Genomic DNA, 144,179 nt, shown 5'->3' with positions numbered 1-144,179 from the left:
TAGTTCTTAAGTTAGTCTTGGTATATAGTGTAAGGTGGATATCTCAGTTGATTTTCTCCCCAGATGATCAAGTTTCCAGTGGTATTTACTAAATAATTGCCTTTCTGGTTGATTTCTGATTATTTTATTATTATTTATAAAGTATTTAAATATATTTGGATTTATTCTTGGGATAGTGATTGATTTGCCAGTTTGTTGCAGCATTAGTACTGTGTTGTTTTGATTATTATAATATTCAATTTTAATTTTTGTATTAAAATAATAATATTTGTATTTTCAACTTTCTCCTCATCTTTCAAAAAAATTTTTTAGCTACTCACCATTTCCCAAAATTTTAATAAAATTCCAAGGAGATGATTCAATTCAGTTAATTTAATATATATTTTTGAACATGTGCAGGTTTAATGACACTTCCCATTTGCACTGCACTTTGCAGATTACAGCTCCCGGCCACTGGCAGTGACTTTATTCTCTCTGTTTTTAAGGAAGCAAAGGTGAAATAATGTCAGGTTCTATTCTAGCTCTAGGAATGTTCCCTTGAGTTTTGGTGACTGGATGGTGGGAGAATATGGCTTCTGAAGCCACGGGTGTGGCTCTGGTTGCAGGAGGGGCCATGAGCCTGGACACACCTCATGGATTTTCCTGAGTCAAATCCTCAATTGGGTCAGGTCCCTGAATTTTCTCTGTTTTTACAGGGAGGTTTGAATACAACTCCCAAACATATTTGCCAAACTTGGAAATCAATTAGAACATTTTGCATAAAAATCCAGATTTCCAACTTCTCTTGAAGAAATAAAGTCAGAGGATGTAGGCATTTCTGGAACCTGGCTAAAGTCAGTGGGAACTGTCACTTTCAGATGAGCTATTATTCCCTGGCCCATGTCACTTACTTATTTTCTTTGCTGGCCTTGTTGGCATCTGAGGACCAGTGGCTTGCGGACCAGGAATGGAGCTCCAGTTCAGTCCCCACTTCATTGACTCCATCAGTTTGAATAAGGGAAGGAACATGCATCTAGATGAGAAGTGCCCTGTGAGGTTGTCACAGCTCCCGCCTCTGCTTCCCTGGGCGATGTTCTCATGGCCTTCCCGGCCTTTGCTCTGCTCTCCTCTAGAAAGTGTATAATGTGCTACTGTTTTCATAAGATGAGGACTAAAACTATAGTTAAAAAGAACACAAAGAAAGGGTAAACCATAAAATAAAAATAAATTGGTACCTATGGGGAAAGAGAGGGAATAGGGTTGAAGAGACGGAAGCTAGAATTCTCTGAACAGACTTTATTTGTAGAGTTGGCTTGGAACCATGAAAATGTTTGTATAATTGTAAAGCAAATGAAAAATCCCTAAACAATTAAAAGCAACATGAACTTTGTATCAAGTTATAGTTCCTTATCACTAACTATCTAAAGAAGAACTTTTGCTACTGACTTTAAAACAGTGATTTTATTGTATACACCCCTAAGGACAAAAAGAACTGCAAAAATATCCTAAACCTTTCTCAGGAATTATATCGTTAGTGATAGCATTGGTATTCTTATCTCAAGACTGCTGGATATATAGTGTGGGAAAAGTAAATGAATGCGTGATAAGAACTGTGATTTTTACCATGGGAGAAAAAAAGTGGAGGTGAAGAGCCAGAAAGTTAAGTAAAAACCTTATAATCCTGTATTGGAAGTGGAAGTATCAATATGAACTCCTAATGTATTTTATTTATCCATAGCTATCAATCTCTATGAATCATCTGTCTCTCTCCATCATCTGTCTCTACCAATCTATCTATGCTACTGTGATTTGTAATAGGAAATATATATTTGGTCTTTGTCCCATTTCTGGCACAGAGCTCTTAAAACCCTTGGAATTTTCTAAGTGATGAGAATGATCAAGGTGTCTTGTTGATGAGGTGACGTTTGGACCCACCTCAGGATAGGGGCTTTCTTGCCAGGGGAGCCAACCATGTGATGAGAGGATTAGAACTTTCAGTCCCACCCTGTGACCTCTGTGAGGGGAAGAGGGGCTGGCAGTTATATCAATTGCCAATGGCTAATGTAATGGACTCCATAAAAACTCAAAGGGACAGGGTTTGGAGAGCTTCTGGGTCGGTGAACACATGGAGATTTGGGGAGAATAGCACACCTTAAGAGGGCATGGACGCTCCACGCCCCTTCCCCATACCTTGCCCTATGTGTCTCTTCCATCTGGCTGTTCTGAAGTTGTATCCTTTTATAATAAACTGGTGATCTGGTAAGTAAAATGTTTTTGAGTTCTGTGAATGGCTTTAGCAAATTAATTGAACCCAAGGAGGGGGTCATTGGAACCTCTATCTATAGCCACTTAGTGAGAAGCACAGGTGACAGCTTGGGCTTTGTGACTCGCATCTGAAGTGTGTGTATGGGGGGTGATGATGGCGGCAGTCTTGTGGGGACTGAGCCCTTATCATGTGGGCTCGGACGTTATCTCCAGGTAGATAGTGTCAGAATTGAGTTAAACTGTAGGACACCCAGCTGGTGTCACAGAGAATTTACTTGGTGGGAGGAAAAGCCTTCATGCATTTGGTGACCAGAAATGTCAGAAGTGAAGTGATTTGTCTGAGTAGTAAAGGGGACACACAGGAAAGAAGGACATAGTTAGGGAAGAACTGGGTTTTTCCCTATGTAGGTGGAAAATGGAGTTTTTTCTTTGTACTATCATCTGTCATCTCTATATGTTGTCTTAGCTCTGAGCACTGAAAAGGCCTATATAAGAAAAGGGCTAAAAAAAATATCATTTCTCATTCTCTGTGGAGTTTACTTTTTAGCTCTGTTCTCCTGGAAATCTGATAAAGGTGGAATGTCAGCTGTGTTCCTAGGCAATATTGCTTGTTGTGATAAATATCACTGCATCTGGACAGTGAGGACAGTGAATAAATTAGAAAGACATGGGGGGAAGCTGTGGCTTTGGAGTTCCCTGAGAACTATGACTCTTGGAACTGGACATGTCCCTGGAGGGGACATGGAAGCAAGCTAGTCCAATAAAATTGCCACTAGAGATATTGTTTCCTAACTGGGATATGAAGCTTTTATTCCTTTTTTGTCTGAAACAAGGAGTTTAATTGGGCATCCTGTGTTTTATCTGGCAACCCAATGGTGGTAGGGGCTTCCTAGAGAAATGCCTGTGACGGCCTTGTGCTATGTTTCCGAAATGTCCTTATATCGTCATTCTAAATGAAGTTAAGGCCTAATAAGTGGCTTATTGTAGTTGTGAGTCCAAATGTCTACTAAAGCTTGAAAAGAACATCAGAGTGGGCATTGCAACCTAGAAACAGTGACTAGCTCAGGAGCATAGCGCTCCAAGAACCCAGTTAGTGGTCTCTAAATACGATTTCTTATTTAACGGAGATGGCCGATTCCATTAGGCCAGCAAAGGCATCGAATGAACCTGGAACACCTTGTCATTCCAGAAAGCAGGACCACTTGAAGACTACTATGTTCATGTCGAAGAACTTGGGAGCCTGCATGGAGAGCCTGAGACCAGATTATAAGAAGAGTTAGGGTGTAGGAAGGGTATAGATGAAACAAGATTGGCTGTTGGTTGATGATTGTTAAGGCTGGATATTGAGTATGTGAGGATTCATTACGTCATTTCCTTTAAATTTGTATTTTTGAAATTGTCAATAAAAATCTAAAAGTAATAAAATAAAAAGTGGCTGTGCCCATTTCTGTTCCCTCCGGTAGGAGTTGTAAAATCATAATTTTAATTTAAAATAGCTACGTGGAATTGAAGAATTATCAATTATTTATACATCCTAATATTATTTAAAATACATTTTAAAAGCAAGTTGTTATTTAGACTAGAAATTGACTTTGAGTCTAAAAAGACCAAGTCATAAAATAATTGCAGGGACCTAATTGTACATAGTGCTAAATGAGTAAGTAATCGAAAAATCTATCTTCACGAGGTAAAGAGCTATGGATGAGAGATAAAATCGATTCTATTCAATAGAAGGCAAGCCAGAGGAACCACACTGGCAATCATGGGGTGCACGCGCCTCTGTGCTCCCTTCTTCTCTTCTCTTGGACCAGAAAGGAGGCAAACCCAGCACCCTGGGTCCCCAGAAGACCAATTCTGTGAGTCTAGAGACAAAGGCAACCTTCTGGCCTTGGCTTGTTCAGGGCTCCCAGGGACAAGTCATGGCTCCACCTCACCACAAGGGGGACCCCTGGAAGCAACAGCCTAGTGTGAGTTAACTGACACCTGATGAAGAGAGGAGCCAGGAGTGCTTAGAATTACTGTTTGACAGCCTCTTCTCTTCTCTTCAGTGCCCATGCATAGATCGTGTTGGGACACCAACGGAGAGCAGGACTATCTCTGAATGCCCTCCTCAGGGCGAGTAGATGCCTGGCACGCCCCACCCTGTGGCTCAACCTGCCCCTGGGCACACAATTACTCTCAGCCCACAAGGTATCCTCTCCCTCCCTCACTACAATGTCACTTGCTATCTTTTGGCTCCTTCTTTTACCCAGTGCACCCTCCACCTTCCATCTCCTGGTGGAGCAGGCCCTGGGTCTCAGCAGAAGGGTCTCTGTGGTCACAGGCCGCCTAGGAAAATTGCCAACCCTGAGGGCTGCTTACACTTACTGGAAAGCAGCTTTAAAGATATAAACACCTGCCGTAAAGACTATGGTTAGAGCTGTCAAACCACAGTAAATGCAATTTCTCTCTCCTGAAAACTGATTTCTGAGAAATACTAATCTTCTTCCATTGAATAGCTGGTTTGTCTCCCGCAGGGGAGACGCCAGTTCCTAAAGGTACACAAGATCCTGAGGTGGATGATGGCCCCCTCCTTAATCTGACCCTGCCTGACTCTTCAGCAGGAAACCAATTTCATAGCCAAAGTGGGCATTTTCTGGATGTGCAATTGGTGCTTAATATATGTCTTTTAAATCAAATTTACTCTTGCTTTAGCTGCTTGATTTTTTGGGTGATGGAAACATATAATTACAATCATGCTGAAATGCATTTGTTTCTAGAAAACTTCAATGTCTTGTTCTTAGAATGAAATGAGCTTTATTTTTTATGCCATTATTTTCTCCCTGTTAAAATGCTGATTCCATCACCTTGGGAACATGGATTATAGGGTAATTATTATTTTGGTTCAAAATATGCAACAGACAAGAAGCAAAAATGGATTTGCCTGTATTTTAGATAAAACTAAGTGTTCCCCTGACAGACCTTTTCCTCTCTTGCTGCTTTAACAAATGCCACCCCTTACTGTTCAAATACTAGAATTCTCTAAGCTCGTGAAGAGAAAATGTGTTTTTGTGTGTGGTGGGGTTTTACATGCTCTTTCATTTCAGCAAGATGAGGGAGTAAATCAAGAAAGAGAAAAAGGTAGGGGTACAAAAACAGGAGATCCAACAGGGGAGAAAAGCGAAGGTAATCCCAGGATGATGATACTGAAAGGATATTGGAGGATGACAACTGTGTATCACGCACAGAGGACAACCAGCCCAGATTTAAGCAGGACAGAAGGTCTGGGAGACAGTTCTTCAGGAAGATGGAATTTATAAAATACTTGATGTGACTACATGTCTTGAGAAGAGATTTAAACAACTGGTGGAGAATTCAAGGATAGAATACTGAAAAGTTCAGAGAAAGCTAATAAAAACTAATCAGGTGAAAAATTAAAGCAATTATTAACGAGGTAAAAATGTACAAGGAAGGAGAAGTAATCATAGTTTGTTACATTACTCAGCTCTGGGTGGTGTATAAAATCATAATGTAAAAAATGATGATTGATTTAAGCAAAATTATGATATACCTATATTGGGTTGGGGAAGGGGACAAATCTGAGTGTGGCAGATGGGGGATGAAAGAAATAAATCTTCACCTATCATGATGTGAAAACAACAGATAATATTCCAAACTGAAAATCAAGAATCCAGGGTAATCCAGGGTAGTAATCCAGGGGCGGATGGATGGCTCAGGTGGTTAGAGCGCGAGCTCTGAACAACAGGGTTGCCAGCTAGATTCCCACATGGGACAGAGCTGCGCCCTCCACAACTAGATTGAAGACAATGAGCTGCAGCTGAGCTTCTGGAGGGGTGGCAGGATGGCTCAGTTGGTTAGAGCTCTCAACAACAAGGGTGCCGCTTCCATTCCCGCATGGGATGGTGGGCTGCGCCCCCTGCAACTAAAGACTGAAAACGGCAACTGGACTTGGAGCTGAGCTGCGCCCTCCACAACTAGATCGAAGGACAACAACTTGGAGCTGATGCGCTCTGGAGAAACACACTGTTCTCCAATGTTCCTCAATAAAAAAAAAAATTTTTTTTAAAAGAAAGAAATAGTAATCCAAGCATTCTATTTAAAGATATAGAGGCGAATACTAAAAGAATCAGTTAAAAGAGTTGAAGTTGTCTCTGGGGTTGGGAAATGGGAGGAGAGGGACCAAACCAGAAACTGTTGTTTTTCCTAACAGACCTTATTGAACTGGACTCTTTATTAAATTATGGGGTGTATAACTTAAAAAAAAAGTCAGAAAAGAAAACGAAAGTTGACAATTACCTATTTCAAGTGGACATCTTATTTTAAGTATCTTCAGTTTTAATTGAAATCTAAACTGGGTCAATTAACTTGGTTGACCTCAAATGAACTGCATTATCATGAAAGGGTAACTATTAGGTACTCATTTAATGCAGTGGTTCTCAGGCCTGGCTGTACAGCTCTGGTTGTACCTGAGAATCACTTGCGGAACTTTTAGAACCTGCTCAAGCCATGTCCCACTTAAGCCAATCAAATCGAATCTTCAGAGCCAGCAGAGACATCCCTAGATTTAAAAGTACTTCAGGGGCCGGCCCGGTGGCTCAGGCGGTTAGAGCTCTGTGCTCCTAACTCCGAAGGCTGCTGGTTCGATTCCCACATGGCCCAGTGGGCTCTCAACTATAAGGTTGGCTCTTGAGTCCCACAAGGGATGGTGGGTTCCGCCCCCTGCAACTAAGATTGAACATGGCACCTTGAGCTGAGCTGCCTCCCGGATGGCTCAGTTAGTTGGACAACCACAAGGATGCCAGTTCGAGTCATCGCAAGGGATGGTGGGCTGTGCCCCCTGCAACTAGCAACGGCAACTGGACCTGGAGCTGAACTGCGCCCTCCACAACTAAGACTGAAAGGACAACAACTTGAAGCTGAACGGCACCCTCCACAACTAAGATTGAAAGGACAACAACTTGACTTGGGAAAAAATCCTGGAAGTACACACTGCTCCCCAATAAAGTCTGGTTCCCCTTCCCCAATAAAATCTTAAAAAAAAAAAAAAGTACTTCAGGTGGTTATAGTGTGTATCGAGATTGAGAACCATGGTCTAATGACAACCTGAGGAACATATTTTAAAATGTACCCTAATTTCTTTAAATGCAGCTCCTAGGATACTTAACCAGTGGCACAGAATCTAATGAAGAGTTTGGCCCCACTTCCCGAAGGAGGAGGCAACGTGGAAGATACAAGTGGAGGCTGACATGCATACCCAGCATGGAGGCAGGACCGGACCAGGGTATTAGGTTGTATGGAGAAGTGAAGGTCAGTGTCACTACAGTTTTAAGGTCAGGAGAGCAGTGGCCTCCATGGTCTCAACACAGCATAAGGGTTCCAGGGTGCAGATCATAGATTTATTTACTTTATCCTTTATATTTCCAGTTTCAACTCCTCCTGAAAACAAAATGCTGGAAGATATCCTCTTTATCAGGTGATCAGAGTAAAAGTTAGCCAGTTACCCCTAAAAAGACAAACATACAATTAAGTCTTCAAAATGGTTATTTTTAGCAGAGGATAGGTGTGAACCGCTGGACAAATCTGTACTTCTCTTTGGGCTGACAGACCATCTTTTATTAATCTTGGAGGCAGGATCACTTCCTGATTCATCATGTCTGCATCCTATTTTTATTAGGTTGGTGCAAAAGTAATTGCGGTTTAAAAGGTTAAAAATAATTGCAAAAACCACAATTACTTTTGCACCAACCTAAATAAAAACACATTTTATGGACAAGCATTAGGTCAACAGAAACATCCTCCCCAGTTGACATTCTTCATAAATCAAATGCAGACAACACTAGGAGGCAAGACCATGCCAGGATATCCAGGGCTGTACCAGGAAATCAAGGTCACTACGTATTATTATAATCCAAGTCAAGGGCAATGGCTTCATTGAGTCCTAACTCTTAGGATGTAGTTTCAGCATTTATGGGGTGCCCTTATCTGATGCATAGGATGGAAACTAACTCGTAAGCAAATTGGCGAGTCCCACCTCCCTGAAACATAAATTCCCTTACTTCTTCCTAGACATTGCTAGATGTCTCTGCAACTGGCCCTGGGATCAGGAATGGAGATAAGATGGCAGTGTCCTAAGTGCTTTGTGCATATTAGTATCATCGCTGAGGTGTTTGTATGGAGGACTTCAGGTAGTTACAATGAGTCAGAATTCAAAGTAGAAGGCTCATGCCAGGACAGGACTGGGTTAAACATCCACAGGGCAGAAGGGACTCCGGAAAAATGCCAGGAGTTCTGCTGGGAGGTGGTAGAAAGTGGAGGTAACAGTGGTGGTTTCTCTTTCCTCCTTTATTCAACTCTCCCTTCCCAGCTCATCTCTGCTGCCTCTCATCTTGAAAAAAACATGGGGGCCCGGTGGGGCCTAGAGTGCCCCAGTGTTACCGCATAACTCTGGCCTCATGTGCATGGCTATCTCAGCAAATAGTGGGAGGTAAATGGCTTCCCAGCTGGGGCCGAGGTGCTCCGGGCCAGCCGATTGGGAAGAGGTTTGCCCTGTAGTGAGAGCACACCTGTGTGAGGGAGGGGCGGAAAGCGTTGTGACGAGCAGCGCTCTGAGTGGCTACTATACAAAGCTGTGGGCCTCAGTGGGAGGTCAGGAAGGACACTAACGTACAGCTCTGTGATGTCCATATTGCAGAGGAAGTCCTGGTCTGGATGTTCGGATTGGAGATGCCTCATTGAACTGGCGCTCAAACTTAGAGAGCTGCAGCCGGTAAGTCATAAGCATTATCCTCAAGTGCATGCCCAACCAAATAGGGCCCTAGTGCCCTGTCGCAGGGTTTTTATCAACTGTGGTCACCCACATTGTCAATGCCTTTGAATTTCAATTATATTAGAAGAGGTATGGCTGAGAAACGATAACACTTTGTTAGCTCCTTGAGCAGAACTTGTAACAGCAGCTGAATGGCAGACAAATCAGGGTGGAGGCCTTGGGGAGAAGTGGCTGAGAGTTGTGGGTTAACAGAAGCATCTTTGCTCCGTGTGGGATAAAGGGAAGACGACAGCGACTGACTGCCGACCCTGAGGTTTAAAAGCAGAAGTTGGAACCTTATATGTTGCTGGTGGGAAGGTGAACTAACAACCACTGTTGTAAACAGTTTGTAGTTCCTCAAAATGTTAAACATAGAGCTACCGTATGACCCAGTAATTCAGCTCCTAGGAATACCGTGTTTCCCCGAAAATAAGACCTACCTGGAAAATAAGCCCTAGCATGATTTTTCAGGATGACATCCCCTGAACATAAGCCCTAACGTGTCTTTTGGAGCAAAAATTAATAAGAGACCTGGTCTTATTTTCGGGGAAATACGGTATACCCAAGAGAACTGAAAATATATGGTCACACCAACACCTTGTAAAAGAACGTACGTGGAAGCATTATTCCTAATGTCCACAAAGTGCAAACAACCCAAATGTCCATCAACAGATGAATGGCTCACCAATGTGTGGTCTATCCATACAGAGGAGTATTAGCTACAAAGAGGAATGAAGTACTATATATGCTACAACATGGATAAACCTTGAAACGTTGTGCTAAGTGAAAGAAGCCAGACACAAAAAGCCACTTGTTTGCTTCCATTTATATGAAATGTCCAGAAAATACAAATTCATAGAGACAGAAAGCAGATTAATGTTTGCTAGGGACTGGGGAAGGGAGAATTGGAAGTGACTGCCTAATGGTTTCTTTTTCAGGTGATGGAAATGTCAGGAATTAGAAAATAGTGATGGTAGCACAACATTTTAAATATGTTAAAAACCACTGAAATGTATACTTTAAAAATACTTAAAATGGTGAATTTTATCTAAAAATTGCAAAAAACATTGGAAGAATAAACCTTAAAAGTTAACCCTTCAAAAAGTTATAGAAGTAATAATACCCAGCAAATTAATTTCAGTAATATTTTTCATTTCCAAGAACTTTCATCACACAAAGATTTTTAATGGCTATAGATCCTTCCAAATCTGAGGTATTACTGCCCACTTTAAAGTTTTATTCTAGTTTCTTCTTTGCTGCTGCTTCCTTGGTCTCCGCAGACTGTGTTACTTCTCCCATGCAGTTAGTTTTCTTTCCATGTTTGGTGGCTCTTGGAGGTTAATTAATAGTTATTAATGAGGGTATAGATCGGTATTTCTTAATTCTGGCTGCCTGTTAGAATCACCTGGGAATGCTGTCGCTGGCATGTAGACCAACCACCAACCACATGAGAATGTCAGGGGAGGTGAGAGGCCCTGGGCTTGGTTCAAAGCTTCCCCAAGTGGAGATAATGGGACAGCTTCAAATCTCGATGAACTGATGTGCCGGCTCCAGCCAAGTCTGAGCCCATTTCCTAGTAGGAACTCTTACCTTTGGTGATTGTGGGGCCTAGGAAACCCTACCTTAGGTGTTTGTAGGGGCCCAGGAAACTCTAGCTTAGCTGGTGTGGTAGCCCAGGAAAATCTACTTTGTGTGCTTGTGGAGGACCAGGAAACTCTAGCTTAGGTGATTGTGGGGCCCAGGATTCTCCATTTAAGGTGATTTGGGGGCACAGGAAACCCCATCCAAGGAGATTGTGAGGACACATGAGTCTTTTTTTGGGGGTGGGAATATTGGGGAACAGTTTTTCCAGGACCCATCAGCTCCATGTCGTCATTGTTTCCAATCTAGTTGTGGAGGGCGTAGCTCACTGGCCCATGTAGGAATCGAACCGGCAACCTTGGTGTTATGAGCACTGCACTCTAACCACAGATCCAACCGGCAGCCCCAGGACACATGAATCTTGACCTTAGGAGACTGTGGGGGCCCTGGAAACTCTACCTTATGTAATTGTGGTGGCCCAGGATATTCAACTTTAGGTGGTTGTTGGACCCTGGAAACTATATTAGGAGATTGTGGGGGTGCAGGAATCTACTTTAGTTGATTGTGAGGCCAAGGAAACTCTAACTTTTGTGATTGTGGGGGACCAGGAATTCTATCTTAGTTGACTGTTGGGGGACAGGATAATATACTTTAGGTGATTGTATGGCCAGGGACTCTTATCTTAGGTAATCGTGGGGGCTTAGGGAACCTACCTTAGATGATTGTTTGGGGCAGGATAGTCTACTTTAGGTATTTGTGAGGGCCTAGGGAATTCTAAATTAGGTAGGTGTAAGCCCAGGAAGTGCTCTGTTAGGTGACTGTGGGCCCAGGAAACTATACCTTAGATGACTGTTGGGGTCAGGACCCTCTACCTTGGGAGATATGGGTATCTAGGGTGCTCGACCTTAGGAGATTGTGGGGGCCCATGAATTTTGACTTAGGTAATTGTGGGTTCAGGAAACTCTAGTTGAGGTGATTTTTTGGGACCAGGAAACTAGCTTAGCTAATTTGGAGACCCAGGAAAGTCTACCTTGTGTGCTTGTGGGTTCCAGGGACTCCAGATGATTGTAGGGTCCCAGGACATTCTACATAAGGTGGGTGGGGGGCCAATGCACTCTACCTAAGGTGATTGTGGTCCCAGAAACCCAACCTTTGATCCTTTGGGCCTAGGAAGCTCAACTTTAGTTTACTATTGTTGATTGTGGTCCCAGGAATCTCTACCTTAGATGACTATGGGCCCAGGAAGGGCTACCTTAGGTGATTGTGGGCCCAGAAAACTCCATTTTAGGTGACTGTGTACCTGGGAAAGTCTATGTTAGGTGACTATGGGGGGTAAGAGGAACTCTACCAAAGATGATTGTGGGTACAGGAAGCTCTATCTTAGGTGATTGTGGGGTCCCATGAATCTTGACCTCAGGTGATTTGGGGGGTCCAGGAAACTCTATTAGGTGATTTTGGGGTGTGAGAAATCTCTCTTATCTAATTGTGGGGGCCAGGAAACTACCATTAGGTGATTTTGGTTGTCCAGGAAATTTGACATAGATGATTGTAGGGCCAAGCTACTCTACCTTAGGTAATTATGGGGGCCCTGGAAACTCTACCTTAGGTGAATGTGGGGTGGGGGTGGGGTCCAGCAATCCCTACATTAGATAATTGAGAGGGCCCAAGAAACTCTACCACAGGTTGTTGTAGGGTTTAAGAAGAGTCTAATTTGGTGACTGTGGGGGACTTAGGGATTTCTTACTTAGGTCTCTTTGGGGGCCAAGGAAACTCTAGCTTAGGGGATTGTGAGGACCCATGAATTGCAACCCTAGGTGATTGGGAGGGGGAGTTTTGACCTTAGGTGATTGTGGGGACTGTGTAAAGTCTTGCTTAGCTGAATGGGTGCCAGGTAAGTCTACCTTATATGCTTGGTGGGGGCAAGTGCTTTAGCTTAGGTGATTGTGGGGGCCCAGGAAACTCTACCTAAGGTGATTGTGGGCTCAGAACACTTGACTGTACGTGATATGGGGCCCAGAAGACTCAACCTTAGGTATTTGTGGGTCCAGGAAACTTGAAGGAGCCCAGAAGACTCTACCTTAGATGATTGTGGGGAACCAGGCAACTCTACATTAGGAAATCATTGATGGACAAGAAATTCTACCTTATGTGCTTGTGAAGACTCAGGAAACTTGACTATAGGTGATTGTGGGGTCTTAGGAAATAAACCTTAGAAAATTGTGTGTGCCTAGGAAACCCTACCATAGTTGATTGTGGGCTCAGGAAACTCTATCATAGCTGATTGTGGGCCCAAAATATTCTATATTAGGTGATTGTGGGAATGAAAGAAACTCTACATTCGGTGATTATGGGACCCAGGCAACAAACTTAGGCAATTGCTGGGGCACATGAAACTTGACCCTGGTGACTGTGGATCTGGGAAACTCTACCTTAGGTGATTATGGGTCTAAGGAAGTCTACCTAGTTACTGTGGGCCCATGAAAGTCTGTCTTAGGTGATTGTGAGCCCAGAAAACTCTAAGCTGATTTCTTGTCCCCCCTAATCACCTATCTTAGGACAAGAAATATCTATCTTATGTGATTGTTAAAGGCCAGCGTATTCGATCCTAGGTGTTGTGGACCCTCGAAAGTCTATCTTAGGTAATTGTGGGCCCAGAAATCTCTACATTGGTGATTTTAGGGGGACCAGGAAACTCTACTCTGTCGATCGTGGGTCCCAAGAAACTCTACCTAAGATGATTGTGGGTCCAGTAAACTCAACCTTAGGTGATGGTGGGAGCTTAGGAACTTGAGCTCATTATTACCTAAACTCAATTTTAGGTGATAATGGGGGGCCAAGAATTTCTACCTTGGTGATTTTAGTGGGATAATAAACTCAACCCTAGTTGATTTGGGTAGCCCAGGATCCGCAACCTCTGGTGACTGTGGACCCGGGAAACATGACCTTAAGTGATTGTGTGCCAGGGAAACTTGGTCTTAGGTGAATGTGGGGGGCCAGGATAATCTACCTAGGTGAGGATGGTGGGCCAGGAACTCTACTGTAGGTATTTTTGGGGGGTCCAGGAAACTCTACCTTATGTGAATGTCAGGTTCCGTGAACTTGACCTTAGGTGACTGTGGTTTCTTCTGATACTCTACCTTAGGTGATTGTGGGGGTCCAAGAAACTTCATTTTAGATGATTGTTGGGAGCCATGAATCTCAACCTTAGGAGACTGTAGAGCCTGGAAGCTCTGCTTTTGGTGATTGGGGGGTGGGTAATATCTACCTTAGGTAATCACCCAGGAATGTGGACCTCTTATGGTTGTTGGGGCCAGGACAGCCTACCTTAGTTGATTGTAGAGGGCAGGAAATTCTACTTTAGGTCCTGTAGGAGTATACAGGTACCCCATTATTGAAGTTTGCTTACATCACTTTACTTTTTAAACAATTTTATTATTTTGTATTAGTTTCAGGTGTACAAAACAACATTATAACTAGACATTTACACCCCTCACAAAGTGATAATCATCCCAAGTCTACTACTCCTCTAACACCATACACAGCTGTCGCAATACCACTGATTATATTCCCTATGCTGTTCTTCACATCCCAACATCAATTTACTTTTATGAAAAATCTACATTAGTGCCTGTTTTTGCTAACTGAAAGAAATCCGAAAAGGATTTTGCTTTTACAAAAAAAGGGCAAAAAGTGATAATAGCATTCAGTGTTTGTTTTGCAGTGAGCTGTTGTAGAGGCAGTATGTATCCTAAGCAGTGAGAGTGACACACTAGGCTCCTTCCCCTGGAACTACACTCAGCATCAAGCAGCCAGAGCTTTGAACTGTGTCTGTGAGCACCTACTTTCTCTCGATTTACTTTGTGCACCGTTAGTAAGATGTGTCCTAAAGTAATTGCTTTTTGGCTTTATGTCATTTTGGTTTTTGAAAGGTTTCAAAGGAAGGCTCTACTTTCAAGCAGTAGGGGAAATCTGTGTTGGAAAAAAACACATTTTTTTCCCTTCCTAAAACCCAGTTCTTCCTTACTATGTCTTTCTTACCTTTGTGTCTCTTTTATTTCTCACACAGCACACTTCACTTCTGACTCTTCTGGTCTGCAAATGTATGGAGGTTTTCTCCATACCAAGCAATTCTGTGCAACATCAGTTGGGTGTCCTTGAGTTTAATTCAATTCTGACATTGTCTTCCCAGAGATAGGTCAGATCTCTCAGGTTAAGGGCTTAGTTCCACAAGACTGTGTCTCCCACCCCCCACTTCAGATGCCAATTGCAAACCCAGGTTATCACCTACACTTCTGACAACCAGCTACAGATCACAGGTTCCAATAACCCCCTTCTTGGGTTTGATTAATTTGCTGGAGTGGCTCACATACTCGGGAAAACAGTTACTTAGGTTTATTAAAGGATATGATAAAGGATACAGATGAACATCCAGTAGGAAAGATGTGTAGGGCAAGGTATGTGGGAAGGGGAGCGGAACTTCCACGCCCTCTATGGGGGTGCCACTCGCCCAGCACCTCCACGTATTCACCCAACCCAGAAGTATTCCAAACCCTGTACTTTTAGAATTTTAGGGAGGCTTCATCACATAGGCATGATGGATCATTAATTTCGTTTTCAGCCCTTCTCCTTTCTCAAGAGAATGGGGAGGGTCTGAAAATTCTAAGCTTGGTCTTTCCAGTGACCAGCTCTCATCCAGTAGCCAACCCAGAGTCCTCTCATTAAAACAAAAACTACTCCTATCACCCAGGAAATTACGAGTTTCAGGAACCCTGTGTCAGAAATGGGGGTCAAAGACTGAGAAGGGGTTCCCGGACCTAATTCGTGTGTGTGTGTGCGCACGCGCGTGCGTGCTTCCCCACACTGACAAGCAATTCTTGGAAATCAGCAGGGTGTCCGAGAGTTCACCTCAATTCTGACGCTATTTACCTGGAGATAAAATCAGATTCCATAGGTAAGGGTCTCAGTGCCACAAGACGTCAGGTCTTCACTTCAGATGCCAATCCCCAGCCCAGGTTTCTATCACCTACAAATCCTAGGTTCCCATAATGCCCTGCTTGGGTTCAATCAATTTGCTAGAACAGCTCACAGAACTCAAAAAAACAAACAAAAAAAACCCTATTTACTCACTAGATTACTGATTTATTACAAAGAATATCAAAGGATACAAATAAATAGCCAGGTGAAGAAATACATAGGGAGAGGTCTCAAATGAAGGAGATTCTTTCCTTGTGAAGCTTGGGGCCAGCATGATGATGGCACATCATTCCCCAATGTGGAAGCTCTCCATAAAAAGGCCAATGAGCTGTCCTTTTGGGTTTTTATGGAGGCTTCATTACTTAGTCATAATTGACTACATCGTTGGCCGTTAGTAATTGATTCAACCTCCCTGGAAATCAAGGGGTGGGACTGAAAGTTCCAATGCTCTAACCATATGGTTGGTTCCTACTGACAACCAGCCCCTATTCTTAGGTGCTTTCTAAAAGTCACTTCATTAACTTAACAAAAGACACTTCCATCACTTTCAGCACTTAGGAAATTCCAAGGGTTTAGGGAGCTCTCTGTGCCAGAATTGGGGATGAAGACCAAATATATATTTATTATAAATCAAAATATCACAAAGACCAAATATTAGAATAAAAGATGCTCCAGTGCTCTTACCACTTAGAAAATCACAAGGATTTCAAAGCTCTTTGCCAGGAACTGGAGGCTGAGACCAATGTATATTTTCTATTATCTCACAGCCCACCCCCTGGTCTCTGGCCATAGACCCCTTATAGCAAAATGAGACACAAGTCAAAACATACTGGCACATGACTAGAATCCCATGCAGTCATTATGAAAAATGTCTCCCAGGGAGAGGCCATTCCAGTTTATAGGCTTCTATTCAATCTTGTCCGATTGCAAATGTAGGGGTGGTCTCAGCAAACTGATGGCTCCACCCTTTCAGACATCTGGTGTTGATGTAATATCGGATTGCCCTTATTACACAACCCAGTTTTCATTCCTTTACCCATAACTACTATTTTTCATTCTCTGCATTTATAGGCCCCCCTCCCCCCTTTTCACCTGAGGACGTGACGTTATGTTCGGCCACTGTGCTGGTCTAGACTGCAGACAGCAGTACTGCTCTAGCAAGTCCCTCCCCCTCAGTCCACTTCCATTCAGAAAAGTAAGATCACACCGGTGCAGAACTAGGGGGGCTATCTTTGCCACCAGGCAATCTAGCTGCATTCACTGGTAACCCCATTTTCCAGATGGGTGAAGGCACATCCTGCCCCATCAGGCCCTTAGGAATTCTGACATAATGTTTAAAAACGGTTGCAATTTCTTGCTTAGGAATCATCCCTATTTCTTGCCCTTGCGGTTGTAGCCCTGGTCATATGACCACTGCATCAGATAGAGAAAACAAAAAAGTTGAGGTGATATGGGGAAGAAAGGGATAAAATAAGTATATATTTTATACTTATCATAAATAAGTATAAGTACATGATATAAGTATATAATACTTGCATAAGTATTATAAATAAGTATAAAAGTGTAAGTATTATGCCAACATCCTCCTCCCTTGGCAAGAAGACAGTCATATCAGCACCTCCTTTTCCCCAGATCCACACCAAAAATAGAGGAATCTATCCAGTGGGGACATTCCTTTAAGTCTACTCATGTTGAGTATGAGCACACACTCATGAAGGTAAGCCAGACCTTTGTGCCTTTATTTCCGTCCTTTCAGACTTTCCAATTCTCTATCAAACTAGTACTCTGAGGAGAATATCTCCCTGCCCTTTGTTGGACAATTTGGGCATAAAGTGTGTTCCTTGGTCTGAAGAAATGATGGTTTGCTCTCCAAATTGGTGCAATATCTTCTGTTCCAGTTCTTTTACAGTATGTTGAGCATTTGCTTCTACCACTGGTTAAGCAAAGCCCAGCCCAGAGTCAGGGTCTATTCTACTTAGGACCCCCTTGTGGCTCCTCGGGGCTACCCGCGTCAGGCTCACTTGCTAGCTATGATCAGGGCCTCCCACTAGGGAATCTGCCAGATGCCCATCTGTAGTCTCTATCTCCTTTGCTGGCAGACAGAACAGTTCTTGGCATTTTGTGCCTCAGAGAGTGCAAGAGGACTATGCCTAGATTTAGCCCATCTTTGCATTGCTGCAGTACCCCCATGTGCACTCATTTCATGGACCACGGTGGCCACCTTAAGCAAGCACACTGGGATAGCTGCTTCTCAATTCCAATCACCTCCTGAACCTGGAAGGGGGTTCTTCTGATAGGCACCCGCATGTTCTACTTTAATGCACCCCTCAAATTTCCATAGTGATTTCTACAGGGCTGTGCCCCGATATGGGCATTCCTGTAACAGGCCAGGTTTCCACTGCTCTTCTACCTGACCATATGGCCAAGCCATTGGCCGCTGCCCAGGAGTCTGTAAAAACCCAGAGTGGCTTTTTCCACTGTTCAAATCTTCCATCACTGCTAGGAAAACAGCACGCAAATCAAGCCACTGAGAGGATTTGTTTTTACCTTCTTCAGTCAGTGTCTTTCTATTCTCTGGTCCTAACTCAGCAGCTTTCCAAACAGGACGCCTGTCCATTCACTGTGGAACTGTCATCCACAGACAAAGCAGCTCCTTCTTGGTCCGTTGAGAGCTGTTTATAGCACACTGTGCAAGAGCCAATAGAACCCAGCAGCTCCTCACACAGTTCCAGAGTCCATCCTAGGGGAAAAGAGACTCCCTGTGAGTATCTCCTCCTTACATTCCCCAGGCAGCAAGATCCAGTATAAACCATTTCCACTTTATTATGGAACTTTTCTGGGCACTGCCATCCCCATTACAGCATTTCTCTGACATTGCCTTAGACATTATGGATATTTCAGGTCTTAAGATCACTTTATGTCCTTTCGTTATCAGGGTAATTTCAATTAATGACCGGCAACAACGTAGTAAATGCCTCTCCAGAGGAAATTCTCTAGTCCCGAAGTTGTCTCTGGGAGGCACACACAGGCTTTTGCCATAAGCCCCAGTCTAGGCTCCACATAGCGAATTTGTTCCAGCATTTCAGCTTCTATTTTACACGGTGTGGGCTTGGACAATCTTACTCGTTCCTGTTTAGCATGTCCAATTAATATTGCTTGAGGGGCAATTCACATGCCTTCTGTTTTACAATGTTAGGTGGGGAAACATTCCCCAGTCAGATACAGTGTCCATTTCCATCATGCAATCAGGTAAAAGAGGTGCAAACACTTTACATAAAGCCTGTTTAAATATACCAGTTCTCCTACAAACTTTTATCATAATTCCGTCAACTCTTATGTTCCTAACTGTAGCCTCTATTAGGGTTTCATCAACAGGTTTGGGTTGTACAATACCAAGTAGGGGAAGTGTTCCGAAGCCAGACATAATATCCATTCCTGTAAACCATTCAGGTAAAGGCTTGGTCTTCCTGGTGGCCAGACCCCATTCAGGAGCCCATGAAGAGCACTTCATTAGAACGAAAGACAGTCCTATCATGCAGGAAGTTAGTGACAAGGGTTTCAGGAGCCCTGGGTCAGGAACTGAGGTCAAAGACCAAATATTAGAATAAAAGATGCTCCTAAGTGCTCTTATCAATTAGGAAATTACAAGGGTTTCAGGAGCTCAATGCCAGCAACTGGGGGCAGAGACTAATATATACTTTTAAATATCTCACAGGGGGTTCAGGAAATTCTACCTTATGTAATGTGGGGTACCAAGAAATTTTACCGAGGTGATTGTGGAGGCCCAGGATAGTTGACCTTAGTTATTTGTGGGGGGCACAAGAGTTTACCTTACGTGATTGTGAGCCCAGGAATTCTACCTTGATTGTGGAGTCTCAAGAAACCCAACCTTAGTTGACTATGGGGGGCCAGGAAAATCTACCTTACGTGATTGTGAGGGTCCAGGAAAACTGACCCTCGGTGATTGTGGGGCCTAGGTAATTCGACTATAGGTGACTGTGGGCCCAGGAAACTCTACCTTAGGTGATTGGAGTGATCCCAAAACACTTTCTTAGATGCTTATGGGGCCTGGAAACACTAACTTACGATTGTGAAGGCCCAGGAAATTTGAACTTACGTGATTGTGGTGCCCAGGAATGTCTATCTTAGGTGATTGTGGTGGCACCAGTAACTTAGGTGGTAGTTGTGGGCCAGGAACCTCTTCCTTATGTTATTGTGGGGGGCCAGTTAGCTTGACCTTAGTTGATGGTGGGGATCTAGGATAGACTAGTGGATTGTGGGGGGCCAGGATAGTCTGCCTTAGATGATTGTAGAGGCATAGTTATGTTTACTTTAGGTGATTGTGGGGGCCCATGAATCTTGACCTCAGGTGATTGGGGGGGTTTCGGACACTATACCTTACATGATGGTGGGGGACCAGGAATCTCTACCTTAGATGACTGTGGGTGCCTAGGAAACTCAACCTTTATGATTGAGGGAGCCTAGGAAAATCAATCTTAGTTGATTGTGGGGACACAGGAAAATCTACATTGGGTGATTGTGAGGGTTCAGGAAACCATTCATTAGGTGATTGTGAGGATCCAGAAAACTGGTGATTTTGTAGGGCCAGGGAATTCCGCATTAGGTTATTGTGGGGAGCCAAGAAACACTTCCTAGGTGATTGCTGGGCCGGGAAACTTGAACTCAAGTGATTATGGAGGCCAAGGAAACTTGACCTATTCAATTATTAGGAACGATGAAACTCGCCCTTAGGATATTGAGGGGCCCTGGGACACTCAACATGAGATAATTGTGGGGCCATAATAGCTTAACTTAGTTGATTGTGGGGGCCCGCAAACTCTACCTTAGGTTATTTTGGGGGCACTAGAAAGTGTACCTTAGGATTGTGGTTTCTCTGCCTTAGGTGATTGTTGGGCTGAGAAAACTCATACTGACTTTTCTGGAAATTCTGCCTTTTGTTGATTATGGATACCTGGAAATTCTATCTTAGGTGGTTTGGGGACCCAGGAAAACGAAATTTAGGTTATTGTTGGGGCCTACAGAACTCTCTTAGGTGATTGTCGTGGCCATGGAAGCTCTATCTTATGTGATGGTCACAGGCCAGGAATCTCTATGTTAGGTGATTGTGTGGGGCAAGAAGACTCAACCTTAGGTGTTTGGGCCCGGGGAATTCGAACTTAGGTGAATGTGGGTCCCAGGATAGTCCTCCTTAGGTGACTGTGGGGACCTGGAAATTCTACTTTAGGTGATTGTTGGGGATCAGGAAAATCTACCTTAGGTGATTGTGTGGGACAAGAAACTCAACCATAGGTGATTGTGGATCAGGAAACTTGACTATAGGTGATTGTGGGAGCCTAGGAAAGATCTGAGGTGATTCCTGAACATGGACTCTCAACCTTGGGTGATTTCAAGGTCTATGACTCTTGACAGTAAGTGATTGGGGGAACCCTGGAAACTTGACCTTAGATGATTGTGGCGGCCCAAGAATACCTATGTTACATGATTTTGGGTACCCAGGAACCTCAACTTTAGGTGGTTGTGGAGGCCCATGACACTTGATCTTAGGTAATTGAGAGGACTCCAGAAACTCAACCTAAGGTGTATTTTGTTTTGCAGGGAAACTACACCTAAGGTGGTTAAAGGGGCCCTGGCCCTCCATGTTATGTGATTGTGAAGGTCCAGGTTTCTCCATCATAGGTGATTATAAGGGCCTAGGAAATGCTACTTTAGGTAATTGCATGAGGCCTGGGATCTCTACACTAGGTGACTGTGGGGACCCAGGAATCTTGATTTAAAATGATTGTAGGGGGCCAAGATAGTCTAACTTAGTTGACTGTGGGAGCCCAGGAAACTCTCCCTTAGGTAATTATGGGGGACCATGAATCTTAACCTTAGTTGATTGTAGGGGGTCAGGATAGTCTGCCTTAGTTAGTTAAGGGGCCCAGGAAACTCTATTGTGATTGTGGTCCCAGAAAATTCTACCTTAGCTGATATGGGGGCTCAGGAAACTCAACAAGAGGTGATTGTGGGGACAAAGATGACTTGATCTTAGGTGATTATGGGCCAGGGAAAGTCTACCTTTGTTGATTATAGGCCTTGCAAACTCTGCTTAGATGTATGAGCCCAGGAAACTCTGTCACAGATGAATATGGACCTGGGGAACTCTACCTTAAGTGATTGTGGGACCCAGAAAAATTGACCTGAGGTGATTGTGGGCTTGGGAAATTCAACCTTAACTAATTGTGGGGACCTATGAATCTGAACCTTAGGTGATTGTGGAGGCCCCAGGAACTCTCCTTATGTGCTTTTGTGGGGCTAGGATAGTCCACCTTAGGTGATGGAGGGTCCAGAAAACTCTGCCTTAGGTGATTTGGGGCCCAAGGAAATGCAACCTTAGGTGACTGTGGGGGCCTCAGGATACCAGACCTTAGTTGATTGTGGGGGCCTATGAATCTTGACCTTAGGTGATTGGGGGTGTGTGTCATGAAACTTGAACACAGATGACTGTGGGGGCCCAGGAAATCTACCTCAGATGATTCTGTGGGTCCAGGACTCTTGACAACAGATGACAGTCAGCCCAGGAAACTCTACCTGAGGTAATTGTGAGGAGCAAGGAAACTAGAACTTAGGTGATGGTGGGGGCCAGGAAACCACTTTAGGTGCTTGTGAGGGCCTGTAAATCTTGACCTTAGGTACTTCTGGGGGGCCAGTAAACTTGATCTTAGGTGACTGTGGCTCCAGGAATCTTTACTTTCAGTGATTGTGGGGGCCCAGGAAACTAAAGTGCTTGTAGGCCCTTAGGTGAAATGCTACCTTAGGTGACTTTGGGCCCAGGATATCTGACCCTTAGTTGTTTGTGGGGGCTCATGAATCCTCGACCTTAGGTGATTGTGGGGCCTCGGAAACTTCACCTTAGATGATGGTGGAGGGGGGGCAGCCAGGAAACTCAACATTAGCTGATTGTGGGGGCTGGGAAATTCTACCTTAGGGTACTAAGGAAACTCCTAAGGTGATGTGGAGTCAAGGGAACTCATCATAGGAGAATTTGGGGGCCCAGGAGAGTCTATCTTATGTGATTGATGGCCCAGAGAACTATACTTTAGGTAGCTGTTGGGGCTCAGGAAACTTGACTTTAGGTGATTAAGGGGGCCAGGAATCTCTGCCTTAGGTGATTGTTAGGGGCCAAGGATACCCTACCTTAATGATTCTGGGGGACAGGACCTTGACCTTAGTTGATTGTTAGGGGTGAGGATAGGCTACCTTTTTGATTGTGGAGTCCAGGAAAATCTACCATGTTTCCCCCAAAATAAGACCAGGTCTTATATTAATTTTTGCTCCTTTGGGGCTTATTTTCAGGTGATGTCTTATTTTTTCATGTACAACAGTCTACATTTATTCAAATACAGTCATGTCATCTTCTTCTGGAACATCATCATAAAGTACTAAATGCATCCGGCTGGCTGAGATCTTAACTGGGACTTATTTTCAGGGGAAACACGGTACCAGAGGTGATCGTGGGGGATTAGAAAACTCTGTCTATAGTAATTGTAAGGGCCCATGATCTCGACCTTAGATAATTGTGGGGGCCCCAGAAACTCATCCTTCAGTGATTATTGGGGGGGGGCTAGAATTTCTACCTTAGGTGGTTATCAGGGGCCAGAAAACTTGACCACAGATGATAGTGGGGGGCATGATGCAGAAGAACACATAGGTGAGGGGTCCAGTTAGCCTGTCTGTGCATGGGGGCTCCTGGGCGCTCCTACATTTACGGTGTTGTGATTTCCAGACCTGAGGCCTCAAGTCGCACTCTGGGAGGCTCCCTTACCAGACTGTCTTTTCAGGAAGCTGTAATTGTGCCCTATCCACTGGGAAACAAATGAGAGCCAGGTATTTGTAGGTGGGAAACTGTCCCAGTATTTCACTCTTTAATGCCCAGCCTGTTTCTAGGGACTGCTCTCTCCTTTGCTGTGTTGTTTCTGACCTTGGCATTATTCCATAGTTTTATGGGAGAAAAACTTCACTTTTTTTTTTTTTAGATTTTATTGGGGAAGGGGAACAGTGTGTACTTCCAGGCCTTTTTTCGAAGTCAAGTTGTTGTCCTTTCAATCTTAGTTGTGGGAGGTGCTGTTCAGCTTCAAGTTGTTGTCCTTTCAGTCTTAGTTGTGGAGGGCGCAGCTCAGCTCCAGGTCCAGTTGCCATTGCTAGTTGCAGGGAATGCAGCCCACCATCCCTTGTGATGAGTGGAAATGGCAACCTTGTGATTGAGAGCCCACTGGCCCATGTGGGAATCAAACCAGAAGCCTTCGGAGTCAGGAGAATGGAGCTCTAACCGCCTGAGCCACCGGGCTGGCCCAAAACTTCCCTTCTTTTGAAGATGCTCTTTATTGCCTGAAGTGGGCTGAATGTCCCTCAGTTCTGCTGGGTTCTACTTTCAATTTGTTCCCATTGACATTAAATCTGGGAATTCCACACTGCTGATGGCACCCTCCCAAATTTTCTAATGCTACTATTAATTATTGAACTATAACCTGTCTTTTCAATGGAGTTGGGGAAAGAAGGGAACACGATTTATGCTTTAAACTAAGGCTTCAAAATAATGCATATTAAATTATATGCTAATACATTTTAAAAATCTTGAATAGTTGATTTCCTATTATCAACATTTCAAGTAATTTTTGTGATAAGAATGATAGAACACCAAAGGATAAAGAGCTATCTCATCCCATTACACCTAGTCTCGCTAACAAAATAAAAAGTTTAAAAGTCTGATGAATACAGATGTAAAAACTTAAAATGCAGTTCAGCATGTTAGGACCATCTGCTGCTAAAAGGAAACAGGTCTCCTTGGAGAAATGGCTTTCTCTTCTTCACTTGTTTATTTATATCAGCATGGACTCATGGTTTTCTAACTTTATTCAATAGGTTCCAATCCTTTACTATCATTATTTGATACTCAAATTGTCACAAACTTGACCAATGGGGCCCTCTTACAGAGAAGAGAGCAAATAAAGATGCAGATAACAGAACCATGAAATTGGAATTTCAACTAAGTAGCTTTACAACTGTACTGGTTTAGAACAATGCCTTTAAGCATTTTGCCCTCAATATTTAGAAGTCTAAATGAAGTATCCAAGAAATATGAAGAAGAAAAGGACAGTTGGTTTTTTTTGTTTTTTTTTAAACTAATAACTATGTTGCCCAATCCATTGTTAGGTCACACTTGATACTTGAGGGAAGGAGAACCATTTTCTTAGGGAGTTTGGGTGTGTTTGTAGAAATGTAGAAATGGTCAACAATTGTTTTCCGAAATATCTTAAATTCCAATTTCTTCTCACCTTGAATACTAATGACAGCTGGTAACTTTCATATATGACTGTATGTTAATTTCACAATCACCTGTGAGGAATCTGAGGCCCAGAGAATTTGGGCAGTAAAGGTCAAAGATCTGGGGAAGTGATCAGGGAATGGATGAACACCAGTAGTTCTCTCTGTACATTTTCCCCAAAGGAAAAAATAATTTTATGTTTTTGACTTAAATACAAATGTAGCTTTCAGAGCTGTGGAAATGAAATAGACTTCCTCTCAATGTACAAAATCTGAGCACTTTTATTTTTGTATTTAAAAATTTTTAAAGTATAGTTGGCATACAATATTATATTAGTTTCAGGTGTACAGCATAGTGACTCAACATTTATCTACCTTACGATGTGATGACCACACTAAGTCTAGTAACGGTCTGTCACTGTGCAAAGTTACTACAATATTATTGACTATATTCACTGTGCTATACACTACATCTCTGTGGCTTATTTTACAACTGGAAATTTGTATCCCTTATTCCCCTTTACCTTTTACACTTATCCCCCTACCTCCCTCCCTTCTGGCAACCATCAGTTTGTTCTCTGTTTCTGAGTCTTTGTTTTGTTTTGTTCCTCTTTAGATTCCTCGTATAAATGAAATCATTTCTTTGTCTGATTTATTTCACTTAGCATAATACCCTCTAAGTTCATCCATGGTGTTGCAAATGGCAAGATTTCGTTTTTTTTATTGCTGAGTAATATTCCATTATATATGGACCACATGTTTATCCATTTGTCTAATGATGGGCACGTAGGTTGCTCTCATATCTTGGCTATTGTAAATAATGCTGCAATGAATATAGGGGTGCATATAGCCTTTCAAATTAGTGTTTTCAATTTTTTTTTATAAATACACAGAAAAATTGCTGTGTCATATGGTAGTTCTATTTTTAATTTTTTGAGGAATCTATTGTTTTCCATAGTGGCTGCACCAATTTACAATCCCACCACCAGTGCACGAGGGTTCCCTTTTCTCCACATCCTCGCTAATACTTGTTATTTGCTGACTTTTTGATATTAGCCATTCTGACAGGTATAACCACCATCTTACTGTGGTTTTGATTTACATTTCTGATGATTAGTGATGTTGGGCATCTCTTCATATGTCTGTTGGTCATCTATATGGCAACTTTAGAGAAATGTCTATTCATGTCCTCCACCCATTTTTTAATTAAATTGTTTTTTTGATGTTGAGTTGTATGAGATTTTTTATACATTTTGGATATTAATCCCTTACTGGATATATCATTTGCAAATATCTTCTCATTCAGTATGTTGTGTTTTCATTTTGATGATTTCCTTCAATGTACAGAAGGCTTTTCATTTGATATAACCCCATGTCTTTATTTTTGTTTTTGTTTCCCTTGCTCGAGGAGATCTATCCAAAAAGATATTGCTAAGACTGATGTCAAAGTGTTTACTGCCTATGTTTTCTTCTAGGAGTTTTATGGTTTCAGGACTTACTTTTAAGTCTTTAATCCAATTTTGAGTTTATTTTGGTATATGGTGTAAGAGTGTTCCAGTTTCAATCTTTTGCATGTGGCTGTCCAGTTTTCCCAACACCATTTATTGAAAAGACTATCCTTTCCCCATTATAGTCTTGGCTCCTTTGTCATGAATTAATTGATCAGATGTGTGTAGGGTTATTTCTGAGCTTCCTATTTTGTTCCATTGATCGATATGTCTGTTTTTTGTGCCACTACCATATACTATTTTGACTTTTATAGCTTTGTAGTTTGAAATTAGAGAGCATGATACCTCCAACTTTGTTCTTAAGATTGCTTTGGCTATTTCGGGTTTTTTTTGCATTGAAATAATAAGGTGTTCTATTAGCTTTATGGACCTGCATATCCAGTCCCTTCCCCAGGTTTTGGAAGTTCTCAGTTATTATTTCTTAAACTCTCTGCCCCTCTGTCTCTTCTCCTTTTGGTATACTCATTAATCTTATGTCGGCTTTTCTAATGGATCTTGTAATTCTCTCAGGGTTTCTTCACTTTTTAAAAATTGTACTTCTCTTCCAGCTGTATCATTTCTAAATTCTGATCCTCTAGCTCACTAATTCTCTCTTCCATCTGATTTACTGCATTCCCAGTGCTCTCTAATGCATTCTTTATCTCGTTTGAGTTCTTTAGCTCCAGAATATTTGTTTGGTTCTTTTTTAGAATTTCAATCTGTTTGGTATAAAGTACCCTTTTCATTCCTGAGTTCATTGAATTATCTTTCTGAGTTTTCTTGTATCTTGTTGAATTTCTTCATGATAGCTATTTTGAATTATTTACCAGTTAGTTCGCAGTATTCTATGTCTTCGTGTTCAGTTGCTGGAAAATTGTCACTTTCTTTTTGTGGTACCATATTACCATTATTTTTCATAGTGTTTGATGAAATGTGCCTCTGCTGCCACACTTGAAGTAGCAAACACCTTTCTTATTTAGGTAAGGCTTTGTGTACTTTGATTCTAACAGTTCAACTGGTTCGCAATGAGAAGCCTTTCTTTTGTTTTCTAGAAAGTGGTACTATAGCGCAAGTTTTTGGTTTCTCTTATTGTAGCTGACTAGCTGCTAAAGTTAGGAGCACCCATATAAAAAAAGTGGGTATAAAATAAAAATAAAAGGGGGGGATAGCAGAGTAGGGGAGGTGTGCACTTAGCACATGGGGCTTTGGGTGTACCTATGGCCTGGTAGGGGGATCCTCAAGTGGAGGAGTCCCAGCAGTCTGTGGGCAGGCCTTCTACTGGTATCCCAGGGCAGACAGTAGGAAACACGTTCCTTCAGTTGTCTCGTCTGCTTTCTTCCCTTTCCCTCAGTCACAGAGGTCTCTTCAGGAATCTGGGTGTTGCTGAAGAGCAGTAGGACGCTCCAGCTGAATTCAGCCAATGAAGCTGGGCAGACTTTCACTCACCCCTTTTACTTTCCTCTTCCTCTGCTAGAGAGGTTACCACTGACACTGGTGCCACTGCTGCCACAATTCCCTTGGTTCCGTGGCTTCCTCTGAGGACCAATCCACCCACTTTCGCATCACAAGTGGATGTATCTCTTGGGTGTCTTGGTATGCTATGCAGATGCATTTTTGATCAGTTATGGATATCCCTTTAGTTGTAAGTCAAAGGGAAGAGGAAAAAAAAGAACAGCTCCTGCTGCAATGATGCTGACGTTACTCCCAGCCTTACCCTTGTGACCAACTGCCAACATTTGTATTCTGCCTTGGAATACATCCTGTCTCTGTATAACACTAATACCAGATGGGAGTCAAATCCCTGGTCTAGGTTTCAGGAGTAATACTCAGTGGAGTTAATGAGGTTAGAAAAATCAGTACTATCGACAGCTGCAAATTCCTGGAAATCAGGTGGATAAAGTGTTTCAAGGAGGAAACTGTTTCAAGAGATACTGCCATAAAGGGAAGGAAAGCATGTAATAGCTGGAGAGGAAGTGGAATTAAAGGGGGAGGAGTAAAATGGACTCACATGTACTCGTTACCCAATTCCAAAAGTTATTGATATTTTGGTAATCTTGTAGGTAATCTTATTTCCTCCATAAACACATCTTTTTTTGATTGGAATATTTAAAGAATCATTATTTCCCCTGATTATTTTAGTATCATTTATAGATGATCATTATACCATGATCACAATAGCAGTATTAAAAATAGTGCCTTAATTTAATAACTCATCTGTGTTTAACTTGTGCTATAGCATCACTTTCTGGAAAACAAAAGAAAGGCTTCTCATTGCCAACCAGTTGAACTGTTAGAATGATGGGAATGATTTTTTGGACATGACACTAAAAGCACAAACAAAAGCAAATAACAAATGGGACAACACACTCAAAAACTTCTGGATGGCAAAAGAAACAATTAAAATTAAAAGGCAACCTACAGAATGGGAGAAAATATTTGCAAACCATATATCAGATAAAGGGTTAATATCCAAAATATATAAAGAACTCATACAACTTAACAAAAGCCAAACAACTCAATTTAAAAATGCACAGAGGACCTAAATAGCCATGTTTCCAAAGAGGACATCAAAATGGCCAACAAGCACATGAAAAAATAACTAATCATCCGGGAAATGTAAATCGAAACCACTAATGGGATATCATCAAGAAGACAAGAGACAAAAGGTGCTAGTGAGAATGTGGTGAAAAAGGAATCCTTGTACGCTGTTGGTGAGAATGTAAATTGGTCCAACAACTGTGAAAAAAATATGGAGGTGCCTCAAAAAATTAAAAATAGATCTACAGCACAATCCAGCAATTTCACTTCTGGGTATGTAACCAAAGGAAATGTAAACAAGATTTTGAAGAGATATATGCATTCTCATGTTTAATGCAGTGTTATTGACAATAGCCAAGATATGGTAACAACCTAAATGACCATCAATGGATGAATGGATAAAAAAAGATATGGTATGCATATGCAACAGTATATTATTTAGCCATGAGAAAGTTATCCTTCAACTATGAAGGAGAAATAAAAATGCTCTCAGACAAACAAGAGCTGGGGGAGTTTATCACCACTAGATTACCCTTACAAGAAATGTTGAAAGGAACTCTTCAAACTGAAATGAAAAGATTAAATTTCTGATTAATGTGATAGTCAGAATTAGAAAACTATGTTTTATAATAGTATATTCAAAAATTCTAGTATAAAGAAAGGGTAAAGGAAAAGGGCATTAAAAGTAACTATACCGGGGCGGCCGGTTAGCTCAGTTGATTAGAGTGTGAGCTCTGAACAACAGGGTTGCTGGTTCGAATCCCACAGGCGCCAGTGAGCTGTGCCCTCCACAGCTAGACTGGGGGACAAGGACTTGGAGCTGATGGACTTGGAGAGACACACTGTCCCCCAATATTCCTCAATAAAGTTTATTTTTTTTTAAAAAAGTAACTATACCATAATTTGGTAATGAATTCACAGCATAGAGATAATTTATGACATCAAAAATATAAAAGGAGAGAAGTAAAAGGATACAAACTTTATAGACAAATGAAAATAAATTGCTATCAGCAGAAAAAGGACAACAGTATTTTTATCTATGAGATGGTCTATGTAAACCTCATGGTAACCACAAAGCAAAAATCGAGAGCACAGACATGAAACAAAAAAAGGGCAGAATGAGAAAATTACCATGGAACACTACCAATTTACAAAGGTAGACACAAACAGAAGGAAAAACAAACAACAGAGAGACAAAAATAACCAGAAGGAAATAGATAAAATGTCAGTAGCGAGTCCTTACATATCAATAATCACCTTACATGTAAATGGATATTCTGCTGCTTTTGGGTGAAATATCCTTAAAGTATCAATTAAGTCCCTCTAGTCTAATGTGTCATTTAAGGCCACTGTTTCCTCATTTATTTTCTGTCTGTATGATCCATCCATTGATGTCAGTGGGGTGTTAAAGTCCCCTACTATGACAAATAAGTGATATCATACAGTATTTGTCTTTCTCTGTCTGACTTACCTTAATTAGAAAAATGTGCTCAAGATTTATCTGTGTTGTTGTAAGTGGCAGGTATCTTCCTTTTTTCTCATGTGCACATGGAACAAGTCACAAGTTTTGTGGGAATTTAAATTGGTGCAGACACTATGGAAAGCAGTATGGAGGTTCCTCAAAAAATTAAAAAAAGGTCTACCATATAATTCAGCAATTCCACTTCTGGGTATTTATCCAAAAAAAAGGAAAACATTAACTTGAAAAGACATATGAACCCCATATTCACTGCAGAATTATTTACAATAGCCGAGATATGGAAACAACCAAAGTGCCCATTAATGGCTGAATGGATAAAAAAAATGTGGGGTCTACACACGCAAGTATTATTCAGCCGTAAGACAGAATGAAGTCTTATCATCTGTGACAACATGGATGAAACTTGAGGGTAAGATAACTCAGAGAAAAACCAATACCATATGATCTCACATATGTGAATTCTATAAAAGCAAAAACAAGCTTATAGATTCAAAGAATAAGTTGGTGGTTACCAGAGGCAGGAGTTGGGGCATGGGGAAAATAGGTGACGGGAATCAAAATGTACAAACTTGCAGTTGTAAAATAAATTAAGTCATGGGAATGTAATGTATAACATGGTGAGTATAGTTAATAATACTGTATTGCATATTTGAAAGTTACTAAGACTAATCTTAAATTCTGTAACTGTTATGGTAATGGATATTAACTAGATTTATTGTGATCATTTTGCAACATATACTAGTATGGAATCACTGTGTTGTATAACTGAAAGTAATATAATATTGTCAATTATACCTAAAAATAAAAAAGCTAATGAAGTTTCACTGTCAAGTATTCTGAACTCCTTATGTGTTTGGCTTTGTGTTGATAATGAGTTGGGGGTAATGGAAGACAGGGTATTGTGCTTCTTTTAATAATTTACACCCCATTTGATGGAGATGAGAGAAGGGACTGGGAGTGGTAAGTAAGGTAAGAACTAAAACACAAAGCAGCAATTTAAACCTACTGTGGAGTACAAAGAGCGCTTAGCACTAAGAAAATTAACACCTATCTTTCTTAAACTATTCTAAAAAACTAAAGAGGAGGGAAGACTCTCAAACTCATCTTACAAGTGCATTAACAAATCCACTACAAAAGAAGAAAATTACAGGCCAATATACCCGATGAACATAGATGCAAAAATCCTCAGCAAAGTATTAGCAAACTGAATTCAGCAGTACATCATAAACCATGATCAAGTGGGATTATTCAGAAGATGCAAGGCTGGTTCAATATCTGCAAATTAATTAATGTGATACACCTTATAAATAAAATGAAAAATAAAAATCATATGATCATACTGTATTTCCCTGAAAATAAGACCTAGCCAGACAATCAGCTCTAATGCATCTTTTGGATCAAAAATGAATATAAGACTTATATATAAGACCGGATCTTATATTATAGCAAAATAAGACTGGGTCTTATATTTATTTTTGCTCCAAAAGACCCTTTAGAGCTGATTGTCTGGCTAGGTCTTATTTTCGGGGAAACCTGGTATCAAGAGATGCAGAAAAAGCAGTTGACAAAATCCAACATTTATGATAAAAAATTCTCAACAAAGTGGGGACAGAGGGAACATACGTCAACATAGTAAAGGTCCTATATGAGAAACCCGCAGCTAACATCATATTCAATGGTAAAAAGCTGAAAGCTTTCTCTTTAATAACAATAAGGAACAAGAAAAGGATGTCCACTTTCAGCGGTTTTCTTCAGCATAGTATTGGAAGTCCTGGCCAGAGAAATCAGACAAGAAATAAAAGGCATCTGAATTGGAAAGGAAGAAGTAAAACTGTCACTATTCACAGGTTACTACATATAGACAACCCTACAGAATTAATCAAGAAACTATTAGAACTGATACTTCAGTAAAATAGCAGGATACAAAATTTATATTCAGAAATTGGTTGCATTTTTATTCACCAATAACAAACTACAAGATAGAGAAATTAAGAAAACAATCCCATTTACAACTGCATCAAAAACAATAAAATAAGTGGAAATGGCATGGATGGAAAAAGAAATAGAATTGAGCCTTAAAAGAAATGAAAGAACTCTACAAGAACTTTCTGACTCCATCAGAAAGAACAATATAAGAATAATAGGCATACCTAGAAGGAGAAGAAAGAGAGAAGGGAACAGAGAGTATATTCAAACAAATCATCAAGGAGAACTTCCAAAACTTGTGGAAAGAACTGGAAAGAAGCAAATAGAAAACCTAATTACCTTAACCCCAACAGGGTTTCTCCAAGGCACATTGTATTGAAGCTGTCAAAAAGTCAATGACAAAGAAATAATCCTCAAGACAGCCAGGGAAAAGACGACGGTAACCTACACAGGAAAGCCCATTAGAATATGATCAGATTTTTCAGCAGAAACTCTACAAGCCAAGAGGGAGCGGAACAAAATATTCAAACTATTGAAAGAGAAAAATTATGAGCCAAAAATAATATATCCAGCAAAGATATCCTTTAGATATGAAGGAGGAATAAAGACTTTTCCAGACATACGGAAGCTGAGGGAATTTTCTAACACACAGCCTGCACTACAAGAAATACTAAAGGAGGCTATTCGACCACCATCAACAGGGACAATTTCTGGCAACCAAAACAAAAAGGAGGAGAGTAAAGGCCTGAACCGGATCATGGGAATGGAGAAAGCAAGCATGCTGAAGAAAATGGAATACTCTAAATAACAAACTTTCTTTTACATAAACTTAATGGTAACCGCTCAAAAAATTCCAGAACTGAAATATGTACTGTAATAAAAGAAGAAACAGAGGGAAAAATCAGAGAATACCACCACACAGAAATAATAGACAACAACAAAAAGGCAAAGAAACAATGGAGACACAGTCTTACCAGAAAACTAAAGATAGAATGATAGGAAATCCTCATATATCAATAATCACTCTAAATGTAAATGGACTGAACTCACCAATAAAAAGGCACAGAGTAGAAGATTGGATCAAAAAACTAAACTCAACCATATGCTGTCCCAAGAGACACATCTCAGCTACAATGACAAGCATAGACTCAAAGTGAAAGGGTGGAAATTGACACTCCAAGAGAATGGTATCCAGAAAAAATCAAGTGTAGCCATTATGACATCAGATGAAACAGACTTCAGGGTGAAAAACATAACAAGAGACAAAGATGGACATTTCATAATGGTAAAGGGGACTATACAACAAGAAGACCTAACAGTCATCTATATTTATGCCCCCAATCAGGGAGCACCGAAATATACCACGCAACTACTAACAGAACTAAAGGGAGAAATTGACCAAAACACAATTATACTAGGGGACCTAAATACATCATTGACAGCTGTGAATAGAATAGATCATCCAAACAGAAAATAAGAAATAGCAGCCCTAAATGACATATTAGATGAAATGGACATAACTGACATTTATAGAGCAAAAGTCTAAAACATCAGACTATACATTTTTTTCTAGTGTGCATGGAATATTCTCAAGGATAGACCATATATTGGTACATAAAACTAGCCTCAGCAAATTTAAGAAGACTGAAATCATACCAAGCATATTCTCTGATCACAAGGCTTTGAAATTGGGTATCAACTGCAAAATGAAAGCAGGAAAAACCACAAATACATGGAGATTAAACAACATACTTTTACAGAACGAGACAGGGTCAAAGAAGAAATTAGAGGAGAGATCAAAAGATACATAGAAACAAATGAGAATGAAAATACATTCTACCAAAATTTTTTGGATGCAGTGAAAGCAGTTTTAAGAGGGAAATTTATATCATTACAGGCCTATCTCAAGAAACAAGAAAAATCCCAAATAAATAACCTCACGTTACACCTTAAAGTAGTAGAAGAAGAACAAATGAAACCCAAGGGCAGCAGAAGAAAGGAAACAATACAAATCAGAGCAGAACTAAATGAAATAGAGAACAAAAAGACAATAGAAAAAATTAATGTGACAGAGAGCTGGTTCTTTGAAAAGATTAACAAAATTGACAAACCGTTGGTTAGACTCACTAAGAGAAAAAGAGAGAAGACACTGATAAGGAAAATCAGAAATGAAAGACGGGAAGTTATCACGGATGCCAGAGAAATACAAAGGATCATCCAAGAATGAAGGAATATATGCCACCAAATTCAGTAACCTAGAAGAAATGGACTTCTTAGAAACATAGAGCTTTCCTAGGCTGAATTATGAAGAACTGGAAAATCTAACTAGACTGATCACCAGTAAGGAAATTGAATCAGTCATCCAAAACCTTCCCAAAAGCAAAAGTCTGGGACCAGATGGCTTCATTAGTGAATTCTACCAAACCTTCAAAGAGGATCTAATACCTGTGCTGCTCAAACTCTTCCATAAAATTGAAGAAGAGACAGTACTCCCTAACTCACTTTATGAAGCCAACATTACCCTGATACCAAAACCTGGTAAGGACAACACAAAAAAAGAAAACTACAGACCAATATCTCTGATGAATACAGATGCAAAAATCCTAAACAAAATTCTAGCAAATCGAATGCAACAAAGCATTAAAAAGATTATTCATGACCAAGTGGGGTTTATCCCAGGGGCACAAGGATGGTTCAACATACACAAATCCATCAATGTGATACATCACATAAACAAAATAAAGGACAAAAATCATATGATTAAATCAATTGATGAAGAAAAAGCATTTGACAAGATACAACATCCATTTATGGATGGATTAAAACACTTACTAAAATAGGTATAGAAGGAAAATACCTTAGCATAATAAAGGCCATATATGACAAACCCTCAGCTAATCTCATAATTAACGGTGAGAAACTGAAGCCCTTTGTTCTATGTTCAGGAACACGACAGGGCTGTCTCCTATCACCTCTGCTTTTCAAAACAGTGTTGGAAGTCCTCGCCAGAGCAATCAGGCAAGACAAAGACAACGACATAAAAGGCATTCAAATTGGGAATGAAGAAGTTAAATTGTCACTCTGCAGATGACATGATGCTATATATAGAAAACCCTAAAGATTCCAACAAAAAGCTATTAGAAGCAATCAACAAATACAGTAAAGTTGCCAGCTACAAAATCAACGTACAAAAGTTCACTGCATTCCTATATACTAACAATGAAATCTCAGAAAAAGAAATACAAAAACAATTCCTTTTGCAATTGCAACAAAAAGAATAAAATACCTAGGGATAAACTTAACCAAGGATGTGAAAGACCTATATGCTGAAAACTATAAGACATTTTTAAAAGAAATTGAAGAAGACACAAAGAAATGGAAAGACATTCCGTGCTCATGGATTGGAAGAATCAACATAGTTAAAATGGCCATATTACCCAAAGCAATATACAGATTTAATGCAATCCCCATCAAAATCCCAATGGCATTTTTTAAAGAAATAGAACAAAAAATCATCAGATTTGTTTGGAACCATAAAAGACCCCGAATAGCCAAAGCAATTTTAAGAAAAAAGAACAATGCTGGAGGTATCACACTCCCTGACTTTAGCTTGTACTACAGGGCAACAATAATCAAAACAGCATGGTATTGGCAGAAAAACAGACACATAGACCAATGGAATAGAACTGAGAACCCAGAAATAAACCCACATAAATATGGACAGATAATTTTTGACAAAGAAGCAAAAAACATACAATGGAGAAAGACAGCCTCTTCAATAAACAGTGTTGACAGAATTGGAAAGCCACATGCAAAAGAATGAAACTGGATGAATATCTGTCACCATGTACCTAAATTAATTAAAAATAGATCAAAGACTTAAGCATAAGACATGAAACAATAAACTGCATAGAAGAAAACATAGGTACTAAACTTATGGACCTTGGGTTCAAAGAGCATTTTATGAATTTGACTCCAAAGGCAAGGGAAGTCAAAGCTAAAATAAATGAATGGGACTATATCAAACTTAAAAGCTTCTGCACAGTAAAAGAAACCATCGACAAAATAAAGAGGCAACCAACTGAATGGGAGAAGATTTTTGCAAACAGCACCTCCGATAAGGGGCTTACATCCAAAATATACAAGGAACTCATAACTCAACAACAAAAAAACAAACAACCCAATTGAAAAATGGGCAGAGGACCTGAAGAGACATTTCTCCAAAGAGGACATACAAATGGCAAATAAACATATGAAAAAATGCTCAACATCACTAATCATCAGAGAAATGCAAATAAAACCACAATGAGATATCACCTCACCCCAGTCAGAATGGCTATCATCAACAAGACAAATAGTAACAAGTGTTGGAGAGGCTGTGGAGAAAAAGGAACCCTCATACACTGTTGGTGGGAATGCAGACTGGTGCAGCCGTTATGGAAGGCAGTGTGGAAGTTCCTCAAAAAATTATGAATAGAATTGCCATATCACGCAGCAATCCCTCTCCTGGGTTGCTACCAAAAAAATCTGAAAACATTTATCCATAAAAACACGTGTGCTCCAATGTTCATTGCAGCTTTATTTACGGTGGCCAAAACATGGAAACAACCAAAATGTTCTTCAATAGACAAATGGATAAAGAAGTTGTGGTATATATATACATAATGGAATACTATTCGGTGGTAAGAAAAGATGAAATAGGATCATTTGTGACAACATGGATGGATCTTGAGATTATAATGCTAAGCAAAATAAATCAGACAGAAAAAGTAGAGAATCATATGATTTCACTGATACATGGTGTATAAACCAAAAACAACAAAAGAACAAGCAAATGAGAAGCAAAAACTTATAGACATGGACAATAGTTTAGTGGTTACCAGAGGGTAAGGGGAGAGGGGCGTGGTAGATGAGGATAAAGGGGATCAAATATATGGTGATGGAAGGAGAACTGACTCTGGGTGATGAACACACAATGGGATTTATAGATGTTGTAATACAGAATTGTTCACCAGAAATCTATGTAACTTTGCTAACAATTGTCACCCCAATAAACTTTAATTAAGAAAAGAATGAAATATCTAGGAATAAATTTAATCAAGGAGCTAAAAGACCTGTACTTGGAAAATTATAAGATATTGAAGAAAAAAAATGAAGATACAAATAAATGGAAAGATATACCGTGCTCATGGATAGGAAGAATTAACATCCACTGAAATGTCCATACTACCTAAAGCAAGCTACAGAGTCAATGAAATTCCTATAAAAATATCAATGGCATTTTTCATAGAACTAGAACAAATAATCCTAAAGTTTATAGGGAACCACAAAAGACCCTGAATGGCCAAAGCAATCTTGAGAAAGAAGAACAAAGTTGGAGGTATCACACTACCTGCTGTCAAACTATACTACAAGGGCATAGTAATCAAAACAGAATGGTATTGGCATAAAAACACACAGATCAATGGAACAGAATAGAGAACACAGAAATAAACCCACACCTGTATGGTCAATTAATGTATGACAATGGAGGCAAGAATTTATACTGGGGTAAAGACAGTCTCTTCAACAAATGGTGTTGGGAAAACTAGACAGACACATACAAAAGAATGAAAGTGAATCACTTTCTTATACCACATACAAGAATAAACTCAAAATGGATTAAAGATTTAAATATAAGACCTGAAACCATAAAAGGCATAGAAAAAAACATAGGCTGTAAATTCTGACATTGCTTAGTAAAAAATTTTATTGGATATGTCACCTCAGAAAAGGGAAACAAAAGAAAAATAAACAAATGTGACTATATCAAACTAAAGAGTTTTTGCACAATGAAGTAAACCATCAACAAAACAAAAAGCCTACTGAATGGGAGAAGATATTTGCCAATGATACATCCAACAGGCGCATAATATCCAAAATATACATGGAACTCCTTCAACTTAACACCAAAAAGCCAAATAATCCAATTATAAAATGGGCTAAAGACCTAAATAAACATTTCTTCAAAGAGAACATACAGATGACCAATAGACATATGAAAAGATGCCCAACATCACTAATTATCAGGGAAATGCAAATCGAAACCACAATGAGATACCACCTCACACCTGTCATAATGGTTAGTATGAAAAGCCAACAAATAATAAGATGTGGAGAAAAGGCAACCCTTATGCACTGTTGGTGTGGTTGCACATTTGTAGAGCCACTATGGAAAACATTTTGGAGATTCCTCACAAAATTAAAACTAGAACTACCAAATGACCAGAAATTCCACTTCGGGTATTTATCCAAAGAAATCCAAAACACTAATATGAAAAGACATATGCACCCCTATATTCACTGCAGAATTTACAATCACGATAGCCAAGATATGGAGTCAACCCAAGTGTCCAATGATAGATGATGGATAAAGATGTGCTACAATGGAATATTACTCAGCTATAAAGAAGAATGAAATCTTGCCATTTGCAAGAACATGGATCGACCTAGAGGGTATTATGTTAAGTGAAATAAATCAGGGAAAGACAAATGCCATGTGATTTCACTTTTATGTGGAATCTAAAAACAAAATAAATGAACAAAACAGAAACAAATTTAGACTCAGAACATATTGATGTTTGCCAAGTGGGAGGGAGCTTGGGGGGATGAAGCTTTTTTCATGGGGTGAAAAAAGGGGAAGGGATTAAGATATACAAAATACCAGACTTAAAAATAGTCACGGCGGGACAACAAAGATGGCGCAGTAGGTAAACGCTGTGTTTACTTCTCTCACAACCACATCAAAATTACAACTAATCTACAAAACAACCATTATTGAAAATTGCCTAAAATCAAGCTGAACTGCAGCCTTTCAACTAAGGATGTGCGGAAGAAGCCACCTCCAGACTGGTAGGAATGGGCTGGTCCCACACCTGTGTGTGACCACTAAAGATCGGGAGGGCTATTTCGGCTCTGGGGACCCCTCCCCCTCCCCTAGAAGCATGAGAGATCGCAGCCCCACTCCAGCCCAGGGTTCCAGTGCTGGGGAGAGAAGTCCCCATAATTTTTCGTTGTGAAAACCAGTGGAGATTGTGACTGAGACTGAATGCAGCTGTACAGCTCACAGGAGCTCCTCTTAAAGGGATTGCATGCGGACTTACCCACCAACGGAATCACTTGCTCTGAGTTCCAGCACTGCGGCAGCAGCTGAAAATGCGGCAGGAACATGGGGGTGGGGGGAGCTGGATTTTCTGGCTTGGGACAGGGTCTGGAGAGGTGGCTTTCTCCTAGACAGGGGAGCTGGTGGAGGCCATTGTTTCTTTGTTGAACCCTCCCCTTTCCCCAAGTGCAAACACAGGTGGCCACCATTTCTGAGTCTCCACTGTTTGTTCCTCCGGCCCTGGTGATTTGAGACTGAGCCCCGCCCAACTTTCAGGCACACCCAGGCCGCTTCCAGGGCTTTTTCATGCAGAGCACCTGCCTTAGCTCAATCTGCAGATTTTCCTAGACTCTCAAAGGTTCGCAGAACCCAGACAAGCAACATCTGGCTTGAGTGTGTCCTGTACCTCTGGCTGGGCAGCCCTAAGCTGGCACTAGCAGCATCCAGAGTTGGTTCGTGGCTTGGCCTCTCAAGGTGCTTCCAAACACAGTATGGGTGGCAGACATCTACAGATTTCTTTCTGGCTACCTCTGGGTGGCCTCGGGTGGGGCACAGGATGTGGCTGAACTTGACATACAGAAGATCCCCTCCAAGGTAGTCCTAGGGCTGGCGCCCCAGTGGCCAGCTTCAAAAAATGAGCTGGAGCATCACCCAGCCGCCTCTAAGTACAACACAACCAAGGGGCAGACTGGGCAGATACGAGAGTCCTGCTTAGACAGATCCGGCTCTGTAGGGTCAGCCCCTGCACAACAACTCTTCCACTGTTGTTAAGGCCAGTCCTCACAACCAGTGAGCCCAAGGGTCAGTCCCTCACACTGATGTGCAATTATCAACCAAGGCTCAACTATAATAGGAGGGCACACACAACCCACACAAGGGACACACCTGGAACACGTGACTCAGGTGACCAGAAAGACTGTGCCATTGAACCCCACTATATAAGGCCATTCTACTAAGACTGGAAGACATAGCAGCTATACCACATAAATAGAAAACAAACACAGGGAGGCAGCCAAAATGGGGAGACAAACATGTCCCAAATAAAAGAACAGAACAAAGCTCCAGAAAAAAAAACTCAGTGAAATGGAAATAAGCAATCTAGAAGATGCAGAGTTCCAAACACTGGTTATAAGAATGCTCAATGATCTAAGGGAGAACTTCAACAGAGAGATCGGAAGCATAAGAATGGAGATGAAAACCATAAAAAAGAACGAGTCAGAAATAAAGGATACAATAACAGAAATGAAGAATATATTACAAGGAATCAACAGTAGATTAGATGAAGCAGAGGATCCAACCAGTGATGTAAAAGATAAGGTAGTAGAAAATACCCAACCAGAACAGCAAAAAGAAAAAAGAATCCAAAAAATTGAGGAGAGTTTCGGGGGTCTCTGGGGCAATATCAAACATACCAATATTCGTATTATAGAGGTACCAGAAAGAGAAGAGAGAAAGCAAAGAATTGAAAACACATTTGAAGAAATAATGACAGAAAACTTCCCTAGCCTGGTGAAGGAAACAGACATTCAAGGCCAGGAAGCACATGGAGTTCCAAACAAGATGAACCCAAAGAGGCCAACACTGAGACACATCATAATTAAAATGCTAAAGGTTAAATACAAAGGGAGAATCTTAAAAGCAGTAAGAGAAAAGCAGTTAGTTACCTACAAGGGAGCTCCAATACGACTGTCAGCTGATTTCTCAACAGAAACTTTGCAGGCAAGAAGGGAATGGCAGGAAATATTCCAAGGGATGAAAAGCAATGACATACAACCAAGATTGCTCTACCCAGCAAGTCTGTCATCTAGAATTGAAGGACAGATAAGGAGCTTCCCAGACAAGAAACAGCTGAAGGAGTTCATCACCACCAAACCAGTATTACAAGGAGTCTTAGAGGGACCTCTTTAAGATAGGAAGGGGGTTAAGGATGGATGAAAGGGGAGGGATTAAGAAGTACAAATTGGTTGTTATACAGTAGTCATGGGGATGGATAGCATAAGGAATATATTCAATAATATTGTAATAACTAGATATGGTGCCAGATAGGTACTAGATCTATCAGGGTGACAGATGGGAATGGGGTAGATGGGGTTGGGGACAGGGTGAAAAAAGTGAAGGCAGTAAGAAATACAAATTGGTAATTAATACAATATGGGGAATATAATCAACAATGTTGTAAAGATCATGTAGGGTGCCAGATGGGCACTGGACTTAAGAGAGGGATCACGTCAGAGACTGCATAGATGCCTGACCAATGCGCTATACACACCTGAAGCTGAAGTAGAATAATACTGAATGTCAACTATATCTAAATATATAGGTATATATAGTCATGAGCTGTGGAGTACACATAGGGAAGATAGTCAATGGTATTGTAACAGCTACCATGTTTCCCCGAAAATAAGACCTCGTCAGACCATCAGCTCTAATGCATCTTTTGGAGCAAAAATTAGTATAAGACCCAGTGATGTTATGTTATGTTACATTATATTATATTACATTACACCTGGTCTTATAGTAAAATAAGATTGGATCTTATATTAATTTTTGCTTCACAAGACACATTCGAGCTGATGGTCTGGGTAGGTCTTATTTTGGGGGAAACATGGTAGATAAGATGTCAGAGGGGTGGTAGCTTGAGGGGTGGGTTATCACTTTATGAGAGGTTTAAATGTCTATTACATTGCTTTGTACGCCTGAAACTAAAAAAAAAAGTCATAGGGATGTAAAATACAGCATATATTCAATATAGTCAATATAGTCAATATAGTCAATGGAAATATAGTCAATAACGTTGTAATAACTATGTATGGTGTCAGATGGGTACTAGACTTATTGGGGTGATCACTTCATAAGGTATATAAATGTCTAATCACCATATTGTACACCTGAAACTAATATAATATTGTATGTCAACTCTAATTGAAAAATAAAAAGATTTTTGAAGAAGGATGTAGCCCTGAGAAGTTATGTTACTAGTTACTCCAGGTAGCAGAGTTGCAAGTGGATTTGGTGTAAGGATGAAAAGTGGTCAAAGACAGATGGAAGGAGCTTTTAAGGTATTCAAGGAATAAGGGGCAGGGAAGGACTTCTAATGGAAGAATGGAGAACATTTTGATTAAGAGAAGAAAATACATCGGAAGTGATAGCAGTGTGGGTTGGAAAAAGCAGTGGAGACTGCAGGGTATAGGGGTGTCCAAAGGGACCCCACGTTTACAGGGAAAGTACAACTGGAAAAAAATGGATGAGTTTGAAGCAAATAGCATTTATCTGGAACTGCCCAGCTAGAAGCTAAAAAAGCGAGAAAAACTTGAGAGACTATAGTAACATATTATCAACCTTGGTATACAAGGGTTAAGTTATGAGGAAAATGCTGAGGGACCCAATCCTTTATAGGCTGATAAGTAAGAATACCACTAGAAAATGTACTTCAATCCAGTACCCCAAGAGTGCCTTGAAATGGCACATTAATCGGTGCTACATCAGGCTAATCATGTTCCTCTTATGAGCCTAGAATACTCAGCTTGTGGAACAAGCATCCACATGCTAAAAACAGTAACAAGGTTACCACATGGGAAAAATATTTCTTCGTCTTGTGGGTACATATTTGAGTCAAAAAACACTCCCCCAAACTGGAAAGTCTCATCACTCAGCACTGTCAGGGTTGCTCGCCTTTAGAATATTTTTTGCCACAGAGGATTAACATAGGTGTGTCCTTAGTTTACTGAAAGAACCTGAGAGATCCTAGGTTAAATTGTGGTCTGAGCAAAGAACTCCTCCCTCCTAAAATGCTAAAGTGAAAAAAGTGCAGGAAGAAGATCATCAACAGACTAGAAATCAAGGAAATTCCTGGTAGATCAAAAACTACTATCACTGCCATTCACTAACCTATACAATTAATCAAGGAAAAGAAAGTGAGATATAAATGTTGGGAAAGAAACATTAGTTAGAACTAATGAGAGTTCAAAAAGAGCCAGATTTAGAATCTACATTAAATTTCTTTTTATGGCAGCCATCACCAAATAATAAATATAACAGGGAAGAATTGATTCTCTGACTCAGGAATGAATTGAGTTTCACTTGGAAAAAAAGTGAGTTTAAGCAGAAAAGGAAATTTGTGTCCCAAGTAGCCAAATTGTGAGGCTTCAGTAATGTCACCAGAACTGTTTATCCACACTCCATCCCACCCCCAATCTCTGACCTCTGTCATTCTGTGAGGTCTTATCTTCCAAGGCAGGCTCTTTCCATACAGTAGAGATACCCCAGCAAGATTCTCATCCGACAGCATCACAGAGATCCTGGAATTGAGTCCTGTTAATTTCACTTAGGAATAAGCTCCGTTAGGCCAGGTCTAGGGATGGGATAAAGTGGGGAAGAGTCAACCCTACTAGAAGGTGTCAGGGAAAATGGCTTCTGGGAAGGCAACACACCCCTTACAGATTCCATTCCCAATAGCAACAGAACCCATAGAGAATACACTTGACAAGAACATGGGACCGATGTGATGAAAACCATAAGAGACCTAAATAAATGGAGCAGGAGTTCATGTTCTTAGAAGGAAAGGCATAATATTGTAAAGATACTACTTATTTCCAAATTGGTCTATAATCCAATCTCATTCTAATAAAAATTCTAAAGCAATAGCTTAACGGATTCCTTATAGGCTGGTTTTTAGAATTCACTTTAAACAATTCACAAAAATAGCCAAGGATTTTTTTTTTTTAAAAAAAATAACAATGGGGAGGGAGGAGATTAGACTTATACCACCAGATATTCAAAGATACCATAAACATATAGTAATTGAGACCAAGTGCTATTAGTAGAGGGAATGATAAGTCAACAAAATAGAGACTACATTCAGATTGGTAGGGAAAAAAATGGGCCATCTATAAACAATGCTGAAGTATCTGCCACAACTCTTCTTTCAGAAGTGAGTCCTATTTCACACTATACTGTTAAGAATTCCAGAATGGATCAATGTCTGAGGGCATAGAATACCTTCTTTATAAAGCAGGAATAAGGATGACATTCCTACAGAAGACAAAAAGCCATAAAGGCAAAAATTTAGGATGCTTTTAACACTAGCAAGAGTGTGAAGAGCTAAGCATGCCCTACCCTGGTGTAAGTTTGGATTGGCAGAACCTCTTTTGAATAACAATTTGGTAGCACCTAAATTTTAAGACATATAAACTGTGACTCAGAATGGCTAGGATTCCTTCCTACAGACATAATCATGCATGTGTGTAAGGCTATGCACAAAAAAGTTCCATGCAACATTGTTCCCAATAACCTGTAAGAGGAGCAACACCCTGAAATACACAGCAATGGAAGGTTAAATCAGTGTATCCTGCGGAAATGCAGAATACACTGATAGAACAGTGAGGCAGAGCTGCACGTGCTGAAGAGGAAGGGTACCTAAGATGAGTCAAAAGAGCAGGCCCAGATGTTTTATAAAATGCAAATGTAATAGTGGCCAGCAAGGCCTGCAGGGACACCACAGTTGTTCTGAAACCAAATATTTACTATTTTCACTAAATTGTCTCAATACACTTCAAGCAAATGCCAAATGGAATATTGAGCCCAGGAATTCATAGAGGAAACCATCTTCCAGACAATAAGGAACAACAAGGAGGTCTAGCCTCACTATCAGCATCCATTATGGTGCCAGGCAGCCATTATCCAGATTACTGAGTGATTCCTACATCAATTTGCTGATGTTTATTCCAGACAGATTTAATTGCTAGAGTGAGTTCACTGACTGAAACCCACCAAGGGCTACACAACCATCCTCCAAAAAGTTAGAAATACCATCCTTTGGGACATTAGTGCCTGTGGTTTTCCTCCTTGGGCATCCTGATTTCTTAAGACTGTTACTGAAGAAATGGGATTCAGGCCAGGAGTTTCATCTAGTGTAGATGGAATGACCTCCATTACACCGGCAAAGACACGAATGCAACAGGATTCCATACCACTCAATGTTCATGAATATTCACTTAACATAGGGCCAACTCTATTTCTGGAACACCACCTCCTGCAATAAGAGCTCTCTGTTTCACTAAACAGTGAATAACACATAGAGCATCATGAATAGAGTGCTCTACTTCAATCACCAATTTATTAGAACCATGAACAACTGTTAACTGTTTTTCCAGCCTGTAATCTTGACCAGTTTGCCAGAAACATTGAAATTGACCTCATCAGCTAATTCAGCCAAACCCAGCACGTCAGCAGTGAACTGGTCAATATGAGCAACTGGCTTAGTTCTGTAGAATGAAGCTAAAATGGAGTCACTTATGTCAGGGACAAAACAGAGAAGGTCAATGCAGGCTCATAAAGGAAGCTTAACCTAACCTTACTGGGAGTTATCGCTCTTCTCAGAAATCAGTCAAGGACACCAGCCAACCCCCAAATGCCAAGTCTGTTTATGCCATCTCTGGACTTTCTTGTTCCCTGGACTCAGCTACCCTGATCCAAATAGGGAAGACAAGCACTAGGCAACCAATCAGCTGAAAAAGCCAAATAACTTCCACATTTACCCCATAAAAATACCTCATTCTGTGAGGAACGTTAAACTTATTGCTCCCACAGCCTTGAGTTTCCCAGCTTGCAGGCTGAAAGTCTTGGAATAAATTCATCTTTCTCCTTTATTTTATTCAGTATGCACAGTTTGGTTTTTGACAATTCCGAATGTCTTACAACTGACTCCAATGTCTTCTCTTTCAATATCCTAACCACCATAATGTTCATTTTGTTCAGGAAATGTAATGCAAGATTACCAAAAGCATCTCTTAAGAACGGACTTCTGTATGGGGACAGTATATCCTGTTTTTAAAATTTGCTTTGCTATATTTAGAATATAGCCTCTCCCCTCCTGCAGCACTTGGTCCATCTGGGCACAATCAGAAGCTACTATTTGATTATCCACCTGTTTTGGGAGCAGATAAGCAAAACTGATAAGTCCAACCTTAGCCTTTCAACTCTGGTTATGCCAGAATTTGCCACCTTTTGGGTGAGAACCAGCCCTTCCACTATGGAAAACAGTATGAAGTTCTTATGAAATTTAAAAATAGAACTATCATATGACCCAGCAATCCCACTTCTGGGTATTTATACAAAGAAATCCAAAACACCAATTCGAAAAGACATATGCACCCCTATGTTCATTGCATCATTATTTACAATAGCCAAGATATAGAAGTTACCTAAGTGTCCATCGATAGACAAATGGATAAACATGTGGTACTTATATATATAATGGAATATTACTTAGACATAAAAAAGAATGAAATCTTGCCATTTGTGACAACATGGATGGAGCTAGAGGATATTATGCTACGTGACACAGAGAAAGACAAATATTGTATTTCACTTATGTGTGGAATCTGAAAAACAAAATAAATGGACAAACAAAACAGAAACAAACTTATACAGAGAACAAATTGATGGTTGCCAGATGAGAGGACAGTTGGGGGGATAGGTGAAAAAGGGGAAGGGATTAAGAAGTAAAAATTGCCAGTTATAAAAATAGTAATGGGGATGTAAAGTACAGCATACAGAATATAGTCAATAATATTGTAATAACTGTGTGGTGTCAGATGGGCACTAGATTTATTGGGGTGAACATTTTGTAAGTTATACTAATCACTATGTTGTACACCTAGAACTAATACAATATTGTACATTAACTGTAATGGAAAAAACCCCCAGAATTGTACATGTTGTACTTAAAGAGGCAAAAAAGGATACTGCCATCAATTCAAGTTACTACTAAAATAAAGGGTTATTGAGTCCCAAGGAAAACCAACTAATTTTGTTTTTTTGAAAGATACATGCATTAAAACTTTGAAGAGGGGAGTGACGTCATAGGAATGGCGGCAGCGGGGCGCACTTTTTGAGTTCTCCTCTGGATCTTATCACAAACGGGACATTTATAACCCATCAAAGGACTCTCTGCTCATCACATAGAACAGCTAAGAGACTCGCGCAAGGATTACATGCAGGTGGGCAAATTGGGGGAGCAGGGGAAGAGGGAAGGGAGCAGAGTGGAGACACGGCCTGCATCTGCAGCTGTGGGGACACGGTCCGCACCTATGGCTGTGGGGACGCGGCCCACACTTGCAGCTGTGGAAATGCAGCCGGCATCTGCAGCTGCAAAGACGCAGGGGATCCCAGGACGGAACAGAGAACACAAAACCCAGGAGGTGGGCTCTTTCCCTGTGTCCCACAGCTGATCTCTCCCGCCAAGGGGGCAGCATATCCAGCATTTGAGGCAATAACCTCAGCTGATACCTCCAATTGGGCCCTAGGCCAGACAAAGGACACAAACTCCATACCTGGGCCCCTCCCTCCCCCTCCCAATCCTATCCCCGCCCTTCCAGAGACTTAAGCTAGCCCCTGAACTGAGGAGTAGTGTCAAATTACAGAGGAGCCTTAGGGCTCAGGCTCTGGGAAGACTGGCGGGCAGCTATGACCCAGGGAAGAGGCTGGGAAGAGTGTGATTTTTGCTGGGCTAGGAGAGAAGAGACTCCTCCACCCCCAGCCACCACCTTTTCTGTCCTGCAGGGAGAGTGTAACACGGCTGGACTGGGAGAGAGAAGACCCCACCACCCCCAGCCCCCACCCTTTCTGGCCTGCCTAGGGTGGGACAATTACAACTGCGGGGCAATTACAACTGCGGAGGCACTCCCAGGGATCAGCAGTAAGCAGCAGACGCAGCTCCCCGCTTTCAGCAGCTCAGAAATCTCCCGCCCGCCACACACACACACACACACGGAGGAAGTGCCCTAAGACTCAGAAGAACCGGACATAGGGCTGGTGGTGCTACTCTCAGTGTGCATATGTGGGGCAAGGGCAGAAACTGCACTGACTTTGTAAAAACTACCATCCAGACCCCTTAGCCCCACGCATCTAAATCTGCAGTTCCAACGTCACTCTGGGCACCAGGTGACTGGCTCTGCCTGCACAATACGCAGGGGACTCTTTGGTACAGCAGAGGACAACCTGGAGATCACTTGGTGGGCTTAAGCCAAGACTGGTGCTGCTTTTTGTTTTGTTTTGTCTTTATATCTTTGATATCTTTGCCTGTGTTGAGTGGGGGTTGTCCGTTGTTTTTACATGTGAATGTATTTGAGTTTTTCTTTGTTGTTGTTGTGCTTGATGATTTGCTTTGTTCTGAAATTGCCCTATCAGGGCCCAGCTTAAGAGGCACAAGATTCAACATACCTAGAGGCCAACTCCAGACCAAACCAGAGTACTACCGGGTTTGACCTACAAGTAACACACCCAGAGGGAATTCTTTACAGGCACAAGAGCCCATAGAGGCCAAACCACATTTAAGCGGTCAACCCTCACGCAGCAGAACACCCTGTGGTGGGCAGAGCCAAGTCTCACAACTAGTCAGCCTAGGAGTTAACCCCACCTACTCACAAGCGAAAAGCAATTAAAAATCTTCTTTAACAGGACAATATACACAACACAAAAGTCACCTTTGGAGCACATGCAGAGGAGAAGAATGAAGTAGTGCAAGTCAAATATAAAGGACACATACTACATAAGATAACCCAGCAAGAAATAAGAACTCTAGGGGATCTACCTAATACATCAAAGCGAACACAGAGATTCAGCCAGAATGGGGAAACAAAGAAACATGTCCCAAATAAAGGAACAGAAGAAAACTCCAGAAATGGAACCAAATGAAACAGGTAACCAACCGATCAGAGACAGAGTTCAGAACACTGATGATAAGAATGTTTAAGGAGCTTAGAGACGACATAAAAAAGGATGTAGAAATCATAACGAACAACCAGTTAGAACTAAAGAACACAATTACCGAAATAAAGAACTCACTTGAAGGAATTACCAGCAGGTTAGATGAAGTAGAGGATCGAATCAACAACTTAGAAGACAAGTTAGCAGAGATCATCCAAACAGAACAACAGAAAGAAAAAGAAATAAAAAAACAATGAAGATGGTTTAAGAGAACTATGGGATAACATCAAATGCAACAACATACGCATCATAGGAATACCAGAAGGTGAAGAGAGGAAGCAAGGGATTGAGAACATATTTGAAGTAATAATGTCTGAAAACTTTCCTAACCTGATGAAGGAAACCAACATACAAGCCCAGGAAGTGCAGAGTGTTCCAACCAGGATAAACCCAAACAGGTTCACACCAAGACACATTATAGTTAAAATGGCAAAGCTTAAAGACAAAGAGAATCCTAAAAGCAGCAAGAGAAAGACAGAGGATTACATACAAGGGAACTCCCATAAAACTATCAAATGATTTTTCTACAGAAACATTGAAGGCCAAGAGGGAGTGGCAGGAGATACTCAAAATGATGGAAAACAAAGGCCTACAACCTAGATTGCTTTACCTAGCAAGGCTATCATTTAAAGTTGATGGAGAGATAAAGAGCTTCCCAAAAAAGAATAAGCTAAAGGAATTTATTACCACCAAGCCAGCATTGCAAGAAATACTAAAAGGATTTCTGTAAATAGAAGAAAGATGAAAACAAACTAACTACAAATTTAAAAATGGCAATAACTATGTACCTGTCAATAATCACTTTAAATGTAAATGGATTAAATGCTCCAATCAAGAGACATAGGGTGGCTGAGTGGATAAGAAAGCAAGACCCTTGTATATGCTGTATACAAGAGACTCACCTCAGATCAAAAGACACACACAGGCTGAAAGTGAAGGGTTGGAGTAAGATATTTCATGCAAATGGGAATGAGAAAAAAGCTGGAGTTGCAATACTTATGTCTGACAAAATAGACTTTAAAATGAAGAACATATTAAAAGACAAAGATGGGCACTATATAATAATAAAGGAATCGATCGGACAAGAGGACATAACCCTAGTAAACATCTATGCACCCAACAGAGGAGCACCCAAATACATAAAACAGATATTGACTGACATAAAGACAGAGATCAACAGTAACACTATCATAGTAGGGGACTTCAACACACCTCTGACAGCAAGGGACAGGTCTTCCAGACAGAAAATCAATATGGAAACAACAGCCTTAAATGATACATTGGACCACTTGGATTTAATCGATATTTCCAGAGCATTTCACCCCAATGCTGCAGAATACACGTTCTTCTCAAGTGCACATGGAACATTTTCCAAGATAGACCATAAGTTAGGCCACAAAACAAGTGTTGATAAATTTAAGAAAATTGAAATCATACCAATTGTCTTCTCTGACCACAGTGCTCTGAAATTAGAAATGAACTACAGGAAAAAAACTGGAAGACACACAAATTCATGGAGACTGAATAACATGTTACTAAATAATGAATGGGTCAACCAGGAGATCAAGGAAGAAATCAAAAGATATCTTGAGACAAACGAAAATGAAAACACGACGACCCAAAATCTATGGGATGCCATGAAAGCAGTCCTAAGAGGGAAATTTATAGCATTGCAGGCCTACCTAAAACAACAAGAAACATCACTAAGCAACAGTTTATCTCACACTTAAGGGATCTGGAAAAAGAACAGCAAAATAAGCCTAAAGGGAGTACAAGGAAGGAGCTAATAAAGATCAGAGCGGAAACAAATGAAACAGAAACCAGAAAAAACAAAAGATCAATGAATCCAAGAGTTGGTTCTTAGAGAAGATAAACAAAATTGACAAAGCTTTAGCCAGACTCATTAAAAAAAAGAGACAGAGGACCCAAATTAATAAAATCAGAAATGAAAGAGGAGAAGTGACAACAGACACTGCAGAAATACAAAAAATTTTAAGAAATTACTATCAGCAACTATATGCCAACAAATTTGACAATCTGGAAGAAATGGACAATTTTCTAGAGGCGTACAACCTTCCAAGGCTAACTCAAGAAGAAACGGAAAACCTGAATAGACTGATTATCACCAGGAAAATTGAATCAGTAATCAACAACCTCCCAACAAACAAAAGCCCTGGACCAGATGGCTTTACAAGTGAATTTTACAAAACGTTCAAAGAAGAATTATCACCTATTCTTCTCAAGCTCTTCCAAAAAAAATCAAGGAGGGAAGACTCCCAAACACTTTTTATGAAGCCACTATCACCTTGATCCCAAAATCAGAAAAAGACACCACAAAAAAAGAAAACTACAGGACGATATCGCTAATGAACATAGATGCAAAAATCCTCAACAAAGTATTAGCGAACAGAATTCAGCAATACATTAAAAAGATCATACACCATGATCAAGTGGGATTAATCCCTGGTATGCAAGGGTGGTTCAACATCCGCAAATCAATTAATGTGATACAACACATTAATAAAATGAAAAATAAAAATCACATGATCATATCAATAGATGCAGAAAAAGCATTTGATAAAATCCAGCAGCCATTTATGATAAAAACTCTTAAGAAAGTGGGAATAGAGGAATCATATCTCAACATAATAAAGGCCATATATGACAAACCCACAGCTAACATCATACTCAATGGGGAAAAGCTAAAACCATTCCCCTTAAGATCAGGAACAAGGCAAGGTTGCCCACTTTCTCCACTTCTATTCAACATAGTGCTGGAAGTTCTAGCCACAGCAATCAGACAAGAAAAAGAAATAAAAGGCATCCAAATAGGTAAGGAGGAAGTAAAATTTTCATTATATGCAGATGATATGATACTATATATAGAGAACCTAAAGACTCCATCAAGAAACTAGAGCTGACAGAGGAATTTAGTAAAGTAGCAGGATACAAAATTAATATTCAGAAATCAGTTGCATTTGTATATACCAATAATAAAACATCGGAAAGAGAAATTAAAAAAGCAATCCCATTTACAATTGTTCCAAAGACTATAAAATACGTGGGAATAAATTTAACCAAAGAAGTACAAGATCTGTGCTCAGAAAACTATAAGACACTGAAGAAAGAAATAAAAGAAGATACAAATAGATGGAAACACATACCATGTTCATGGATAGGAAGAATTAATATAGTTAAAATGTCCATACTGCCTAAGGCAATATACATATTCAACGCAATTCCTATCAAACTACTAACGACATTTTTCACAGAAATAGAACATATAATCCTAAAATTTATATGGGACCATAAAAGACCCCGGATAGCCTCAGCAATCTTGAGAAATAAGAGCAAAGTGGGAGGTATAACAATACCTGACATCAAATTGTACTACAAGGCTACAGTAATTAAAACAGCATGATACTGGCATAAAAACAGACACATAGATCAATGGAACAGAATACAGAGTCCAGAAATAAATCCATGCCTATATGGCCATTTAATCTACGACAGTGGAAGCAAGAATGTACTGTGGGGTAAAGACAGTCTATTCAATAAATGGTGCTGGGAAACCTGGACAGACACATGCAAAAAAATGAAGCTGGACCACCTCCTTACACCATATACAAAAATAAATTCTAAATGGCTTAAAGACTTAAATGTAAGATCTGAAACCATAACATTCCTAGAAGAAAATATAGGAAGAAACTTCACAAACATTACTCAGAGTAAGATTTTTACTGATATATCCCCTTGTGTGAGGGAAGTAAGAGAAAAAATAAACATGTGGGATTACATCAAACTAAAAAGTTTTTTCACAGCAAAGGAAACCATCAATAAAACAAAAAGGGATCCTACTGAATGGGAAAATATATTTGCCAATGATGTATCTGATAAGGGGTTAATATCACAAATTTATAAAAAACTCACTCAACTCAACTCCAAAAAAACAAACAACCCAATTAAAAAATGGGCAGAAGACATGAAGAGACATTTTTCTAAAAAGGACATACAGATGACAAATAGACATATGAAGAAATGCTCAACCTCACTAACCATCAGAGAAATGCAAATAAAAACCACAATGAGATACCACCTCACCCCCGTCAAAATGGCTGTCATCAATAAATCAACAAACAACAAGTGCTGGCGCGGATGTGGAGAAAAGGGAACGCTTGTATACTGTTCGTGGGATTGCAGATTGGTGCAACCATTATGGAAAGCAGTATGGAGGTATCTCAAAAATCTGAAAATGGAACTACCTTATGATCCAGCAATTCCATTCCTAGGTATCTATCCGGAGAAATCCAAAACTCCAATTCAAAAATCTTTATGCTCTCCTATGTTTATTGCAGCACTATACACATTAGCCAAGACATGGAAACAACCGAAATGCCCATCGGTAGATGACTGGATTAAGAAACTGTGGTTCATTTATACAATGGAGTATTACGCAGCCATAAAGAAGAAAGACATCTTACCATTTGCAACAAGGTAATGGTAAGGTCCATGGATAGACCTAGAGAACATTATGTTAAGTGAAATAAGTCAGACAGAGAAAGACAAATACCACATGATCTCACTTATATGCGGAATCTAAAGAAAAGAATAAGTGAATGAACTAATTAGAAACAGTATTGGAGACATAGAGGAAAAACTTAGGGTTGCTAGATGGGCGGGAGGGTGGGGATAAGGGGGAAGGTGAGGGGATTAGAAAACAGTAACCACAAAATGGCCACGGGGTTTTGAAAATTAATTTGGGGAACGTAATCAATAATGTTGTAAAGATTTTGTAGGGTATCCAATGGACACATGTCCCATTTGGGAGATCACCTCAGGGATGATGTAGATGCCTGATCACTGCACTGTACACCTGAAGCTGAACAATAATGAATGTCAACTATAATTTTATATATATATATATATATATATATATATATATATATATATATATATATATATATATATATATGTATGTATGTATATACTTTCAAGAAGCGGAGTACAGCATTAGGAATAGAGACAGTGGAAATATAATGGCTCTGTGCGATGTCAGAGGGATAGTGGATGGGGGGAGGGGGGTTCACACAGTGTGAGGGATATAAATGATAATCGTCTAAGTATTACTTTGTCTTGTGCACCTGAAACTAAAAAAAAAAAAAAAAAGTGGGAAAAAAAAAACTTCGAAGACATTTAACAATTTATTGAAGTCAGAAAAATAAATTCTTCATATTAACTCTAGAAACTGAGAGGTCCCAGGAATTTAATTTCAAAGGATTTAGAAAGAATTCCTTATAAAAGTTACTAATGTTCCAGTCTTTGTTAGACTGGTATTTGGAGCACTTTTGTTATCATTTCACCCCTGACCAACTGCCTTGATAAACTAGTCAGCAGTAGCACATGAAGTTGTGGATAGATGACTCATTCACATTTATCTAAACTTAGCAAAGACATTGCTATAACCCATTGAAGAAAGAAATTGAAGAAGATACAAATAAATGGAAGGATAGGAAGAATTAACATCATTGAAATGTTCATATGGAGACATCATCAAAATGGCGGCATGAGGTGAGCCTCTGGAAATCTTCCCTGGAATTTACAACAAATTGAACATCTATAACTCCACAAAGGACTCCATACACAGCAGACAGGCAACACGAAGAGGCTCACTACTGAAATCACCTAAAGGTGGGCAAATTGCATGAGCAGGGGAGGAGAGAAGGGAGAAGTGCGGAGACGGGGCCGTATGGGCACAGGATGCAGACCTAGCTCAGTGCTCCGAGCTCGCTGCATCCAGGACTACCGCAGCTGCAGGAGATGGAAGAACTCAGACTGCTAGGGCTCTGCTTATGGCCCACAGGGCTGAGGGGACAGCATATAACACGGCTGAACCCAATGCTCATGGCAGAGACCTCAGTGCAAAGACTGAGGGAAGAAGGCTGAAAACAGTGGTTTAAGCCTTCACTGCCACAGAGAATGGAAGCCTTAGGCATTGAGACTAGCCGCTCCCTCCTTATCCTCCCAGAGTTCACTCCACTGCCACCTGCCCAGTGCTAGAAGCAGAACAGTAGCAGTGTCAGAGCAAAAGAACAGATTATTTGCAGTTCTGAGAACTGTGGTCTGCAGACATAGATTCACAGCCCAACTAATTCCGGCAAAGTGAAGGGAGCTGTGGAAGCAGGACTGGCTGTGGTGGTGGTCGCTGCCATTGCTCTGGGCCACCTGTCACAACCCACCCCGCCCCTGCCCCCACCGATTGGGGCTGATCCATGCAGGAGTAAACAGAACTGCTGAAACACGTGGGCTCTGAATCTGGTGCCAGAAGGGCTCTGGAACTTCAAAAGCTCTCTGCATCCCCACACGGACATGGTGCCCTATGACCCAGGAAAACTGTTAACAGAGGAGAAGCCCACCTTCCAGGGAATACCCCCATTGTGTGAGAAGCTGGAATAGTGCAGAGAAAACATAACACTACACTGTGAGAGAGAAAAAAAAGGCTGCAGTCGGAGAGAAAATAAAACATTTTACCAATACGTACTGGAAAACAAAGAAAGCCCTCTTCCTATCAACCTGTTGCAGAACCCACTCCTGTAGATGTCTAGGAAGAGAAATAATAAATCATTAATTGCCATGAATAACCAAGGCAACAAGACAGCTCAGAAAGAAAGTGAAAAGTCTCCAGAAAGTGAACTTAAAGATGTGGAAATATGTGACTTAAATGACAGAGAATTCAAGATTGCAGTTCTGAAAAAACTCAGTAAGATGCAAGAAAACACAGAAAGGCAGTTTAATGAACTCAGAAACACAATCAAAGAACAACATGAACATTTTATCAAAGAGATTGAAATTTTAAAAAAGAACCAAGTGGAATTTCTGGAGATTAAGAACTCAATAGAAGAAATGAAGAATGAAATAGCCAGCTTAGGTAGTAGAGTTGGCCAGATGGAGGAAAGAATCAGTGACATTGAAGATAGAAACCTGGAAAAGACACAGATGGAAGAAGAAAGAGACTTGAGACTTAAAAGAAATGAAAGAACTCTACAAGAACTTTCTTACTCCATCAGAAAGAGCAATATAAGAATAATGGGCATACCAGAAAGGAAAGAAAGGGAGAAAGGAACAGAGAGTATATTCAAATAAATAGTCAATGAGAACTTTCTAAACTTGTGGAAAGAACTGGATCCTCGAATCCAAGAAGCAAATAGAACACCGAATTACCTCAACCCCAACAGGCCTTCTTCAAGGCACATTGTATTGAAGCTGTCAAAAACCCATGACAAATAAAGAATCCTCAAGGCAGCCACGGAAAAGAAGATGGTAACCGACAAAGGAAAGCCCATTAAATTATTGTCAGATTTTTCAGCAGAAACTCTACAAGCGAGAAATTATGAGCCAAGCATAATATACCCAGCAAAGATATCCTTTAGATATGACGGAGGAATAAAGACCTTTCCCGACATACGGAAGCTGAGGGAATTTTCTAACACACAGCCTGCACTACAAGAAATACTAAAGGAGGCTATTTGACCACCATCAACAGGGACAATTTCTGGCAACCAAAACATAAAAAGGGGGGGAGTAAAGGTCTGAACCGGAACATGGAAATGGAGAAAATAAGCATGCTGAAGAAAATGGAATACTCTAAATATCAAACTTTCTTTTACATAAACTTAATGGTAACCGCTCAAGAAAAAATCCAGAACTGAAATATATACTGTAATAAAAAGAAGAAACAGAGGGAAAAATCATAGAATACCACTACACAGAAATAATAGACAATAACAAAAAGGCAAAGAAACAATGGAGACACAGTTTTACCAGAAAACTAAAGATAGAATGATAGGAAATCCTCACACATCAATAATCACCCTAAATGTAAATGGACTGAACTCACCAATAAAAAGGCACAGAGTAGCAGACTGGATCAAAAAACTAAACCCAACCATATGCTGTCTCCAAGACATACATCTCAGCTACAAGGACAAGCATAGATCCAAGTGAAAGGGTGGAAATTGACACTCCAAGAGATGGTATCCAGAAAAAATCAGGTGTAGCCATAATGACATCAGATGCAACAGACTTCAGGGTGAAAAACATAACAAGAGACAAAGATGGACATTTTATAATGGTAAAGGGGACTATACAACAAGATCTAACAGTCATCTATATTTCTGCCCCCAATCAGGGAGCACTGAAATATACCAAGCAACTACTAACAGAACTAAAGGGAGAAATTGACCAAAACACAATTACACTAGGGGACCTAAATACATCATTGACAGCTGTGAATAGATCATCCAAACAAAATAAGTAAAGAAATAGCAGCCCTAAATGACACATTTGATGAAATGGACATAATTGACATTTACAGAGCATTTCATCCTAAAACACAGACTATACATTTTTTTCTAGTGTGCATGGAATATTCTCAAGGATAGACCATATATTGGGACATAAAACTAGCCTCAGCAAATTTAAGAAGACTGAAATGATACCAAGCATATTCTCTGATCACAAGGCTTTGAAATTGGACATCAACTTCAAAAAGAAAGCAGGAAAAACCACAAATATGTGGAGATTAAACAACATACTTTTAGAGAACGACTGGGTCAAAGAAGAAATTAGAGGAGAGATCAAAAGATACATAGAAACAAATGAGAATGAAAATACATCCTACCAAAATTTTTGGGATGCAGCAAAAGCAGTTTTAAGAGGGAAATTTATATCATTACAGGCCTATCTCAAGAAACAAGGAAAATCCCAAATAAATAACCTCATGTTATACCTTAAAGAACTAGAAAATGAACAAGTGAAACCCAAGGTCAGCAGAAGAAAGGAAATAACAAAAATCAGAGCAGTACTAAATGAAATAGAGAAAAGACAATAGAAAAAATTAATGGGACAAAGAGCTGGTTCTTTGAAAAGATTAACAAAATTGACAAACCCTTGGCTAGACTCACTAAGATAAAAAGAGAGAAGACACTAATTAACAAAATCAGAAATGAAAAAGGGGAAGTTATCACGGACAACACAGAAATACAAAGGATCATCCAAGAATACTATGAAGAACTATATGCCACCAAATTCAATAACCTAGAAAAAACGGACAAGTTCTTAGAAACATATAGCCTTCCAAAGCTGAACCATGAAGAACTGGAAAATCTAAACAGACCGATCACCAGTAATGAAATTGAATCAGTCATCCAAACCTTCCCAAAAGCAAAAGTCCGGGACCAGACGGCTTCACTAGTGAATTCTACCAAACCTTCAAAGAGGATCTAATACCAATCCTGTTCAAACTCTTCCAAAAAATTGAAGAAGAGACACCACTCCCTAACTCACTTTATGAAGCCAACATTACCCTGATACCAAAACCTGGTAAGGACAACAAAAAAAAAGAAAACTACAGACCAATATCTCTGATGAATACAGATGCAAAAATCCTAAACAAAATTCTAGCAAATCGGGGGCGGACGGGTGGCTCAGTTGGTTAGAGCGCAGGCTCTCAACCACAAGGATGCCGGTTCGACTCCCACAAGGAATGGTGGGCTGCGCCCCCTGAAACTAACAATGGCAACTGGACCTGGAGCTGAGCTGTGCCCTCCACAACTGAGATTGAAAGGACAACAATTTGACTTGGAAAAGTCCCGGAAGTACACAGTGTTCCCCAATAAAGTCTTGTTCCCCTTCCCCAATAAAATCTTTAAAAAAAAAAAAATTCTAGCAAATCGAATACAACAATGCATTACAAAGATCATTCATCATGACCAAGTGGGGTTCATCCCAGGGGCACAAGGATGGTTCAACATCTGCAATCCATCAATGTGATACATCACATAAACAAAATAAAGGACAAAAATCATATGATTGTATCAATTGATGCAGAAAAAGCATTTGACAAGATACAACACCCATTTATGATGAAAACACATCATAAAATAGGTATAGAAGGAAAATACCTTAACATAATAAATGCCATATATGAGAAACCCTCAGCTAATCTCATAATTAATGGTGAAAAACTGAAGCCCTTTACTCTACATTCAGGAACACGACAGGGCTGTCCCCTGTCACCTCTGCTTTTCAACATAGTGTTGGAAGTCCTTGCCAGAGCAATCAGGCAAGAGAAAGAAATAAAAGGCATCCACATTGGGAATGAAGAAGTTAAATTATCACTCTTTGCAGATGACATGATGCTATATATAGAAAACCCTAAAGACTCCAACAAAAAGCTATTAGAAACAATCAACAAATACAATAAAGTTGCTGGCTACAAAATCAACATACAAAAGTCCATTGCATTCCTATATACTAACAATGAAATCTCAGAAAAAGAAATACAAAAAACAATTCCTTTTGCAATTGCAACAAAAAGAATAAAATACCTAGGGATAAACTTAACCAAAGATGTGAAGGACCTATATGCTGAAAACTATAGGACATTTTTGAAAGAAATTGAAGAAGACACAAAGAAATGGAAAGACATTCCGTGCTCAAGGATTGGAAGAATCAACATAGTTAAAATGGCCATATTACCCAAAGCAATATACAGATTTAATGCAATCCCTATCAAAATCCCAATGGCATTTTTTAAAGAAATAGAACAAAAAATCATCAGATTTGTTTGGAACCACAAAAGACCCCGAATAGCCAAAGCAATTTTAAGAAAAAAGAACAATACTGGAGGTGTCACACTCCCTGACTTTAGCTTGTACTACAGGGCTACAATAATCAAAACAGCATGGTATTGGCAGAAAAACAGACACATAGACCAATGGAATAGAACTGAGAACCCAGAAGTAAAACCACTTAAATATGGGCAGATAATTTTTGACAAAGAAGCTAAAAATATACAATGGAGGAAAGACAGCCTCTTCAATAAATGGTGCTGGGAGAACTGGAAAGCCGCATGCAAAAGAATGAAACTGGACTGCTATCTGTCACCATGCACCAAAATTAATTCAAAATGGATCAAAGACTTAAGCATAAGACCTGACACAATAAACTGCATAGAAGAAAACATAGGTACTAAACTTATGGACCTTGAGTTCAAAGAGCATTTTATGAACTTGACTCCAAAGGCAATGAGGTAAAAGCTAAAATAAATGAATGGAAATATATCAAACTTAAAAGCTTCTGCACAGTAAAAGAAACCATCGACAAAATAAAGAGGCAACCAACTGAATGGGAGAAGATTTTTGCAAACAGTGCCTCCGATAAGGGGCTAATATCTAAAATATACAAGGAACTCATGAAACTCAACAACAAAAAAACAAACAACCAAATTGAAAAATGGGCAGAGGACCTGAAGAGACATTTCTCCAAAGAGGACATACAAATGGCAAATAGACATATGAAAAAATGCTCAACATCACTAATCATCAGAGAAATGCAAATAAAAACCACAATGAAATATCACCTCACCCCAGTTAGAATGGCTATCATCAACAAGACAAATAGTAACAAGTGTTGGAGAGGCTGTGGAGAAAAGGAACCCTCATACACTGTTGGTGGGAATGCAGACTGGTGCAGCCGTTATGGAAGGCATTGTGGAGGTTCCTCAAAAAATTACGAATAGAATTACCATATGACCCAGCAATCCCTCTCCTGGGTATCTACCCAAAAAATCTGAAAACATCTACACATAAAGACACGTGTGCTCCAATGTTCATTGCAGCTTTGTTTACGGTGGCCAAGACATGGAAACAACCAAAATGTCCTTCGATAGACAAATGGATAAAGAAGTTGTGGTATATATACACAATGGAATATTATTCGGCGTTAAGAAAAGATGAAATAGGAACATTTGTGACAACATGGATGGATCTTGAGAGTATAATGCTAAGCGAAATAAGTCAGACAAACAGCAGAGAACCATATGATTTCACTGATATGTGGTATATAAACCAAAAACAACAAAAGAACAAGACAAACAAATGAGAAACAAGAACTCATAGACACAGACAATAGTTTAGTGGTTACCAGAGGGTAAGGGGGGTGGAGGGTGGGAGATGAGGGTAAGGGGGATCAAATATATGGTGATGGAAGGAGAACTGACTCCGGGTGGTGAACACACAATGGAATTTATAGATGATGTAATACAGAATTATACACCTGAAATCTATGTAATTTTACTAACAATTGTCACCTCAATAAATTAAAAAAAAAAAAGAAACAAGAAAAACCCCAAATAAATAACCTTACGTTACACCTTAGAGGACTAGAAAAAGAAGAACAACTGAAACCCAAGGGCACCAGAAGAAAAGAAATAATAAAAATCAGAGCAGAACTAAATGAAATAAAGAACAAAAAGACAATAGAAAAAATTAATGTGACAAAGAGCTGGTTCTTTGAAAAGATTAACAAAATTGACAAACCCTTGGCTAGACTCACTAAAATAAAAAGAGAAAACACTAATAAACAAAATCAGAAATGAAAAAGGGAAAGTTATAACGGATGCCACAGAAATACAAAGGTTCATCCAAAAATACTGTGAAGGACTATATGCCACCAAATTCAATAACCTAGAAGAAATGGACAACTTCTTAGAAACATATAACCTTCCTAGGCTGAACCATGAAGAATTGGAAAATCTAAACAGACCGATCACCAGTAACAAAACTGAATCAGTCATTCAAAACCTTCCCAAAAGCAAAAGTCTTGGACCAGATGGCTTCACTAGATAATTCTACCAAACCTACAAAGAGGATCTAATACCAATCCTGCTCAAACTCTTCCAAAAATTTGAAGAAGAGACAGTACTCCCTAACTCATTTTATGAGGCAAACATTACCGATACCAAAATCTGGTAAGGACAACACAAAAAAAGAAAACTACAGACCAATATCTCTGACGAATACAGATGCACTAATCCTAAACAAAATTCTAGCAAATCGAATGCAACAATGCATTAAAAAGATTATTCATCACGACCAAGTGGGGTTCATCCCAGGGGCACAAGGATGGTTCAACATATGCAAATCCATCAATGTGATACATCACATAAACAAAATAAAGGACAAAAATCATATGATTATATCAATTGATGCAGAAAAAGCATTTGACAAGATACAACATCCATTTATGATGAAAACACATCATAAAATAGGTATAGAAGGAAAATACCTTAACATAATAAAGGCCATATATGAGAAACCCTCAGCTAATCTCATAATTAATGGTGAAAAACTGAAGCCCTTTGCTCTACATTCAGGAACACGACAGGGCTGTCCTGTCACCTCTGCTTTTCAACATAGTGTTGGAAGGCCTTGCCAGAGCAATCAGGCAAGACAAAGAAATAAAAGGCATCCAAATTGGGAATGAAGAAGTTAAACTGTCACTCTTTGCAGATGACATGATGCTATATATACAAAACCCTAAGGACTCCACCAAAGCTATTAGAAACAATCAACAAATACAGTAAAGTTGCTGGCTACAAAATCAACGTACAAAAGTCCATTGCATTCCTATATACTAACAATGAAATCTCAGAAAAAGAAATACAAAAAACAATTCCTTTTGCAATTGCAGCAAAAAGAATAAAATACCTAGGGATAAACTTAACCAAGGATGTGAAAGACCTATATGCTAAAAACTATAGGACATTTTTGAAAGAAATTGAAGAAGACACAAAAGAAATGGAAAGACATTCCGTGCTCATGGATTGGAAGAATCAACATAGTTAAAATGGCCATATTACCCAAAGCAATATACAGATTTAATGCAATCCCCATCAAAATCCCAATGGCATTTTTTAAAGAAATAGAACAAAAAAATCATCAGATTTGTTTGGAACCATAAAAGACCCCGAATAGCCAAAGCAATCCTAAGAAAAAACAACAATGCTAGAGGTATCATACTCCCTGGCTTTAGCTTGTACAACAGGGCAACAATAGTCAAAACAGCATGGTATTGGCAGAAAAACAGACACATAGACCAAGGGAATAGAATTGAGAACCCAGAAATAAACCCACATAAATATGGACAGATAAGTTTTGACAAAGAAGCAAAAAACATACAGTGGAGAAAGACAGCCTCTTCAATAAATGGTGCTGGCAGACTGGAAAGCCGCATGCAAAAGAATGGAACTGGACGAATATCTGTCACCGTGTACCTAAATTAACTCAAAATAGATCAAAGACTTAAGCATAAGACATGAAACAATAAACTACATAGAAGAAAACATAGGTACTAAACTTATGGACCTTGGGTTCAAAGAACATTTTATGAACTTGACTCCAAAGGCAAGGGAAGTCAAAGCTAAAATAAATGAATGGAAATATATCAAACTTAAAAGCTTCTACACAGCAAAAGAAACCACTGACAAAATAAAGAGGCAACCAACTGAATGGGAGAAGATTTTTGCAAACAGTGCCTCCGATAAGGGGCTAATATCCAAAATATACAAGGAACTCATGCAACTCAACAAGAAAAAAACAAACAACCCAATTGAAAAATGGGCAGAGGACCTGAAGAGACATTTCTCCAAAGAGGACATACAAATGGCAAATAGACATATGAAAAAATGCTCAACATCACTAATCATCAGAGAAATGCAAATAAAAACCACAATGAGATATCACCTCACCCCAGTCAGAATGGTTTTCATCAACAAAACAAATAGTAATAAGTGTTAGAGAGGCTGTGGAGAAAAAGGACTGTTGGTGGGAATGCAGATTGGTGTAGCTGCTATGGAAGGCAGTGTGGAGGTTCCTCAAAAAATTACGAATAGGATGGCCATATGACCCAGCAATCCCTCTCCTGGGTATCTACCAAAAAAATCTGAAAACATTTATCCATAAAGACAGGTGTGCTCCAATGTTCATTGCAGCTTTATTTACAGTGGCCAAGACATGGAAACAACCAAAATGTCCTTCGATAGACAAATGGATAAAGAAGTTGTGGTATATATACACAATGGAATAGTATTCGGCGGTAAGAAAAGATGATATAGGAACATTTGTGACAACATGGATGGATCTTGAGATTATAATGCTAAGCAAAATAAGTCAGACATAAAAAGCAGGGAACCATATGATTTCACTGATATGTGGTATATAAACCAAAAACAACAAAGAACAAGACAATCAAATGAGAAACAAAAACTCATAGACACAGACAATAGTTTAGTGGTTACCAGAGGGTGAGGGGGGTGGGGAGTGGGAGATGAGGGTAAGGGGGATCAAATATATGGTGATGGAAGGAGAACTGACTCTGGGTGGTGAACACACAATGGGATTTATAGATGATGTAATACAGAATTGTTCTCCGGAAATCTATGTAACTTTACTAACAATTGTCACCCCAAGAAACTTTAATTAAAAAAAAGAAATGTTCATATTACCCAAAGCAATCTACATAGTCAATGAAATCGCTATAAAAATATCAATGGTATTTTTCTTATAACTAGAACAAATCCTAAAAATATTAACCACAAAAGACCCTGAAAAGCCAAAGCAATCTTAAAAAGAACAAAGTTGGAGGTATCACACTACCTGATATCAAACTATACTGTAAGGCTATAGTAATCAAAACAGCATGGTATTGGCATAAATACACACAGCTCAATGGAACAGAACAGAAAACACAGAAACAAACCCACACCTGTATGACACAACTCTACGACAAAGGAGACAAGAATTTACATTGGGATAAGTAGCAAATAGCACCATGTTTCCCATTTAATGAAATGCAGTTTCAAATTTTACAAGTCTTTGGAGCAATAAGCCTTTAGACTCCCATTTTCCCCACTCTCAGAAGAGCCACCTATGCCTTTGTCCTAACACTTTTGAGTACTTGTCAGGAGTTAAAACACCGGCTGAATCGTCACCACAGGACTCCTTATACGAATGCCGCTGAAAATGTCTCAGAAGGGGCTTTGTTTTATTCTTTCACATCTCAGATTCACTTGGCTGGTCCTAGTAAGTAGTAAGAAATGGGTTAACAATTTGGGAACTCACGAAAATTTTGTCCACAAATAGGTCATGATCATTGCTGTAAAACATGGCAGAGGAACCTGGACCAGCAGTCTTCTCCAAGATGGTATCAGTGCAGGTATGAAGAAGCGACAAAAACCTTCCTACAAGCAGGATGGAGAAGAGAATTAGATTGCTTCAGAAAGCTCAAAATACACAGGAGGTTCAAGATGAAACTGTAAGATAACTCCTGGATTTAAAAAGTAAAAAAAGGAAATACTGACCAATAGGCAACCTGTAATTAGGAACCTTTGATGAGTTAGGATTTGTAAGAGGTACTCCAACACGGTGGATAGATGGACATAGGGACACTTCACTTTGTCATTTAGATAGCAGGAATAATCATCTTTTAACTCACTTCTTTCAAAATCAAACAGGAAGAAAGACTACTACAAATTTATCTTGTTTTATTGCGCTTTGCTTTGTTGCACTTCACAGGTGTTACTTTCGTTTTTCCCTTTTTACACAAATACACAAATTGAAGACAAGACCCTTCACCAGCAAAGAGATTACGACTTGCTTTACTGTGGTGGTCTGGAAGCAAACCTGCAAGATCTCTGAATTATGTTCTTTCCTGAGCATATCATGTTCTTTCCTGAGCAAAGGAGAGTCGATGCCACTTGGGAAACTGTCAAATCACTAGGTTGAAAGTTATCACCTGAGACAAAGCTCCATTCAGAAAAATGGAGAGGAAGGGAATTTCAGTCCAGACCCTAGCATTTTAACTGCATCTGGCAGAGCAGTGGGCTTGTCCTGTTTACTCAAATTGGAAAATGTTAGCTTCTTAATGTTAAAAGATTATTTCTTAGCTAAGATTGATTAGCTAAAAGATGAGAACAGAAACAATGCCCACCCTCCACCCCCATCAATTTCCTCCTTAAGTGCAGAAAGCCTTTAGGGGCCAAATGCCTTAAGACAACTGGCTCAAGTGGGGTTCTTAGAGTTCACAGGCCTAGATGGTTGAAGACCAACACACACACACACACCCACCACCAAGAATGCCGGAGTTGATGCTAACACTTCAAACTGTTCATACAAAGTTCTGGTTCAGATACTACCTCTCCTCCACAAATGGAACCCAATTCATCACCTCAGGTCTAACAGGAATCTGCCAACAGGAGGCTAAATTTCTTGCAGTGTGTCCCCCAGTTCCTTGTTTGATTTTTGTTTTGTTTTGTTTTTTAAGGCTAGTTGTAATAGTTTGGCTGTATTTATTCTACAATCTGGGCCACAGCAGTGGTTGACTCAACTCCAGTAAAAAAGAGAGAAAAGAAACAGGGGTCTAGCTCAGAACCCAAGTCAAGCTATACTCTTCCTGAAAGGTGGGGGGCTTTCCTTGACCATAGATGGGTATATCAGCTGCAGGCTAAGGGCCTGCCCCTCCAACCTAAACCAGAGATAAATGACCTACAGCTGAAAGCCAGGGCGGCGGGCTATCTCCCAGTCGAGGGCTGGGAGCAGTGGATTAGAAGGAACCTTGTGTCAGCACCACCACCCATTTCCCGTGCACACTCCCCAACACCTGTGTCCCCGGCTCTTCCTGAGCGGTGTGAGGGCAGGACAAGAAGGGTGGCTTTTCATTCTAATGTTTTAGGCTGGTGCTCTCCAGCCTGCAGAGCTGTGGGGTCAATGAGTCTGAGTCTCTCCAAAGGTGCATTTAATCCGCGGAGGAGAAAGACTCCACCTGGCCCGGACTCCCCATTGCTGACTTTACCAGTCATCTCTACATGATCTCTACGTGAGCAAAGCATCCAGACCTAACAAAGGCGCATCCTAAAACCCGGGAGGGTGGACAAGCGCAAACCCAAGTCATGCGGCGGTTCTTCAGAACCGCTTAATAAGAGAGCCGTCTAGAGAGGCCGGTTTCTCCCAGCCTGACTCCGCCAAAAGAGGAGAAAGCTGGAATTCACACTCAACCTCCCAGCGCTGCTGAAACGAATGTGCCCACGGGACTGGGGCCACTAGGTCGCCGGGTGCCCGTCGCAGGGGCGCGTCCCGGGATGCCCGCCCCGCCAGGCCCTCCCGGGTTCCCTGGCCCCGCTCACCCAACCGCCTGGTACCTCTAGCCAAGCGCGTGCTGAGCCAGTCGCACAGCAAGGCCACGAGGCTTTGGCAGTCCCGGGAAACGTCGGCCTCGCATTCCTTCAGTCTCAGCCTGCGGCCTGGCGGCGGTTTCTCCAGCAGCGTCCCCGCGAAACTAATACGCGCCACCACATGGCCCCACCTGGGAACGCGGCCGTCGTGGAGAATCTCCTGCGCCACCTGTTCCACTAGCACGACGCGATTTCCCTGATATCCGCGGTAGCAGGACCAGACGAGCTGGTAACGCCTCTGTACCTGGGCGGCCACGGAGCGCAGCACGGCGGCCTTGGGCGCGGACGGTGGCAGCGTGGCAGTGCTGGGTCCCCGGGCGCAGTACGCCAGGGAGTCGGTTAGCAGCCGCGCAGGGCGCGACCGCAACCCGTCCGCCTTGACCCAATCTCTGCTGGCGGGTCCGGCCCAGGCCTGCTTTCTGGGCCCAGCCGCGCCTCCGCCGGGGGAGGAGTTACTCGGCCCCGCCCTGCGCGGACCGTTTTTCTAGGTCCGAAGAAGGGCCTTTGATGGGAATCCCACCTGCACCTGTGTGGGTCCCGAAAACGAGGCCCAGCAGTGGGCAGGTGTTCACGTGGAAATCAGGGTCAGAGTGCGACTCTGGGGTTAACTCTCGGCCTGGGGACTAAGAACCTGGAGGAGACAGTATGAGAATTTCAGCTAGACATTTCCCTTAAGTACAGGTTGACAAAGGCTACACACAAGCCTCCACTGGGGGCTTCCTTGCGAGGATCATCAGCTCCTCAATTGGAGGGAAGCATCCAGGTGTGTGGAGATACTTTTCTTTGGGTCTGGCATATGTAGCAGGAAACAGGATAATTCTGTGGGCTGCTAGAGTGCCCATATTGGCTGCATTCATTTATTCACTCATAGGTATTCAGAGCCTTTGGGGGTGCTAGGCCTCCCCCTCTTAGCACTGGAGATATAATGGAGAACAAGACATGTGGTCCCTGCTTTCAAGAACCCTAGGGTCTTGTGATGAGACAAAGAAACAGGCCATCACAGTAGAGTTTAATTATCACTATAATAGGAGAAGCTCCGCTCTAGGTTAGTGGCTGTTTCTTACAGCTACCATTCTATACTACTTAGAGTTCTCTTTACTTTTTATTGGCCAATCCCTATTACTCCAGTCCCGTTATGGTTAATACTTCCTATATTAATCTCTTTCCTCTATGGCTTCTTTCTCTTAATTGGACACAGACTGTTACAAAATTGGGATTAGCAGTGAAATTTCTGGGAGGTCAAGTGGTCTGGAGCTTGTTGAAACATCCCACTCAGGGTGAAAATTGAAGTGCTGCATCTTGTATCACCTACAAGATAAACGAGACACAATGCATGGTAGGTCATTTTGGATTTTGGAGGCAACACACACCACATTTGAGTGGGCAACTTTAACCCATGTCCAGGCTGGTGGATTGGGGAGCAGAACAAGAGAAGGCTCTGCAGAACATTCAGGCTACAGTAGAAGCTACTCTACCATTTGAGTCTTATGATCCAACAGATTCAACGATACTTGGTCAAATAGGGATGCAGACCTCTAGGTTTAGAAGCAAATCTATGTCCTCTTCTACAGATAACTATTCTTTTGAGAATCAGGTTCTGGCTTGCTTCTGGGCCTTTGTAGAGGCTGAATGTCTAACCATGGGATATCAGGTGACCATGAAGCTTGAGCTGCCATCATGATCTGGATGTTGTCTGATCTATCTAGTCATAAGGTGGGGCATGCTCAGTAGTAATTTGTCATCAAGTGGAAAAGGTATATGAGACTGAACTCAGGCAGGTCCATTAGGTACAAGTAAATTGTGGGAGCAGATGGCTCCAATTCCTGCAACACTGTCTCCTGTTGCTTAGCCTCCTCTCTCATTCTATGCCTATGGCCTCCAGGGGGTTGCTTATGACCAGATGATGGAGGGAGAAAACCTTAAGCCTGGATTACAGATGGGTCTGTATGATATGCTGGTACCTGAAAGTGGACAGCTATAGCATTACTGCCCCACTCAGGGGTGACTGTGTAGACAGGGTGGAAGAAAAATCCTCCCAGTGGGCAGATATTCAAGCCAGATATGTAATTGTCCACTCTGTCTAGGGCGAGAGATGGCCAGAGTACAGATCTGCATTGATTCACAGGCAGTTGCTGATGATTTGGCTGGATGGTGAAGGCCTTGAAAGGAATAGGATTGGAAGACTGGTGACAAATAAATCTTGGAAAGAGGTGTGGCTGGACCCCTCTGACTGGGCACAAACTGAACATATTTGTGCTCCATGTGAAGGCGCCCCAAAGGGAAACCACTGCAGAGGAACTCTAAATAATCAAGTAGACAAAACTATGTGCTCTGTGGGGGGGTCCAAGGGCCTCTTTACCTAGCCACTGCCATGCTGCGCTATGGGCCTGTGAACAAAGAGGCCATGGCAGCAGGTAACAACGGAATTCTCTCCAAACCGGCTAACCATACTGCTGAGTGCCTCATCTGTCAACATCAGAGATTCCTTTAAAGTGAGCCAAATGAACGCTGTCGGAAGGGAATATAAATCTCTGCACACCGATTTCCTGTTTGAACTGGTTTTGACATCCACGGGTTTCCTCAGTCATTGAGTTAAATAAACACTTCGATACACGTTCATATTTGGTTTGCAAGAGTGTCATGACTTTACCTTTTTAAACATTATATTTGAGCAGCAGGCATACAGCTTTTTCTTAGAGTTGGAATAGCTTTGGAGTGAGTGATAAATCCTCTGGCCCTGCCATTGGCAACTGTTAATAATGATCAGTTTTCTCACTTAATAAATGAAGGTAAGAAACTGCATGAGACGGCTGTTACAAGGATCACGTGAGTTGGTGTACGCAAAGTGCTCAGAACAGTGCCTGGCACACAATGAGAGCTCTCTGCAGAGAAGCTTTTATTATTAGTCTGAACTAACCAGGGTTACCATGCTCACTTGTCACACTTTTAACTGAAAACCAAAATGTGACACTGTGGTGAGCTTTACCTATGATTTTTTTTTTTTTAATACTGAAAATAGCTAAAGACTGATTGCCTACTATTTTTTTTATATTGGATTTATAAAAAATATGTTATCATATATTTAACAGCTTCATTATAATTCATGTACCATAAAATTCACCCTTTTAAAGTATATGATTCAGTGGTTTTTAGTATATTCACAGAGTTGTTTGACAGTCATCACTAATTCCATCACCTCAAAGGAAGTCTTGTGTCCATCAGCAGTCACTCCCCATTCATTCCAGCCCTAGCCCTGGGTAACCACCAATCTGCTTTCTGTCTCTATGCATTTGGCTATTCTGGACATTTGATATAAATGGAATCATACAATATGCGGCCCTTTGTGACTGGCTTTTTTCACTTAGCATAATGTTTTCAAGGTTCATCTATGTTGTGGCATGAATCAGTACTTCATTCCTTTTTATTGCCAAATAATACTCCATTGTATGGCTGGACCATGTTTTGTTCATCCATTCATCAGTTGTTGAACATTTGAGTTGTTCCATTTTGGGCTGCTATGAACATACGTGTTCAAGTTTCTGTGTGGACATATGTTTTCATTTCTCTTGGATGTAGACCTAAGAGTGGGAGGCTGCCTATTATTGGGGAGCACAGGTGGGAACAGTGATTTATGACAAAGTGTTCACCAGTGGGGTATTGGTTAGCTGATCTTGGGTTCAAAGATGGGCATTGCCTGTCGTCATAGTTTTCACAAGAATGCTCACACCATACTTATATTTAATTGTTCATATTTATTTAGGTGGTTAAATAATCCAGACCATCATTCCTGGTCCCCTCTCCTCACTAGAGAGTCTGCATCCATCCTTTTTACAATGACACAAACATATTAACTTCTTTCTTTCACCAGAATGGCCGTGAGTCAGCCTGTTGTGGAGATTTGACAAGTCCTGCAGGCCAGCTTAGCTCTAGCCAAGTCCTGTCTAGAGAATGGGGGAGGAGGGGTTCTGTGGTATGCTTTCAAAATTGACCCTATTCTCTCCTACCACAGGTGAGAGGGTGAGCATTCAGCCTCACATTCTCACAAAGGATCCAGAGACAAGAAGATTCACTGAGAGCTTTCCTCAAGTTGCCTCATCTGAATTCCTGGTCCATCTTGGTCCTTCCCAGTCCAGGGCTCCAGGGGAGGGACCTTAAGGATCTGTATTTTTAACCTGCTGTTCACCCAGCAGGCAAGTTTGGGAAATGCAAATCTACAAATTCCTGCTCACTCAGCTCTCCTGGGTTTGGGGAGAAGCCAGTTAGCACCAGTGTGGCCCCAATCCCAGTTAATTTTTCAACCTATCAGCTGGGCTTACTCCAGGTTCCCAAGTGTTCTCCTTTGTTAAGATTTTCAGTGGTTCACAGGCTTCAGTGGGTCTCTAGTTTGTACCACTGCCTCTCTGTGCCCCTCCAAGATCTCCTATGTAGCTCAAAGCACCCTCTGAGGACCTCTCCTTGAGCCCCTCTTCTCTCCTGCCCCTCAATTACTCTCTCCCCTTCTTCCCTTATGGCCTTAAGGGCCTCAGAGCAGTCTCACACAGAGGTGTTTGAAAAGGGCTCATTAACCTGGATCAGCTGTTTTCAAAGTCTGCCCCCACCCTGAGGGTCCCTGGGACCCTATCCGGGGGTCCTCCAAGGTCAAAACTATTTTCATGATAATACTGACTTTTGTGTTTGTGTGTGACTTTTTAAACTCTCATTCTCTCAGGAATTTTCTAGAGGCTACTGAAATATGGTGAAAGCATCCACCGTGGAAGGTGTGCCTCTGTATTCTTGTGTTTTACAATTTTTCTGTTTTAATTTCTAATATGATAATATTGATAGATATAATCCACATAAACAAAAAGCTCTTTGGGATCCACAACAAATTTTAAGAGTGTAGAGGGATGATGGTAAGACCAGAAACTTTGAGAACCACTGGCCAATTACCTAACTGATGATAATCACTAATTTGGCGCAAGAATGGGGACTGCTTATGGAGGAGGAGGAAATGGGAGGAGAGAAGAAAGAGCAAAGGGACGGGGAATAGAGAAGAAGGGAGAGGGAGGGGGGGAAGGAGGAGAAAGAGGGAGAAGAGGAGGAGGTGATGAAAACCTATAAGGAAAGAGGTGGAACAAGAAGAGAGGAGGGAGGAGATGGGGGAGGATGGGAGAGAGAGAGGGAGAGGAAGGGAACAGGAAGGGGAGCAGGGGACGGGAGGCCGGGTGGACCGACAGAGGGAAGAAGCAGGGAACTAAGGCTTGTTGACGATGTGCCAAAGGCCTCATTCATAGACGAGGAAGCTGAGGCTGAAACTTGGATATTATCCCATATCCCGTAAAAGTGGTAGAGCTGGGTCTGAACCTAGGTGTGCATCTTTTGTCACCATGCTGTCCCCCTCTAACGTACAGATGAGTCCTAGTGTCAGTGGTGCCACCTTCCAGCCAGCTGGCCAAACACTATGAGAGCACAGGATGCAAAGGCCTTTATGATCTTGTGCTGCCATGAAGCCACTTATATGTCAGTGGGGTGTGGAGGTCAAGGGGGGAGAAGAAGTGGATATGGAGGGCCTGCCTCTGGCCTCTGGCTTGTTCCAGAGCAGGGCCGCAGCTGGGCCCACCTCTCAGAGGCTGGCTGCCCTCCCCAAAGCAGCTGCCTTGATTGCAGTTCACAGGTATGTCCCATAAATACCCATCACTGCCCACCTCCTTACCTGACTCCTTTCCTGCCTAACCCTTCTCTTCTTTGGCTGGGGAGGGGGTGTCCAAGGCTACACACACCTGGGGACACATCCATTTGGCCCCTTCACCACAAGTCCTCTAAAAAAGGGAAAACGGATTATTGAAAAACTCCATTCAGCATTATTACTAATATGCAAAATACAGTTTTTTCCTTGGAGTTTACCCTTGACACTCCACATGGTGTAGTATGTTCCCAACCAAGTAATTCATCAATGAATACTAACCCACACCCACTGTAAGAGGAAATACTTACAGGGAAGGTGGCTTACTGCCCATGGGGTGAGTAAGTTGTCCGGGGAATACTTTCACAGGGCCCCTAAAGTCGCTTATCCGACTGGAAAGTTATGAGCTATTTTGCATCTATATTGAAGAGGCTCCCGTCTATCCAAACATATAAGCCTGAATTTGCTCCCCCTCTGTCTAGGTGACTTTTTCTTTGCCCTGTCTTCCTTCCCTTCTGGGAGGCCCAAGTGAGAGTGCAGAGACACGATAGGGTCTGTGGGAGAGAAGGAAGGGAATGCCATAACTAGAAGACCAGCAGCAACCTGGAATGTTCTGGGAGCAGAGCTCAGGAATTCCGTGGGGCACACTGTGGGGCCTGTCACCTTCAGCAGCTGGCAGGAGCTGGGGAGACCTTGTGCCCATTTCCCCGAGCCCCTGCCCAGATGAATCCACTGGAGGAAGAGGGAAAAGGTGACTGAAAAATAGTCCTTCTGGACCATGCTCCCTTCTTTCCTCTGGGCTCTTCAGAGGCAGAGCCCCTTTATATTTCTCTCTCTACTCCAGGGCCTGCTGTGCAGTAAAAGCCTCAGTACATATTTGGTTGGCAAATGACTGAATATAACCATTTAGTTTATTTAAAGAGAACTGATGGTTGATTTTTTGACTGACTGGTCTATTATGATACCTGACCAAGGTTTTGAGGGTGGTCCTGGTACACTCCCTTAGGTTGACAGGAGCTGTCTGATCCAGGCCTGTCTGATGGCTGTGCTGACTCCCGCTCCACAAGGGTGTCTCTGAGCAGCAGGGCCTGGGGCTGAGTCTGCAAAGCCAGAATTATCACTAGGAGAAGGGCCAGGCTGGAGCAGAGCTAAGAGAGGAGACCCAGTGACCCAGGGGACTCAGCATACACAGCCCTCCCTCAGGTACCAGAGAACCTGGCCCGTCAGACCCCAGGCCACCCACAGGGCAAGCCCTACTCTGGAATGATTTTTAGTGTCTGAGGTGACTTTTTAGTTCCCTAAGTAATGCATGCCTTCTTTATGAATGAGGAATGTTCTAAAACAAAGAATAAGCCTCTACACTTTTAAAAACAAACAGAGGGAAAAAAAAGGAAAAGAAGGGATCCTGTAACAAAAATACTTGGTATTTTCCAGAAGGGATTGCAGAATTTCAAATAAAGACATCTTTTATGTTATTTTTTCTTCAGTATAAGAGAAACAAAGACATTATCATTTGAGACATAGCAATTAATTTGTATAATTATACTTGTAATGCAATAAATATGAATATAATGCATATGGACAAAGATCCACTTTAGGCTGAGTAGATACTACTAACCCTAATGTGTCTAATACTAGTAATAGATTTTTATGTAAGTTTACAGTCTTGTGTTCCCATACAGAAAGGTTTGGGTTGTTCTGAGAAGCATTTCTGTCACAAACAGCATTTAGCTTTTCCCTCGAAAGAAAATATTCCGTCCAAGTGATAACAGTGATATATCACATTATCACATAATTTGTAATCAAACATCCTATCCATTTTATGCATATCTCTGCTTCATTTATAACAGTTCACATAGATGAAAATGTTTTATCTGGAAAAAAACACAATAGGATGCAAGACTGAAAAAGATCCTTTACAATAAGAACACATTGAAAAAAAGTGATTTTGTCTAATTACATTTGGAACTGGAACTTTCTTCTATCACAGATCAATTAACACAGTCCTTCTCATACAATCCCCTAAAATGAGCACTTCTGGAAGGTTCCAAAAGTCAGTGCACGCTGAGAAAAAATCAGATTTTAAAGTGCTCTGGAAACAAATTTGATTCAAAGAAATAATATGGACTGTATTAAATGCTGAATTCTGTTGGTAACAGAGTTGAGATTAGTATAATTAAGAATAACCTTAAAAACAAATACATTTTAAAAAGTGTTCAAAACGAGAAAGATTGTACTTGAAGATGTTCTCCTAGTGCTGAAGGCTCACAGTAGTATTTTTCCAGGGGTGGTAGTTTTAATAGTAATATTGGAGATGTTTGGTGAACTTTCAACCATGGAGTTGCTCCCTTTAGCTAAGGTGTGATAAACTCTCAAATCCTCCAGAAGTAAGGTCTATTTACATGTGACGATTTCAAATTCTATCCTCAGATGCCTCTCTATGCATTCGAAAACGATTATGCCCAGACCTGCAAAGACACAGATAATTATTAGTCCCTTAGTAGTTAACAACTTGTAAAACTTGAGTTTAAAGAGACACAAAGTCTCTTACACACACACACACACACACACACACACACACACATCACACATCACACATACACACTCCATACAGAATAGAGCACTCTCATGTCTTGGCAAAATAACACTTTATTCTTAGCAACTCAAAGGAGCTTCTTAGGACCTGACTGCCCCTCCCCCTTAGTTAATCGCCTGAAGGGCATCTGTGGCCTCCTTACTAGGAAGTGGTTACTCTTAGGCTGACGACTGAAAACAACTGTACCCACACAGCTCACTGGGTCCATTAACACAACTACACTAATTTAGAAAACTCTTGCCCAGGAAGATGAAGTCACAAATAACTTGACTGTTTGTTTCAGGAACTTTGCAAAAATCATTCTATAGATTTACCCTAAGACGAGACTACTCAATCAAATACCCTCTTTAGAAGAGACCCTCACTTCTCAGAACAATACAGAGCATCAAATGACTGGTCACCTTTCAAGACTGTCTTCGAAACCCTCTCCCACCCCCCAGCCTATGCCCAGCAATCTTAAAGTAGTAAGCCACAAATTTGTCCCATCCTGATGAAGTCCCTCCTCCAAAAGACCTGCCTTAAACCCCTAAAACCTCATAAATATCTGCCTTTGTCTCCCCTTCTGAGCTGCTACTAAGACTGTCAAGTTTGTGATCTTCCACACCGTGGTAAGCTTTGCTTTAGGAACAGACTATTTCGGCGGTATTTCTGGGGAGCCAACATCTGACAATGTCATGGAGCTCTTTGAGAATTTAATAAAAGCCATGAGGACACTTCCTGGAAAAATGCACACACACACAATTTGGCATATAATTTGAGGGGCTTCAAGGGCCTTCTAAAGCCTTTCTGTGGGTTTCACGGGGGTCTGTGAGCCCAGGAGAACCCTGCACTTCTGGGAAGCAAGACTGGCCATTTGTTGTGTCAAAGGCTAAATTAAGAATGAGACTTTTAGGGTCAAAAGGAACCTTTTGAATCACCTAGCCCAACTATTTCCTCAACTACCTGCTGATATATAGGTGTTTAATCTATGCTTGAACCCCTGCATTGTTGGGGAACTCACTACCTCTCCCAGCCACTCACTCCTCCTGTGGCTATGAGCAGAGCTGAAATTAGAGCTCTGCTTGGCTGCCTGGGCCTATCCTGGCTTACTCTGACCTCTGCTCGTTCAAGAAAGCCAATCGTTCCTCCTCTCACACACCGAGTAAAATAGAAAAACTTCTCTCTTACTCTTAGGGTATGATCCCAGGATCCTGAGCAAAAAGCAGTGCCATCAGGGGAAACTCGTAGAGTACTAACGCGGTTTTCATGTCCAAACAGGATGGAGACTCGGGATCCCTTGAGAACATCCCAGACATTGATGGTATAATCGTTGTAGCCAGCAAACAGCAGGCGACCTGGAAGCAGGAGGATATGATGATTCCTTCCTTCCTGTTTTTCTTTTCATGACTCTCACTCCCTCACTTCCTCACTCATTTGTTCGTTCAATCGTTCGTTCATTCATTCATTCAACCAATCAACCAACACTGATTCAGTGCCCACTATGTACCAGGCACTGTGCTTTGCCCTGGGCATTCAAAGAGGAGAACGTGTGCTGCTGCCCCTGTGGTGGGTGGTGGTGGGCGGCGGACACATAAACCACTGTGGCACCGTGTAGTAAGGGCTATAATGGAAGAGCTCACATATGTGTAACATGCTATGTGATCATAACAGAAAGGGGATGAAGGAGGGCACTGCAGAGGAAGCAACATTTGAGTTGGCTCTTGAGGGTTGAATAGGAGTTTGCTGTGCAGAGAAGGGAGAGAAAAGATGTCTCAGGCAGCAGTAGCAGCATGCAGTTGTAGAACCGGGGGTGTCTGGGATGGAGTGGTCCAGTGACCCAGCATATCAGGGCTGCCTTAACGTGCACTAGCGGCCTCCTCAGCTCTGAGGGCAGAGGTGCCACGAGCTTCAGAGCACTGAGAAAGGGACTCTTGCTTTATCCCCTCCACCTCTGAAAAAAGTCCCTTTTCGAGTATGGAGAATGGAAGGCTGGGGAGGAAAAGCCTAGGGCAGTGCACATGAGTGTTGATCCATCATCGTCTCGAAGAACAGTATTAGGTGGGCACAGCTCTAACTTCCCTTGAAGTGAAAGAGGCTAGGGGAAGCTGCTGAGGGCAGGGTGAAGTGGGGGTGGTGGTGATGGTGTCAAGTGCAGTGGAGGAAAACTGGCACAAAAGTAGACTATTTAGCATATTGGCCCACGGGGAGTTTAGCTGAAGGGCCACTTGATAGAGAGCTGGGTCTCATTTAGGTCCTGTTTTACAGTCCTGGGGAAAATTTCTGAAATAACATCTTACCACTGAGGGAGAAGTCCACGCTGGATGCTCCAAATATGATACTCTCTTTGGAATAGATGGCGACCTCTCTGTCTGCCCGGAGGTCGTAGAGGCGACACTACGGTGCAAATAGACAAGGAAGCACTTACTTCTGGCTGCATTTGGGGACACGATGACCACAGAGCTACCAGCAGGTGCTTGTGTAGTTTGAGGGGTAAGGAAAATACCTCTTTCGTTTTCTTTCCTAGTATTTTCTCCCTCAATCCTGTTCCTTATTAATCTCTAGGGATCACTGGAGATTTAAAGAAATAGTAAATACAGGTTTCTTTGAGTACAAAAACAAAAATGAAACCCTTTTTTCTTTCCGATAAAGGATACATATTCATTGTAGAAAATTCAGAAAAACTCAGAAATGCATAAAGAAGGAAATAAAAGTCACTCCAAATCCTAGTGGTATTTATTAACATCTAGGCTGTTTCCTTCAGTCTTATTTCTATTTTATGTGTGTATTAAAATGGGATGGATGTTTATTACTTCCATGAGCATAATGTTATGAGCATTTTCTATCATTAAATAATCTTAAAAAAACCACTTATATTTTGTTATATATTTTCTGACCTACAGAAGTTTTAAATTTTCATTATTATCAAAACTCTCAATCTGTTCCTTTGCAATTTTTTTTCCACAGTAGTAACTCAGAATGAAACCCATTATTTATTAAGATACTTGATATTTTCAGGGCACAAGAAGGTATTATTTTCCTCTTGAAAAATTGGTCAACATATTTTTTTCAATTAGTAGCAAAAGCCTTAAAACTAGGCCTATTTTTAACTGAGTAAATTCATGTCTGAGAATTAATTCTAAGGAAATAATAAATTCCAAAAATATTTAATTATAGCAGTGTTTTTAACAGAAAAAGAAACCTTGGAAAAAACCTAAATGTCCAAAAATTGAAGACTGGTTAACTAAACGATGGCATGTCCATAACATGGAAAACTATTCAATTATTAAGAAAATATAATATAGAAAAATGTTTATTGGCATGGGGAAATGTTCACAATTTATTGCTAAGTGAAAAAAGCAAATTAGAAAGCATTTTGTTTAAAAAGAGACGCTAAGGAATTCACCCAATTGTGATTTTTCTTGGGTAGGGAGATAAAGGTAATTTAATTTCCCCCCAAGTTTTCTTCATTGAATACATACTACTTTTGTTATCAGAAAAAAAGTTATTTTATTTTTTTATTTTTCAATTACAATTGACATTCAATATTATATTAGTTTTAGGGGTACAGCATAGTGGTTAGGCATTTATATAACTTAGGAAGCGATCCCCTGATAAGTCTAATATCCACCTGGCACCATACATAGTTATTACAATGTTATTGACTATATTCCCTAGCTGTACTTTACATCCCCATGACTGTTTTGTAACCGCCAATTTGTACTTTTTAATCCCTTCACCTTTTCCACCCAGCCCATCACCTCCACCCCCACAAATCTGGCAACTAACAGTTCTCTGTGTCCATGAGTCTGTTTCTGTTTTGTTTGTTTATTTTGTTTTTTAGATTGCACATATAAGTGAAATCACATGGTAAGGAAAAGTTACTTTAAAAAAATAAAATGGTAGGCATATCTTTCTTTCAAATAGGAAAAGCTCTCAATAATTTAGACACCTACCGTAGCGTCATCTGATCCTGAAGCAAAGGCATCTCCACTAGGGTAGTATCTGCAGAGTTCAGGGAGAAAGCACTTTATTTAGAATGGTGATTCCCAACCCTGGATGCACATCAGAACCACTTGGGAAGGCTGTCTCATGTTAGGCCCTTGGGTCAGAATCGCCACTTCTAGGGATACAAGGACCACGCATTACAGGGGCCAGAAAGGGAGGCTCATCTGGCAGACCCACTGGGCTCCAGTTTTCTTCCCTGTAAACAGAGGCTGCGACACTGGTCTTGAGTGTTGGTAAGGAGTAAATGAGAGAATATGTGCATCTACACCAGGCTCTGAATGCAGAGCAGGTCCCCATAGCCATAGTTTCCCCTCGATCACCTCATTCCCAAGACTTGACTCAGAGCTCAGGGATGAGGAAGTGATTGGAATCGGATACACAGACATTGGAATCGGATACACAGAGCCACGTGCATATCTCAGCATTGACCTCTTACTACATGAGACACTTTTGGCAAGTGACTTCACCTGGCCCAGCCTCAGTTTCCTCATCTAAAACGTGAGGATGATAATGCACATTCCCGGTTGTAAAGATGGAATAAAATAGTACATGCAAAGAATGAGGTATGGTGCCAAATAAAAAAGCATTCAATAAATGATGATTACTTCTGTAACAGTCATTCTCTTCTCCGTAGTCAGGCTTCCTGGAGAGAGGGAAGCCTATGTTGAGACCTGATAGAATAATGGCCATTATTAGAGGGTCCAGGATGCAGGGAAAAACACGGGTGAGAGACTGTGCATTTTTAAGCTGTATTTCATGAATATATAGGGGTTTAATTTATTTTTGTGGCTTTATATTCTATCCTTATATTCTATTGATCTATTCTATCTATCTATTCTAACTTCATTTACTACCTATAGTAATTTCTGGATTGATTTCCCTTGATTTTCTAGGTAATTATTCCACATTTGCAAAAAGTGATAGTCTTTTTCCTTTTCCCTTATCCCATATTTGAGAGCTGCACATTTCTAATGTTTGTGCTACTGAAGTAAATAAGTTCTTCCTATTTTGTTCTTGCTTTTAAGGGGAACAACTCTCGTGTTTTCCACTAAGCATAATGAAGATTCTTGGGTGATTATACTTCATACACTGTCTTGAAAGTGCCACCTTCCAAATTTATATGTCAAGTCCTGACTTCTCTCTTGGGATCCAGTTCATAGATGCTGCTACCTACTTGACATCTCCACTTGGTTGTATAATAGGCACCTCAAACTTAACTTGCCCAAAACAGAGCTCCAGAATCCATGTGCAACCACCACCTCCTACCTGCACTGCCTCTAGTCTTCCTTCTCTTAGTAAATGGATGACTGTTTACTGTCTCTTACAAAGATTTGGGTTCCTTAAGCTCATGGTTCTTCTCCTTTAATACAACCCCTTGCATGTGCAGGTGTCATCTGGCTCTTTTTATGTCACCTTGAGGAATTGGAGCTCAGGCAACCAGCACAAAAAGGCGGATACTCTGGATACTGCCATTACTCTGACTAATGAACTGGCCTTCATCTCTCACCCAGGAGTCTCGTGTCTTCTACCAGCATCCATGAACCTGTGGCAGTCTAACTGGACAGCATGGCAGGTCAGGTAAAATTTCAGACCCTTCCCAATACCAGACACTTGTCGCTATGTTGTCTTTAGCTCCAGCCACCATCGTTTCTTTCTTGAACTCACAGAACAACCTTCTAACTGGCCTTCACAGTTCCATTCTTGCTCCATACAGTAGCCAGAGTGATTGTTTAAAGGCAAAATATAGATCATGTTAATCCCCTGACCCAACTCAATTCTGTGGCCCTTTGTTAGGTCCCTTAATATCTCATCCTTGCCCACCTCTTTGCAAACCAGGCTCTTGCATCATCCTGGATTCAATTTAAATGTTACCTTCTCAGAGAAGGCGTTTCCTGACTCATCCCATCCCATCCCTTGTTTTACTTTTTTCATAGCACTTATCAGTATTATAAATTATATTGTACATTTGTTTATTTGTGCTTTGCCCTGTTTCCTGTCTAGCTTGTTCACAACTGTACCTCCAGTTCCTGGAATAATGCCTAGCATATAAGCACGCAATAAATACGTGTTGAATGAATGAATGAGAAGTACTGACTCGATTTAGGAAGGATAATATCAACTGCCCTCTACTATAACTAAATAAAAATTCTCCAAAGATCTGGAGTGCTGTTCAGGCCCAGCATAAATCAGCCTCTTGCTGGGGAGGCCGCTTTCAGTCAAGGAAACTGAGCCTGAGGCGGTTTCTGGGCATGATCCCAGGCCGGGGAGCAGTAGAGAACAGAGAAGTAACGCAAACAATGTACTCACTGACCGGACACTGTTGATGTCAGATTCGTGTGTTTCAAAGGCCTGCACACACTGGCCAGAGCGCATGTCCCACACCATGGCTTTCTTGTCACATCCCTACAAGGGCAAAGTTACCCAGAGTCATGGCCATTGAATGGACTGTCTGCAGACAGGCATGAATCCCATTATTTCCCATTAGACACCATTTACTTCCCATTATTAATTGGTTGACGGCATGCTTTTCTGAGACTAGCTTTTACCACTTTCCTCAACTAGTAAGCCCTGAGAAGGCCAGAACTAGGTCTTGGGGAATGATGGTGGGGAATAAGGGAAGGACCCAGCTTCCTCCTGTAGAATGTTTTCTTTTTTCACACCTTTCTGAGTTGGTGCAAACTCTCCAGAGCCTACTTCTCACCTTACCCTGGACATTTCCCTTCTCTTCATTTTTCCCATTCCTTCCTCCCTGCTCTTTATTTCTGCCTCTCTCAGCCCAAAGGGGAGGGCAAGCAGACCGAAGGTGCATGGTGGGACCTCCCATCTTTCCTCAGGTGTCTGGAGCAACCCTGAACAGAGGTGGAGTACCAGTACACCAGCAGTATGCTGGGCTGGGAATTGGCAAGCTAGGAGCCCAGTCGTGGCCCTGTAAGCAGATAGCTTGTGGCCTGGACATGCCAACTCTCTGGGCTTCTGCCTCGACACCTGTAAAGTAAACACTCTCTCTAGGTTGCCAACATGACCAGAGAATCATAAACATGAGGCTCTCCCATTATACTATCATGGTTCTAGGAGAATTTTGATAAATTCCTGCAGAGCGGTCCTGTTGTCAAGCTTGGGTAGTGTGCTGTAGACGCTCAATAGTCATATCGAAGAAGTAATGGCTTAAAATCAGTGTCTACGTTGTTGGTTTCAACTCAGAGGAAAGGGTGGGATGAGGTACCATAACTGATATCTCAGCAAGACCTGCTGTGGGGTTCAGCACTCAGAGTCTTGACTGAGAATGTGGACAAAGGCATCAGGAATGTCTTCTAACGTTTAGAGGACACTAAATCAGATGGAGTTTAGTGCTCTGAAAAGACACAAAATCATCTACAATGACATCGACAATCTGAGTTAACAGTGTGGTTGAGGAGAGATAAATACAGGTACACAAGGGAACAAGAATGACACATATACCGATATGGCCAAATACCCAATTAGAAAATTGGGGTCCCTGCTATTTAGAGGCCACAGAGCCACTGTCTGAGGCCCAGAACTAAGACGCAGGGGGCTCGGAGCAAAGGGCCCTTATGTCTCCCAGCTGTGACTGTCATTCCACAGTGTGTACATCACCATCCTCTCTCACCACCGTCTCCTGACTGAAGTGAGATGGGTCTCAGGGTCAGGGCAGCCAGCTCAGTCCTCCAGTCTTACACCCAGCTGTCCACAGACATACTCGCCTCTCCCATGTGCATAACATGTTGGAAACTCTTTCACCTGCTGCTCAAATATCCTGGGAAAGGGGGCAGGATGCAAGCACTATGATACATCACGCCCAATTTAAAGATGACAAAGTTTAGTCAGGTGGCAAAGCTGGGAGCCAGTTATCCTGACTCTTACGCTGGTGCCCCACTGAAGCTTTAGCGGCCTCTCTAAGCTTTCCAATGCTCTGTTCCCTGTGCCCTGTGTGTGGGAGGGAAATGGTGGCCGGCAGAGTTGGAGCAGGAGAGTTCCCAGCAGCCCCAAAGCCCTGATCACACCACAGGGCTGCCTCACCTCAGTACCGTCTGACCAGCTCGTGCCATTGTGGATGTTTCCAATGCTCTCAGATGCTAACTTTCTGCTACTTATCTGAGGAATGATGCTTTTAAATGTGGCAGATATGTACCTTGAGTTGCAGTATTCATACCAGGAGAATATTCCAGATCCCTCTATAGACTGTTGAATGTCAGCAGTAGAATGGGAGACCCTCACATCCAGCACTGTAACTGCCCACCAAGTGCCACCATTGCTGTGGGACCTGGGGGTGCAGTGGGGAGCTGAGGACCATTTCTGCAGCCCCTTCCAGGGAACTGTCTGGAATTGATAAGAATTGCCACCACAAGCCTCCCCGGAAGACCCCCTAGAGGTTTCCCTTGGGTCGTTACCCCAGACACGAAGGTGTTTCCTGTTTCTGAGGGGGCCAAGTCCAAGCAGAGCACGTCAGCCCCATGCCCATGGAAGCTCTGCAGCAGCTGCCCGCTCTCCACGTCCCACAGGGCACACGTCCCATCACCGCTCGCCGTCAGGATCTGCCCAAAGAAAAGGACAGGAAGACGACTATTGTCATCACTACTGCTGCCAGAGGAAAGTCCATCGGATGCTTCAAGTTCCACCGGGAAAAGGAGGCACCTTAAACATGCAGACACACACCTCGCTACACCTGGATTCAGGTGCCGAAGCGTTTCTCCCATAGTGAGAAAGAGAAAGTCCATTTTCAACACCTTCACTGACCTTGACCTGTGTTTACATGCCTGTCCTCCGCTAGAGCCCGAAATCCAGATGGCCTCCCCTTCCCTGCTGTACCTGCAGGGCCGTACGCCTGCCTGGTGTGTAAGAAGTGCTCTGTGAATATCTGAATGGCTCACACAAGCAGCCACACCCACCGTCGTGCAGGCCAGACACATAAAGTGCTTCTCAAGCATTAATGAGCACCCCCCGTCACCAGCCTGCTTGCTAATGTAGAGTCTGGGGTGCGGTGGGAGGTTCTGTAGTTCTTACAAACTTCCAGGTGGTGCTGATGCTCGTCACTGGAGCCCACGTGGAGGAGCGAGGGTTGAGGCAGCATTTTGTTAGACACGTTCTCCTACTGCGGCTTCTTCCCAGAGCAGGGTGCTGCCCCAGCGGCTCCCCAGGGCCACTGAGAGGTACTGACAATGCACAGGGCCAACAAGCATCTGCTGTGCGACCACATCCAGGTGCTCTGCTAGGCACTAGGGTTTGCACAAAGACTGGGTCTTGGTCTCCGCTCTCCTAGAGCTCAGTTTAACAGGATTGGTGGTTACATCTGAAACCAACCTAATTCCCTGTCCCCATGTTAATCAATTCCAGGACTAGGCATGCTTTCCTGAGACCAAGTAGAAACAAACTAGCTGCTTGCTCCAGTAAAAACCCGCTCCTGCAAAATAAGACTGTGAACCAGCTAAACAACTTACCAAGACTAATACATAGCTTGCTCATCAAGACTCACTTCAAGACCCTTACCTCACTGGGCTCACAAATCCAAAGCTATCATGTCATCAAACAGTTTCCTGACTTAAAAGACCCACCTGAAAATTACCCAGCCAGGATCCCGAAACCCTCCAAATCCCTTTCCACGATTTCTCCATTTTGAGACACTATATTCTGTTAAGTTGGGCTTCTCCCTTACGGCAGTAGGTCTAAGAAGCTTAGAAGTGCTGGATGGCAAGTTTTCTGGTGGTCTCAGTAGATGACACAATGATCACTTCTAATAGAATGTGAGAAGAGCAGCTGAGAGGGGCCTACCTGTTCTGGCAATACCTGTGCTGGTTTTCGAGGATAAGTGAGAGCTGGCCAGGTGAAGGGAAGGGAAGGGGAGCAGAGGGAGGGCAGTGCAGGTGACAGTGTATCTCTGCACTGAATAAAAGGTGTGCTTGTGTAGAGAATGAGGACCTTAGCCAGCAGGCAAGAAGCAGCTATGGAAAGCTTCCAAACACGATGATAAGATCAAAGATAGATTTTCAGAGAATCTGTCAGGTCAGTTCAGCTATCCCTCAGCAGCCTCTGTACAGCTTACAAGTACAAAGGCTGGCCCACACTGGAGTGCCTGGGGAGAGGCATGGGGGCAGAGCTAGGGTTCTAATTGTTGTTACCGCCATTTTGCGTGAGGCTTGGGCTCTGGCTGGGCATAACTTTGTGGAGTTGGGAGAAAGGCAGTGGGATCCAGGGTTCCTGGGCTCATACACCTAGCTGACTGTACTGCAGTACCCTGGAGCTAGTTTGATCTTGAGAAACCATGTGGGGAACCACAAGGGTTAAGCCCCGGATAGCAGAGCTTCCCTATGCCCCACCTTCTAGCTGCTCAGGGCCTGGATGAGGTGATACGACTGTGCAGGAAGTGGCTATGGCAGTGTAAGGTGGTAATTACTGATAGTTGAGGAAAGAAAACAGGAACCAGGCCTTAAGGCATTCAATGCACCCACTGACCTGCTGCACCTCCAATTTCTATGCACTGGTGGTCTTCACCCCGCCTCTCCCTCTCCCTCCTTCACGCTCTCTCCCCTTCTCTCCTGCATGCTAGGCCTAGCACTTATAAAGACTCTCCTGTCTTCTGCAGGGAGGGAACACATTATAAGGAGGGCAATGTGCCCCCACCCTGGCCTTGTGCTCGCAAGCTGCACTGTCTGGGCATGGGTTTCCTGCGGGGCAGTCTGGGAGGCCTGGGAAATCTTTGCAGCCAGGAGAGGCTGCTTTGGAGCATCTCCCTGGAGCAAGAACTGGGTGAATTCCGGAGCACTCAGGCTTCTTGGGCATGGTCCCCAAGACCTTCCTCAAAATCCCATTCGGAGGGCTAGCTCTTAAATTTGGGGAATTTCCACGGCCGCAAAGCCCCTCCCTCCAGCCTCAACTTCCCTCAAATGGACATCCAACAAGATGAGCAAGACTGGTAAAAGTAGCTTATGAACACACAAGACTTGGACCGTGTCTTAATTTGGGTTCTTGTATTTTGTAATATGCTACAATTTCCTCCCATCTTTCCAGGTCCACACTAGTGGATGCTCCACCCCATTCTTGTTCTAAGACTTGCAAAGGGTCAAAATCTGCACTCTTTTGGGACACCAGGTCCAAACAACCTGCTTTAAACGATTACCACAGTCAAGCTCTTTAATATGGGAATTTTCCCTTTTAAATGGGAATCTCTCTTCAATCAGAGAAATGAACGCTTTTTAAAAGTAAATTCTTAATATTTAAAAATTTTAAATATTATTTGTGACCTTCATTACAATAGAAGTATAAACAAAATTTAAAAACCAAACATTCATTATGATAAAGGCACTAAACAGAACCTCTAACTCACTGTCCTTTATTCTGGAATGCAAAGAATTTGCAGGCTTAATACCATAGTCTTATACCAGCCACTTGAAGTTTTCTTTTTTTATCCTACCGTATTTCCCCCAAAATAAGACCTAGCCGGACCATCAGCTCTAATGCATTTTTTGAAGCAAAAATTAATATAAGACCCAGTCTTATTCTACTATAAGACCAGATATGATATGATATAATATAACATAATATAATTATATATTATATCTATTATATATTATCTATCTATAATATTATATATTATATATATAATTATATAACTATATATTATATATTATATATGTTATAATTATAATTTTATTATAATATAAGACCGGGTCTTATATTAATATTTGCTCCAAAAGATGCATTAGAGCTGATAGTCCAGCTAGGTCTTATTTTCGGGGAAACACGGTAGGTCCCAGAGATGGAAGGAAGCTTAAGGTTCCTTAGTTCACTGGTACCCAAACCAGGTGTGTGTCTGACTCACCCACGAAGCTTTGTGTTAATATTAACAACACAGTAAGAGCTAACACACTGATATTTACCAGGGACTGTACTAAGTATTTTACACGAATCATCTCATTTAATTCTCAGAAAGCCTATGTCCCTCAATGTCCTCCCGGAATTGATTACCATCCTCACTTGCAGGTGAGACAAAACAGAGAAGAAAACCTTGTTTAGGACTGACCAGCTAGGACACAGTGGGGCCGGGATTGGATCCCAGCGGTCTGACTCCGAGCCAAGACCTGCACCCTACCAAGGTAGCCAGTGTAACCAGTGGGACTTTCCTCTATTCCTCTGTCTCTAGCTAGCTGCCTGTTAGGAAGAAAGCACTTTCTCCCTCAGAGGTGTCCCCTTTGATCCCCACCTCCAGCATTGTGGCAATACAGAGTGAGGGTAGCAGGTCTCCACCAGAGACACTTCAGGTGCCTGACAACCCACTGGTCTTGAATCCTTCTGAGTCTGCCTTCATCCAGACTAAGCATCCTCTGTTGCTCTGGCAGCTCCTCAGGCTCAAGGGCATCTGTACAGCAGCTGCTACTGTACAGGTCTGCAATGCTCCTGGTCACAGACAACACGTGCAAACACTGCACTCCAAGTCTCAACACCCCTCTTGCCAGCAATTAAACAATTACGCAGTCACCTGGTCTCCCAGGCACCAGCCTCCCCTTCCCTCCCGACATTAGTCAGCCATGGAGGGCTTCAGTCTGACTGAGATGCTTTCCTTAAACCCCAATCTGCTAACACCCTGCAATGGCTCCCTTCCATCTATAGGGTCAGCCCAGGCAGTCAGCGCCCCTGTGATCTGGCCCTGCCCACTTCTCAGGCTGCCTGCCTCCCACGGTGCTCCCCTCACACTTCACTGGCAAATACCCTTGCCCTCCCAAGCTGGCCTGGGCAACCCCCCGCAGCAAGTTTGTGACCACCCCTCCTGCTCTGAGCTCCCAGCCTTCCCTGCTGTTCAGTCACGACTGGTTTCACTGAAGGTCCCCCTAAGGGCAGAGACCAAGTTTTCTTCCAGCCCCAGAGCCAGGTAGTACTGGCAACGTAGATCGTGGACACCTAGAAAGGTTTGCTGAGTATGTGTGAATAAACAAACTACTGTATGCGTTTACCACTTGTTAAGAAAATGTAGCTGAAGTGTGGAAGTTGTATTGTTTTTACTTTATGATTTATTCAAAGTAGGGCAGATTTACTATTTGAAGCTTTTTCTTTTTATATTTGCTAAAACGAGTGTAAAACAGGTTCAGCGAGGTGTGCAAAGTGCACAACTCTGAAACTCAGAAGCTCGGTGAAGTTTTACACACGTAAGTACCTTAGAACCAGCTCTCAGACAGGGAGCTAGGAATTCCCACCACCCCGCAGTTCCCTGATCCACTCCCACCCCCAAGTCAATTAGAGGAGGATGTTCCATACGTATGTAGTTTATCTCAACTCTATCAACAACCAATAGCCCCGACTTTCCTCATTTCTGATTCTATTAAAAATAATAATAACCAGTGAGGAACAAAAGCAGCTTTCTGTTGAGCCAAGTGCTGGAGCACACCCTTCCTGTTAAGAGGGACACAGGAAAAGCTTACTGTCCTTGCAACTTCTCCACCACTTACCCTGCTCTCCAGCAGGCCGATCCAGCACACGGGCCCTTATTTACCTGCATGTCAGAGTTGGTGAAGCTGCAGGCTGACAGGTAGTTGGTATGCATAGCAACAGACTTCTTTTTGGCAGCCATGTTTTCATTTTTGTCAAACGTCAGAGGATACACAGAACACTTATTATCCAAACCACTGGCATGGAAAGAAAGAGGTGTCAAAAGTTGATAGAAGGCAATAGAATATGTGTATATTTTCTCATGCACACAAACTTTTCAACAGTTTTCTCTTCAGCAGTATCATATATTGTAACCTTTTCCCTGACTTTTACTGTGAAGATTTTCAAAAAATTGAAAGAAAAATAGTATAATGAACACCCAGATCCCTTCACCTAGATTCACTAACTTAACATTTTGCCATATTTGTGGGAGCAAATTCTGAACCATTTGAATGCAAACTACATGATATGTTATATCCAAATACTTCAGTTTGCAAATTTACATCTCCTAAAAATAGGGACATTTTCCTCTATCACCACTAAATCATTATCACATCTGAGAAAACTAACAAAAGTTCCATAACACATGTAATAAGCCATCCATAGTCAATCTTCCCCAATTGTCCCCAGGATCCAGAGCCCAATTCAGGTTCACACATCACATTTGGTTTTTACGTCTTTTTAAGATCATTTACTCTAGAACAAGCCCTCCACCTACAAGTATTTTTTTAGTGTGCATAACAAGAGCTCTGAGGTCAGGTGTATTATAGGATGTCACACATTCTGGATTTATCACACTGTTTCTTAGTGGTTAGATACAAGTTAAACATTTTTGGCAACAATAGTATAAAGGTGATATTATGTACTTCTTTCTTATTGCTTCACTTCAGCAGACTTGTGATACTGGTTATACCAAGGCTGGTGATGCCAACTTCACTTGGTTAAAGGGGGGACATTCACGTCTCTTCATGATAAACGGGATTTGTTTGTCATTAGTAATAATCTGTGGTGTGATACTTTGAGACCATCAGCATATCCTGTTTCCCAACAACCTTTCACACAATGGCTTTAGCATGATTACCCTTGTTTAATCAAATATTACTTTAGGAGTGCAAAATGATGATCTTCTAATTTGATAATTCCTTCTGCACTTATTAGCTGATATTTTTCTGTGAAGAACCTCCCTTTCACCAGTATCATTGTACACCCATGGATTCCTTTCTCTCTTCAACTGTGTTATGATCTCTTACTGTCATTATTCCATGTGGTGCTCAAATTGCCCCAAATTTGGACAGTGGGGGCCCCTCCAGGCAGCTCCTGTTTCCTTTTGATATAACTCTATTGGTTCTTGAATGTTTCCTTGCTTTCTGCAACAAGAAAATATCTTAGGCTTTGCTTTATTCTTGTCCTGCCCCAGACCTACAATCAACCTTACTCCAAGGAGCTCTGCTTCCTTTGAATAGGGAACAATATTTAGGAGGGAGCACTCTCTTTTGGGGGACCCCTTTGCCTTTCCAACTGCTTGGAGCTGCAGGTGTAGACTAGGGTATTACCAATAATTAGCTTTGGCAAGCTTATTTATAGAGTATGTGGGTGAGAGTGATTTGCACTTGGACCAGGGGCTTCCCTGACCCTTGCAGTGACCCATGCTGAAGCTTCAGAGTAATTTCTGTAGCTCTGTCGGGATACTCATTGCTTAGGGTTATTTGCGTTGCTATGAGAGCAGAGAAGTTTTGCAGTGTGATGTATCTGGTGTTGAATCTCTGCTTTACTATTAACTCATTTTGTGATCTTAGTTACATTTTTTAGGTTCTCTGAGCCTCAGTTTCCTCAACTAGAAAATGAGTGGATCACACCACCTATCACAAAGGACTGTTGTAAAGATTATATAAAGAGCTCAGACTAGCCCTTGGCACATGATAGATGCTCAGTAAGTAGTCATTATCATTATTTTTATATTCTTTTTGCTTCAAGGCAAGCACTATGTTTTATTCAATACTGAATTCCCCTAGGACAGCCACTCCAGCGGCTTGCACACAGTTGCTCAGAGCAAGTGTACAATACCTGAATGAAAGCTTCTTGGGGAATATGGCTCTCAAATAAAAAATGTGTGTGTGTGTGTGTGTGTGTGTGTAATCAATTAACACTTTTTTTTAAAGAAGAAGATTGTGTCAATACTGTTGGAGTTTTAACTCTCAGGTTTGGAACCAACTGAGAGATAGACCCAGTAGGCAGGCAGATGGAAATAAAAATATCCCCTTACCTATAACGACATTGAGAGAATGTGACGGGGGCGTGGGTCTGTGTGATAATGGAGTTACAGGCCTATCACAAAGCCATGGCTGAGAAACACTATTTTAGATTACCACAAGAAACTCAAGTGAGTCACAGTTGCTCTTAGCAGTTCTAAGAAAAAAGTAGGGGAGATGGTGCTATTATCTAAGATGAAAATTCAGTGTTTCTCAGTTTAGTTTCTGATGATCTCTCCTTATGTACTGGACCCCATATTTTTAAAAAATACTTTCACAAATAGTTCACACCTTGAACTTCCTCTGCTTTGGTTTTCATAACAATCTGTGAGACGGCTACCACATGTCAGGGCTCAGGCAAACAGAGAAGACTAAGTGACGACACCACTTAGTTCCACTCTGAACCCTCTCTCTGGACCAGGTTGTCACCAGAAAGCTATCTACCTGGGCCTTGTAAAATTGTTCTCATTCCTGACTGCGCCCCTGCTTTCATGGAAATTCTTCCATTGGGTTCCATAGAATGAGGGTGAAAATAAGAAATAGCCAAAAGCCGCAGGAGACATTGTTTACTACGTTATTATATTCAGTGTGTACTGCAGAAGGATCACTCAATATATTCCTTCTGTAATTTAGAACCAGACAGCTGATATCTCAACATTAAATACTGAGATATTATGTCACCCATTCAACTCTATACATCTGCTAAAATTAATGCCGAGTTAGAAACACATTATCCTAGAGTTTTTTTCAAATGTAGAGTATTTATTATTCCTACTGAGCAGTGAAAAGCTACCTTACCTAATGAAAAGTCTGGCCTTTGTTCCTGATTCCTAGAAGGTGATCTCTGATTCCCTGGGATGTCTTGCCTGACGGGACTCTTTCTTTGTCTGGGGCTTTGGCTACCAGACAGCCTGACAGTGTGATCTGTGATGGGGGCTTTGGGACACACCTTATCAGTTCCAACATCTGGAGAAACTAGAAACTAAAGGTATTAGCCTGAACCTCCAGGAGAGCCTGAAGAGTTAAGATCAGCTGTGTGGGCAACATATGATCGAGTCCTTCTAAAAACTCAGGAGAGCAAAGGCTCGGGGGAGTATCCGCAGGTGGCAATACTCTGGGCATACAGTCCCACTGTAGCTGGGAGGAGGTAATGCCGGAACCCTCCTGGGCTCTGCGCTGTGCCTCTCGTCCTGGTTCTCATTGTATCCTTTCACTTTGATAAAACTGCGAGCCTGAGTACAGCACTTTGCTGAGTTCATGAGTCATTTTAGTAAATTACTGAGCCTGAGGGTGGTTGTGGGGACTCCTGAATTTGAAGTTGGTGTCTGAGGGGAGGGAAGTGTTGTGGGGACTATTCCTTCTGACTGTACAGCTGGCTGAATTCCTTTGCACCTACCTTGTAATTGTGGTATATACACGTATGAATATGTTACATATGTGGCATATACATACATATATATTCATATATACCAGGGTGCCAAAAAAATGTATACAAGTGAACACTTTAGTCAACGTTGCTCAAGCAGTAGTTCGCCGTAATCAGAAGTGTCTGGACGCTGACGGTAACCACTTTGAGCACCTCCTGTAATTGCAGAAGTCAAACGTGACTTGTATTCATCTTTTGTTATCGGTATATATTGAGTATTACAATTTTAATAGTTTTTTCCTTTCTTAAAATGTGTAGACATTTTTTTGGCTCCCTCTGTGTATGTGTGTGTGTGTGTGTGTGTGTGTGTGTGTGTGTATTATATCTGTGTCTTTTACTGTGATCACCTCATATCCTTTCAGAAAGTAGATGAGGATGAATTTTATATAAATATTGCCATCTAGTTACAAAATGGAGAAACAATCTACTTTTGAATTATTTAAAAAATTCAAAAATGTGAAATACACGTATGTGAGCATGGGTTCTAAAGGTACACCGAGTCTTGGCAAGTGGAGAGAGAGAGTGGGAAGATGCCACCAAAGCAGCCACCTAAAGAGAGGGACACGGGATGGTGGCTTGTGTGACATTGGCTGGAGAAGACTCCAGAGCTTTTGCTTGGAGGCCCAAGGTTTTCATATTTGAAATAAAACTCTTTTCTCCTGATTATAAAAATAATACATGCTTATTTAAAAAAAAAAAAGAAAAGGAAATAAATAAAATTATAAAGAAGAGAAAAATACCCCTAGCCGTGTCATCCCGAAATGCATTTTCAGTATAGTTCATCACAGGCTTTATACTAAGGCCTCTTTTCTAAACACGGCTGAGATTCTACAGTAGAAATAATTTGAACAGTCTCAGAATTGTTTAACACACACGGGGACAGGGAATCATTTTGGTTACAGTTCTCATTGCCAGTGCTGTCAAACTGAGCTCCAGGAGAACAGAGAATAAGGCACAATCTTCCTAGTAACCTGGATGCTCTTTTCATTTAGTGTAACTAAGAATTTCCCTTTTAATGGCTGTACAGCCTTCCATTCAGGTACCACAATTCACTTCATTTCCTGTTATGGGCATATTGTTGCCCCTTTTTTGGTTTAATTTTAAATAATACTACAATAAATGTTATTGTTCACATTTTTTCCCCTATATTTTGGATTACTTCTTCCAAACAAGTTCTTAGATGTAAAATCACTAGATCAAAGGTTATACATTTTGCCAGGCTTCTGATATACTTTACCAACATGCTTTCCAAAATGTTTGCACCAATTTAGAGTTCCCACGAACAGCATTTGAGAGTGGGGGGCATAGGTTTAAAATTTATACTATTGTAAGTCCTCCGTAATGAAAATTTAGTCTGAAAGAGATTTTTGTGTGTTTTCTTTGTCTTGGATAAAGTTCAGGGAGGAATTTAACACATTGCTTAACAAGCGAGAAACAAAAACGACAAGTTCTTATTTGTTTGCGTGTTTTCGCCCATGCAACAGTACTTTATAGCTAACTAGCAAACCTGGAAGGCTGCTGTCCACCCGACTTACCCACATGCAATGGCGCATCCCGACGGGGCATACGCACACGCCATCACCCACGTGCAGGGCATAGTGACTGCATGTTCCTGAAACACAGGATGTACCGTTCACAGCATCAACAAGGGCCGGTTCTACACAGAGGCCTTAACTTTTCATTTTTACCAAAAAATAAAATAAAATAGTAATCACTGGTGTTCCTATTGAATTTCATTCCAGTTTCAAAGGGCAGTGGAGAGGGGTAACAATGAGCTTGAGACTGACAAGGAGACTCAGCCCTCTATGATCAACAAAACTTTATGTCATAAAGTCTCAAAGTTAAAAATCTCCACTAGCAAAAAAAAAAATATTCTTAATGTTTATCTTTCTTAATGTTGTACTCCCCTTCTTCTGAAGGAATGAATATTCCTTTTCTTTAAAAGGTCCTTTTCTTTAAAAAGGTCCATCCGAATGTCATTTCTGATATATACTTCACTGTATTTATTGACTCCCCCTATTTTCAAAATATGTTCTTGAATGACTTTTTACATGTATACTGTAAGTCTGTTTGACCTGTGAGTATATAAAGAGGCTGCTAGAATGCAGAATGTGGACACTGTTCAATCTGAGACAGACATAGGTCTCGTTTTTTAATAGAGTGAAAAGGAAGACTTTCTAAGTAAATATTGGAATCCATATGAGTATTTAATACATAATACTTGTTATTGTAAATGCCGCCACAATGGAGGCACGCAAGTGCACCTACACATAGATTTCAGTCTTTCTCTTTAGAGAAAATTCTAAATTCAGGTCTAATATGGATGCTCAGGCCAGAGTCGCAAGGGGCTCAGACTCCACTGCAACCCGGGAGAGTGCAGTTCAGCCCCCTGCAGCCTGGGCTTCCCTGCCAACCAGCTGCTCACGTCCACAGTGCTATGGAGTCTGGTCACAGACAGACAGGGGAGATTTGAGTGTCTCTTACCTCACTCAGAAGAAGAATAAATGCAGCTGCATGTGTGAATGTGACCAATTTTCCAGGCCACGCCCTTTCTGCCCCCCTTTTTTGCACCCTCTGTGGTGACTGTGCATGCTCTTCAGCTCGAGAGAGAAATGAATGCTAAAGTGGGCTGTGGAGCTGTCCAAACACAGATGGGCTTTTGTGGGGTTTCCATCACCAGAAGGCTCCCCGAGAGGCAGGGAATGAGGACAGGACTGGAGAGCAAGACTACCTTTAAACTAGGCTGGGGCTCTGAGGTGCCTCAACGTGCCGGGGACACCACTGTACCTTGTTAGTTGTGAAGGAATCCCACACGATCACCTTCCCATCCTGGAAGGAAAAGAGTAAACAGTTCAGGAGTTAACAGCAAGTCCACTTTCACCGTAACCACACTGGGGGTGTGGGTCATCTATTTGTAATACAAAACCACCAGAGATAAATCCATACGAGCCCTGGTTCCTACAACACAGTGTCCTGCCCAGATCTGGTGTGTGGGTTCTGAGACCCCCAGGTGCTGAGGGTGAAAGAGGATGGATGAGCCTATGTCCTTCAACACATGGGTCCCCCAGGCACCCTGAGAGATGGTGAATCCACATCGTCTATGGCACACTTGATTTTTTTTAATCCCTCAAGCATTTGGAGCTAAATATGGTGAATGAGGCGGTGGCGAGGGTGTGGAGAGCAATGCCACTTAGGGGCACGAACAAGTTCCCATTATCTGAAGTGACACAGCTGCTTGCTTTGCATGATTGGATGGAGGAGTTCCATATCCACGCTGTGTGTGGCTAAGGGGCCCTGAAATAAGGTCAGAGTCGGCACTTTCAGGTCTTTCAAGATTCCTAAGTACATTGGTTCTTCTGGTCTCATTTCTCTGACTACACACCCAAACGTGACATGTGGGGTACATTAGGTAACAGCAGAGAAAAGAGCAGGGGCTCCAAGCCTGTCTTGGGGTCTCCCACGCCTGGAGCCCCAGCTTGCTGGGCGGTGGTACTGACTCAGTGCATGGCCCACGTCAGTATTCACTTTGGTGGCCTCCTCCCCTGTTCTGCCTGCCTGCCTGCCCCCACTGCCCACCCACGGCACACTCCGGAGAGAAGAAGGCGCCCAAGAGGTGAAAATCTATCTCATAAAACCAAATGGAGTCCCCTCCGTGAGCACAGATTTATTCAGCAGGGGCCCACGTACCTGGACAGACTGTGCCTCACCCCAGTCCTGGCCCACGCACTCAGGCTGATTAGCTTCCTGCCTTTTAAGGGAGAAGGGTTGCTCTGAGTCACTTAGCGTCTGTTCCAGAGCCTTCCTGCAGTTTCCAGCTTCCTCCCACACCCCCCCCCCCCACGGGTCTTCTCTCTGCAGCAGAGGTAGATGGATGGAGGGCGTCAGCCCTCCTCACCTCCCTCCCTCTCTAATCCGAGTTCTACGTGAGGGACAGAGACTCCAACATACATTATACTTTTAAGGATTAGAAAAGTCTAAAAGGCTAGGTAGCAACGTGTCCAGCTCCATAACCACTTTGTAAAAATGAACATTTGGGAAAAAAATGTCTAGAAAGAAACGCTCTACAATACAAATAATGGTTGTGACAGGGTGGTGGGAGTGAAAACCTTTCCTGGGTCCTCTTTTCCAGTGTTTCTGCAACGTGGTAAAATACAAAAGTGATCAATTTTATACGAACACAAAAAAAGCAAGTGCAATGCGACATCCTAGATTTATTTGTGACACACAGGAGATTAACACCACCTGTTCTATGAAACACAACACTGATACAGATGTTAGAGCTTGTGGATTATTTAGAATATGTACTGTTTTTATACTTAAAAGCATTATTTAAAAAAAACCCAAACTGTCCTCTGAAAAAGCTGGGCTGAAGGCAGGGGTCGGGGAAGCCCAAACTGGCCATAAAAATATATGACTTCAGCTTATGGTTTTATGTTCAATGCATGTAACATCAAAATAAACATAAAAAGTACTAAGCCGTGGTAGCTACCCTCCTGAAACTCACACCCTTGCATAGGGTCCTCCATCACGACATCAGAGTTGGTCTGTATGAATAACGGAATACAGCACAAGTGATGGAATGTCACTTCTGAGGCCAGACCTATGACCTGATCTATGGCGTGGCTTCTGCCTCTGCCTCCCTCTCTTGGATCACTTGGTCTGGGGGAGCCCAGCTACCATGTCCTGAGCAGCCCATGGAAAGGTCTGCATGGTATGGAACTAAGACCTCCAGCTAAAGGCTATGTGAGCGAGCCATTTTGGAATCGAGTCTCGGCGTTAGTCAAGCCATCAGATGCATGCAGCCCTGATGAACATACTTACTGCAACCTCACGAGAGACTGAGCCAGGACCACCCAGCTCAGCCGCTCCGGACTCCTGACTCAGAAACCACGTAAGATAATCAATACTTGTTGTTTTAAGTTGCTAAAATTTGGGATAATAAGTTATCCAGCAATAGATAACTAATATGTAAGACCTAAAATAAACTGCCAACTATATAAAATGAATGAAAAATTATACTTCACAAAATCTATATCTTCAATTTGTTCTTTACGGCATAAAAATTGCTAAACTTTTTAAAGAAGCCATGGTGGACTCTCACCACTTATGCCTTCAATTTGGGGGAAGAAAAACAACAACCCACTATTTTAAAAATGGTTTCACTCACAAATATGACTGTGAAACATGCTCAGGAAGAAATACTTTTGCATGGTTTGTCAAAATAGAGTTTACAATGTTTCAGTTATTACCAATTCCAAATTTTTCCTAATTAGTGAAATTCTGCAGCATAAAAACAATTCTAAACTATGTTAAACTCATGTCCTTTGGAGAATGAGCAGAGTCATGTGGATCAGAAAGGATTTTTTGGAAAAGGACAGTTCTCTTCCCCCTTAACTATAAAATCAGAAACCTGCTCACCATCACACAACAGGTGCGACATACCTGTGAGGAGCTCACGATCCTCCTCTTATCTTTGCACCAGTCCATGCAGAGAACTTTGTTCCCATGGCCTTTGAGGGTCCTTCTGGTCTTCATGACAAACTGTCCCAGAGCCTCCACCCGCTCTGCCACCTGGTGCACTGGAAGGACAAGGCCATGGTCAATTCTATTGCCAAGACCCGGCTCTGAGCCACCCCGGGCACTGCGAAAACTTGGTCTTTCTCTGTGGCCATGGCTTGAGTCTCCTGTTCTTTAACACCATGCCCTCACAGCGCTCCCTCTTAACCTCAGCAGAGGGTAGAAACAACACTGTTACTCTCTCTTTCTGTTTAAGGCCCTATAGTTTTCAAAGCACTTTCATATATGCACGTTGAGGGACGAAGCACAAGACCGTCTCATGTTGGTAAAGCACTGTATAGAATTCTCCAGTGGAAGGACCACAGCTCTGCAAAGTGGGCAGGACGGCAGCAGAGTGCGATGGCTTTAACAGGTGAGGTGACTCAGACTCATAGAGGTGATCTGGCTAATCCAAGTTCATGCAACTAACTGGGAGCGAAGCTAGCGCTTGTGGTTGTTTTACCTACCACTTTCCAGTCACAAGGAAAAGTGGCTTTACACAACTTGTCCTGGCAGGTGCCATCCTGTGCACCCACGCCGCTCGATGGCAGGTACTGGGACTCATAACTGACCCTCCGAGACCTATCATAGGCCTGGGACATGATAGGAGACCCATTCACGTGCTGCAGGAAAGAATGAAAGAGAAAACCACCAAACGGTACACCCGTGGGTTTACTGAAAACCTACAGTATGGGTAGAGATCAATGCAATATCCTAACAGTTTAAACGTGATCTACAGAAAGTACCCAGACCAGGAAGGAGTTCCAAAAATCAATCTCAGGGCTGGGGCCACAGCTTCTTTCCTGAGGCTAAGGAAGAACTTTTGAGGGGCTTATAGAGAGGCTATCACTGATGAGTCTCAGAGGGAGACAAGTTCCCACGAAGCAGTGGGAAGGGCCGCAGAGACCATCTAGTCCAGGCCCCTCACCGTGCAGGTGAGGAAACCCACCGGGCAGGGGATCACAGGGCTTCTCCCCCTCTGGGGAGTGCCACTCCCTTTCTGGTAGAGGCTGTGTCCAGGTCTCCTTCCTCTAAACCTCTCAGCTGGGCCTTTCTTCAGCCAGGAGCTGCGAAGTACCCACCTCCCTTACTTCAGAAGTCTGGGGTGGTAGGGGCTGACTGAAGCCCAGTGACAACAGCATTCCTTCTGGAAACCCTTCCTTCCTTCTTCTTTCCCCTGCTCCGACCCTCCCTCTCTTCCTCTAAACACTTCAGTGTGCATTTCCTAAAACCAAGGAACTCTCTTACATAACCAAGTATAATTACCTCGGTCAGAAAATTAACACTGAAACAATAATCCACGGGGGTGTCCTGAGCTTTAACTGGGAAAGCAAAGAATGTGTAATTATTAAAGCACCTAGCAGGTGCTTTATCTGCCAGGATAGGAATCAAAAATGTCGAGTTGCAGTACTAGGGGCTCGGGACTAGAAAATCAGACAACATAAGCCGGAAGAGAGAGGGCTTCTGAAAGGGAAGGGCCAGAAGGGCCATGAAAACTAGAGATTGTGTTTAGGATAGGAGAGAAGAGGAGAACTAAAAGAGGAGGCTACAGAGAGGGAGAGGGATTTGTCTTGATTTATTTTAATAAAATTAAAGTGCATATCCACTGAAAATAATCAGAAAATAGAAACACAGGATCACTTATAGTTCTGCTTTGCCCAACCATTCTTAACATTTGGTGTACATCCTACCAGACTTTTTCTCTGCATATATGCACACGTGTATATGTGTGTAAACAGATTAGACTCCACATACAATTTTGGGGACCTATTTCTTTCACTTGATATACAGAGGGTGCCAAAAAAATGTATACACATTTTAAGAAAGGAAAACTGTATTAAAATTGTAATACTCAATATATACCGATAACAGAAGATGAATACAAATCACGTTTGACTTCTGCAATTACAACAGGTACTCAAAGTGGTTACCACCAGCATCCAGACACTTCTGATTGCGGCGAACAATTGTTTGAGCAACGTTGACCAAAGTGTCTACTTGTATACATTTTTTTGGCACCCCCGGTATTTGTGGATGTCTTTCCATGTTAAAGGTAATTATCTGTCATTTTAAGTGACTGCATTACATTCCACTGTATGGACGGACCATAATCCAAAATCTGCCTGCTGGTGGATGCTTTGCTCCAGGGTTGCTCTGATGCCCATGTACTGCTTTAGTTCTTAGATAAATTCCAATTTGTGGCATTGCTGAGTGAAAGGGAAAGCACATTTTTAAAGGCTTTCTATGCATGCTGCCATTACCAAGCACTTATTGCATGTCTCCTGGGTGACAGGCGCTGGGCTGAGAGCTTTACACATAGCCTGAGGATACAGGCTTCACGCCCATTTCTACAGAAAAGGAAACTAAAGCTCCAAGAGGCTAAGGCACATGCACACTCGGACCCCTAATACCAGATAAACACCTCCCAGAGAGAGGTAAACTCTGGACAGGTGGCTGTAAGTCTTTAGAAAATCAAGGGTTAAATGATGCAGTGATAACAGTTTCTCAGTCCAGGAGACACCCCAACCTTGGAGCCCCCACACTTCTTGAGGTCAGATAGAGACTCTAGACCAGGAGTTAAGAAATCTGCCCTGGTCCTGGCGGGGAAAGTGGTGGAAAGTTAGAGCCAGAAGAGACCTTAGCAACTCAACAAGTAGTGCTGAGCACCCTGCCCTCCTCCACTTCCTCCTGGAGAGAAAATCTTACTACAATTCCATTACAGGAAACAGAGCAGGGCCGAGCTGCTGAATGGACAGGGGAGGATGCCGGGCTCAGAGGCACAGTCTCTGCTCAGCACACCTCTCAGCCCCTGGTCCCCAAGGTCCAAACAGCAAGTGTGCAGGCCAGCGAGCTGCACCAGCTCTGTCACTTCTCGGTAAAGGAAAATGAGGCCTGAGGGAAGGACGCAAATTGCAAGCTAGTGGTAAACAAATGTCTCCTCTGAGCCTGTGCCCTCCTCTGTAAAACAGGGTGTGAAGAGTTTATCTAGATGGATAAGGCACCTAGAGGAAACCTTGGAAATCATCCAGAATCCTCGTTTTAGCAAAGATGAACTTTTCATCAGGATGTGGCTTCCTCCCAACTTTCAGGGAAGAGTTTTGCTATTTGTTTTATAATCTGTGCACATGTGAAATTAAAATGTATAGTGTGCAGGTCAATACACAAGAATTCAAGCCACGTAAATTTATAAAGTGAAAATACGCTACAGGGTCCTTGCTGTCATTGAAAGGCCATGAAAAAAAAATGTCCTGAGCGTGGACAAGCTCTAAGATCTCCCTGAAAATAAACATCGTGAAGTTACTGTAAATACCGAAGACAAGATCAAAGGCATGGAGATGTCTTAAGGAAAATAGAAGTATTTTAAAAAATTATATTGCATCACTTTCTAAGTGTTGTACCAACATACAGTCTTTTGATGGCCACTATTTGGTAGATCAAAGGAATCAAGGAGGAAAAATTATCCAAAGCTAATTTAAAAAAACTTATTCTGATTCTACCCCAAAGTCGAAGGGGTGGGATGTATACTAACCCTCTACCACCTGGATGGAAGGAAAACATCTACAAGCACATTACCTCATCTGAGTTTGTCAGAGATTTTGAATTGCCTTAACACCATGTATTTGCCACACAAAGAAAGTCCTAACCTGAATTCCCTAATGAAAAGTTAGAAGGGTTAAGCTATGGTACAGCATTTAAGATGGAATACTATGAGCCGTACCATGTAGTAATTTTTAAAGTGACATTAAAAAGAACTGTAAATGACATGGGGAGATCTTCGATCCATTGTGTTAAATTAAACAGGCTCCAACTCTATAGCTACTATAGTCCCAAGTGTGCATGTATATAGATACACACACAAACAAAAATATAAGCTATGAAATATATGAAAATATTAAAAGTGGCTACCTCTGGGTGGTGCGGTTATGTTTGACCTATTTTCCTCTACATTTCTAAATTTGCTACAGACCGCATTAGTTTATTATGACATTATTCTAGAAACATTTGCATTGGCCAGCTAGTGTGCATTATGAATGCAGAGCAAAAGTACGGGGAGAAGCAATGAAAGGCAGGTTTGCTTTCTGCTCCCTCTGGTGGCTGCAGGCAGCACGTGCAAGAGCAGCCGGAGAGGATTACTCCGCAGGGAAATACACTTCTGTAAGCATCACTACAGGCAGCGTGAATCAACACATTTGCTTCAGACGAATCCAGAAATCTGGTTTTCCTAGATGTCTCCCTAAGCCATAAAATCAGAATCGTCCAAGGCTCCAGCCATAAAGCCTGTCCAAAACAAACAAAAAAAACAGAGCCACTTTAAAATGGGGCTGGAGCTGTTACGCCAGAGGAACTGCCTTGTACATCTTACGTCTCAAACCTTGGGAATGTTAAAACAGGGCAAAATAACCTTTGGACTGGGGCTAAGGCAACATTGTGCCCCAAAGAATTGTTTGCAAAGATAGTAAGAAAGCAGTTTTTATGACTACTGGACTGACGACAAGACTGAAAATTAAAAACATTGTTTAGCATTAACATCACTATGTTATACTAGCTGCACTAATGGAAATGTCTTCCTTCTGTTGATGTAACTGTCCCCTTCCCTTTCTCATAAATACCCATTGTCTTTGTCTCTTAACTGGAACATTATCTGGGCTTCTGCCTGAATCATTGCTTCCCAAATATTCTTACTAATCTCAAATAAATGTTTGTTGCCTCACTTTGAAAGACCTTTTTATTTTTAGGTTAACAAGCCTGTGAGAATAAAACCCTCCACGAAGCTACATTTAGAAGAGACAGAAAAATGAATAGCAGCCAATGATAAATCCTGTGATTTGCCCAAATTTCATCTGGAGTTGTACTTAGAGAAATTACATAAATCTTCTGAGTTGCTTTGTTCCTAGACAATATTACAATGTGCCCCAGAGGAGCTGGCGAGCTGGATGAAGCTCCACACAGCCCCAGGAGGCTGCCATCCACATTGGCTGAAATCAACCTGGTGTCCGTCCTGCTCTGCTGCTAGCCTGTCTTCTGAGTCATTTGTCAGATTCACTTCAAGTGAAGGACTCTTTATAGATGAATTCTCTCCTTTTTGTCTTGATCTTGACTCCCATTCCAGTACTCATTCTTTATTATAAAAGCAGTAAATGCACACATGGGTATAAAGGGAAAAGAACCTCTACTTCTCCCACTCCCTGGGGGCCCTCTCTAGAGATCAGTTTCTCATGTACCCTGCCACAAACTTAATGCATACGCAAGCATCTCTTGTTTAAGCTAATGAGATCATGTTATATACACTGTCCAGCATTTTGCTGTTTTTTTCCCAAAATATTGACACCTTTTCACATATACACGTGGATTTACTTTTTTTTTTCCTTTTTAGTAAATCTCAACTTTCTGAAAGATGGCCTGGTATGGTGAGAAGGAAAGCTGTACTAGGAGTCTGAACCCTGGCACCTACTCCCCTTTGCCTCTTAGAGCAGCTGCATTACCTTAGGGAAATCTCCTCAACCTTCCCTAGACCTCAGCTGCTTTCTCATCCATAAGGACAGGGGGTGGGGTTATTGGGAGGAGAAGAAAACTTTTTGTGCCTGAAGACTGAGGATGAAGCAGGTGACCCCTCTAGTTTAAAGGGTTGTGTGACAGGCCCTCCAAAGATGTTCACATCCTAATCCCTGGAACCTGTGAATATGTGACCTTATGGGGTAAAAGGGAGCTTGCAGATGTGATTAAGGATCTTGGTATGGAAAAATTATTTTGGATTCTACAGGTGAGCCCAATGGAATCACAGGATCCTTATAAAAGGGGGGATCGGGTAAAGGGCTAATATCCAAAATATACAAGGAACTCATGAAACTCAACAACAAAAAAACAAACAACCCAATTGAAAAATGGGCAGAGGACCTGAAGAGACATTTCTCCAAAGAGGACTTAAGAATGGCAAACAGACATATGAAAAAATGCTCAACATCACTAATCATCAGAGAAATGCAAATAAAAACCACAATGAAATATCACCTCACCCCAGTTAGAATGCTTATCATCAACAAGACAAATAGTAACAAGTGTTGGGAGGCTGTGGAGAAAACGGAACCCTCATACACTATTGGTGGGAATGCAGACTGGTGCAGCCGTTATGGAAGTGTGGAGGTTCCTCAAAAAATTACGAATAGAATTACCATATGACCCAGCAATCCCTCTCCTGGGTATCTACCCAAAAAATCTGAAAACATCTACACATAAAGACACGTGTGCTCCAATGTTCATTGCAGCTTTGTTTACGGGGGCCAAGACATGGAAACAACCAAAATGTCCTTTGATAGATGAATGGATAAAGAAGTTGTGGTATATATACACAATGGAATACTATTCGGCGTTAAGAAAAGATGATACAGGAATATTTGTGACAACATGGATGGATCTTGAGAGTATAATGCTAAGCAAAATAAGTCAGACAGAAAAAGCAGAGAACCATATGATTTCACTGATATGTGGTATATAAACCAAAAACAACAAAAGAACAAGACGAACAAATGAGAAACAAAAACTCATAGACACAGACAATAGTTTAGTGGTTACCAGAGGGTAAAGGGGGCGGGGGGTGGGACATGAGGGTAAGGGGGATCAAATATATGGTGAAGGAGAACTGACTCTGGGTGGTGAACACACAATGTGATTTATAGATGATGTATTACAGACCTGTACACCTGAAATCTATGTAACTTTACTAACAATTGTCACCCCAATAAATTAAAAAAAAGGGGGGGTCGGGGTCAAAGAAGGAGATACGATGACAGAAACCAGGTTGGAGTGATGTGGGGCCACAAGCCAAGGAATGCAGATGGTCTTTAGAAGCTGAAAAGACAAGGAATGGATTCTCCCCTAGCGCCCCAGGAGGAATGCAGCCTGGCGGCCCATTTTAGACTTCTGACCCCCAGAACTGTAACCGAACAAATTTAGGTTACTTTAACCCACTATGTTTGTGGAAATGTGTACAACAGCAATAGGAAACTAATACAAAATTTAACCTCATGATTCCAAAATGCCTTAGACTCAAGCAAGGAAGCACTTACAAATGGCAGAAGGCAAGCTGAAGGGATAAGGAGAAACATCCAGGGCAGGAAGCTCTGCAGGAATAAGGGAAAGGCAGAGACGGGGACATGGGTCCTAGGGCTGTGGAGTTTGATGGAGGCTGGCTTCCCTTTAGGCTGCCCACATAAGCCACTTCCTGTATGTAATATTGGCTGAGGAGGGTCTGACTTGGGCATGAGGGCCCCACAGAATGGCTGCTGTCTGAGGGTCAAAGGGATGGAAGGTGAAGAAACGAGGGTCTGGAATTGGGGAAAGTTCACTTTTCCTCCAAGTTCATGTTGTACAATTTTGTTGTGTTGATTTTTTTTTTTTAAAGATTTTTTATTGGGGAAGGGGAACAGGACTTTATTGGGGAACAGTGTGTACTTCCAGGCCTTTTTCCAAGTCAATGTTGTTGTTCTTTCAATCGTAGTTGTAGATGGCGCAGCTCAGCTCCAGGTCCAGATGCAGTTGTTAGTTGCAGGGGCGCTGCCCACCATCCCTTGCGGGATTCAAGGAGTTGAACCGGCAACCTTGTGGTTGAGAGCCCACTGGCCCATGTGGGAATCGAACCAGCAGGCTTTGGAGTTAGGAGCACGGAGCTCCAACCGCCTGAGCCACCGGGCTGGCCCCGTGTTGATTATTTTTTAAGCCAAGAATTTGGGCAAGTCAGAGCTAACAGAAGGCTGACCAACTTTCCCGGTTTGCCCAGAACTGAAGTGTTTTCCAGGATGCAGGAATATCTGCTTTACTACTGAGTCCCAGGCAAACTGGGATAACTTGGTCACTTTAAGCTTATGATCTAAAGAGGTTTCCCCAACTGGGGTAGGGGTCACAGAGCCACCTATATAACACCACCAAAATGTGAACATGTATAGAAAGAAGCTGAGAGATTGGAAGAGAGAAGAGCCAAATGATGCTAGATCACGGAGATCTCCAAAGGGAGAGACTGTGGTCAGACGAGGAGCAGTTCTGAGTGCTAACAAGATCCTAGGGGGCTGTCACAGAGTGAGGGGCCAGTGTGTTTGGAGGGTCACCCCTGTGAACCCTGAAGACACCAGGGCTTAGGGTCAAAAGGAAGGCTCAAGCCATGTGCTAACGTCCTTAAGAAATGAGGGGGCCTGGCTGGGAGGTCAGAAGACAGCTCGTGGGGGAGGAGAAGAGGGATGGCAGCCAAATGACAGGAGCCTCAGAAGAGCCAGGGTTTTATGTAGGAGTAGCGAGTGGTCTGGAAGCTTCAGGGGGCATAGACGGGAACATGACCACATGACTTCTGGTCTTTTCAACTCAAAAATTCTGACTCATACGCAGGTGAGGATAGATCCTCTTACTGTGAGTCCAAAGTTGGCCGTGACCTTTGAGGGCACTGCATTCTTGGCAGGACAGGGACTCCTTGTTGAAAAAACTGCATCTTGACTATTTCTCTGCCTTAAAGCAATTTGCAAATGCACAGAATGCAAATGCACAGAAAAGGCTGAAAAGTATCCCAGTGGGCACTACTGAGTGTCCCTCTGGAGAGCCCCTCTGGACCAGGCATGAAGCTGAAGTGAGGTTGGGTTGGAGTACTGACTGCTTGCGCTGGAATCCTGATCCCACCACTTATTATCTGGGGTCTTTCCGAAAGCCCTGTGACCTCTGTGCCTCAGTTTCCTCATCTGTAAAATGGAGAAATCAGACCTACCCCAGAGGCACTAAAAGCACACTCATTGCATCATCGTTACCATCTGCAGAGTGTAGGAATTTGCAAAGGGAAATGGGGAAGACTCTGTCCTATGCCTCCCAATCTCCATTCCTTGCTTCTCCCCTGATAACAGAAACCCAGCTCTGCTTGGGGATGACAATATGCTCAGCTCAGTCCTCCCTTTTCCAGCCTCCCCTTGCAGTAGCCACGTGACCTAGTTCTGGTCAATGAAGTGTAAGCAAAAACCTGTTGGGGAGAAATGAGGTTTAGGGGGAAACTGCTTTCCTGATAAAAGGGAGAAACAGAGGTTGGTACCCACATTCCACCTTCTTTCTGCCCTGGATAGAGGGGTGATGTTTAGAGCTGTGGCAGTGATATGATAATTGTGGGGCAAATGCCACTGCTCTCAGGGTGGTGGAGAAGACAGACAGAAGTGTGGGTCCCTGAAGGCAGCTGAACCAAAGCGGTGACGCCTACCCTTGTTCTTGTTATGTACGAAAAATAACTCCCAATTTGCTTAACTATTTTATTAGGGGTTTATGGTTTTTTGTAGCTGGACATGTTTCTAAATGACATAGGGGCTTAGTGTGCTTCCTATTTAAAAGAGGCCCCTTCGAAAGCACAGCATACTTTAGAATCAGGTCACCTGCTTCTATCAAGTGATTTTCAAAGAAAGGAATCAGGTACTAAAGGACCTAGCATGAACCCCATTTTTCTTTTCCAAATAGAATTTAAAGGGGGGGTGGTACCAAATAGGAACGGCAGGAGCACCATGAAAAGGTGTGTCTGAGGGCACCAACGGGAGGCCTTGCTCAGCAAAGGGGAGCTGCCACCCTTAGAGCTGAAACGTAAGCAGATAAGACCACTTCCCCAAGCTTGGCCCCAGCCCAATCTCTGCTGAGGATGAACCACTGGACACAGAACAGGGGAGCTGATCCTGCCAAGAGTCATTTCACCTGGCTATTTAATGGCTCACTCATAAAAAAAAAAAGTATCAGAGAGCCTGTTCTGAATTATGGTCGTGGTCAATAATGACGTTTGTGTAAGACTGCTATTAGTCTCTGATGCTAACCATACGGCATCCATCCAAAAGCTTTTCAAACAACCTTAAGTGAACTAAATGGTTGGATGTGGTAAGCTCCTCTGCTTCCCCCCTCCGGCTCTCCACCTCCAAGGAGAGTGGGCAGATTGGAATAACGAGCTCTAAAATCAGTGTCTGGTTCCATGTAAAAGCAAAACTGAGAAAAGACACAACAGTGATGGAGAAAGCCAAATAATGAAAAAACAAGACAGTTTACCCTAGGCCGCGCCCACAAGGGCTCGCTGTGCTTGCCACCACTGACACCCCCCTCCACCGGCTCCGCCTGGGAATGGCAAGAATTCGATCAGTTTGCATCTTGCAGGCAGGTGATGACCGTAACTGGTCCCCGATCCTTCCTTGGGAGGCCAGCGTCCAGGGGCTGCTACCATCAGGTGCCCCGGCCCAGAGGCGGCTCTGTAAGGTGCCGGGAGCCTGCGAGGGCCGCCCAGCTCCTGCCCCACACGGGCGCGCCTGGGTGCTCGGGCTACTCCCAGCGCCTCACCTGGAGCCGGGACACCCGAGGCCCGCATCCCGCCCCGGGCCCAGGCCGCCCGCAGCCCAGATCCCGGGAGCCCGGTCTCGTCTCCTCGGCCCGCCTCCCCGCGCGCAGCCCCCGCCCCGGCCCGCACTCACGCTCCACGTCGTGCAGTTTGGCCCGCTCCTCCTCCAGTTTGCCCTTGAGGCTCTCGGCCTCGCTCTTCAGCGACGCCAACGTCTCGTTCTCATGCAGCCCGTCCGTGGCCATCTTCGCGCGGGGACGCGGCAGGGAAGGAAGCCGAGAGCCGGGATGCGGGTGAGCTGCGGGAGGAGGCCGGGCGGCCACAGGCGCAGCTCCAGCCGGTCTCCTCCGCGCGCGGCCCCGCCCTCCGGCGCTGACGCGGGTGGCTGCGAGCCCGGCTGCTGGGCCGACCCCACCTCCCCGCGGGCGTCGCCTGCGGGCACAGCGCCCCCTCGGCGCCCCCCGCTTGGCACACGGGGGAATAGAACTAGGATTTGAACCCAGGAAGTCAGAGATCAGAGTTCACACCCTAACCCCCCACCCATGCTATACTGCCTCACCTAGTCCAGCTGCGCTGAAAACGTTTGTGTGTGTAAACTGCTTCTATAACAACTTATCCGTCACTGGACCCTCACATGAGACATCATTTTAAGACAGGCAACCACTTGAATTTTTAAAAAGTGGCACTTACAATTTCTGCACATATTGAACAGTAGCTGAGCTGTTGAGATTTCTTGAAAACTGGTCTCAGAGCCCTTTGCTTGAAACATTTGTCACAGGAGCCAAATACATTAACTAGAAACGTCTGATCACACATCTTTTACCCAAGATGAAGCTGGAAAAGAGAGAGAAAAAAGGGATGTAAGTGTGTGAGAAAAACCAACAGAAACAGCTTTTTTAAAGTTCGTCTTCCTGTTATCATGGTAGTTGCTCAGACCTCTACATGTAGGATAAAGTATATGCAGTTAATTTGTAAACTTTGATTTATTACAACATGCTGGGTCAACACCAACTCATTTATTTAATCAGCAAGAAAGCGTCAGACAATAGGTTTTCTGAACTTACAGTTAACCAGTTGTTTTGGCAGCTTGCAGACAAGGACACCTGGATTTTTGCAGCACAGTGTTAACCTGTGGGGCTTCAAAACAGAAAGCATCTTTGTAATGAACAGTATAATTAAAAAACAAAAAACTCCTCTCATCAGGGTGAAATTTTGGAGTAAAGACAAGAGTCAGAAAATGGTGGAACCTGACCCCAACCAAAGCCATGAGGCTGAGTAAATGTGTTGGTTCCCTGCCCGGAATGCAGCATCCCACTTACTTGGTAAACATTTGACAGCCACAGACCCAGGGTCCCTGCCTAACACCCGGAAGTTGACAGGCCCAGGCCACTGAAGGAAGGGTAACCTGGAGAAAGCAAAACCATCTTGTGGCTGAGGATGCTGTCTCTGGCTGGCCAGATCCTGGCCGCACTGTTTAGGCAAGTTACTCAAACTCTCTGAATCTTCGTTTGCTAATCTATCAAGTGAGGATCTTAAAAATCTATTTCATAGGATTGTCAGGGGAATTCTAAGAGACAGTGCATGAAGCACTTGGCTCAAGGCCGGAATATAGTGAGTGCTCCAGAGATGTTATGCTGCCCTGTGAGTGGCTGTAATAGCAGCAGCAGCAGTAGCAGCTGCAGCAGGAAGGAGGGGAGGGGTGGAGCGGGAGACGCGGAAAGAGCAGAGAGGAGCCTATGGCTACTTCTTCCAGGCAAGAAGCAAGGAAGGCCTGAACTAAGCATTGGTGTGGGATGGATGTGGACCACACTTAGGAAGGAGAAGGAGCTGGACTCGGAGACATGTGGAGACGAGAGGGAGATGTCTATGGTATCTCCTAGGTTTCTGTTCGGGAGGCTGAGGGGTCAGGTGCCATTGCTGGAGATGGAAGACGAGGAGGTGAAGGTGGAAGGGAGTGGCCATCGTAGACGTGCCAATTGAATAGGTGTTTCAAAGAGTGGGCCACGTCAAGGTTTAAAGAAATGACTTCCTGAGTATAAAGATATTTGGGGGCACTGATTTGTATATTTCAACAGAGCCACATTTTCAAGGATGTATTTGTAAGGCAGGATGTATTTGTAAGGCAGGTATTCCGCTGAGGGGAATATCTGTCATGCTGAGGTCACAGTGGGGCTGCAGGGAGAATGTGAAGATCATGAATTGGGTGAACTCCTCCAGCGAAGGGGCAGCTGGCATAGTTCTTGAGAACGCTAGGTAACAAAGGAATAGAGGACAGTCCCTTGTAGGTGAGAGAGCAGAAGCGATCAGCTCTGACCTCTCACAACCACCCTGAGAGGGAGGCAGGACATCTGTGTGACAGCTAAGGAAATGCTGTCCAAGGGATTCAATGAGTTCAAGGTCAGCGGTGGAGCCTGACTCTGTATGCAGTGGGACTCCACAACCCCTACTGTGGAGCCAGCACCACCAAGCTGCTCTGTTTTGTCACAACTGAGTTCAAGAACACAAAAGAGCTGGTCCACTAGAGCCTGGCCCGTGGTAGAGGTCCAGTAATGTTGCCTCCCACTGCCCGAGCCTGCCCAGGCAGCCAGTCACAAGGTTGTGCTGAAGACTCCAAGTAATCGCATTAGGAAAGTGAGCCATGGGTTTTTTAGCAAGGGAGCCACGTCATTTAAGTGGATTATTCCAGCATTTGTGCTTCTAGAAGTAGGTCAGAGACAGACTGTACAGCAGGAAAATCAGCTAGGTTAAGAGATTATTATCACATTGTGTGGAAGAGGAAATGAGCTCTGGACAGAGTAGCAGCTGCAGGAATAGAAGGCGAGAGGAACTGAGGGAACCAGTGGGGAAGGAACAGAAGGATGGCTGGGAGTTGTAGGAGATCAAGAGAAAGAGAAGCTGAAAAAATTGCTAATATTCCAAATCTGGATAGAGACAATGTTTTCATTCCCAGACTGAATTAAAATTTTTTTTCAAATTATAAGAGCTGTACATGTTTTCATTATAAATGATTAGAAACAGAAAGACACAAAGAAGGAAAATTAATCACCCACATGCCCTATACTAACAAATAATTGACCTCTGTTAGCATTTTGTGTCTTCTTCTCACATCTTTATAGGCATATATGTATATGTTTTTTAAAAAATTGGAATTATATGCCATATACAATTTTGAACTTTAGTATTTTGCTTAACAGTGTTTTCTTCTTCACATGTCATTGCATATTCTTGGAAAACACCATTTTTTAATGGAGACCACAAGTTTTGAGTCATATCAACCTTGAATCATATCACATTTTAGATCTGGTTGGTTACACATGGGCAAGCTACAAACCAAATTTGAAAGATTATAGCATTTTACAACCATAAATGTTATGGTCATGGTAAATAGTCTGGAAAAATGAAAAAGGTATAAGGAAGAAAAGAATCACCTATGATCCCTGCCCACAGAGACTCCTTTTCACATTTTGGCACATGCAAGATTTTTAGGACCATTGCAGTTACACTGTTCATGTATACTCTTATATCTTTTCATCCAGATATTTTCCATTTAATATTTATATCATGAGCAAAATTTCATTTTAGACCATTCTATTGTACTTATTGTCAATAATCCTCTTTATGACGAGGGAACTTTTTACAGAGCAAATACTTCAATAAGCATTTTGACAAGAAAAAGATAAAAATGCCTCAGTTTAATAAGTTTTTACACAAAGCTGCTCTGCAGAAGTTTGTAGAACTTCTCAAACCTTCTGCTTACCCTGCACCAAACACAAAATTTATTTGAAATGTTTCACCTAAATATATGGTTAAAAATTACCAAAAAACCCACCACCCCATATTTATTTTTAAAAGAGTCAATGCCAAATATAGAAAGTCAAAAGGGAAAAGTCCCCGTTACCTGTTCCGCATCTACTCTCCTTATTTAGTTTGGTTCATATTCTTCCATATTTTCTGACACCATAGATACAGCTTTGTTAATTATATAATTGGGGCTGTTAGCGACTTGTTTTTTTCTCCTACCTTATTCTGTTAGCACTTATAGAGCTGTTTTTTTTTCTTTTGGTCATAACTTTAGTATTATTCTATACTATGGAGTATCATAATTTATTAAACAAATCTCCTATTTTTAGATATATAGAGTATCTCCAGTTTTTACTTTTAAAATAATGCTTCATTAACCCAATTAAAAATGAGCAAAAGAACTTTGCTGGTGGGAATGTAAAACGGTGCAGCAGCTGTGGAAAACAGTTTGGCAGTAAACAGAGTTGTTACCATATGACCCAGCAAATCCACTTGGGTTTATCTAGGCATATACCCAAGATAAAACTTATACACAAATGTTTGTAGCAGTATTTAAGCCAAAAAGTGGAAACAATTTAAATGTCCATCAACTGATGAACAGATAAATAAAACGTGTTACATCCATACAGTAGAATGTTATTTGGCAATAAAAAAAGAATGAAGTTCTTGTTACAATGTTGTTACAACATATGTATATGTATATGTTACAATATGGATGAACCCTGAAAACATTATGTTAAGTGAAATAAGCTAGACACAAAAGGCTACAAGTTATGTTTCCATTTATATGAAATGTCCAGGATAGGCAAATCCACAGAGACAGAGAGTAGATTAGAGGTTGGGAGGGGGAGGGCAGGGGGAAATGGGGTGTGGGGTTGGGAACACTGCTTAATGGGTATGGGGTTTCTTTTTTGGGGTTATGGAAATGCTCTGGAATTAGATAATTCACATCCTTGTGAATATACTAAAAACCACTGAAATGTAAGCTTTAAAATGGTGAGTTTTATGTGTATTATATCTCAATAAAAATTATTTTTAAATGGGTAAAAGACTTATTGAGACACTTCACAAATACAGATATTCTTGTAGTCAATAAACATAAAAAGGTGCTCAACATCATTAGTCATCAAAGAAAAGCAAATTAAAATCACACTGTGGTATCACTACTTACCCACCAGTATACCTAAAATGGAAAAGACTAACAATCTGAAGTGTGGGCGAGGATGTGAAGAACTGGACCTCGTTCCTTGCTGGAGGGGTATAAATTGGTAAAAAACAAACAAACAAAAAACAAAAACAAAACAAAAAACGAATGTCATAGCAGCTTTATTCATAATAGCTCTAAACTGGAAAAACCCAAATGTTTACCAACAGTAGACTAGATACATTGTGATATGTTCGTGCAATAAAAAAGAATAAACCACTGATACACATGACAGTGTGGCTTTATCTCCCAAACTTATTATGACTATATAATATTTACGTCAAAAACCTCTTTCAAGTCAGTAAACTGCACTTGGAGGCTTATGTTGACATGTAAAGTGTTACCTGGATCAATTTTTAAAACTGATTAAATGATTTCAAGATGCTTAACTTATTCCCTAATGCCAATACTAAACATATTTTAAAAACAAAACAGCTTCTTCCTTGGTATGTACACATCTGAACACTTACCTGGGCATTTCAGAAAGCCTGAGTATTAATTTAATGTTAACACATCCATACCTTCCACAGACTCAACACTTGGAACTGATCAGCAGAAAGGCGAGAAGTTAGAGCTGCAGTTGGAAGGTGACGGTGGGAAAGGGACTGATTGCATCCTGTCTAATCTCCTTATCTGGGCATTACAGCGCGGCTGCTTCATCCCTGCCACCCTGCAGCTCCGTGTTCACTGCTGGGGCACTCACTGCGCTTTGCGTCACTTACCCCTTGAACCTTCTGCCCATCTGTGCTGCCAGGTGCCCTCAGAACCCCTGTGGGCCAGTTTCTTGAGCTCAATTCTCTGCCCTCAGTGGGAGGCAGAGTTCAGAGGTTTGCCTGTGAATCCACACCCTGCTCCACCGAGCAATCCTGATGTTCTGTTCACCTGTGACTGGAGGTTATTGGCACCTCCCACCTTCTCACTGTCCTCAATTCACCCGCACCTCTTTAATGTTGGCCACCGTGCCCACCTTCAGCTTTGTAGCACTGATCAACACTGTAACCCCCACTACCCCATGTAGAGAGAACCCCCACTACCCCTTCTCCATGCATACGTTTCTTAGCTTCTGCAGGTCCCCTTGTCTTGTCCCCAAACAAGATCCACTCCTTCCCAATGCTGACCAACAACCCCCCCCCACTCCCCCCCCCCCCCCCCCCGCCTCCTCTTCCCAAACCCTGCCCCCTCAATAGTACCGGGCTCCTGCACTTCTCTCCACCTGGCCAACATCCATCGAGATGAAGGCAGGGATGAGTGAGATGTGGACCTGCTCTCCAGAATCTCACAGGCCAGTGGGGGAAATGGGGAACATGACTGATTTACAGCCCAGGGTAAGTGCTGGCCAGGTAAGCTCACCCAGGGCGAGAACCTGGAGCTATGGTAGCCGAAAAGTAAGGGTGATGGGCTCCTCAGGGCATAGGGGAAGTCTGGAAGGAGCATGGAGAAGGCCGTGGTGCAGATCAGAAACCCAGCCGACTCTCTGAAAGTATCCTCTCATTCTGGCAGCCACGGAGACACCGCCTGAGCTAGGACTTAGGGCATATTTACTCCTCTCTAAAAATTCTTATATACGTTTTAAGAGATATAATGACTCTATAAAGATTCCATCTGTAAGTATGACCCATAGAGAAAGGCATAAACTTGTGCACTTAAGAAAAATATAATCTCCTAGCAATTAAAAGAATCTGACCCAATTCATACGGGAATTCATTTTATTGATTAAACTATTACAAGGTCTACTTTTCATTTCTTCATATACAGTGTATCTAAATGAACTAAATTAAATCATTTATAATGTGAAAAGACATTATTACATACTACTAGGGTGATCATATATTATTTCCACTGCTAAGATAAACGTCTGTGTTACAGAAGCACGCCGATTGCCTGTGGCTTTCAGAAACAGAATTGCCAGTTGGGATTCATGCGGTGCTGCAGAAGGGCGCTTGGCCCACCGGCCACAGGCAAGGAGGCTTATTAAATGATGTTTTATGCTCTGAAAGGGAGGAGTGGAGGGTGTGGAGGCCAAAGAATAGTCAGTTCCCATAAAACTTGGGAAACAGTGACTTCTCAAAAGGAGGAACCTGATACAATTCTTCAAGTACTTTTCTGAGAAAAATGTAAAACATATTTGAATGCTGATAAGATAGAGAAAATCATTTAGGTTGCTTTTTTAAGCTTTGTGTTTTAAAAAGTTATTGTATGGAAAATAGTAATGAAAAATGATGGCAAATATGTTGGCAGACAAGATTTAAAAAAATGTTCTTTCAGAGCAGATGATAGATGTAACAATTAAGCTTTAACATTATATTCGTTTTAAATATATATACATACATAAATACTTCATATGGTTCTTTTCAAATTAAATATTCTCTTAAAAATCAGAGGGGTCTGAGATAATAAATACTTCTTTCTGCAGGACCATTTTTAGTAAAAAGAGTCGGTAAATTCAGTCGGTAAACCGAGGCATGGGCTGAGAGGCCTTTTGGTAGGCCATCATGGCCAAATGGAATTATTTCCTGGAAGACTCGCCCCTGGACCCCGCTGTGGCTTCATAAATATTCCTGGACTTCACATGAACCTTAGAAAACTTGGGAGACAGTGTCCCCCTGGATCTTATGCCCTCTGAGTGGTGCCCTGTACAAGATAGATCTAGACCAAGAGGCACCAGGAAGAAAACATGAGCCTTCCAGGAATTCTAGTAAAAGCCAACTGAGATTCCAAGGCGACAGCGTGGGTGTGTTAAGTTTTACAAAACAACAGCGGCCACACCCTCACAGTGAGTGACAGAAGATGTGGCCCATCTAGGAGAATTCTTATTTTCTTCTTTAAATCACATCCTAGAGCATTTCCAATCCCAATGAATAAACCACATCCCCATACTTGAACTTTATTTAGCTTTAGAGGTAAAAGTATTCTTTCTTCTTCTGCTATAATCTATTGAGAAAGCCTAGCTTGAAACTGCTGGGGATCTCGATCATTTCCAGAGCATGGGGAGAGGCGGTAAAAGGAAACGTGACTTGAAAGAGATATTTGGTATCCAACATCAGCTGTGATGAGTCCTCTCGACTGTTTAGGAGAGCCTAAAATTAGAACCAGAGGAAACGTGAATAAGGAAACCAGTGCATTCAGCTTTATGGCTACCTGGAAATCAAAAGTAAGGAAACACCACTCTATCTCCAGTGAAACACCCCTTTCAAAATCATGTGAGATAACACACAAAAGAGCTTTTAAATAGCACATTTCCAAGGTGAAATAGTCTATCCAGGGCTTTCAGATCAGCTCTCCTGAATACTTCCTGTTCTGTTTCTCTTCATAAATTAATTTCCCACAGGATGGAGTGACTGTAAATCGATGTTTTCTCTTCTTATCTATTCTCATGGCATAATTCTAAGCCCAAACGAGTAGATCTCAAGTATTGATTTTTTATCACACTTGTCTTTCTTTTTAGTTCAGTGGTTTGGAAACTTTTTGGTCTCAGGACTCCTTTATACTTTTAAAAGTTATGGAGGACTCCAAAGAGCCTTTGCGTGTATGGGTCTAATTATTGATATTTATCATACTAGTTAATTATTTATCATATTAGTAATTAATCATATTAGTAATTAAAACAATGACTTACAATATTTATTAATTCACTAAAACAACAAGAACGAAACCAACACATATTCACCTATTTTTTTTTTGAAAAATAACTATATTTTTGAAAAACAATTAGTGAGAAATGGTATTGTCTTATATTTTTGTAAATCTTTTTTTTTTTTAATTTTTATTGGGGAATATTGGAGAACAGTGTGTTTTTCCAGGGCCCATCAGCTCTAAGTCGTTGTCCTTCAATCTAGTTGTGGAGGGTGCAGCTCACTGGCCCATGTGGGAATCGAACCGGCAACCCTGTTGTTCAGAGCTCACGCTCTAACCAACTGAGCCATCCAGCTGCCCCTTGTAAATCTTTTTAACATTTGACAATATGATAGATGGGATCTCATATCTACTTCTGTATTCCACCTATTGTGATACGTTATTTTTGTTGAAGTATAGGAAGAAAAGTTGGCCTCACACAGATGTGTAATTGGAAATTACACATTCAAGTGCTCACTTGCCTAGCACTCAAAGACTGACAAGACCTGCTGAAGGAACAGACTCTGAGTCATGGCTCTGGTGTTTTCATTCCCTTTCCACAGGGCTAAAATCAGTTCTGAAAACTGGGGAATCTGATGGAAAATTCCTGCTGCTTTTGCTGGGTGCCCTTTGTGTGCATGCTTGGTAAATGGACTTTAATCTTGGACTTCTATAATGTTAATTAAATATCAACTTAACTATAAATTAAAAGGCATATTCTTAAGGATCTCACCTGTACTTTGCGAACAAAGGATGGAGTCACTCTTTTCTCAAAGTCATCTATAGGCGTGTATAAATTAAGGATCTTTATGATCTGCAAACAGTACAGAAGATGGTGTTAGACCATGAAAAAAGATGATTCTGTCCATGAAATAATGGTTCTAGTGCTTTGGCAACTGTTGGGAACGATGGCTAATTCTTTTATACTGTAATTTGCCTCTAGGAACCATGGGTTATTTTTTTTTCAAGAAAAGAAAACTAGGTGAAGGGAGCATAGAAGGGAGCAAAGACAAACCACATAATTAGGTGACAGTAAGACAATTCCCCACTTCTAGTCTCCTTCCCTCCATCCACCCCCTTCCCCACCCTCAGCACATCTGTGAGTTCAGTGGGCAGGGAATGTGTCATACGCACTTTTGTGTTTTAAGGTCTAGAGTTAGTGTTTAATAAATGCTTACTAGAGAAGAGGGTGGGCTATGGGAGCTATGCTCCCCAAAAAGCAGAGACTCAGTTGCATACCCCGTGGCTGGCTATGCCAGGAAAGGGGACACCAATTACATGACCTGTCGATGTAGATCAGGGAGATATGAGCAAGCCTGGTCACCTGCACAGCAGACAGTGAGGTACAGCGTTCATAGATCTCCTTGGCATCGCTGTCTGTGGTCTTCTTAACCTGAAGCAACCAGGCTGCCTGGGAGAGCGGCTCCAAAGTTTCCTTGGCCAAGCTGTTCTGCAAATTCTTATCTTTAAGCCATTCTTCTAAGTAGCTGATGTTGCACCTGGAGTAGAAGCCAGAGGAGCAGAGAACAGTGGATGGTTCCATACACATTTGGGGAGGGTACCGAATCCCCCAGTGTGTCCCGAGGGGGTTCACTGAGAGCCTCAGGACCACAGTCCAGCAGTTTTGTTTGTAATATGAGGAGGTTGGACCAGATGATCAGCTCTCATGATTCATGCTTCTAAGGATCATGATGGTCTATGATGAGGGGCTGCACCAGGATAAACTATGGGGAGAATCTGAGCAGAGCACAGTGCAATAATTTATAAAGTAGAATAATCTATTAAAATACTCTTAATAGAATTGAAAATCTGTTAAAAGAAAAAATCATAGTAATATTTGAAGACTTACGATGGTATAAAAAAATCGTTTGATTTCTCTTCCTAAATTGGCAGAAAGTTATCAATTGGCAGAAGGCTGTCTTTTAGTCTAGTGGGGTTTTTATTCTTGTTTCTGCCACTAATTATCATCAGTTTATGAGTTAAGAGACATGGGTTTTAGTGTTATCAATCCACTGTGTGAGCTTGGAAAGTTACTCAACCTCTCTGGGAAAATGAGAGTGATGAGAACACTCACACATTGCTAGTAGGGATGAAAAATGGCATAGCTGCTAAGGAGAACAGTTTGGCAGCTCCCCAAAATGGTAAATATAAAACTACCATATGACCCAGCAATTCAACTTCTAGATATGTACTCAAGAGAACTGAAAACATGTCCATGCAACAAATTGTACACAGATGTTCATAGCATTTCACTTAGCTAAAAATTGAAAACAACACAAATGTCTACCAACTGATGACTAAAGAAATTGTGGTCTATCCATACAAGGGGGTGTAATTCAGCAATAAATAGAAATGAGGTAATGACACCTGCTGCCACGGGGAGGAACCGTGAAAGCATTACGCTAAATGAAATAAGCCAGTCACAAAAGACAACACGTTTTATGATTCCACTCATTTAAATAATGTCCAGAATAGGCAACTCTATAGAGAAATAAAATATATTCATGGTTGCTTAGGCTCAGAGTAAGGGGACTGGGACGTGGGACGTGGGACGTGGGTAGGGGATACGAGTGGCTGCTAATGGCTACAAGGCTTTTTTTGGAGTGATGAAAATGTTGTAAAATTACATTATGGTGATGGCTGCACACTCTGTAAATATACCAAAAACCATTGAAGTGTACACTTTAAACAGGTGAACTTCATGGCATGTAAATTATATATCAATGAAGCTGCTTTTAAAAATTGAGTGTTGAATTATGTGATCTCTAAGGTCAATTCCAGCTCTGACCTTCCAGATTAGCAATTCCCCATTGGGGGGGAGGGTCTTCCCTTGGTTATAACACTGGGACAAGAATGCTGAATTAGTGTATTCCATAGGGATTAATGAGTGGGAGATAACATCTCTTGCACTGCCCCCTCCCCCCCGGCTTTTTTTCTCATTGTCCATTTTGTCCTGCTAGTTTGAGTTCTTATTACAATAGATTCCTAATGGGCCTCCCATCTCATCCTTTCTAATTCATCCTATTCAATCCTGCCACAGTGCTTTCTAAATCTGAATTTTCAGCACGTTAATTCTCCTGCTCAAAAATCTGGGGTGGAGTTCTGTTTCTTGGTCAGATGGAATAAGCACACTCCATTTTGTTTCTCCCACTGGATGCAGCTATAGAGCCTGGATGGAATCCTTGGAGCAGCTATCTGAGGATTCTGAAAAGTAAATAGTAGCAGGTGGATTGGGGAAGAAGACCCGACTTTGAAGTATCTCCAAATTGATAGTGAGTTTAACAGTTTTTCCCCCTCTGCTGTTCATTGGCCTAAACTCAAAGCAGGTTGAAACTCAGTAATGGGCACGGAGGCCAACAAAGAGCTCAGAGAGGAACGTTCTAGTTCCGTCTCCAGGAGATGAAGGGGGCATCCTCATGCCCTGAAAGAGGGTGGAAGTCTCCTGATTTTCTTTTTTGTATTCTTTCTTTTTCTTCATTCTGTCCAAACGATCCTATGGTGGTGGCAGTGGTGGCAGTGGGGTCCAGTAGAAACCTAAAACTCTGAGAGAAGGGAAGCTTCTGCAGGTGGAGGAGCTGTGGCTCAAGAATCCCCATTGCTCTATCTTCCCACCACTTGGTCCCAGATGGAGACATTTCTAGGAGGTGAACCACACAGCAAGTTAAGTAAAGCCTCAGCTTTCTGACTCGGGGACCAAAGAGAAGAACCCCCAGGGATCTGGAAAGTACCAAGGGGAGCTTGGGAAAGTGACCCCTTGAAGTTGTTTATGAACTCCTGGGCACATCTCTGGGCCCATGCATGGATCTGACCCTCAATAGCACACAGAGATTTGAGGACTTATCCTATGGGATAGAACACCCATGTTCAGATGGCCACCGTGTGTTACACATGAGACAAAATCAAATAGCATAACAAAGACTTTGAAAACTAAACTGACATGGGAACCACAACCCTCAGAATATGGTTAGAATGTGCAGTATGAACCTAAGTGGGTTGATTATATGATAAAAATATCAACATTCCCCATAGGATTTAAAGACCCAGAGTCTCATAGTATAATATTAAAGTGTCCAGGAAACAATTCAAAGTTACAGATGGTCCCTGGCTTACAATGGTTTGACCTAAAATTTTATGATGATGTGAAGTGATACTCATAATAACTTACATGAGTTAGTCAACACTAGTGTGAAAAAGGCTTTGTGTTAGATGATTTTTACCCAACTGTAGGCTAATGTAAGTGTTCTGAGCACATTTAAGGTAGCCTAGGGTAAGCTATGATGTTTGGCAGGTTAAGTGCATTAAATGCGTTTCCAACTTAAAATATTTTCAACTTATAATGGATTTTTCAGGATGTAACCCCATCATAAATTGAGGAGCATTTGTTTTTGGCATATGAAGTACCAGGAAAATCTCAACTCACTTTTAAACAAGATAATCAACAGACGTCAACTCTGAGATGACAAAGATGTTGGAATTATCTGACAAAGACTTTAAAGAAGCCATAATAAAAATGCTCCAAAAAATAAAGACAAAGTATCTTGAAATAAATAAAAAGATACAAAGTCTCAGAAAAGAAACAGAAGATATTTAAAAAATAGAAATTTTAGATATGAAAAATAACAGAAATAAAAGAACTCACTGAATGTGCTCAATAGCAGAATAGAGATGGCAGAAGAGTCAATGAAAATGAAGATCTCAAAAGAGATTATCTAGGGGTGGCCGGATGGCTCAGTTGGATAGAGCATGAGATCTGAACAACAGGGTTGCCGGTTCGATTCCCACATGGGCCAGTGAGCTGCGCCCTCCACAACTAGATTGAAGACAACAACCTGCCACAGAGCTTTCAGAGGGGCGGCTGGATGGCTCAGTTGGTTAGAATGTGAGCTCTCAACAACAAGGTTGCTGGTTCAAATCCCGCATGGGATGGTGGGCTGTGCCCCTGCAACTAAAGATTGAAAACAGCAACTATACTTGGTGGAGCTGAGCTGCGCCCTCCACAACTAGATTGAAGAACAACTACTTGGAGCTGATGCGCCCTGAAGAAACACACTGTCCCCCAATATTCCCCAATTAAATTTATAAACGAAAGAAAAAGAGAGATTATCTAGTCTGAAGAGCACAGAGAAGAAAAAGACCTTAAAAAACAAGAACAAAACCTTAGGCGCCCATGGGACAATAATGAAAGGTCTAATATTTGGGTCATCAAAGTTACAGAAGGAAAAGAGAAAGTATGATGCAGACAAAATATCTGAAGAAAAAATGGCTGAAAATGTCCTAAACTTGGTGAAATGCACAACCTACAGGTTCAAGTAGTTCAGGGCATCTCAAAGAGGCAAAACCTACTCCTAGAAACATCATAATCAAACTGCAGAAAACTAACGACAAAGAAAAAAAATCTTATAAGCAATCAGAGAAAAACTATGCATTACTTGTAGGGAAACAATAATTCAAATGACTGTGCATTTCTCATCAGAAACCATGGAAGCCAGAAAAAAGTGAAACATTTCTAAAGTGATGAAAAAAAAGGACTGTCAGTCTGCAAAAATATACTTCAGGAATGAAGGTACAATGAAGACATTTTCAGATTAAAGAAAACTAAGAGAATTTATTGCCAGTGAACCTGCTTTAAAAAGACTACTAAAAGAATTTCCTCAAGCAGAAGGAAATGATATCAAAATGAGATTTAGGGGAAAAACTGAGACTTTAAACTCAAAAATGAAGAAGGAATAATATAAATGATAAATATCTGGGTAAATATGATAGACTATTCTTCTTCTATTGAGTTGTTTAAAATATGTTGGATAGTTTAAAACAAAAATTACAACATTTTCTGATAGAATTTTTGATGTATGTAGATATAATACATAAAACAACTACAACAGAAAATGAAGAGAGGTGAAGGAGCCTATGTGATGGTAAGATTTCTACATTCTGCTTGATGTGGTAAGATGGATTCTAAATAGACTGAGAAAGTATATATGTATATTGTAATTCCTAGGGCAACCACTAAAAAAGATACAAAGAGATATAGTAAAAACACAATAGGCAAACTAGAAAGGGGTACAAAAAAATGTTCAAAGAACCCAGAAAGGTGTCAGAAAAAAGTATCAGAGAAATAAAAACCAGAAGGAACAAAAAGAAAATGACAAAATGATAGACTTACACCTAACTATATCAATAATTACATTAGATTAAAATGGTCTAAACATCCCAATGAAGAAGCATAGATGGTCAGATTAGATTGAAAAAAGACCCAAATATATGCTGCCTACAAGAAACTCACTTCAAATCTGATATAGGCAGGTTAAAAGTAGAAGGATGGAAAAAAAAAAAAACGATATGAAAATACTAATCAAAAGAAAAAGTAGACTTAAGAAAAAGTAGACTTCAGAGAAGAAAAATTACTAGACAGGAGTAAAGAAGGACCTTACATAATGATCGAAGAGTCAATTCTCCAAAAAGACATAACAGTTCTCAATGTGTATATACGTAACAGTAGAACTTTAAAATACATGAAGCAAAAACTAACAGATTGAAAAGAAGAAATTGACAGATCCATAATTATAATTGGAAACTTCTCCACTCCTCTCAGTAATCAATAAAACTAAAAGAGAAAATCAGCAAGGATATATACAAGAAGTGAAAAACACTATCAACAAACAACAGAGTCTAATTGACATGTATAGAGCATTCCACCCAACAACTGCAGAATATACATTCTTTTCCATTGCATGTGGGAACATTGACAAAAACAAACAATATTGTGGATGATAAAAGCAAATCTTAGCAAATTTAAAAAGAATCAAAATCATACAAAGTTTATTATTATTTTAATGTCATAATATTTAGAAGTCTTTATGTTAAAAATAAACCTGGAAAAGTGCCGGGCCACACCATTCTACCTTCTGTTTCTAAGAGTTTGAACAACTGTGTTCTTTGGCTATAACAGAATTAAACTAAAAATCAATAACAGAAAGGTAATAAGAAAGTCTCTAAACATTTGGAAATTAAACAACATAATTCTAAATAATCCACGGGTCAAAGAGTAAGACTCAGGGGAAACTGGAAAATATTTTGAAATGAACAGAAATGAAAATATAACATAACAAAATTTGTGGAATATCATTAAAGTAGTGCTTAGAGAGAAATTTATAACATTAAATGCTTATGTTAGAAAAGAAAGGTCTCAAAGTCAATAATCAAAGCTTCTACTTTAGGAACTAGGGAAAAAAGGAGCAAAATAAATCCAAAGTAAGCAGAAGGAATGAAATAATAAAGACGATAACAGAAATCAATTAAATTTTAAAAAGAAAATAATTAATGAAATCAAAAACTGGTTCTTTGAAAAGATCAGTAAAGTTAATTAAAAACTTTAGCAAGACTGACCAAGGAAAATAATGAAGACACAGATTACCCTTATAGGACCTTAAGAGGGGATATCGCTACAGATTCTGCAGAAATCCAAAGAAATATAGGGAAATATTATGAACGGCTCTTACACACATAAACTCAATAACTTAGATGAAGTGGACCAGTTCCTTGAAAACCAAAAACTACCCAAAGTTATCTAAGATGAAATATATAACCTGAATAGTCCTACAACTATTAAAGGAATTGAATCATAGTTTAAAGCGTTCTGATAAAGAAAAGAAAAAAGAATAGTGGCTGCACTGCTGAGGGACTAAAGCATGCATTCCTCACTCTGGCATTCTACTTTCTCTTTCTTTCCAATCTTTCTAGGTTCTCTCATCACTCCTGGTGCTCCTTTCAGACTCTGCCATCACATTTTCCTCACTGAGGCCTGTGCTCATTCCTATAATTTATGGCCAGCTGAAATCCTATCTGTCCTTCAAGACCCAATTCAGTGCCTTTGGTATTCTTCCCAGATTCTCTCAGGCCAGCAAGCAATGTGTGTGTTCAGGCCTCGTTATTCTGGTTCATAACAGAACTGTCTCCATGAACCCTACCTAGGCTATTCTCAAAGATCACTGGGCAAAACAGCCACAATGAAATGTGCTGTAAAAATGCAACTGTGCAGATTGTGAGACAAAGTTCCATATGATATAGTATTTTTATAATTCATGAGCAGGAACAAAGAAGAATTAGGTACTAGGAAAATCTAAAGATCACCCCAGGGCCTGGTCTGTCTCACCATACCCAATGAGACCAGAAAACTGGTGATGTTTTTTTGCTTTTTGTCCCAGCAGCCGGAAAGCCCAGAGCCAGTTTTCAAGCTACTCTGTTACTGTTTAAATTTTTCTTTTCTTTGGTCTTGATTTTCTACTTGTGTTCATGTTTTATTATTGTGTTTTCCTTGTAAAGCCATCACAAATCCTGGTGGGCCTTGCTTAGGCAGGAGCTTAAGGAATATCTGAATGAATGAACATCTCTAAAATGCATGTGCTAGCTCAGAGCAGAGCAACGCACTGTAATGGCGTTACTTCTCTGATAGACACTTTCAATTGGTGAAAGGAAGAAGTGCTGAGCACCTGAGGGAACAGATGCTGCTTATCCTCAAGGCAGTTGTCATTTATGTCCCATGTTCACTCATCTTGGGGGACCTACTGATGGAATGAGATCTGTGCCGCAAAGGCTCTGGTGGCACATTTAGGATTATGGCTTTACTTTAAATAGGGTTGACATCTACCTCAGAGAGCTACAGGCCATCTGCTCGGAGTCTGTGAAAGAAACAGAACTCTTTCCTTTCTCAGTGAAGAGAGAAAGGTCCACAGAGCCCAGTCTTTCTGAATGCCCCCTCCTATCTGGAAACCACAACCTGGTGTCATGGGAAGTTGCCGGTCTGGTTTGTGGAAATGTCCAACTCCACGTTTCACGCATGCCCAAAAGAGACAATGGATGCCTCATGTTTAATTCTTTGCTTAACATACTTCCTTTGTCACTGTCCCTTACATCATTGCCATCATCACCACCCCAGGTTCTCATATCACATACAGGTATCAAATTCCTGTACATGTTATAAAAGTCTTAAATATCTACCCCCATATTATGTGTTTTCCAATCACGTGACAGCATTCCAACAACAGCTTAGGGTCCGTGCTTCCTCAATTAAAAGATAAAGAGAAGCTGACACACTTCCCAGCTAGAGCCCATGACTTCAGGATGAATTCCGAATGCCTCACTTAGCCTGGCATTCTAGACCGTCCCAGTCTGGATCCAACCTGTCGCTCTACCTCAGCGCTTCTGCTCCCTAAACAAACCTCTGACTCATCTGGACACAGCTCACTGCTGCTGCCTGAAGAGGGTCCTCACTCAGTTCCAACACTACGTCTTTGCTCACCTCATTTCCCTGCCTGGAATGTGCTTCTCCCTTTTGAAAAACCACTCAATCCACAGCTCTCAGGCTTCTTTAACTTTTCTGTCCATCATAATCTCTCTCTTCTGAAGCACTTCCCGCGCCACTTGTTCCTGACTTGATCACAGTTGCCTCGCATTATTTAGCTATTTTGAGCTTCTCAAGGGCAGGGGTCAAATCGCCCTTTTCTTTGTTTCCTGTGTCCTGTACCAGGCTGTGCTATTCACAGAGGTGGTGGTCAGTAAGTACTGGCTGAGTGTATGATAATCACAGAGGGCCAGAAGTTAAAATCTACAATTACTAGCTCCTAGTGAAAGCCTGAGAGTCAAGTTAGGGCGGTGGAAGGTGATGGGAGGAGGGGCCGGGCAACAGAGGGCACACACCTCCAAGGTTCTAAGAGTTATCTCGTTCACACACACCCCAAGCCAGCATTGCAGCTCTGGTGGAGGGAGGGAGGGGAATGTGTGCCTGCAGATTTTATGAGTGTTCTTCCCGGCCAGCCTCTCCGGAGTAAGCAGTGGTTCGTGGTTTTACCTGATCTGCATCCCTTTTCTGCAGGAGCACATGTCCTTGCGCAGGAAGAGGCTGTTCAGGGTGACGGCTCCGATCAAGAAGAAGAGCTGCTTCACAGCCTGCCTCACGAGCTCTGGGTCCAGGCCACTCTGGCACATGGTGCTGTAGAAATAGCTCAGCTGCTGCAGGACTGAGGTCATTGTGTAGGCGTCGGTGTCATCTATGCTGGAAGACCGCTTCCGGAAGCCTGTGGGCTTCAGGCCGGAAATGCCCTGCAGACTCTCGTACTCCAGCATGCCGGGCACTACAAAGAACCAGGGAAGCTTTTCTTATACACACAGTGGGCACAACCACAGGGCATTTCTCACTGCTCTTACGTGTCTGTTTCAAGAGGTGGGACATTTTCTACAAGAGTTAGTAGTGGATGTGAGCTGTGACAGAGAAAGCAAGAGCATAAAGGACCGGGGAGCACCAGGCTGTCAGGGGTGGATGGGGATGGATGGCTCTTTACAACAGGGCAGCGTTCCTTTTTCTAGGCTTGGAGCACCTCCTCTTTCGACATCACAGGAAAGAGAACATGTTAGCATGATCACTTGTGGTCTAGAGCCGTTTAAAGCCTAAAATATTTAAATTTCAGAAAATTGGAGAAGGTAGACAAGAATTTGAGAGGGACTTTAGGATTTCAAAAATACTTGACTAAGACCCAAGGTTAGCCATATAAGTAGCAGGAATTCTCCCAAGTGTTTCCCTTCAGGATGAATCGCCCTTGCAGAAAGAAAACTAGGAACCATGTACTTTTATATATGTAATCCTTTCAAGCAACCAAAGAATTAAAAACTGGACATATACACAACTAAATTTTCTTGGTTTTAAAATCATATTCTTTGTAACCCACATTCCATAGACCTGATTTATTTTTTTAAGGTTTCCATGTTACTGTAAATATTTTTTGGTAATTCTTTTCTTACCTATTATTGGTTGAATGCTGTTTTCCATTACGGTAATGAACTGATGATATATTCGTATAGCCACATCACTAAGAATCTGTCTGTATTCTGACAGGTCAAAATTGTTCAAGCAATTCTTATTCTGATGTGGACTGTTATGCTTCATGAATTCCTGAAAGTAATTTTGAACATATAAATATGAAAATAATATAGACATGTAGGAAATTAAAATACTACCTTTACTACTGATATTATAATCAGCTTCTACTATAACTTTAAAACTTAATGTCTGATTTACATCAAATGAGTTCTTGATGTCTGAGGTAGCATTTATTTTCTATAAGTTACTGTCACTGTACTGCCTTCTCCCCCACAAATATGTGCTCCCAGTGCCTATAGACTATAGTGGAAAATAATTTCCATGGAAGCTCAGAGAAAAAACTGCAAAGCACCCAAGGAAACAAACTGCTGTAAGAGGTCAGTAGATCCAATAAATAAGATTCATAACTTTATAATTACAGAGTATAGACCTATCTGAAATATTTTAAAATGTGTTATGGACTGAATGTTTGTGTCTCCCCCTGTTCCCCAATTCATGTTAAAGCCTTTACCTCCCGTGTGGCTATATTTGGAGATTCGATTTCTAAGAAAATAAGAAAGGTCACATGAGGTCATAAGGGTGGGGCCCTCATTTATTAGGATTAATGTCCTTATAATAAGAGACACTAAAGAGCTCAATCTTTCTCCACTCCCATGAACTGAGGAAAGCGTAAGGACAGAGTAAGAAGGCATCTGTCTGCAAGCCAGGAAGAGAGGTCTCACCAGAAACCAATCCTGCCAGCACCTTGATCTTAGAGTTCAAACCTCCAGAACTGTGAGAAAACAAATTTCTGTTGTTTAAGCCACCCAGTCTGCGGTATTTGGTATATAGCTGCTCAAGCAGAGTGGTACAATATGTTTAATATATTCAAAGAGAAAACATAAAAAGAAAACATTAAGAAGAAAACATTATGATAAAAGGTAGAGGTGAAAAAGAAACATTGAAATTTTAGAAATAAAAATATATACCTGAAACTAATATAAAATAATATTGAATGTCGACTATAAATATACAGAGGGTGCCAAAATAATGTATACACATTTTAAGAAAGAAAAACTGTAATTAAAATTGTAATACTCAATATATACTGGTAACAAAGATGAACACAAGTCATATTTGACTTCTGCAATTACAAGAGGTGCTCAAAATGGGTACCATCAGCATCCAGACACTTCTGATTACGGCAAACTACTGCTTGAGCAACGTTGACCAAAGTGTCCACTTGAATACATTTTTTGGTGGCCCTGGTATATATAGTCACGGGATGTAGAGTACAGCATAGGGAACATAGTCAACGGTATTGTAATAGCTATGTATGGTGTCAGATGGGTAGTAGATTTGGAGGGGTTATCACTTTGTGAGATGTGTAAATGTCTAATCACTATGTTGTTTTGTACACCTGAAACTAATAATAATAAAAAATATATAATTGAAAAAACATTGAGACAGGGAAAAGAATATTGTATACATGGCTGAAGGGGGCAAAGACAGGATCAAAAAATAAATGCTGTTGAATAATATCCTCTTCCTTTACCGTCTCACAGATCCCAGTATGTCTTAAATGGATTGGTCTGTGCCCCTCCCTGCTTTGGTATTTTTTATTTTTTATTTTTTTATTTTTTTTTTAGTCAGAGGTTGGATTTTCTTCACTTGTTTCTCCTTTTGTTCTATAGTACCAGTAGGATTACTTTTATATATGTTTTTACTTTCTCTCCATTGGGCCAATTGGCTATCTGTGTGGAATAAGATAATGAAATCATTACTTCACATGTCAACTTGGGACAGATAAATAATCACACCATTTTTGGATACACAAAAGCATAACTGTGAACTCTAAATTTGAATTATAAGAGTTCAGGAACAAGTAAGAGAATATCTTCATGATCTCAGGGTAGGAAAGAATTTCGTGAAACACATCACAAAAGAATAGGATAGATTTAAGTACATGAAAATTCAAAAATTGTATATGACAAAGGACTTCATAAAGGAAATTAGGAGACAAACCACAATGTATTCATACTACGGAAAGACATTGTATAAATCAATAAGAAAAAAAAAATCACACCTAAGAAAAATGGATTTGGCAATTTAAAAGGAAACCCAAATGACCTATAAGCACATGAAATGATACTTGACATCACTGGTGATGAAGTAATTGCAACTTAAGTCAACAAGGTATCGTTTTATACGCATGAGACTGGTAAATAATATGTCTGTCAATACCAAGTGTTGGTGAACGTATGAGATACTGGAAACTTCATACAATACTGGTGGGACTATAAAATGGTGCAGAGAGTAATGAAAACCCTAAAAGCCATTTTGTTATTTTAAATCACTGAAATTTTGCTCTGTGAGTAGCTGAAAGTGAAAACTCCTTTATGATGTCAGCTCCTTGGAAGCAGAGTCGGAATGGCAAAGGATTTAGACTATGGAGGAACAACCAGATTTGTACAGACAGAACAACTCTGAAGCAACAAGCACGTTGAGCTAAAGGCTGTACTTTAGAGTCATAATATTAAAAACTTCAGAATTTCACAACCAGAAAGAAACTGAAAAATCATCTATTTAATCCACCTCATTCATGTAAAACTCAAGGAAACTGAGGCCTGGTACCATGTCCAAGGTCTAAGCCTCTTTCTATTAGTAGAAGTCTTCTGCCTGTGGCTTCTGTCTGACTGGTTATGTGAAGTCGGCCTCCTGGGTGAGGAGGAAGCCAGGAAGCCAGCTGGGCAGAGACTGTCCCTGGAGCTGGTGCCCCAACTCCTAACCCCTCTAGTGAGATCTGGCTCATGAAGAGGTTATAGACCGGCTGCCAGCACCGAACACAGAGCAGGCCAATGTCCCTACCTCTTCTCCACTGTACTGCTTCAGGCAATTGAGGAAATGGCAAGTATTGGAAAGCCAAAAAGACAGCATCTCAAAGTCTTCTAAATGTGCCTTTAAAAAAAAAGAAAAAAAAGAAAAGACAAAGGTGGATTTGGTGATTACCGGTGCCTTGGAGACAAGAACAGACATATCTTACCTGTTTGGTTAGTTGGCGGCTTTTAACCAAAATGAATTCTTATTGTATTCACTAAAGCCTTTATTAAATTTCTTTTATGATGATAAGCTGTTATATTTACTTAGCAGGTTAAGGTTCGCAAAATATTTCTGTATACGTTATGTCATTTGTCATGAAGCTTGAAGCAGGCACCACAGCAATGCCTGAGAAATGTTGGTCTTGGTCCTTGCCCTCTGAAGTTCACAGTCTGACGAGGGAGACAGACATAACACATACAGGGCACAGTAACTAGGTGGCCCGTTGCCCGTTGCCCACATGATGGGTGCAGACTGCGCCACAAAAACTTAGAGGATGGAGAGATGATGGAGAACCAGGGCAGCTGAGCAAACCTCATGAGAGAGGCAGGAGGATGGCCTCCTTGAAAGGGGTAGAGAGACACGAGCTCATGATCTAGGACTCTGTTGGGAAGAACACCTCCACTTATGCAGCACGAAGAAGAGGAACAAGCAAAGGAGGAAAAGGTTCGATAATCAGAGAGGTAAAAGGAAAAGCGGGAAAGTCCTGGAATTTGAAAGACAAGGAACCAGGGTTTCAAAGACATAGCACTACTGCTTCAGTCCGTGTAAGGAGAATAAAAATGAAGGACATAGCATGGGATTTAGCAAGACGAATCACTGGTGATCTTTCTATGGACTGATAGGGGTAGAAGCCAGATTGCAAGCGGTGAAGAAGAGAACTGGCAGAGAGCACCCATTTAAGTGCTGTTGGCAGTGGAGCGGGTGGCGGTGGAGGAAAAGGCACAATGGCTGAAGGGCTGTGTGGGCCGAGTGAGGGTTACTCGGATATGCTGTGCACTGGAACCAGAGGGGAAGGTCCTGGCCACCAACAAAAGCAGAGGGCAGCGGGCTGCTAGGGAAGCTGGGATGGAAGATGCTGGTGAGAAAGGGTTTATTTATACTTCTCATGCGATGCATCTTTGGATTTCTAAATATGTACACATTCCAGAGCAGCAAGACAGGGCAATGCTGTGTGCCTCTGTCCTGGGACACAATGCAAGTGTGTGCAAAGAAAACCCAATTTATGAAAATATGGATGGGAAATATTCATTCACAGGAGCCCCTTCTAAGACCATTCTGGTGGCTACTGTGAAGAGACTGACTATAAAGCACCCAGCACCAAGCAACTTTTCTACTCCTAATTCCTAACGAATAATGAATTCTTGGTATAAAATTTGGAGGGGAGAGGGAGAGAATTACCCATACTCTGACCTCTCAGGCATTCATTGTTTTTATTCTTCTTTTTTCCTAGAGAATTTAAAACAGGATTTAATTACTCATGACTCTATCAAAACATATATTTTACTAAAAGTGAGATAGGACCCTCCCCAACTAAAAATTCAAATGTATGTCAACATCAAACACTGCTTCTCATTTGGAAAGGGGATGAAGATATTAGATCCATACTTTACTACTTCCCACCGACACGCAACTCATCTTCGTTTCCGGGCTGGGAATAAAGGTACGTAATATGGTTTTAGAAGGGAGAATTACGGACGAGAAACTTTCCAGCCCTCCCTATTCCTCACCATTCACAGTTGTTACATCAGTAGACATGTACTCGCTGGAGATGGGATTCTATACCCTGAGGGGATAAGAAGTGGTGGGGAGGATGGCTACCACGTTGTCATCTCACAGGTAAGAATTCAAGGTCTCCTGGAGAGCCCCATCCCTGGGGACCCCTGCCCTAACTTGTCTTTCCTTAACAGCTTGGCTTCTTTCACCGACTGGGCCTCAGACGGGTCTGAGGAATCACGTGGTTCACCAAAGCCTGGAGGTGAAGGAGGGGCGCAGGAAGGCCAGCTGGTCATTCCCACAGGTGTTCCTAAAGTGCTTAAAATACCACTGGCCAATGGCAAAGGTGGGGCCTACCTTAACCACCTGCTTGATGCCGTTGATGGTGCTGTTCATGAGGGACTTGAGCATGTTGGCGTCATTGAGCGAGTCTGCGTAGCGCACACACATGAACAGGATGTGAGCCGGCAGCCCGGGAATCATGTTCACCACCACACCGCGCGGCTTCAAGTCTGCAGCAGAGAGAGGCCATGAGGATCACAGCTGGCGGTCAGCTTGCCCCCTAGGGAACCTCTGACTGCGGGGCAGGGCTCGTCTGCTGTTCTGCACCGGCCGCAGCACCTGAATGCACAGGGATTTCTTTTCTCTTTGAGAAATTCAATCTGGCTCTTTCCTTGGCAAAAATATACAGGGGCCACCTGCTCTTCTTCTCATTTGCGAAGTACTTTCCCCCTCGTGTGGAAACCCTGGATTTCAGATCTCCAGCGTAAGAGAGGAATCCCAGTTCCAAGTACGCTGGCACCTGCCTCTATGATGCGGATGCAATACGATCTTAGCAATCACAGGCCCCTGCCTTGAATCTGGGGAACAGGTGCACAACAGTTTGGCAGAGGAGGCCTTGCTGACCTTAGGGAGGAGAGAATGGCGGGGAGTCAGGTGGGGATGAAAGAGGGAAACTTTATAGACCAAATTAAGATAAACAAAGCCCTCCCCATGGCGGCATGAAGACTGGGAAACAAAGAAGAGGCCCAACAGTTGTGTGCCAGTGAGGGTAGAAAGGGTAGGGGTGCTTCTGTGCTCTGAGGGGGTCACTTAGAGGAAGAGGAAGTAAGGCTACACATCGACTTTTTGCTTTGAGATCCTGGGACCGTCTGAGAAAGAGGCAACTTTTCTACTTCCCTCTGGACAACCATGTGGTTTTCATGGTGAAGACAGTCTAGTAAGATTAGTTCTAAGACCACAAACCCTTGTGCAAGCACAGTGGGACACTCCTGTAACTGAAGTGTGGCTGGGAAGCCCCTGTCACACTGCCTGCAAATACATTTCTTAGCAGAAGTCAAATGGAGCACAGAGCCACGATCACTTCCACCATGTATCCTACGCTCAGACACAAACACGTGTCTTCTGTTCAGACCCTATAATAAGACATGGGAAGAGGTTAGGGCAGTGTTTCTCAGCTGACGGCAACATGCCCCCCCAGGGCATTTGGCCATGTCTGGAGACCCTTTTACTGTCGTGACTAGGGGTTGCTAGTGGCTCCTACAGGAAGAAGCCAAGCATGCTGCTCAATATCCTAAAATGTGCAGCCCCCCCACCAACAGAGCTGAGGTGATAAACTCTGGGCTAAGGGAAGAAACAGCGAAGGAAGAGAAGGGACTGCCATCACCCAGAACTGCGGCAATGACTGACATTGAAGTTCTCCAAGATAAAGCAAAAATTCAGAGTTCCAGGTTTCACTACCAAGAATGAGGTTTTGAATGAGCTTGGCCTCATCTTCTCTCTTGTATTCCAGCATTCCAAGGTACTCCTTGGGTCCTGGGGACAAGTGCACGTCATTATCTGTAGACAGAGGTAAATAATCCGTTACATACACAAAACAACTGCCACAGGCGTTATAATGATTCTGCTCTGTCTCCGGCTTCCTCTGTCTCCTTCCTCCCCATTCTGACTGGTTTGCACATGAACTCCTGCGGCTTTCCGATAATTGAGAACTTGATTGAATCCTGGAGAATTTCTTCTGGTAGTGATTGTTGTGGTTTTTTTAAAAGATTTTTTTATTGGGGAAGGGGAACAGGACTTTATTGGGGAACAGTGTGTACTTCCAGGACTTTTTCTAAGTCAAGTTATCCTTTTCAATCTTAGTTGTGGAGGGCACAGCTCAGCTCCAGGTCCAGTTGCCATTGTTAATTGCAGGGGGCGCAGCCCACCATCCCTTGCAGGAGTTGAGGAGCTGAACCAGCAACCTTGTGGTTGAGAGCCCACGCTCCAACCAATGAGCCATCTGTCCACCCGGGAGCTGAGCGGCAGCTCATTGACTTCATTCTAGTTGTGGAGGGTGCAGCTCGCTGGCCCATGTGGGAATCGAACCGGCAGCCCCACTGCCCAGAGCTCGCGCTCTAACCAACTGAGCCACCCGTCCGTCCTGGTAGTGATTCTTATGTAGTTATCTCAGATGAGTGTAGCTGCTGCCGAAAAGGCTGATTTACCCTTGAAAGAATCCATATGAGTACCTGGTGTGTGTCCAGCACAGTGGGGATATGAAAGTAATCCAAGAGGCAGCCCCTGTCTTCAAGATGCTGATGTTAACAGACAAGGAAGCAAGATTCATGGGCTATTTGGTGAGCAAGGTACCCAATGGCATAGTCCTAAAGGGACTATACTGGTGTCCTGTTTGCTATGACAAGTCAACACAAACTTAGTGGCTTAAAACATCATCATAAACTTGCAGTTCTGAAGGTCAGAAGACTAAAATGGATCTCATGGGGCTAAAATCAAAGTGTCGGCAGAGCTGTGTTTCTTCCGGAGTCTGTAGGGGAGAATCCGTTTCTTGCCTTTTCCAGCTTCTAAAGGCTACCCACATTCCTTGGTTTGTATAACCTCGGCTTCTATTATCATATCCTCTTCTCTCCCTGTGCTTCCATTGTCACATCACCTTTTCTCACTCTGATATTCCTATCCCTCTCTTATGATCACATTGGGTCTACCTGGATAATCCAGGATAATCTCCCCATCTCAAAATCCTTAACTTAATCACACCTGCAAAATCCCTTTTGCCACATAAGGTAACATATTTATAGGCTCCAGGGATTGGGACGGGAACATCTTTGGATGGGCCACAACAGGCCCTCTGGGCCCCAAAGATTCATGTCCATTCTGAGGGAAGAACATGTGATAACAGAAGCAGAGGTTAGAGAGTCAGAGAGATTTAGGAGATGCTATGTTGCTAGATTCAAAGATGGAGGGAGAGGAATGCCAAGGAATGCAGGTGCCCTCTAGAAGCTAGAACAGGCAAGGGAATGGGTTCTTTCCTAATGGCTCCAAAAGGAATGCAGCCTAGCTGACACCTTGATTTTAGCACAGTGAAAACCATCTTGAACTAACCTCCAGAACTGTAAGATAATAAATGTGTGTTCCAGTAAGCCACTCATTTTATTGTACTTTGTTAGAGTAGCCATAGGAAATTAATACAGGGGCCATAAGAATTCATGCAGACAGGGGTTGGCACTGTTGAAAAATGCTTCTTGAAGGAGGTAGCACTCTGGTTGGGCCAAGAAAAGTGAGTAGCCTCTGGTGAATGAAAAAGAAGGTAGTGTAGGTAAACAGCTGACAGAACACTCTTACCACTGCATGAGAATTTCTGTTAATTTACTAGCTCTGTTCCCTCAGAGACTGATACAGGTAGAATGTCAACTCTTTTACTAAGCAACACTGTTCATGATAAAAATGACCTCTGTAAATTGTGTCTGGACTGGGAAGAATAAGAAATGAAGCAGAAATACCTGATAAGGACATACTTTGGATCCTTGACTGTGGTGACTTGTATCTGGGCATGTTTTTTGGAGGGACCCTAGAAGCTAATGCCATCTATACAGTGTTCAAGAGATACCGGCTTCCTGCCACAGCCACGTGAATGGGCTTGGATGCAGATCTGCCAGCCGCAGCTAAGCCTTCAGAGGACTGCGTCCCTGCTCATGACTTGACTGCAACTCAGAGCCAGAAGCACTGAACTAAGCCACTCCCGGATTCTTGACTCTCAGAAACCGTGTATAATGACACAGAGCATTTGTTGTTTGAAGTTGCTAAATATGGAGTAATTTGTGATATGACAATAGATAACGAATACATAAGGGGAAGCCGATGCATTCCACTTGAGACACGTTGAGTTGGAGGTGATCACAGGAAGGCAAAGAAGGTAGTCGTGGAGTCAAAAAGGGACCGAGACTCCAGAAAAGAGGTGAGGAGTGGGAGGTAGATTTTGGAAGACTTTATACAGAGATGGCAGTTCATTAATTTATTCCAACAACGGGGACACAGTATGGGTTGGGAAGGACAGACATGGTCCCTGCCCTCAGGGGACAGACTGACAGTTATCATTTATTATTGAGAGGAAAGATCACTTTGGTTTTTGAACACTTTAATTTGAGGTAAGAGTTGAATAAATAACAATAAAGGAGTTCTTCAAAGAAATGAATACAGAAAAAGGAACAGATAGTTCAAGATACAGCCTTAGAGATTAAGATTTACAGGAAGCGGAAACATGGACCAAAACATGAAGAATGTTAGAAGAGCGCAGAAATCAGAAAAGTTCAGTGACACGGAAGCAGATGAAGGAAAGAAAGGTGCGGGGTCCTTTCCACAGGAGTTCACGAGGACACTCAGAGTGTGCAGTTCCGTCCAAGTTCAGGACTACAGTCTGGCTTCTCAGTCCTCTACTCTTTCTTCTAATAGGAATTGGGAGACCGATCGTATGTAATTGGGAGAGGAAGTGAATTTCAAAGCAGTTCAATTGGAAACTTGTTCACAGGTTCATTTTTAAAAAGGGAGAGCTCACAGAGGAAGAGGTTAAAAATATTCATGATAGGGTGTCCCTTACAATGGCATTAGCATAGCTGGTATTATCTGAGCTATATGGTTGGGGAGCTATATGTTTGCCTGAAAGATCTTTCCATCGGCCCATCACTGAGCCCCAAACGCTGCCAGCTGAGAATCGTTCCTTTGGGTTTCAAAGACTTTGGGCCACATCAGGAAATAAACACTTTAAAGCATGTTGATCTGAGCTGAAAGTTCAAAACCAGGAAAGTGAATGTTATCTTTCCTACCTTTCTCAATTGTCTTGGTTAGAGTCTTGAGTTGATCTTGTAGCTTTTTAATCACTCTGTCTTTCATGTCTAATTCCTCTTCAAGATCCTATAGAGATCACAAGAAACAAGGACATTAGCTTAGAAGCATGTAAATTCATTTTTTGGTATTAGCTTTATTGAGCTATAATTCACATACCATCCCATTCACACACAATATAAAGTTGACTGTACAACTCAGTGGTTTTTATATAGCCTGTTATGCAACCATCACCATTCTCTAAATTCAAGAATATTTTTGTCACACCAAAAAGAAGCCTGTAACTTCTACCTGCCACGCCCTAGCCTCCCATTCTTTTCTAGCTCCTGGAAACCACTAGTCTACTTTTTGTCTCTATATAATTGCCTATTCTGGACATTTAGTATAAATGGAATCATACAATGTATGGTCTTTTGTGTCTGGCTTCTTTCACTTAGCATAATGTTTTCAAGGTTTATCCACACAGTAACATGCATCAGCACTTCATTCCTTTTGTGGCTGAATAATATCCTATTGTGAGGATATACCACATTTAGTTTGATTTATTTTTCCCTTAATAAAGTAAGGCCCATTGTAGAGAATTTAAAAATATGAATGTGTGAAAATAGGCTCTCTGGATATCAGAAGCTGGAGGCAGAGAAACTCTTCAGAGATTGGAGTCCTGGCTTTGCCTTTCTTTCCTGAAAGGGGGTGGCCTTGCCGAGGCTGATTTTGGCTCAAGAACTGGGAGAGTCCTGGATACCTATACATATTTCCTATAATGGGCACAGAGTGTTTAGGTTCTTCCTGAATTCCAAGGGCTTTGACATTGAAAGGATTCAAGCTTCTCCAGTCCAGCGATGCCCACGTTGCAGAGTCACTGCAGCCCTGTGTCCTCTGGGGACTCTTGGGACCAAGGGAAATGGTGCTGTTTCTGCTCTGTGGCTACCTCTCCCCTTCTACGATTCTGTGTCCCTGGCTAAACACCTTAGAAATGTTATCTGACCTTTCAAGTGGGGATGTGGGTACAGTTTCTTCCCTCCAACGTCAGCCCATCCTATTATATGTCTAAGAATAAAAAAGTCACCCATCAATCCATAATCTGGAGGAAACCACTGTTTTCATTTTATTTCATTCCTTTCTCTTTTCCTAATATGGCACATGTACGTTTTATAAAATGGGGATCATACTGCATGTACATAATGTTTTATGCCCTATATTTTTCTATAACTATATTACAGACATTTTTCCCATTGATAATATACCCAAACCATCATTTTAATGGCTAAGTCATATGATATACAACAATTTAACCTATCTAATCTTATTGGACATCCATTCTGTTTCCCTTTTTTTAAAAAAAATTTTTGCTATGATTAATAACTCTATTATGAACACTCTGAACAAAAATCTTTGTCCACATATCTGTTTACTTACTAGGGACAGAATCTTAGAGGTTGCATTACTGAGTCAAAGGGGATGCACTGCCAAAGTTCATAATATTTGCCTGCAAATCACCCCTGAGAAAGTTTATACCAGTTTATATTCCCAGACACCACATACGACAGTGCCCACTTCACGGTGGTCTCACCAGCACCCTAAGATCTCTATTGAGAGGCAAAAATAACATCGAGTTTTAATTTTGAATGTCTGATAAATATTGGCAGGATCACTAAAATTTTTTTGTCTTCATTATTCCTTTTTTAATAAGGATTTTCTTTGACTCAGATGATGATTAGAGGGTTATATAGTATTCCCTCAAAATTCATGTCCGCTCAGAACCTCAGAATATGATCTTATTTGGAAATAGGGTCTTGTTATAATGAAGCTAAGGATCAATGTGAGGTCACACTGGATTAGGGTGGGTCCAAAAATCCAACAAGACTGTCCTTAGAACAGACAGTGAAGGACACCCATAGATGCGAGGCCATATGAAGATACAGGCAGAGAGTGGCGCTATGCTGTCACAAACCAAGGAATTCCGGAAGCCACCAGAAGCTGGAAGAGACAAGGAGGCTTCTACCCTAGAGACTTTGGAAGAGTGTAGCTCTGCACACACCTTGAATTTGGACTTCTGGCCTCCACAAGGGCGAGAGAACAAATTTCTATTGTTTTAACTCACCCAGTTTGTGGCAAGTTATTATGGTAGCTCTAGAAAACTAACACAGTTAAGTCTCATTTGTGGATAAAATCCACCACTTAATAATAGATAGCAATCGTATTCTTTTGTGGCATATTCATTTGTAACACAGAGGCTCCTCATTGGTTCAGGAATAGTTTGTTGGAACGAACGTGTAGACATAACTGTTCCCCAGCTCAGTGCACTGTGGAAGCACCAGGGCTGGTCTATCCCTGCCTGAAAACAGAGCCACACACATGGGGGGGCTTTTGGTGGAAGGGCACTGAGTGGGACATCACTGTTCCCGGAGTGTCAGAAACAAATTCACACAAACTCCCCACAATTCGGGGACTGGCACATTCCCAGAGACACATGCTCGCAGCTAGGGAAGGACAGTTCACAGGGACAAGACATGCAGCATACACATGACCCACCCACATGTTCTCTCCCTTAGCACTGGTCCCAGCTGAGAGCCCAGGGACACACATGCAGACACAGTTGCAGAAGGCAGGATGGCATCTCACACACATTCAACAGACACACTTATTTGGTGTGATTTGCAGAGTCTGCTCTCTGAGGAAGTTGTATTCCCCTGAGAAATGATGGCTGTCATCTAGGTGCCCCTGACTGGAATTTGTTACTTCCTAGTAAATGTTAAACTCCCTAGATTCCTCATCTTAGCTATAATTACTCTTGAAGGTTAAATTCTGACACTGTAAAATAAAATTTTATCCTATCCTGGTTTTCCTATGAGACATGAGGTCTGACAATGAAGTTCGCAAACCTGTTGCAATGATGTTGCTAACCTTGTTTGATACCAGAGGGATTATTCATTATGAATTTGTACCAAAGGGATAAACAGTTCACCAAGTTTACTAATATTGGGAAGTGCTGAAAAGGCTTCAGGAAAGTTAGATGACAACAGCCTGAATTTTTTGCCAACAATTCATGGCTCTTGCATCACAACAATGCACCAGCTCACACGGCACTGTCTGTGAGGGAGTTTTTAGCCAGTAAACAGATAACAGTATTGGAACACCCTCCCTACTCACCTGATCTGGCCCCCAATGACTTCTTTCTTTACCCAAAGACAAAGGAAATATTGAAAGGAAGACACTTTGATGACATTTAGGACGTCAAGGGTAATACAATGACCCTGATGGTCATTCCAGAAAAAGAGTTTTGAAGGGTGGACTAGGTGCTGCGTCAGTGCATAGCTTCCCAAGGGGAGGACTTTGGAGGTGACCATAGTGATATTCAGCAATGAGGGATGTAGCGCTTTTTCTAGGGTGAGTTCCTGACCTCGTATAAAGTGAGGGGCCCTGATAACGGGGAGCAGGGCCTGTGGGCATGTTAAGGCGCCCATTGTCCCGGTGAGCTCTCCTCTGGTCATGGCATTCGATGCTGCCAAGCCAGCACGGGACATGAGAGTGCCCAACTCCTAGGAAAGCGTCCCATCTGCTACTTTGGTGCTCTCAGTCTTGTGGGTTTCACATGCCAATAAAATTTCAAAAGAACAACTGAGGATGGACATAGTGTTGCCAAATTTCGTTCTTTCTTTTTTTTGTTTAACAGATATGATCTATCAATTTTTTTTTCTTCAACTACAGTTAACATTCAATTTTACGTTATATTAGTTTCAGGTGTACAGCACAGTGGTTAGACATTTATTTAACTTTTTAAGTTGTCCCCTCAATTAGTCTAGTACCCACCTGGCACTGTACATAGTATGTTGCTGAATTGCATTTTGACAATGGCATTTAAAATTTGATGAAGATTTGAACAATTTTAAAAGTTTGTCCTCTACTACCATCATCATTTCATAGAAGGACACTTTGACTCTAAACAAAATTTGTAGGAAGGACACAGCGCCAGAAGCAAGCATGGGCATCGTCGTCTCAGATGAGCACCGTCCGTGGACGGTTCAGGACCACTGAACCGCCTTGTTCTCCTCTCTACCTCCCTGTACCTTATCAAGCACTTCCCTGGTGTGGCCCATTAAGTCCCAAGGCTCCCGGCTGTGGGCTCAACCTCAGCGACCACCGACCACCGGAGATAAGGAAACAGACGGTTGTGACGGCAGGTGGCTGTTCATTGTATACTTTAGGTGGCATGTCCCCCTTTCTGTGACATCCATACACAGGCAGCTATTTATCTACAAGTTAGAAAACTTCTCACCCTGTTTTCCATAGTGAGACGAGATGCCTCCTGCCGGAAACCACTCTCGACTTCACTTTCAGTTTCAATTTGTCTCTTCAAGTGCTCGCTGTCCTCCTGCATTTCTTGACTCTTATCAATCAGCTTCTTTTTCTCTTTGGTGCGAATTTCATTGTGGCCTTCTGTGGTCCTGAGAAAAGGAGAGAGGAAACGTGGGTATCAGTTTGACTGCCATGGAGAAGTCACTCCTTGTCATAACAAGCACTGATATTTCCAAAGATGGAAAAATACTTTGGCCAATTTATGTGCAAAGCAAATAGTATCTGAATAGAGGAGTCCTAGGGTTGGCTGGGGTACAAAATTGTCCATGGACTGCCCCAGTCTCCTTAACCTGATAAGACATTCTCACCTCTACCCCATCTACACCCCTTAACTGCTCCCAGGGGACATCCACTCCCACTCACACCCTTATGACCAAAAGCCAAATGATTATCTCCTTTGTAAACAGCCTGGGGACCAGATACTCTAAAAGCCAGGAATCAGACAGAAGAAGAAGCCCATCACAAGAGTTCTATCATGGGGGTGTACTATACAGCCTAAGGAATATAGTCAATAGTAATTGTAAAGTCAATTGTAATAACTATGTATGGTGTCAGATGGGTACCAGACCTAACTGGGGGATCACTTTGTAAGTCATACAAATGTTTAATCACTATGTTGTACTCCTGAAACTAATATAATACTGTATCTCAAGTATAATGGAAAATAAATTAATCAAAAAAGAAGAGTTACAAAATGATGTCTTATCACTCCTACTGTTTTGGGCCCTCATTTCATCCCAGTCCTACCAATCAAATCACATGACTAAAAATACTCTCTGGGACGAAGAGGGTCCATTTATTGTTCTTAAAATTAAGCATCTCAACAAGTTGGAAGCAAAACAGAACACTTTCCTCAAGAGGCTCCACCAGGGCACCAGGCTCTCTGCTGGTCAACACGTAAATTTGGGGAGATTATCAATGAAAGTTCTCTATCAACATGGGCTTTAAGCCTTTTCCTAAACGGTCTGCTAAGAGAAAAATCTGTTCTCTCTCACACAATCTTTTTTTTTTTTTTAATCAATTTTTTGAACAGAGAATCAATCCTTGTGTACATGGTATAACATCCTGAGGGTTTAAAAAGGTATACAGGGAAAAGTAAGTCTCCTTCCCTCCCCTGTGCACCAGCCATCCATCTACCTTCCTTGGAGGCAACGATGATTTATTTGTTTTGTTTCTTGTACATTCTCCTACACAGGGAGTGTGTGTGTGTGTGTGTGTGTACACATGTATTTCTGTTCTTCACATTTCAATGCTATTATAGACCTTAATTAGCATCTTGCTTTCTAAGCTTAGTAATGTAGCTCCCACAATTTCAGAAAAGAAAAGCATGACATGAACGTGAACTGGAGATAACACATAGCAACACTTACTTTCTTTGCATTCCTGCCTCTTCTTGATTGCGATTCAACTGAGTAGACGATTCTTCTAATTTTCCTATAGTGAGAACAAGTGTCAGTAATTTGGGAGCCATACCACTGCATTCTGATTTGGGCTTGGTCCTATTTATAGTTATCAGGGGTCCTAAGCTGCATCCAGCTAGAGATTAGATTTTGTTTGGTATGAACGACGTTTAAAAATTTTTTAAGCCATTATTTAAAAGTTGTGATATTTAAGATCAAAATCTGGATTTCTGGCTTTTCTTTAAAAATAGAAATGTCGAGCAACACTGGGGCCTGCGTTCCTACTTGGCAATAAGCCACAGAGCTGGGAGGCAGCTGCCCTCTTCATGTGTCTACGCACCTCACTGGGCCATCCACCCCGCCCACCTCTCACATTTATGGCAGCTGCCTGGCCCCCCAGAAAACCGGAGCGTGAGACCCCTGGGTACAATGACTTTTCTGTCATTTCCTGGATATAAGAAAACTGATTTCTAAAAGCAGGTTCATGACGGTTCCAGTTACCTTTCATGTTTTCAGTTTGTTCATTCAGGCGGATTTCAAGATCTTGCTTCTGTTTCTCCAGTTCTGAAATTTGCTGTTTAAAGTCTGGGATCATCTTTAGTGAAGAATTAGAAATATTAGAATATGAAATACTTTAGTTTATGAACTTTAAAATCTCAGAGCAAAAGGCCGGTTG

General features: G+C 41.8%; 2 protein-coding genes and 1 pseudogene across 2 annotated transcripts in view; all 3 read right to left on the bottom strand.

Annotated features, from left to right (window-relative positions):
* Positions 1 to 45,184: 45,184 nt before the first annotated feature.
* Positions 45,185 to 66,963, bottom strand: LOC117023134 (T-complex protein 1 subunit delta-like; annotated as a pseudogene).
* Positions 66,964 to 74,899: 7,936 nt separating this feature from the next.
* Positions 74,900 to 108,948, bottom strand: GNB5 (G protein subunit beta 5). The gene is made up of 11 exons (XM_033108597.1): positions 108,701 to 108,948; positions 98,130 to 98,266; positions 95,475 to 95,516; positions 94,223 to 94,299; positions 89,077 to 89,209; positions 83,987 to 84,130; positions 81,889 to 81,980; positions 79,526 to 79,574; positions 77,870 to 77,966; positions 76,761 to 76,927; positions 74,900 to 75,465 (listed from the first exon to the last, which is right to left on the bottom strand). The coding sequence occupies exons 1-11, from the start codon at positions 108,810 to 108,812 to the stop codon at positions 75,454 to 75,456; spliced, it is 1,062 nt and encodes a 353-aa protein (XP_032964488.1). The 5' UTR covers positions 108,813 to 108,948; the 3' UTR covers positions 74,900 to 75,453.
* A 6,324-nt stretch (positions 108,949 to 115,272) lies between these two features.
* The window catches only part of MYO5C (myosin VC), a 90,263-nt gene continuing 61,356 nt past the window's right edge, over positions 115,273 to 144,179 (bottom strand). The window contains exons 30-41 of the mRNA XM_033109460.1: positions 144,005 to 144,098; positions 143,474 to 143,537; positions 142,024 to 142,192; positions 137,729 to 137,816; positions 134,370 to 134,468; positions 132,987 to 133,141; positions 130,905 to 130,994; positions 127,979 to 128,129; positions 127,032 to 127,314; positions 118,509 to 118,683; positions 117,918 to 117,998; positions 115,273 to 116,649 (exon numbers count right to left, since the gene is read on the bottom strand). Coding sequence (XP_032965351.1) covers positions 116,497 to 116,649; positions 117,918 to 117,998; positions 118,509 to 118,683; positions 127,032 to 127,314; positions 127,979 to 128,129; positions 130,905 to 130,994; positions 132,987 to 133,141; positions 134,370 to 134,468; positions 137,729 to 137,816; positions 142,024 to 142,192; positions 143,474 to 143,537; positions 144,005 to 144,098 — 1,602 coding nt within the window. The 3' untranslated portion in view covers positions 115,273 to 116,496. The remainder of the gene's footprint in view (positions 116,650 to 117,917; positions 117,999 to 118,508; positions 118,684 to 127,031; positions 127,315 to 127,978; positions 128,130 to 130,904; positions 130,995 to 132,986; positions 133,142 to 134,369; positions 134,469 to 137,728; positions 137,817 to 142,023; positions 142,193 to 143,473; positions 143,538 to 144,004; positions 144,099 to 144,179) is intronic.

This window comes from Rhinolophus ferrumequinum, chromosome 6 (genome assembly GCF_004115265.2).
Source record: "Rhinolophus ferrumequinum isolate MPI-CBG mRhiFer1 chromosome 6, mRhiFer1_v1.p, whole genome shotgun sequence".
NCBI lineage: Eukaryota > Metazoa > Chordata > Mammalia > Chiroptera > Rhinolophidae > Rhinolophus > Rhinolophus ferrumequinum.
The sequence above is the reverse complement of the archived record's forward strand: the minus strand, read 5'-3'. Positions and strand labels throughout refer to the sequence as shown.

Excerpts from the sequence above, each read along its gene's own strand:
- GNB5 (XM_033108597.1), bottom strand. The coding sequence starts at position 108,812 with ATGGCCACGGACGGGCTGCATGAGAACGAGACGTTGGCGTCGCTGAAG. Across the intron at positions 95,517-98,129 it reads GGATCGTGAGCTCCTCACAG|GATGGGAAGGTGATCGTGTG; the intron begins GTATGTCGCACC and ends TTTTCCTTCCAG. Across the intron at positions 89,210-94,222 it reads GGATGCGCCATTGCATGTGG|TGGTTTGGATAATAAGTGTT; the intron begins GTAAGTCGGGTG and ends TTTCCATGCCAG.